Raw genomic sequence first — 125,747 nt, forward strand, 5'->3', positions numbered from 1 at the left:
TATTGGTGACTTTCAGCCCTCAAAGTGATTCCTTGAGCCTCAAACCAAGCAAAGCCATCAAACATGAGGTCCAGAATGCCAGAGACCATTCCTGGCCAAGCTTTTTGGCTTACTGCAGAAACAGAACGGGGGGGGGGGAGGACAAGGGGACTGTCCTAGATGCCACAGCACAGTGCTCTGCACAGCTGGATCTCTGGACACCGAGCCCAGAGCCATTTCTACCCGGACACTCCCTGTATGTAAAGTGAGCGTAAGAAGGATCAATGAGATAATGGAAGTGGAAGTGCTTTGTAAACTGTAAAGCTCTGGAGAAAGTAAGGGGTCTTTTATTTATTTATAACTAACAGTGCAGGGTAATAGCTGCCGAGGGCCAGCCCACTGGCATGGCCTGAGAGCTGGATTTAGAGGTCAGATTTTGAAGCCACCATTCACAGATAGAAGGATTAGGAAAGTAAGAGACAAAATCACTGACATCGTTTGTAGATGGTATGATTACTTAAATAGAAAACCCTGAGACCACTTGCTCAAGGCCTCTTGGGCGTAGCTCCAGGCCATGGTCCTTAAACTTGGCTCAGAATAAACCTCTTTAAATTATAAAAAAAAAGAAAAGAAAAGAAAACCTAAGAGATTCTCCAGGCATATTGTTAGAGTTATTAAGTGAGCTCAGCAAGGTTTCTGGACAAGGATCAACATCCAAACACAAATAAAATACAAAATTCGACCATGTTGCTATATACTAGCAATAATTTATTAGAAATCATAGTATCTTTTTAAAAAGCAATCATTCACAAAAAAATAAAATTTACAGAATCCAGAAAAAACTTATAAAAGACATTTCAAGATATTTTATGAAGGAAAACATTACAGGCTATAAAAGGAATACATGGAGAGATGTAGAGAAGTATTCAGTTTAGGGGTGCGAAGCCTCGATATCATGAAGATGATTCTCTCCACATCAATCTGTCGATCCAATGCATGTCCAATAAACATCCCAACAGGATTTTTCACAGACCTAGGCAAACTGATTGTAAAGGGAAGAGCAAAGGCCCAAGAAAAGGCCAGACAATTCTGAAAATGAATAAGGAGAAGGACCTGCCCCTAACAGATGCCAAGACTTTTTTGAAAGCGATAGTAATTAAAACAATGTGGTATTGGTGCCTGGCTAGACAAAGGGATCAATAGAATAGAGTGCCCAGAAACAGATCCAGGCATATGTGGGAATTTGATTTATAATGGTGGTGGCACTGCAACTCAGTGAGAGAGAAAAGACTATTCAATAAAAAGTGTTGTGACAATTGGCTTTTCCTATGAAAAATCTTCACAGCATCCATAAATATGAATTCCAGATGGATGAAAGAACTAAAAGTGAAAAACAAAACTTTAAAATAATTAGGAGCAAACATAGGAGATCTAAGGGTAGGAGAGCATTTCTTAGACAAGAGACACACTTGCAAAAGATTGACCGATTTTATCACATTACCCTCAAAAAAAAAAGCCTTCTGCTATGAAAATGACATTACAAACAAAGTTAAAAGACGAGCAACAGTGTGGGTGTCAATGTTGGCAGTACATACAACAGGTAAAGGGTTAATATTCAGAATATAGAAGGATCTTCTAGAAATCAATAAGGAAAAGACAGACCTTTTGAGTGCCATTCCAAATAGCATCCTTTCCTTTCTTCCGCCATGATAGAACCCCTATCTGATTCGACGGTTTGGGCTTTGGGGGAAGCTGGGCCTTCCCCAGCCTCATCAGGTGAACTGTGATTAGTCTAAATATAACACGATGATTTTGTTTCTCTGGTCAGTGACTGGTTTAGGCATATACGCAACTCTGGTCACCAAGATGGGAAGAGAGATCTCCTGTGAGGCCCATGGAAAAGCTACTTTAATAAGAAAGCATCCACTTTCTTCTGCCTTGGACATCGTTGTCTACATGAGACACCTGGAAATCAGGCAACCATCTTGGGACCATGAGGGGGCTAATCTAGGACAAGCCAACACAACAAGGAGGGTATTGCAGAAAGACAAAAAGAACCTGGTCCTTGATGTTACAGTTTAGCCTCTGAATTAACCAGCCCTAGGACTTCTTGTGATGTTAGATAATAAAATTTCCTTTTTGCCTAACGCCCTTCTAGCTGGGCTTTCTGCTGTGACTTGCACCAAAAGCTACAATAGGCTAGCAAAGGATATGGACATAAGTGATTTGCCTAGAGGACAATGAGCACAATAAGACGCTCGACCTCATAGGCAGGGAATGTAGCTTCAAATGAGATACCAGTTCACACCCATCAGATTGGCAAAAATAAGTCTACCAAGAGCAAATGTTGGCAAGGAGATGGTCACACAGGACATCTTGTACAAATAAATGCCGGTGGTGAGAGGATAAATTGGCTCAGCTGCTGCAGAGAGCAGTCTGGCAGTACAAGTGAAGTTGAAAGTGTACCTGTCCTACAATCCCAGCTTTCTGCTTCTAACTATACTCTCTGAAGATGGGTTCTGAGAAAAGTGCAAGGGTGTTTATTGCAGCCCTCCTTATAATAGTGAAACACTGAAACAACCTAAATGCCCATCAGTAGAGGAACTGATAAATAAATCACGGCTTCGTCACATGATAAAATAATAAACAGAAGTCAAAATGAGCAAACCAAATGGACAAATAAGACTCCACTGTGAAAGTATGGTGAGTGGGAAAAGGCACAAAACGGTACAGATAATAGTATGGTGGCTGTTCCATAAATTGTAAAAATACAGAACTCCATAAAGCAGCACTACTGTGTGCTGTTCTATGAATACTTAAATGTGTAGGGAAAATGTGCAATTATGGACTCTACCCAAAAAAGAAGGAAATTCTGCCACATGCTACAACATGTATCAACCTTGAAGACATTATACGAAGTGAAATAAATCAGACACACAAGGACAAATGCTGTATGGTTCCATTTATATGAGGTACCTAGAGTAGTCAAATTCACAGAGACAGCAAGTAGCACAGTGGTGCCAGGGGCATCGGGGTAGGGGGATGAGGAGTAATTGTTTTATGGGTATGGAGTTTCAGCTTTGGAGGATGGAAGAAAGTTCTGGAGACAGACAGTGGTGGTGGTTGTACAACCATGTGGATGTACATAATGCCAATGACCTGTACACTTAAAAATGGTTAAAATGGTGAAGCTTATATGTATAAATTTGCTGTAACTGCAAAATAATAATGCATAAATTATGGGCCAGAAAGGATGCATGTTTGTGAGTGTAGGGAGGGTGGAAAACGGGACGAGGGGATAAAAAGGAAAGGTTTCAACTCAAACTCGAATATTCTCTTTCTTTTATATGAAAAAACCCGAAGCAAAAATGACACATTGCTAGCATTTGTAAATTCTGTTTGTTATAGGATCTTCTACACATCTCTTATTTTTAAAGAAACTTTTATGGGCCGGGTGCAGTGGCTCATGCCTGTAATCCTAGCACTTTGGGAGGCGGAGGTGAGAGGATTGCTTGAGCCCAGAAGTTCAAGGGTGCAGTAAACTATGATGAGGCCACTGCACTCCAGCCTGGGTGACAGAGTGAGACCCCGCCCCCCCCCAAAAAAAGAAAGAAAGAAACTTTCAAAAGTAAAAAAATAAGGCTAAATAATAAAAATTGTCTTTAGAAGTAGAACTGCCCTGAAAGGGCAAGGTTTTCACCTGTCAGCCCCAAGGCCACCTGAGTCCAAGGGGCTGAGTGTGGGAGACCTGAGCTGCTGTTATGGAGGCTGCACCTGTGCAGGCTTCATGCGAGCCTGGCAGAGCCGGGCAGGGGCAGTGGGGATGGGAGATGTCAGGGTCCTCTTTCCCCTGACCCAGGGCAGGCAAGGAAAAGGCTGGCAGACTCTGAGAACCATTAGCCTTCTCAGGCCCCCACCGCACAAGATCCAGAGAGCGGATGAAAAAAAATAGGAACCATCAAAATACAGAAATGTGTATTATTAGTAGTGGGAGCAGACAGTAGGAAGAATTCTTTGAATCTGCTGACGACAAAATATATTGCCTAATCCTTCTGATTGTTTTTTTTTCTTTGACCTCCCTGCATATCTCTGGAGCTCCCATGGCTATGGCTATCTGCATTGCAAAATACATATTTACAGCCCCTCTAAGCCCAGCTAAATATAGGCTTTCTTTTAAAGCAACTGATGATTTGGAGAAATCTTTCCTCTGTCCCACCCCTTCCCCCACCCCCGAACACACACCCCCACACGCACACACACCCTGACTCTTCTCAGTGTCCCCTCCCTCCTCAGTCTCCAAGATGTATCTGAACTTTCCAAGTGCCACTGAAGTGAAGTGTGGAGAATGAGAAAGAAAGGGGACAGAGTGAGGGAACAGGCAGCAAGGCAGTCTCCCAGCTATGGGAGGATCCCAAGGGACCTCTCTGCCTGCAGGGCCAATGGTGGGCTTGTGGCACCAACAGGCAGGAATGAAAACACTCTGGGGAGGTAGAGAAGGGAGGTCACCTTCACCACAAGAATGATCCCAAAAGCTTGGGAGGAACTGAAGGCAGGGGCTGCTTATGTTTCAGAATTTTACACAGGGGACCTTAAAAGGAAACGAGAGACTCAAAGTCCCATGCAGACATCCCATGCAGAGATGCAAACACTGATGTTCATTCTCGGCCACACCTGCCCACGCAGGTGCACGCATGAACACACACCCGTACACGCTTGGGTACTCATGCGGTCAGTAAGAGCCTGCACTCCGAGCGCCGCCTTTGAGCCTTATGCACTGAGAGCTCATTTAATCCTCACAACAATTCTATGAGGTTGGTATATTATCTCCATCTTACAGATGAAGGAATTTGTTGAAGTCCCCTGTTATTCTAACAAAGAGGCTCTGGCTTCAAAGCCCATGTTCTGCTGTGCTCCACACATGGAGTGGAGGACACCCGGGGTACACCTAGTGTCCCCCGTGCTCAGGAGACAGAGATTCAAGTTGAGCTTTTTGAGGAAATTGAGGCTTAGGGAGGGGAAATGACTAGCCCAAGGTCACCCAGCAAACAGGTGGAGCTAGGACTCGATTCAGGCCTGGTGAATCCTAGCCTGGTCTTTCACCTCTAAAACTGGGTACACTACTTCTCAGCCTTCCTCATTCACCCTGCGAAGGGGTCAGCCAAGGGCCATTAAAGGCCTTTCCAACACTGACATCCTGGATTTGAGTTGTACACATACAGGCATGCCTTTCCTGCATTCTAGAACCAGCTCCAGTCCCTGGCAGACGTTGACAGATGCAGGGGAGTGACTGGGGCCAGGACCACGGGCTCACCACAAAAGGGCCAGAGGGTGGGGTCTAGGCCAGCCTCTGCTTAGATGACCCTGGCCAAGGAAAAACCACTTTTAGAGGCTGAGTCTCAAGGCCCCAGGGCTGGAAAGAGAAGCCAGCCTTGGCAGCCAGCCCGGGCTTGAGCCCAGGGCGCTGAGGGCCTGGGACTTATCACACATCAGGCCTCTCCACGCCTCCGTCACCTCTCTGCAGTTACACCTAGTGTTTAAAACCAGCAAGCCTCGAAGAACAGTCCTCACAGAGCATCTTCCCAGAGGGCCTTGATCAGACGGGGTCTATGGGAAAACTGGGAGGAGAGATGGGGCCGATTATCTCCGCCTACTACAGCCTGCAGCCTTTTTAGCAAGGCTGGGAAAGGCATCTCCTTCCCCACACCCCCTATCTTCTGTGTTTCAGCCACTCTCACCTCTCTCTGGGCCTCAGTGTATCCTCTCAGAGCATAGAGGGGGATAAGTGACTTGTCCAAGGTCACACAGCTAGGAAGTGGTAGAGTCAAGATTTGAACCCTGGCAGCTTGGGTCCAAGGTCAACCTTGGGAACCACTTTACCCTCTATGCCAGGGCAAAGTTAAGGAAGAAACTTATATCCAAAGACTACCAGGCAACTTGGCCATCAAGCTCTCCTCGGAAAGAGAAAGGGTGGTTAAATTATCCTGGGGTGCTGAACCCAAGGAAATGGGTGAAAATTACAGCCTGCTGAAGGAAAATAGGTTTAAAGCCTTCAGTTTGGACAGCAGATTCCCTCCCATCAGGTGGGATTACTGCTCCAGGCAGGCAGGGAGGCGATGGAGGAAAGGACACCTTATTCCCTACCCATCTCGCAGGCCAGCCGGCTTTATGCCTGACACCCGGGAAAGAGTGATGGTAAAGCACTTACCGCTCCATAAAAGCCTCTTCGGGAATTCTGGCTGGGGGTGCTGCGCTCACCAGGAGCCCATGAAATAATAATCCCACTCATTAGCCTCAGTCACCCAAGCTCCAGGCTGGCTCCACATCCCAAAGCCATTAAAGGGTTTCCAAATCTCTGGATTTGAGATTTCCAAATCTCTGGACAGGGAGACTGGAGAGAATCCTGATTATTTTAGTTCATTCCAAGCTGCTGCTGGAGATGTTGGGGGTCTCAGGGTCTTTGGGCCTGACAGCTGGTTCCTCTTCCCACCCTCAGAAGCTGGGGGCTTCCCCACCTGGCCAGAAGCGTGGGCACAGACCCCTTGGCTGGGACCAGTTAAGATGACTCACTCAAAGGGTGTGGGAGATTCTGGGCAGAACACCCAGGGGCCCGCGCCCTCCTCCAATCCATACAAGAGCTTCTGAGGACACTCTGCCCAAACTCCCAACCCCAGAGACCCGGGTGGGATTTCTGTCTTCTCTCAGTTTCTGTAGTGGTGTGGGGGGTGGCAGGGAGACTGTGGGGAGGAGGATTTCAAGCCCCAAGCTTGAGTTTGGAAACCCAAGTCCCAAAGTTTATTCTTGAAACAGGCCTTCTAAGAAGGATCAGGAGGAAGGGGAGCTTGAGCATGGCTTCTTCACTCTGCTCCCTCTCAAAATGCAAAATTGGGGAGGGGGGACTTTCTTGGACAGCTGAGAGAAGAAGATGCAGGTGGCACTGGAAAGCCTGAGGTCTGGTTTATTTTTGGCTCCAGCTCAGAACCCAAATCTTCCCTCCCCCTTAGCACCAGTCTCAGGATCCAGTCCTGTGGTTCCTGGCCCCTCCCCATCCCAATATTCAGGGTTCCCAGGAGGCATCCCGACACCCCATCCCCCACGCTGTACAGAGCTCTTTTGCACCGGGGTTAATATCCCACAAAACCCACACACACCCCTACAGTGGAGGGGTAGGAAGACTCCCTTCCCCAGTCCTTCCAGCCCAGGGGGGTTGAGTGGGAGATTAGGAAAAGGAGGAAGAGGATGGAGAGGAAGAGGGCGGGGGAGGAGGCAGAGGCCGCAGAAAGGCCTGAGATGCAGGAAGCAGCTGGGAGTGGGGGGAGGCTTTGTGCCTGAGTTGTTCTCTGGGTCCTAGAGTCCACTCTGTTCATCAGTTTCTGGGATCTGTGGACTGCAGCAGTGCATTTGGACCTGTCCAGAGGATGGACTTTACACCCAGGGGCCAGGCAGCCCCAGGCCCCTTGTTGTGTACTGGGGGCGGGGTGGGTTGGGGTGGGAGTGGAGGTGGAGTGGAGGGACATCCAAGCAGCTTTCTGGGTTGCCAAGACAGGTGATGTGTAGGTCACTGTCATGTTCCCCGCACACACTTGCACACGGTGGCCAGGATCCTTTAAATCAGAGACCCAAGTTAGAGCTCTCACTGGGGAAACTTTGGCCCCAGGCCTCTAGAATTCCTGCTCCTAAACCTCTTCTTCCTGTTTGAGAGGCAGGAGTGCCCTGGTAGGGGCTTGAAGACTGGGATTCTACCCCCCTCTCTTCCAGCATGGGGTGCAGAGCAGGCAGGCCGGCCACAAGACACCCTCTTCAGACTTCCAAAGGGCAAAGGGCAGCTTTGGGGATCCCCTGCCACTTGGGTGATGGAGGCCACCTCCTTCCTTCATCCCCCTCCTCCACCAGCACAAGGTCAGCAACACTGGGCCAAGGTTTCACACCTTCAAGGGTGCAAAAGCTGCCCTATAGAAAAGTGTGAAATGCAGATTCCCGGGTTCCACCTGAGATTCTCCTTCACAAGGTGTGGGGGAGGGCCCAGAAATCTGTATTTTTACCAAGTGCCCAGTGATGTTGATGCTACTGGCCTTGAAGCCTACTGAGGAGTTCTAAGGACCTTGAAGGAAATGATCCTTTGTCCCTCCCCACAGAACCCCCCTTCACATCTGAGGAGAGGAGCTACACTGAGACCACCGTGGCTGGGTTGCCTCTCCCCAATATTTAGTGGGGTGCCGTTCTGTGGGTTGTGATAAGCTGCAGCCAGAGGTTGGGATGGAAGGGTTGAGAAGCACTGGCCGAGGTCCGGGGGCAGCGGAAGGCTGCCTGCGAGGGGCAGGCAGGGGAGGGGATACGTGGGGGTGGAGGGGAAGAGGAGGGCTCTCAGGCTCCAGCCCCGGAAATCCGATCCCTTTAGGACCCAGAGGTGCCAGTCCCCCAGCGGCGGCGGCGAGAAGGGCAGCCGCTCGGTCTCCGGCAGCCGCGGCTCCGGCAGAGCCAGAGAAAGACCGAGGCTCGGGGCGCGGGGGGGAGGGAGGGAGGGAGGGCGGCGCGGCGGCGGAGCAGCCCGGACCGGCCGAGCAGCCATGGGCGCAGCGGTGCCGGGACCCCCGAGAGCCGAGGCTTCTGGCCGGAGCGGGGGGCTCCCGGGCTGCCAGCCCCGCTGACACCGCCTCGGACGATGTGAACCGACGTCGCCGCCGCTGCTTCGCGGGCAGGGCGCGCGCTCCCACCGGCCCCAGCCGCCGCTTTTCTAATTTGGGTAGGGGCGACCGTACCAGGCCGCTCCGGCTTTTGAAGGGGGACTGGCTGTCTTTGGCAGCTTGACTGGGGGAGGCGACCCACACAGGGCGCTTGGGGATTTTTTTTTTTTCCATTTTTTTTTTAAACGAGATTAACTGTTCTGGGCAGCTTGGTTTTAGGGGGACCCTAAATAAGGCCTTTCGGGGTTTCTTTTTTCTGGGGGAGGGGGCGGTGGTCCCGACTTGGCCAGCCGCCTGTTGGAGGGGGGGAGCGGGGAGCGGGGGCATGCGAACCCGGCTCCCCCCACCATGATGAAGACGGAGCCGCGGGGGCCTGGGGGTCCCCTCCGGAGCGCCTCCCCACACCGCAGCGCCTACGAGGCCGGCATCCAGGCGCTGAAGCAGCCCGATGCGCCCGGGCCCGACGAGGCACCCAAGGGGGCCCACCACAAGAAATATGGCTCCAACGTCCACCGCATCAAAAGTATGTTCCTGCAGATGGGCACGACGGCGGGGCAGCCGGGCGAGGCCGGTGGCGGCGCGGGCCTGGCCGAGGCCCCGCGGGCGCCCGAGCGCGGCGTGCGTCTGTCGCTGCCGCGGGCCAGCAGCCTGAACGAGAACGTGGACCACAGCGCCCTGCTCAAGCTGGGCACTAGCGTGTCGGAGCGCGTGAGCCGCTTCGACTCCAAGCCCGCGCCCTCCGCGCAGCCCGCGCCGCCGCCGCACCCGCCGTCCCGGCTGCAGGAGACGCGGAAGCTGTTCGAACGCGTCCCCGCGGCCGCAGGCGGCGACAAGGAGGCCGCGACGCGGCGGCTGCTGAGGCAGGAGCGCGCCGGCCTGCAGGACCGGAAGCTGGATGTCGTGGTGCGCTTCAACGGCAGCACCGAGGCGCTGGACAAGCTGGACGCCGACGCCGTGTCGCCGACAGTCAGCCAGCTCAGCGCCGTCTTCGAGAAGGCCGACTCGCGGACCGGCCTCCACCGCGGGCCCGGGCCCACCAGGGCCGCGGCCGCAGGCGCCCCCCAGGTCAACTCGAAGCTGGTCAGTAAGCGGTCCCGGGTGTTCCAGCCGCCACCGCCGCCACCGCCTGCCCCGTCGGGGGATGCCCCGGCTGAGAAGGAGCGCGGCCCCGGAGGGCAGCAGCCCCCGCAGCACCGAGTGGCCCCCGCCCGACCGCCCCCCAAGCCCCGGGAGGTGCGGAAGATTAAGCCGGTGGAGGTGGAGGAGAGCGGGGAGTCGGAAGCAGAGTCGGCGCCCGGGGAGGTGATCCAGGCCGAGGTGACGGTCCACGCAGCCCTGGAGAATGGCAGCACCTCGGCAACCACAGCCAGTCCCGCGCCCGAGGAGCAGAAGGCCCAAGCGGCCCCCGAGGAGGAGGCGGCTACGGTGGCAGCGCCAGAGAGGGAGGTGGGCAATGGCAGGGCCCCGGACGTGGCCCCTGAGGAGGCAGATGAGTCCAAGAAGGAGGACTTCTCGGAGGCGGACTTGGTGGACGTGAGCGCCTACAGTGGGCTCGGGGAGGACTCTGGGGGCAGTGCCCTGGAAGAGGACGACGACGAAGACGAGGAGGATGGGGAACCCCCCTACGAGCCTGAGTCGGGGTGCGTGGAGATCCCCGGGCTCTCAGAGGAAGAGGACCCGGCCCCGAGCCGGAAGATCCATTTCAGCACTGCGCCCATCCAAGTAAGTGAGCCCCCCTCCCCGCCCCCGCGCCGCCCCTGCCACGTGCACGCGGCCGCCCCCAGCTCGCCAGCCAGCCGGGTTTGGCAGGCTGAGTCAGCCCCTGCCACCCAGCCCCCTTCCCAGAAGTTCCCACCCTGAGGGGGGCGTGGGGGAGTTCCAGCTGTTTGTCAGAGGTGGATGATTTTCAGGTCTGAGATGCGGGTGGCCTGCCCCGACCTGCCCTCAGGTTCTTCCGCCTGCTGTCCTGCCCGCCCCGCCCCCCCCCACTGCACCCTCCGTGCCCCTGCGGGTCCTGGGACACCTGCTTTCCCTTCTTCTCCAGACATCCTCCAGAGATTGCTAGAAGCAGGGCCTTGGATGGTGTGAAGGGGAGTGTGTGTCCTGGGGTGAGACTCCCTACATTGGTCCTACTCCACCCTGGAAGGGGGTCAGGGAGCTTAGAAACAGTCCCTGCTTGCCCCTCGCTGGGGAGCTGGATGAGACCAGGGAATGGTGGCCGGGAACTTCCCAACACGAAGGTGCAGGGAAGGTGCAGGGGACGGCGGCCCATCCTCCATTCTGTTTGTACCCCCACCCCAACTTTGCAGAAGTGAAAGAGGGAAGCAGGTCGTGAGGGTGAGCTGGTCTATGGCCATGTGACTGGAGCTGGGGCCTTGTTCCCTGGGGGTCTGTGCCACCAGCTACCAGGTCCTGGCTTGCCCTGGGAGGGGGCACCATGAGCCCTTGACTGGATGGAGTAGGCCTTCTGCAGGCAGGAGGAGGAGGAGGGGCTGGGAAACCCCAGGGTGCCTGGCAGTAGCAGGCATGCCTTTGCTCTTGGCTGCCCAGTAGGACAGATGCCCATGGCTTGGCAGTCCCCCAGTGCTTTTGCCACATTCTCCTGAAAAAGGGATGGGAGCTGCCCCTTTTGGGGGTCTCATTTTACCCCCATTCCCACCACCACTGTTGGTGATAGGTTTGTGGGCTGTGCCAGTGCCTTGAGATCCTCAGAACAGTGGTTGGAGAGGGGACATCCCCTGGGGCGAATTAAGAACCCCAGCACCCTCCCCTGCCACTTCTTACCACCCTCCACTCTTGGCTGGCACATTCAGCCTTGATCATTCTTTCTCACTGCCCCAGGCTCAGCTGTGCCCAGCCCCAGGTCCGCCCCATGGAAGTGTCCAGGTCCCTGCCCGGCCTTTATCCTTCCCCAGCCAAACTCCCATCTGTTTGCTTGTCGTTGCCATAACTACTCCTGGACACTGAAGCTGCCCAAGTTTCCTCTCACCCGCCCCAGAGTACAACCTCTGCCCCTTGCCCACCTCCCCCCCACACCCCAGTAAGAGGCCTAAAGGTTAAAAGTGAGTGGAGGTTGCTATTCCCCTCCCAGGCCAGCCCCTTCCCTGGGCTGGGACCTTATGAGTCCTTTGCCATCCCCTCACCCCTTCTGAGGCAGTGGGGTCCTGGAGGCAACAGAGGATCTTGGGACTCTGAGGGAGTCCCCCTACCCCCACCGCCACCCATTCCCTGAGCAGCCTGATGCCCTCAGAGATGGAGTTTGGTCCGGGCCTCTGACTGTCTATATTTGACACCTTACCCTGATTTTTTGGTAAAAAATAGCACATGATTTGGAGCAGTGCTCCCCGACTCCCTGGAGACTCTGAAGCTCTTCCGCCCAGTGTGAGAGCTGGGGCGAGCCGTGCAGCCTGAGTGTGTGTCTGACTTTCGGCCTGGCTGGGGATTTCCTCCTCTGCCTGGTGCCCGAGGCCCCGGTTCCCCCCACCCACCCCTACACTGATGCTGAGTGCGGGGTCCCATGCCCACTGACAACCCAATTGTTGCCCTTATACAGGTGGAGGTTTCTGCTGAGAGCAGAGAACCAATTCTAGATTGTCACCTAGGGAGGTGGGACTGGGCCCAGGGCCCTCTGATAGGCTGGGCTTATTGTAATGGGCAGACTGACGAGGGGTGGGGGGTGATCTGGGGGGTGGGGGTTCTGGGGGGGCCTTGGAGCCTGAGGCCTGGGATTCCTCCAGGGGCAGGATTTGAAAGGAGAACAGGACTTGATAGGCTGAGAACAAGAGAGGGCAAAGCTCAGGTCAGGCCGTGAGGGTGTGTTTTGGAGGTCACAGTGGGGGGGTGGGTCTGTGTGTCTTGGTAGGGGGTTGGTTGACCCGGGAGAGCACAAAGACTGAGAGATGAGGGGACCTTGTCTCCTGGAGCAGAGGGTGAGGGTCAGGGTCTCAGATGCAAAAGTGAGCCAAAGCCCATCTGCTGAGTCCAGGCTCACACCAGCCCCTGTCATAGGGCCTGGGGCACTTGTGTAATGGGAACAGAGTCACCGGCGACCCACCACCAGAGCCCAGCTGGGTGCAGTCTCATCCTGCCCTGCCACTGTCTAACCTCTGTGACCTTGGGCAGCAGACCTGGTGTCTTGGGCTGTGTGTGGAATGGCAGCCTGTTCCTCCAAGGGGTGCAGTGGACAGACGAGCTTTAAGGGCCTGAGCCGGGGTTTCTCTGATGCTGTGAAATTGAGGACATTGACCTAAGTGACCGTGCAGGCCCCTTCCAGCCATGCTTCTAGTCCTATGAGCACCCCCTCCCCCTCCCCCTATGGCAGTGAGCCTCCATGGGGATGGGTGGGGATGACATGGAGCAAGCCCAAATAAAGGCTGGGACAGGAGTGCCACTGCCAGCCAGGGTGCCCGCAGGACCTGCTTCTGGTGCAGAGGGAGCCCTAGCAGGGGCCTTGGGGGAAACAGGGCCCCACTCTGGCTCCTTCAGCTTCAGGCCCAGCCATCTGATAGAGCTGCTCCCCACCCCCGCTTGGCTCTAAGTGGTGCCAACCTGTCGCTGCAGGCAGTGAAGCCCGAACACGTCATGGTACCCCAAATGTTGCTCATTAACCTCCCACTGAGGGCACCCCTGCCTGGGCCCAGAATTAGGCTCTCCCACAGAGCCCCTGTCCCAGCTTCTCTGTTCTTTGGGGATGGGGATGGGGATGGGGAACCTCCTCTTTGCTGAGGGAGACAGCAGAGGGGTACAGGAGATCCCAAGGCAGGGCTGGCCTGGGAGCCCCTGTGGAGGCTGGGTTCACCATGCGCAGCATCAAAGAAGCTGCCACCTTCTCCATCTCCTCAGTCTCCCCAGGGCCCAGATCCTAGAGCCTCTGCCTAGGCCTCCTAGCGCATGGTGACAGGTGGCATAACTCAGAGAGCTGCCGTCTGGAGGGAGACAGGCCTGGGCGTGCAGGGCAGGCCATAGGGCCTGATCTTCTCCCCTGCTTCTGCCACCTGAGGGGCACGCAGGGTGGAGGGCCTGCCCTTTCTCCGTGGGGTAGAGGTGGTCCTTCCTACCTGCCTCCTCTGCCCCCAACATCCACTGCAGGTGCAGGTCAGAGCTGGGTAGTCCCTGCCTCTGCCCATCCTCCTCTCTCCTGCTCCCCTCCCCCTCTGCTGTCTCACACCCGCTCCCCCCTCTCTCCCCATCTGGCATCCTTCAGCATCTTCTCCATCCTTTCTCCCCTCCTCCTATTCCCCTCTTCTGCTCAGCCTGTTCCTTCCTCTCTGTGTCTGTGTCTTTGTGTCCCCGCTCGTCTCTGTCTGGCTCCCGGAGTGCTCATCCCTCACTCTTTCTGATCTGGGGGTCTGGGTTCCTGGGCCTGCCAGTTGCTCCGGGATCGTGCATCCATCCCCCAGCAGACCATGCTCACGCTGGTTGGAGCTGCAGAGAGAATGACAGTGCGGATCGGGCAAGGCTGGGTCCCTTTCTCTCTTGACCCTGGGCTCTAGAACTAGAAGAGCCTGTGCTCAGAGCTGGGTCCTGACGGGGCTGGGTGCAGCCTCATCATCTCAAGCCTGTCTGGGGGTGGGGCAAAGGCATGTGGCCAGAGTCGAGCAGGGCATGGGCTGGTGGCCCTGCTTGCCCCTCAGCCTCTCACGCCAGTTCTGCCCTTGCCCTCCTGCCAGCCTCTCTGACAGCTGCCCCCCTTCCGCAGGTGTTCAGCACCTACTCCAACGAGGACTACGATCGTCGCAATGAGGATGTGGATCCCATGGCAGCCTCCGCTGAGTACGAGCTGGAGAAGCGGGTGGAGAGGTTGGAGCTGTTCCCTGTGGAGCTGGAGAAGGGTGAGAGGCCAGGCCACTTGGGCACAGCTGGAGTTGACCTGGGTCTCCTCTCTGGGGCCAGCTTCTGCCCTGTGCCCACAGGTGCTCCCACAGACAGGTTGGGCCTCTCCCCCTGACTCAGGTCCTTGGTGACCTTCCCCCACCCTCCCCTGCCAGCACCCCCAGCTACACAGGGACTCTATCCCCGACCAAGCTCACAACCCCCACTGCCGCTGTTCTGGAATGACATTTGCCCGTTCAGTCAACAGATCTCTGTTGGATGCTTCCTGCTGGGTCCGGGGCTGTGTTGGGGGTGCAGAGATGGCCCAAGCAGGCTCACCAGGGAGCGTGTGTCCTCAGAGCGGGGGAGACAGACAAGGGTGGAACAGTCATATCCAACTGCGTCCCTAGGCACTGTCATAGGTGCTGGGAGGAAATCGGGGCTGATATGAAAACATTTAACAGGAGACCTAACCAGCCTGGGGCTGAGGGTTGAACTCTGGAGAGCAGGCGTTTAGAGGGATGCGGAGGAGAGCGGAGGAGAGAGGCTTGGCTGCATGTTCACAGGGAGGGCAAGAAGGGTGTGCAGACAGGGCCTCGCAGACCATGGGCAGGATGTGGTCATGCTTCTGAGATGGACTGGAAGCTGTTGTGAGGCACGGGAAAGGTATTCTAGAAAGACCACACCTGGCTGTGATGCACGGAGAGGGTCACAAGTGGATGGTGAGAACCCACTGTGGAGTGGGCAAGATGCCGGCAGAGCAGGGAGTGGGTGGACCTGACAGATCCCAGGGTGGGAGGAGGATCAGCAGGACCTGGTGGGGATCTGGCTCCGGCGGAGGCTGTGAGGGGGAGGGAGGAATCCAGGTGCCTCCCAGGCCTGGCAGCTGGTGGGTGGTGGTGCCATCCCGATGAGGGTGTGTTTGTTGGGAGGGTCATGAGATTTGAGTGTCAGAGGCCCACGAGAGGCAGGGCAGGTGTGGATAGGCGAGGGGGCCTCGGGGGAGAGGAAACCAGGAGGTCTCTGGGCTCTGCAGCCACGAGAGTAGGCGAGACTGCTTAGAAAGGGAGGAGACCAAAAGGCTTAGGGCCAGGCCCCGTCCCAGCCACCCCTTCAGGCCACACACCCTTCTCCGCATCCACAACCGTCTCTCCCTTGCCAGGCCACCCTGGGCATGCCCTGCCGCCCATCAGTTCTTTGGATTGGGCAAAAAGTGGGTAGACAGAACCACACGCCTTCCTCAGCTGTGGGACATCCACTAAGTGTGGGGACTGCTTTCTGGTGGGGGCTCTGCCCTAGAGTCCAGGGTGGAGGGCCTCTCCCGTGCCCCTGCAAGTCCTGTCTGGAGCGCTCCCCTCACCATGCCTCCCTCTGCTCCACAGACTCCGAGGGCCTGGGCATCAGCATCATCGGCATGGGGGCTGGGGCCGACATGGGCCTGGAGAAGCTGGGCATCTTCGTCAAGACCGTGACCGAGGGTGGCGCAGCCCATCGGGATGGCAGGTACCACCCCCACCGTCCCCGCTGGCCATGGTCTGCGGGGTGGGCCCTGGAGCGGGCTCGGGCCGTGCCCTGGGAGACGTGCGTGCTCTGTGTGCGGTGCAGGTGTTCATGGAGGGAGCCCTGCTGGGCCCTGGGATACAACAGTGAGTAAACAGACAGAAACCCTCACCCTCAGGGCTCTGCATCCCGGGGGAGCTAGTGAAGATGGGGGCTGTCAGTTGTGTCTCCTGGTTTGAAGTGTGGGCTGGGCCCTGGTCTGGAGGGCACAGGCATGGAGGCTGTGTGTCTGGAATGCATTTGAGCATTTTCTTTCATTTAACAAACACTGAGTCCCTGACTGTTGTCAGGCTGGTGCCAGGCCCTGGGGAGTCCCCGGTGAGGGGCCGTGCAGTGCAGTGTGAGGTAGACAGACATTAAACAAGTGGACATCCAGAAAACGGTGAAATACAGGGTGCACAAAAGGCATAAGACAGGAGAGCACGATCTCTCTGGGTATTAGGGAAGCCTTCCTGGAGGAAGTGGCAGTGGACTGGAGCGCTGAAGGCTGAGCAGGAGTTAGCTGTGCTGAAGGAGTGCAGGAGGTTCCAGGCAGGGGAGCTGAAAGCAGGCAGGTGTGCCTGGAGCATGGGGTTGGGGGGCCAGGTGTTGACGTGGCTAGACAAACTGGTGGCTCTGGAGATGGGCTACTCTGTGTGTGTGTGGTGTGCGTGCCTGTGTTGAGCATCTCTGTGGCGGGAGCGGGTGAGTTCTGTGGGTCAGAAGGTTCAGGGAGGGTGTCCTGGAGCACTGGGCCAGCCTGGTGACCCCTCTGTGGGCTGTTCCGCTGGGTGTGTATTGTAGGGGGTGGGAGTGGCGGTGGGCAGGGCTGTGGGGCATCCCCCAGGGTGGTTGTAAGAGGTTGACATTGGAGGTCGCTTGTGGTGATACCTCCAAACCCAGACCCCTTCCATATGACAGAGGTGAGTAGGTGTCCTTGTGTGGGCTGGGTGACTCTGGGGAAGACCAAGAGGTGGGTTGCCCTATTCAGGGGGCTTCTGCCTCTTGTGGCCCAGGTGGCATGGAGAGGGCAGGGAACAGGAATGGTGACAGTCCTGTTCTTTCACTTACTCACTTCCCCTCCTGATTTGAACCTCCAGAGCCTTTCCTGCTGTCGCCTGGTGGCTGCGTGGGGAGTGTGTGTGCATACGTGTCCACGAGCACGTGCCCACTGTGGTGCGGGGCGTTTGGGGTGAGCCGTTTGCTCCGTTTCCGTGTGGGAGCCCTGAGAGAAGGCCTGGGGCACCCAGGGAGTGAGAGTGGAGGAAGGAGATGGCCAAGGGGCCCCCCACCCGGCATCTTCCTCTCCCTTGGCCGGCCAGGCTGGGCCACCCCATCTCTCCTTTTCCTGTGTGGAGAACAAGGGCTTCAGGTGCCACAGCTGGAGTGTGTTGGAGGTGTGCACCTGTGTCAGGTGTGTGCGATGGTGTGTGAACACGAGAGTGCTACTCGGGTCTCAGGCATTTAGGAGGACACCTGTGGACTCAGGTCTGTGCAGAAACGTGCACATAGAGGACAGCGTGTCACTTGTGTGCTGTGGGGCCCCTTGGAGGAGGGAACAATTGTGTGATTGTCACAGAAAGAGTGCCTGCCATCTCTCCTGGCCCTGGACACCCGTGTCACTTTGCTTGCCTGACTCACTGGCCACACAGGTGGCCTGGCTGATACCCTGTCCTCTGGCCTCATGAATTTTATGCAGATAGACGAAGTACCAGGTCCCTGTGGGGACTGAGCCACCTCTACCCCAGTTCTACAGTTCCCTGGTGACCCCCTTAATGAGTGTTGCTCCCCCAGGATCCAGGTGAACGATCTCCTGGTGGAGGTGGACGGAACAAGTCTGGTGGGAGTGACCCAAAGCTTTGCAGCCTCTGTGCTCCGGAACACCAAGGGCCGAGTGCGGTGAGAGCCCAGAGCAGTGGGCACCAGGGCGGGGGGAGGCCCTCGCCCCGACGCCCCGCTCACCTGCCCAGTGAAGCTTCTGGGCTGCCAGCTCGTGGAGGTTCAGCTGACTCCTGCCTGAAGGAACTGCTGAGCCCACAGTCCCTTGCCCCATGCCTGCCTTCCCATGCCGAGCTCCCAGACGCCGCCGGCCACCAGGGCTCAGTGCCCCACACACTGTCCTCTGCGGCTTATTCTCCTTCCCTCCTGCCTGTCCCTGACTCACTCATTGAAGAACCAAGGTGTGCAGGGTGAACGCCAGCCAATTTGGGGTCCTTTCTTCCCTCCCCCCTGCCCAGCCCCGTGCAATCCCGGGAAGACTCGTCCTGGGCCTGCAAGGGAGGGGGATTGGATTAGAAGCTCCCCGGTTCCGCCTCTGTCTTCACATTCAGGGATGACCCCCTGGCCCCCTGCAAGAGGGGCACTGCCCCCAGGAAAGGGTGGTGGAGAGAAACAGGATGTGGGTGGCCACGGGGAGGAGGGGCTGGTGCCTGGAAGTTCCACTGTTTCCTCTCCATCCTAATCTCCGGTTGCCATCATCCTGCCCCTTCCTGAAGCTCAGGGGGCTTGGAGCATACCCAAGACACACCTCCACGGCTCCAGCCCTGCTGGGACGGGTCATCTTCACCATTCCCCTGCCTGGGTTTCTCCCACGTGGTGGGGAAGAGCCCCCCGAACTGGCAGCCCCTGAGCTCATGTCACCTGCAGCCCAGCTCAATGTTTGGCTGATACCCCCTCTCCTCCAAAACTGGCCAGAAGAGCTTGTGGGCCCTCCTCTCCCCTGGGAAGGAAACCCAGTAAGGCCCTGTGTTCTCCCATTCATTATTAACACTGCAGCCTTGGGACTCAGCCCTCTCATTTCACCTCCCCTGGGAGGGCTGAGTTTGGAGAGGGGAGCACCAGCAGGGAGGATGGTGGCATTGCTCGCTGAGGACAGAGGCAGGGGATGATGCCGGTGCCCCTGCAGGTTTATGATTGGCCGGGAGCGGCCGGGAGAGCAGAGCGAAGTGGCCCAGCTAATTCAGCAGACCCTGGAACAGGAGCGATGGCAGCGGGAGATGATGGAGCAGAGATACGCCCAGTACGGGGAGGAAGACGAGGAGGTAGGGACTCCGGGCCTGGCTGGCGGCGAGATCGCCCCCAGGTGGCTAGCTGAAGCATTACACTCCCGTCTACCGCTTCCCCAGGCCCCCTAAAGAAACCCGAAGTGCAAAGTGTGGAGCTGGTCCCTCTTCCTGGGAAGCCCCAGTCTGAGGGAGGAGATGCAGACCCCTCCCTCAAAGAACCCTTGGTCTGATGAGGAGTCATACCCTCTATCATCAGAGAGCCTGCCTAACCCTATAAGGAAACATGGTTCTCTCCAAGAGCCCCCACTCTGAGGGGAGGGCACAGCCCCTAAGCTCAGGGGACCTAATCTGAGGAGGGAGACAGAGCCAGACCTCAGGGGACCCATAGCGTAAGGGGGATGGTACTGGCTGTTTCTTCAGGGTCCCAGTCTTATGTGGGAACTGCCTCTGCCTGCAGGGGACTCCGGGAGCTACTGGGGAAGACATAAACCTGCCTCTGGTGCAGCCCCAGGCTGACGGGGGGCACGACCCACATCCCTGGGTGGCCCCCAGCCTCACCTGGCAGCCTGCTGCTGGTCTAAGCCCTGGTTGTCAGGGCTGAGGGAGGCGGGCGGGAGTAGGGTCCACGGCCTCCTACCTCCCTTCACAGACGGGGGAGTACGCCACGGACGAGGATGAGGAGCTGAGCCCCACGTTCCCAAGTGGCGAGATGGCCATCGAGGTGTTCGAGCTAGCGGAGAACGAGGATGCACTGTCCCCCGTGGACATGGAGCCTGAGAAGCTGGTGCACAAGTTCAAGGAGGTGGGAGGAGGGGGCTGCCCGGGGTGGTGGAGGGCGGAGGTGGGCCGGCGTCCTGCCCTCAGCATGGCCTGCCCCACCCAGCCGGAGCTGAGCACCTGCCCCTCTGCCCACAGCTCCAGATCAAGCATGCCGTCACTGAGGCCGAGATCCAGCAGCTCAAGAGAAAGGTGAGGGGGCGTGTGTTGAGGAACGGGGTCCCCACCTTCACACCTGCACACTGATGCATGTACACCACCCACAGGCACAGGCACCCATGGAATAGGTTGCTCTGAGGCAAAGGGATATAGTGTTAGGAGATGGAGCTCTGGGTCCATCTGCTCCAGCATCCCTTGCTGCTCTGCCTCAGCCTCCTTATCTGTAAAATGGGCTAACGATAATACCTAACACCATGGGATCATTGTGAGGATTCAATGAGATAATACATGTAAAGTCCTTAGCACAACGTCTGACATAATACATACTCAATAAAAACCCCAAAGTATGGCTGGGCATAGTAGCTCACACCTGTAATCCCAGCACTGTGGGAGGATCACTTGAGGCCAGGAGTTGAAGACCAGCCTGGGCAATATAGTGAGACCCCGTCTTTACAAGAAATAAAAAACTTAACCAGACACAGTGGCATGTGCCTGTAGTCCCAGCTACATGGGAGTCTGAGGCAGGCAGATTGCTTGAGCCCAGGAGTTTGAGGTTGCTGTGAGCTATGACGATGCCACTGCACTCTAGCCTGGGCAACAGAGTGAGACTCTATCTCAAAAAAAAAAAAAAAAAAAAAAGCCGAAAGTACTAGCTCTGATACTGAAGCACACTAAGTCCTGCTCTAGATGTCTGTGTTTACACTGTCCCACATATGTCCTCTATGTATAGGCCCAGTGATAAATACAGACTACCCAGAGATACACACAGTGATACCCTCCAGCCTCACAGACCCACTCCCCCAGACATGTGGAGACACCCACTCTACACGGACACAATCACGGAAACACTGGACCCGTGCTTCCTGTGGCAGCACGCCCAGGGGCGTCAGTCTGGACACGCAGATGTGCTCTGCATTCATCTGCTCGAAGGTACATAGTCATCATGACTCATTTGGACCACCTGGTCTAGGAAGAGTGTCACAGGCATGCACATGCTCAGTGGGCAAGCAACACGGAGGTGTTGATGCTGACACCACTAGATGGTGACACACGCCATACACAAGCACATGTATGTACCATGCACAGATGCTTAGACAAGCACGTTGGGTGCCAGCACCCTCACAGGCATGTAGACATACAGACTTCATGTTAAAAGTCTGTATCGGGCCCTAGACAGTAGGAGTCCCCACCCCCATGGGGCTTCTGGTGTGGTAGGGACAGACAGGTCTGCAGGGGCCTTGCAGACACAGTGCACCTGGGCAGGCACGTGTACACTCCCACGTGTGGGTATACCCCCACCGTGCACACAGAGAGGGGAGTGTAAAGCCAGCCCTCGGGAGGAGGCAGGGTTAGATGGCTGGGGCAGAAGAAAGGGCATTCCTGGCAGGGAGACGAGCTGGATGGAGCCTGGAAGCTGGCTTCGGGAGGACGCCCGCCGGGTGGTGGCAGTGTGCCTGTCGGGGAGAGATGGCGGCAGGGCTGGACTGCCAGGGTGGGCTGTGGCTTGCAGTGTCCTGATTCTCCTCTAAGGACTTTAGCCTTGGTCCACACAGCATGGGGCTGTGTGGCTATATAGGGGTTTTCAGAAGGTCACTGCCTATGAAGTAGGAGGGCGTGAGGGTAGCCAGGACTTGGAGGCAGGCAGACTGGGTAGAATCCCAGCCAGTGTCCTGGCAGGGGTGGGCTAGGACTTCCCAGAGTACAGGCAGAGGGTGGGTTAGTGCTGCATTTTCAGGGTCGAGATGACAGGTTGTGTTTTCCTGGGTGTGTGCAGAGGAAGAAGGGGAGGGGCACATCGAAGATCTATTCATTCATTCAGTTTACAAACGTCCGCGGGGTACCTTCTAGATGCCCACTACTACTGTTCAGTCACTGTGATGGCACAACCGGAGTTGATCGTTGTCCTTGTGCAGCTTAGAGTCTGCCTACCAGTGACTGTGTTAGAAACTGACATGGGGCTCTGTGGGAGAGGACAGGCTTACTGAACTCCTAAAGCAGGAGGAACCCAGTTCAGCTGGGGGTGGGTGTGGGGCTGTGCTGTTGGGGGTTTCTCTGGGGAAGGGATACACTGAGCAGTGAGCCAAAGGGTGAGCTAGTAGGAAATAACTAGGCAAGGGGGAGGGGAGAAGAGGCACATTCCAGGCAGTGGGCACAGCATGTGCAAAGGTCCTGTGGCAAGTCTGAATCTGCAGGAAGGCCTTTATGGCTGGGAACAGAGAGCAAGGGACATTTGAAGCCAACAAGGTGGCAGGGCAGGCAGGGGCTTGAGATGAGTGCCTGGATGGCTACAAGTTTGTGGCACCTTTTAACAGAATTGAGCATGTCAGGAAAGGCAGAGGTTTGTGCAGGTGGGAGGTGCGGTTTGAGGGTGATAAGGCTGGAAGTTGGGAGCAAGGTTGGGCCGGGGCTTGGGATCTGGGGCTCGGTGCATGAAGGTGGGCCTGTGCCCCAGGGTAGTGGGTATAGAGAGAACAAAGCTTTCAGGACTGAGCTGTTGGGGATTGGAGGTCTGCACTGGGGTCACCTGGGAGCAGGGAGAGGAGTCAGGATTGGTCAGAAAGAGCAAGGACTGGTCAGCAGGGCCAGGGCTGCAGAGAGGGGACAGAGAGCAATGGTGACCCTCACTTGCCTGCTCTTTCACATCTGCTGTCTCACTGTAGTAGCCCTTGTGAGCTTGGGAGGCAGAGGCAGGTATCACTCCCATTTCACAGATGGGAGGACTGAGGCTTGAGACAGAAGTCCTGCCCCAAGTCAGAGTAGCCAGTGACTAATCAAGGAATGGGGTGAAGTGACAGGGACCCTTGGCTTGGAGCTCTGGGGCTGAGGCCCCATCTCTTCCCTCTCTGGGTTTCAGCTCTTGGGCTCAGCCAAGGAGAGTTACTTGGGGTGCAGGGGGCTCCACATCTGTAGGAATCCCCTGGAGACTGGCCGCAGTGCCAGGGTGGGGGTGCCCCATGGCTCCCTCTGGCCCCCACCAACCCAGGGCTGCTCCTTCCTCTCAGCTGCAGAGCCTGGAGCAGGAAAAGGGGCGCTGGCGGGTCGAGAAGGCCCAGCTGGAGCAGAGTGTGGAGGAGAACAAGGAGCGCATGGAGAAACTGGAGGGCTACTGGGGCGAGGCCCAGAGCCTGTGCCAGGCCGTGGACGAGCACTTGCGCGAGACCCAGGCCCAGTACCAAGCCCTGGAGCGCAAGTACAGCAAGGCCAAGCGCCTCATCAAGGACTACCAGCAGAAGTACGTGGCCGGGGTGCTGGGTGCCCTGGGCCCAGGGAGGATGAGAGGCCTGTGGTGGCAGTTCCTTACCCCCAGCCCCCACAGCTGAGTGAGGGAGGCACAGAGCACAGACGTTGGAGGGCCCCTGGGCCGGGCGTGACGGGGCAGCAGAGCCAGCACAGGGCCAGGCCCGAGAGGCTTTGGGAAAACCTGGGACCCCCTGACCTGGGAACAGGGAGAGGAGCAGAGCTGCTGCCCAGGTGGCACTGAGTGTCCCTGGATGGAAGCCAGACCACACACCCTTACCTGCCATCTGTCCCTTGCCTCTCCCCAGGGAGATCGAGTTCCTGAAAAAGGAGACTGCACAACGCCGGGTTCTGGAGGAATCAGAGCTGGCTAGGAAGGAGGAGATGGACAAGCTCCTGGACAAGGTAGGCCCAGGGGTGCCCTGGGGGAAGAGCCCTATGGTGGGGGCAGCATGCAAGCCCCCGTCTAGCAGCCACCCTGTGCGTCCTGGAGGGAGGGGGCTTGCATCCCCACCAGAGGGCAGAGGGGGCGGGGCCCAGGCCTGATGCCCAGGTTTGACCCCCTCTCCTTTGTTTTCCAGATCTCAGAACTGGAAGGAAACCTGCAAACACTGAGGAATTCCAATTCTACTTAATAGGAATCATTCCTTGACCAGACAATAATTAATCCCACTCCCACTGGCCTCCTTCCCCTGTCCTTAATACCCCACCCCTCCCCCTACCAGCCTGGGGACAGGTGCCCCGAATCCCTCCACCCCTCCACCCCACCTCCTCCAGCTTCAGGGACCAGAGGGCCCGTACACAGGCCCCCTTAAGGTGGCCCGGGCAGACAGAGGTGGCTGGAAGGGCGGCCTTCTCCTTGCCCCACGGGGCTGAGGCACACAGGCCAAGGGATGCTGTGGGCTGGCCTGGGCAGTGGATGGACACAAAGGACTTGCAGACCAAACTGCCAGACTTTACAACCTCCAGCCTTTGTCTCTGGACTGGAATGGGGCTGGGGCTCTCCCAGCATCTCACCAATTGGAGGCTGCTCCCTGCCCATGGGGCACCTGGATGGCCCCTGGGCCTCTTGACTTGAGATTCTACCTTCTTGGCCCTTCCTTCTCCCCCCATCATTGTGCTGTCTCTGTTGCATTCTGACCCTCTTGCTTGAGGGGTTGCCTCAACATCTCCTCCCATCCCGTCCCCTGTCCCGGGAGGGATAGAGTCCACCCCAGAGCCCGGAGGCTGGGCCTGGCCCTGCACTGATTTCCTATGTATCCTTCCAGAAAAGGGGAGTGATTGTAGGAAAAAGGGAGAGTTCAGGACACCTGGTCCCTGGCTCCCCGTTTCGTGGGGCAGCAGCCCTCAATTTCTCCTTGTGCCTCCCCTCTCCCAGGTGCCAAATAGCCATAACCTCCTCCTGGAACTGTCTGCAGCCTCTCTGGGGTCCAGGTTTTCTGGCCAAGCCTGGGAATGCCAGGGAGGAGAGGAGGTCAGCTTAGGGGGTCTGGCTGCAGAGACCCTGCTATTAGGCAAGGGGAACATTTCTCCCTGGAGAGCGAGGCCTGGCCCTGCCCTGCCCGGCCTGCCCTGGGGGACACCTGGAAGCCTTGTACTAACATTGCAGAGATTCAGCCTCAACCACCCCCCTCCCGACTGTTTTGACTGGAGGGCAAAATTTTACTACTTCTCATCTTTTTAGAGAACAGGGTTGCCCTGCTGGCAGCCTGCCTTGTAAGTGGAATTGATGCTGTTTCCCACTTTAACCCCAAATTGGGGCTTGGACCAAGGGAGGTGAGACCCCCCCTCAGGTCCCCTCCGCTTTCAGAATCCATCTCATCTTGCCACTTCTTCATGCCCCGCCCCAAGCCTGGGTTTTTGTTCATTTTTAAAAAACAGACAACGCCGTCCCGTCCGTTTTGGCTTCTCCTTGTCCCTGTAAATAGACCGTGCCATCGATCAGTATTTCTTGCCCCCCCCCTCCTGCCCCCAGACGTGCCCCACCCCCTGAAAGAGCTGGCTGTCCCAGTGCCCGGCCCGGCCCGTGCCCTTCACCCTGGCTGACGAAGGGGGCGGAGCCGAGCGGGCGGGGCCGCAGGGCGCTTCCGGTTTCCCGGCCGGCGGCCGGCCCTGCCCAGCCTTCCGGAGGACCGCGTCTCTGTATATAATATATATATGTATGTATTGTTTCCGGTTTTGTACGGACCATGCCCTCTGTCAGGTCGTCCCCATAAAAGCAGCCCCCAGAGCCTCGCTGCCTGGTTTCTTGATTCGCTGGAGCCTGCAGAGGGAGGGGGGAGGGGTCCCCTCCCATCAGCTCTGCCTCCGACCCCTGAGAGTTCCCGGTTCGGGCAAACTGCCTTTCTGCTACCATTCCGCCCTTCGGCACCCATGCTTTTTGTTCAGTCCTCTTGGGCAAGGCTGGGAGTTTCTAAAGAGTTCGTTCAGCCAGTCGCATCCGTTTTTCAAAGCCCCAAAGGAATTCAGAGGATGGGCTAGATAGGGCAAGAGGAACCCTAAATCCCTCCCCTGAGAAGTCCTCTTAAACTGTGTGAGCTCCACGAAGGATCCAAGGTTTCCCAGAGGTGGCAGGAGCAGGTGGGATGTGACACGTCAGGGCAGTTTATCCCCAGGGTCCTAGAGATTCTGTTCTGTTTGCCCCTCTTGGGGCACTCTGAGAGGCCTTAAATAGCCCTGGCCCCGTGCTCTGTGCCAGCAGGTCTGGGTGCTGACTCACTAGCTCTAATACTAATGGGTCTGGGCGTCTAGATGCCAGGGTTCCAGGGACAGCTTTGGTGAAGTCCCAGAGGGATGAGAGCCAGCTGGGGATGGAGTGGAAGCCTAGGGCAGGTCCCATCACCAGGCTTTCCTCTCTGGGTGCTGTGTGCAAATGGGAGAGAATGAAGCACAGGGCACTTGTGTTCAGCGCCTTAGCCTCAAGGGGATTCTCACCTTTCTCTCCTTTTGCCATAAGGAATGGAAGTCCCAACTTCAGGGCCCTTGAAGGTCACCTTGATGGGTCCCTGACAATATCCAAGATGAGTAGGCAGAACTCCCAGGGAGAGTCAGCTCTGGAGGCAGCTGCTCCCTGTGGATGGCTCAGTCACACAGGTCCCGTGCATGGCAAGCCAAATTCCGGCGTCCCATAAGGACCCCTCAAAAATCCTAGTTCTACACCTCAGGGCCATGCACTCCTGCCACCCACCTGAGGGTGACCTGGAAACCTGAGGATGGTGACTGCCTCTGAAGGCATCTCCTCCAAGTAGATCGTCCTTGGAGTGCTCTGGGAGCCATGAGGATGCTGAAGACAGATCCAGGTGGCTGAGTCCCAAGATCAGAGACCACCAAACCATGGGGTCACAGGTCATGGCTCCAGAGTTAGAAGTCACTGAGCACCTGTTTTGGAAACCTGGCCAAGATGTCCCAAGAAATGAAGTGGCTGGACCTTCCTGGGTGGGAGGTAGGCGTGAGGGCTGTGGCGCAGCTTCTGCTGGGCTGACAGGTTAAGCATCCAGGGTGGGGTCCCCCTGCCCCCATCTGACCTGTGTCTTAGGTAAGGGGCCTATATATACATGGCATATTCCAAAAGGTGGGCCAAGTATCCCCATCGTGCTTGGGGCTGATGTGTGGCTGGGGGGTGTTGTTTGCTGTGAGTTTCTCAGGCCTGAGGTATAACTTGCCTATGATATACAGTATGTCCATGTTTGGGGCTATGTCACATGGTTGTGGGCAGGCCTGTGTGAGGCTTGTCACCTCAGCCCTTCCCCCACCCCCATCACCTGTCCAGTTTTGGCAGCCTGAGTAGGATCTCCAGGGTCGCAACACTTGGCATAGGTAGGGAAATTTTCTCAAGTCCTAGAAGCTTAGACCTCCCTAGGAGCAGGGGCTCCTCCCAGGTCCCATGACCTAGCAGATGCCCTCCCAAGGATTCCCTTGTCCCCAGCACTGACCTTACATACCATCGTCTCCCCAGCCCGTGGGATCCACAGGGGCTGTGTAATCCACCGCCCCACATATCCCATCACCCAGATCTCACTAGATGCCTGCAAACCACATCCTCTTTAAAGACCCCAGACATAGCCCCTACAGGCTGTCACCAGAGACGTCACCTCCTCCCCAGATCTCCACAATGTAGCTGGTACCATGTGGCTGCCTATAGATTCTGAAGACACTCAGAGAGCCCCAAACTCTCACAGATCTCCTCGGATACCCTCAGCCCCTGAGGGCTATTACAATAATGCTGTCCTCACTCACAGTCCCAAGATCATCCTGGCTCCACATGCCACTTGCCACAGGGCTTCCGACTGCAGAGTCCCATGAACCATCAGGGAACTCTAACCCCACACACTCCACCCTCTCCCAGCTTCACCACTTGCTCATGAACAAACCACTTTCCTTCCTTTAAGTCTCTGTTTTCCTGGAGGTGGTGGGTAACAGCAACACCTACTTTGTGGGTTTATTGTGAGGGTGACAATAAATAATCGGAGAGTGCCTGCCACATCCCAGGCCGTGCCCTATAGCAGCAGTTGTTGGTTCTCACAGTATGTCCCCTGGCTGGCCTGCCACCACCTCCAGCTCAGCGGGTCCAAGTCTGACCTCATCCTTCTTCATCCCCACTGTGCTGCGGGGCTCCCTGCCTCAAGTCCACCTGGGCCCCAAATCCTGTCAATTTCTTCAGTTCTACATCCTGAATCGTTCTCCACTTGATCTTTAATCTTCGTGCCCACTGTCATCATCTTTCCACAGCTTCCCGAGGGGTCCCCTTCCTTCAGGCCGCCTTTCTGCAGTCCTTACTCCACTGAGCGGCCAAAGAGAGCTTCCTAAACGCAAATCTGAGCCCCTCCCTCCCCTGTTAATTTTATTCTGTGGCTAGTGGAATACAGTGAGAGCCCTCCGCCCGGCACCTCCCCAGATTCATCTCATCTCCTCCTCTTGCCCACCCCCCGCTGACACTTGCCCCTACCGTGGCCTGCAGGGGTAGCCAACACATCACCCCTTCCCCGCCCACCCGGCCCCAGGCCAGGCGCCCTCGCGTGCGCTCTCCCTGCCGGCGCTGAAGTGTCCTCTGAACGGGCCCGCGGCACTCGGCTTGTGAGGGCGTCCCCACTCGTCTGTGCCCCTGACTGCACCGCCAGCCCCTCCGGCCTGGGCGCCCCGGCTGCTCTGTGGACGTTTGTTGAATGAATGAATGCATCAGGAGCCCTCACAGACCTGGCAGAGGAGGCGGAAGCCCCGTGGGTCCCAAGGCGGGGCCGTCTCCCCAGCCGCTCCCACCCGCGCAGACTCGGGTGCGCCGCGTCTCCGCGGGCCGAGAAGTAGCGGCAACTCGGATCCCCCTGCCCCGCCGCCGCGCCGGCCGCCTCCGCCCCCGCCCTCTGCGTCCTCCTGCTGCCTCCGCCCCTCCCTCCCTCCCTCCCTCCCGCTCTTTGTCTCCCGGGCGCCCTGCCTCCCCGCCACGCGCCCCCCGCATCGCCCCTTCCGCCGGGGACCCCCGCGGACGCCAGCTGACGCGACGCGGCGCGAGTCGGCCCGCCAGGCAGGGGGCCCGGCGTCCGGCCAGGCCCGGCAGGCGTGGGCGGGGCGGGAGGTGGCGCTCCCTCTCTCCCGCTCTCCCTCCCCCTCGCGCGCGCACACACACACACACGCACACACACACACACGCGCACACACACGCACGCACACACCGAGCATCCTCCCGTCAGGTCTCCCCGTCCAGCCCCGCCCGCGCCTCCTGCTTCCAGCAAACCTTCTCCCTGTCTCCGCACCCTCCCCCCACCCTCCACCCTCCCCTCCGACCCCAACCCGAACCCCGGGATGGAGCGGCTGGAGCCAGCCCGGAGCCCCCCACGGCCGGGGTGACGGTGCCCCCGCCCCTCTCCCGCCCGGCCCCCGCCTCGAGCACTATGGGCCTGAGGGGTTCCCGGGGCGCCGGACGCTGAAGATGACCGATGCTGGAGGTGAGGGGCCAGGCCCCCTGGGGCGGACAGGGAAGCGGGGCTGGGGGCCACTCGGGCTCGCGGTGGGGACCCCGAGTGGGGTTGGATGGGGCCAAGTGACATGGGCCTTTCTTCCCCTGTCCCTAGGGGGACCACCCGGGGCTGGGGTGCTGGGCTGTCAGGGGAGGGGGCGGAGATAGGATTTGTGTCCCTAATCCCCTCCCTCCAGCCGGACGCCCGGAGAAATTAATAAAAAGCTGGTGTGGGGGGAGGGGGAGAGGGCTTAACTCTTTCTTGCCTGGCGTGGAGTTGGACTGATGGATTGGAGAGAAACTAGCCACTGGGCTCTGATTAGCAAGAGGAGTCCCGGGAGTGGAGTAGGTGCCCCGTCCCCCATCCCCAGCCCACCTCTAGCTGCACTTTGAAGGGGCGCCTCACTCTTGCAGACTGCCCCAAGCCTGGTGGCCCTAAGGGGAGGGGGCGCAGACTCTCCAGCTCCACAACTGCTTCCCGCACCCCCAGCCTCCTCTCCCGTCTGTCGCTTCCTGGTCTTTCCCAGTGCACTTCTCTCTTGGTCTCTGTCTCCCTTTCCAGAGCCCCTTTCCTCTTGCCTGCCCTGCTCTCCTTGAACCCCACCCTCTCGGGCCTCACTCAGGGCCACGGAATCCTCTGTCTCCTCTGCTGCTTCCCGGGCCCCCTTCTCTGATCTCTTTCTTGGTCTTTCTTCTCAGCAGCCCTGTGGACTCCCCGCCAACCTGTGTGTGTGCTCGCTGTCTGTTTTTCCTACTCCCCACTCCACTCCTTTCCCAGGGCTTGGGCACCCTTTCTTTCTCTTTCTCCTTCCCCGTGGGTCCCCGGAAGCCGTGAGCTCACCTGCCTCCCTTTCTGCCAGAGAAGGGTCAAAGGTCATCAGTGCTCCTCCTCTGGGAATTGGAAGCCTTGGGGGAAGGGATGGTCTGGTAACACCAGAGCCCAGAGGGTGTCCAGAGGAAGGGGTTCATCTCTACCCCGTGCATCTGCCACCTGGCTGAATGTATGTGCATGAGTGTGTGCATGTGTGCGTAGGAGTGGGGTGTGGGGTTCACTGTCTAATTATCCAAAGCTCAGTTTGGAAGGAGAGGATTGAGTGGAAGGGGCCTGGATAGCCTACTTCCCCAGAGTTCCCCATGGGACAGTGTGGGGAGGGTCCCCCATCCACACCCCAGGAAGTTAGTTCTTGAAGGGTGGGAAAGAAAGCAGTTTGTGCTGAATCAGGATAGACTGAGAGTGGGTATGAACTGGAAACCCTATCCTAGCCGAGGGTACCTGAAAGAGGACTGTATCCACAAGAAGGCCTGGGCCCTGAACTGGAGCTTTGCATAAAGAACCTGTGGGGGCCAGGTGTGCAGACTCATGCCTCTAATCCCAGCACTTTAGGAGGCTAAGGCAGGAGGATCTCATGAGGCCAGGAGTTTGAGACTAGTTTGGGCAACATAGCAAAACCCTGTATCTACAAAAAAATTTTAAAAATTGACCAGGCATGGTGGTTTGCAACTCTAGTCTAGCTACTCAGGAGGCTGAGGCAGGAGGATTGAGCCCAGGAGTTCGAGGTTAGAGTGAGCTGTGATTGTGCCACTACACTCCAGCATGAGTGACAGAGCCAGAGCCTCTCTCTTCAAAAAAATGAAAATCACATGGGATCTCCATTCTTAGTAGTCAGAGGACAGAAGTCAACGTGGTGCCCTCAGACAGCCTCCATTCTGATGGGAGAGGCAGTTCCTATTTTCACAGAGTCCCTAATCTGATGGAAAAACACATGACCCCTCTCTTCTCAGGAAGCTTCCCATCTGATGGGGGATAGATAAGCCCCATTTAGGGACTCAATCCCTACTTCCTAGTGGCTGGCAAAGGGTGGATTTAGAAATTATGTAGATGAATGGGAGGAGGGAGGGCTACCTAGGACAACTGTCTGGAGGAGGTGGCAGCTGTGTCCTAGTCAGAGAAGGCTTTGTGATTGAATGAGGAAATTTGGTTCATTCTTAGGGGCAGCCTCCCATCCCATCTGGCAGGAAGAAAGGCTCTAGATCCCTGTTACTGGCCTCTAGAGTTCAAGAATGGCAGAAGGTTCTTGGAGGGCCCACTCCCTGACCCCTTCCCACTCCTCATTTCCTGCTTTCAGCCCCAGGCATGTATGGAGTCTGGGAGTGGAGGTGGTTGCCGTGCCTCTCCTAGTCCTGGCCAGGATGGACCGTCTCCCCTACCTCTACCCCATCCCTTCCCCCAGCAGTGTCCTCTCCTCGTGAGCATCCCCCACACTGCAGATCATCACCTAGGATAGGGCTGAAGCACAGGAGACCTGGCTCAAGGCTGAGTTCTGCCTCTTCTTACTTTCTAAAATTTATTTTTAGTTTTAAGACAGGGTCTCACTGTGTTACCCAGGCTGGTCTCAAACTCCTAGGCTCAAGCGATCCTCCAGCCTCAGCCTCTGGACTAGCTGGGGTTCCAAGCACGTGACAAGCCTTGCTGGGCCTGCCTCTCGTCCCTTGCATCTAGTTCTCACATCTGTGCAGTTGAGATATGAACACTCCCAAGCCTGGCCGCTGTGAAGTGAGATGCTGTCTATGTGATAAGGGAAGAGGGGTGTTGGAAAAGACCCCAGCCAGCATGTGGCCTGGCTTTCCTACACCTGTCACATGTGTGGTCTAGCCCAGTGCTCCACCCTTGTCCTGGGGACCTGAGTGTTAGAAGTAATTGGAAATCATGTCTCAGCCATGCAGTGTCCCCTTGCCCTAAACCATCAATGGTCCCTGAGTTTCCTCACTCGTCTCCTCATCCAATTCCCTCCCCGCCCATGGGGTCCCTAGAGCTACTGGGACCCTCTATCTGCCTGTAAGCCGCCCAAATAGTTTCAGCTGCATGTATCTGCTTCTCTGTCCTCCCATCTGGCTTCCCAGCAAACAAACAAACAAACAAACAAACCCCTTGCTATTCAGACTTCTTCCCAGAACATACTTGATGCATCATAGAGATTTGGCTGTCCCCTGTTCTGCTGTGAGCACTCCTCATACCCTCCTGCGTCTATGAGTGTGTCTAGAACTGTGAGTTTGTTTCGAACCGTGGCCCTGCTGATAGTGCCAGCTTCCTGAACAGCTCATGTTCAGAAAGGCAGGTGGTGAGGGCACCAGTAATGGGGGGTGGGGAAGGGGAGGCAGGATTGGATGATGGATGGAAGACAGATGGAGGATTGATGGATGTAAAGATGGATGGATGGATGGATGGATGGACAGATGGATGGGTAATGAGTAGATGGATGAGTCATAGGTAGATAGATGGGAGAGCCCAGGCCCTGGTCCTAATTTTGCCACTAGCTTGCTATGTGGTCTTGGGCTGGTGGCTCCTCACCTCTGTTTCTTCATTTGTAAAATGAGAGGATTGGATTTAATAGCTTCTACGACTCCTCCCAGATTTGATGTTGGACAGTTTATGATGATTGCAGGCTTTCAGGGGATGCTAGGGATGGAAAGGCCCGAGCCAGTGAAGGGGAGAAGTTCAGTGACCCATACGCAGACACAGCAAATCAGCTTGGACCGTGACTGCAGGGCTGAGTCTGTGTCTGCGCCTGGATTTGCTTCTTCTCCTCCCTTCTGCCTGTGCCTCCTGCCTCCTGCCCCAGTGCCACATCTGGGTTATGATTCAGACGACTTCTCTCCCAGGGGCCGGAGGAAGCGTTCCAAGGGAAGGTGGGGGGCCAGTGGGCCAGGAGCAGGCAGCCACTAGCGTCTCCCCTGCCTCGGCCAACCTGATCTTCTTACTTTCTCTCTCCCCCCTTGTCTTCTGCAGCTCCCTTGAGTCATGGCTTCTTCAAAGCTCCGAGAACCCACGGATGAGGTTTTTGGTAAGTTTTGTGTGGCTCTACCTCTTGTCAATAGACACAGCTGTAGAGCGCTTCCTTCCTGGGCCTCTAGGTGTTGAGGGGGATAGGGCGGTCCTTGGGGGCTTCAGTGTGTGTGGTGACCCTTTTGTCACCACTGTCTTAGTGGACGTGCCAGTTACAACAGTAACAATAAGCGTCCTCATTTATTAAGTGCTCCTCTTATGCCAGGTACTGGGCTAAGCACCCCCAGCTCACAGTGGGGGTACTATTCAATCCTCACAATAATGTTAAGGAGTAAGCCCATTTTTGCACAAAGAGTGTAGGTGCAGAGTGCTGAGTGAATTGCTTTAAAGATCACATGGCAAGTTAGTGGTAGAGCTGGTACTAGAACCCCAGACTGTCTGACACTTAGTCACTGTGCTGTACACCTGTATACCTCAGCACTGACGACACACAAGTCGCATAAATAAGTAAGTGCATGGGACCTCACCCTGCACGGACGTGCCCCGAAATCAAATGCATGGCATGCACACAGCTGCAGTACCCGGCAGCCCGCTCACGCTGGTGTGCACGCCCACCTCCTCAGTTCACACTGGGGTGCATGCACACCGCCTGTGCCATCAGTCACCCCTGCAGGCTTCTGTTGTGAGGACTGGGGAAAGAGACCACCCCGGCTGGGCAGAGTTCCCAGCATGCACTAGAGTGGAAAGACTGTTTCCCAGCTGGATCCGGGTGGAGGAGGGGTCAGTGAGCAAAGGAAAGTGGAGGGAGAGGTAGAGACAGACAAGAAGTCCCCTGCAGGGACTCCCAGCTCCTCCTTCCCTGCCTCCTCCCCCACCCTCTTTTCCTCCCTCTCTTCCCCTGCCCTGCCACTGCCCCCTGCCCTGGAACTGCTGCCTCTGCTTCTGGGGAATGCAACTTCCCACCCGGGTCTCTCCGGACTCCCCCAGCCTTTAACTGCCTCAGGGGCCACTGTGCCTGAGTCCCTGTCTCCACCCAGGCCTGGCCAGAGAGATGAGTTGTCCCTGCCTCCCTAGCTCGCTCCCCACCCAAACCCTTCCTGTTTTCCTCACTGCTGAGGTAGCTGGGCCCTGTGCTTCCTGATGCAAAAGGTAATTAAATATTCATGACTTCCCACTGTCCAGGGCAGGGAGAGGGAGAAAGAGGGAGAAGGGTGGGGGAGGGGGGAGCAAGTAAGGCCAAGAGATGGAGGCAGCTGGGGGTGGTGCTGGAGAGGCTGGCCCCACCTTGCCTCAAAACCCCCCAGCCCCTTAGGAGTCCCTCTGCTCCCCAGACTCTCCAGGGTACAATGACCATGGTAATGATGTGACCCCGAGTCAGGAGCACAGGGCCCTCCTCCCTGGCGCAGGTTGCCTGGCCGCCAGCTGGGTGCCACAAAGGCAGAGGATGCAAGAGCACTGGCCTGGAAGCCAGGAGGTTTGTATACTGTCCCTAACTCCATCTGCATCCTTGGTCCAACATTTTCTCCTGGAGCCTCAGTTTCCCCACCCATAAAATGAGAGATTGGACACAAAAGTCGATCCTAGTTCTGCTTCTGAGAGGGCGTAGCATGCTTTCTGGTTAGCAGCAGAGCCAGACTGACTGTCTGTAAGTGTGGCCCGGTCTTCACCAGCTCTGTGCCCTCAGGCAAATTAAGGCTGCCCTGGGGATTCCTGGAGTCCCTTCCTGGTAGGGTATTGGGGAGGCTCAAATGAGCTAGTAATTGTAAAGCACTTAGAACAGTGCCTGGCACAGTAAGGGCTCAATAAGGATTAGCTATTATTTTTCTGTGCTTCCCTTCTCAGTCCTTGCTGCTTCCAGGCAGTGCCTGGAGATCCCGTGCCAGGGGCTGGGGACACAGGGCTTCCTCCCCCAGCCCAGGGACTGGAAACACCAACAGAGTTTCCAAGCAGGGGCTGCTAAGGGACCAGAGGAGTGGAGGGAAGCCTCGGGACCAAGATAGCAGTCTTTTTGACAGTCTTCCCCTCTCCAAGTCGCCAGCCACACCGCTGGGCAGCTGCAACAGCCTCTGTATGTGCACCTTCCCCTTCATCCTTGCAGGCTGTGCTGGCCCCTTGGGCACTTCCAGCCTGCGCCTTTCCCTCTCCTTTGAAAACTCTTGTTCTTTCTACAACCTCAGCTCTTTATTGTCACCCAGACCTCAGCCTGGCTGCCTGAGCTAAAGTAGTAGCCCCCAGTCCACCCTGCGTCCTCATCCATTCCACAAGTATTTACAGAGCTCCTAGTATGTGTCAGGCTCTGGTCCGGGCTCTGGGCAGACAGCAGTGAACAAGCCAGACAAAGTCACTGCCTTCATGGAGCTTGGCTTCTCATTCAGGGGCAGGCAGGGGGACAGATGATGAAAGCACACACAGCTAAACCAGGAATATATTTGATGGTGAGGTGTGCCATGCAGAGGATGGAAATGTGAGCCGTGATGGAACGTGGGCATGTGCTTGTAGGTGACCCTTGTCAGCCCCTGTGTATGTCTCCACTGAAGCACGCATTGGCCCATGGAAGTGTGACTTTGCTTCAGCACTGACCAAGCACCTACTCCCTGCCAGGCATGGCACCGGGTGCTGCACCAGGCTCTTGTGCACCTTTCTTCCTCCTTAGAAAACTCTTGTTCCGGCCAGGCGAGGTGCCTCACGCCTGTAATCCTAGCACTCTGGGAGGCTGAGGCCGGAGGATCGCTCAAGGTCAGGAGTTTGAGACCAGCCTGAGCAAGAGCGAGACCCCGTCTCTACTAAAAAATAGAAAGAAATTAGCTGGACAACTAAAAATAGATAGAAAAAATTAGCTGGGCATGGTGGCGCATGCCTGTAGTCCCAGCTACTCGGGAGGCTGAGACAGGAGGATCGCTTGAGCTCGGGAGTTTGAGGCTGATGCCACGGCACTCTAGCCCGGGCAACAGAGTGAGACTCTGTCAAAAAACAAAACAAAACAAAAAAAACCCTCTTGTTCTTTCTCCAGCGCATCTACAATGCATCTCTTCTTTTTTTTTTTTTGAGACAGAATCTCACTCTGTTGCCCAGGCTAGAGTGAGTGCCGTGGCGTCAGCCCAGCTCACAGCAACCTCAAACTCCTGGGCTTAAGCGATCCTCCTGCCTCAGCCTCCCGAGTAGCTGGGACTACAGGCATGCGCCACCATGCCCGGCTAATTTTTTGTATATATATATTTTAGCTGTCCATATAATTTCTTTCTATTTTTAGTAGAGATGGGGTCTCGCTCTTGCTCAGGCTGGTCTCGAACTCCTGAGCTCAAACGATCCGCCCACCTCGGCCTCCCAGAGAGCTAGGATTACAGGCTGAGCCACCGCGCCCGGCCTACAATGCATCTCTTCTGATGCACGGCGGATAGGCAGTGTGCAGGCCAGCATGCGGAGGCAGTCATATGGCAGACCATATCGTGACTGGTGACCATATATGTATCATAGTGCAGAGGCCTGCAGAGGTGTGGCTGTGTGTGTGTGTGTGTGTGTGTGTCTGAGATGTGTCAGAATCGATCAGCCAGGCAAAGAAGGGGTGGAGAGTGCTGGAGCAGAGAGAGCCGCATGAGCCCAGGGACGGAGATGGGACAGAGGTAGAGGCAGGTATACGTGCAGGTGCACATGCAGGTATCAGTATAGGCAAATCAGTATTGCTCCCACTAGCACCACCAACAGCCAGTGCCTGCCGAGCACTTACTAAGTCACAGGCATTACAGTGAAACACTACATGTATTATGTTCACAACAACCCTATAAGGAAGATACTGTTATTATGGTCCCCTTTTACAGATGGGGAAGCCGACACCTAAACGGAAGTAACTTGCCCAGGGTCGCCCAGCCAGCGAGTGGTAGAACTGGATTCAGCCTGGGCCACGTGGCTGCAGAGCCTGTGCTCTTGGCCACGGTGGCACGTAAGAGCATGTGAGAGGAGGAGTCTGTGGGAAACTTAGAAAGGGTGGGCTGGGCCCCCTCAGGCCTTGAATGGGGGCCGAGGGGCGTGGATTTCACATCGCTGGCTTTGGGGAACCCCCACCACCACCTCAGAGAGCTTCAAAAGCCAGAGAGTACAGGACATGGTCAGAAATGTGCTTTAGAAAGTTTCTTCTGGCCCAGTGGAAGGTGTGGGGAGGGAGCCCGACCGGAGGCAGGGAGCGAGGGCAGGATAGATGCCTGTTTGGGGTGGCAGGGGCTGGGAGGGGGCCGGCTGCTGGAGGCCTGAGCTGGGGCTGTTCAGTCCAGAGGAAGAGGAGAGGCCAGGCTCCATGGGTGCAGGGAAGGCCAGTCAACAGAACTTCCCCCTTTCATTAAAGTAGTATTTATTAAGCACCTATACTACGTGCCAGGCACTGTTCTATGCCGTGGTAGAGCAGTGAACAAACAGAGAACAACCTGTCCTCGTGCAGCTGATGTTCTAATAGGTGGAGAGAGACAATAAACTAAACAGGCAGAATATACCGTATGCCGGAGAGTGATCCGTGATGTAGGGAAAAATAGGAGTGGGCTTTTGGAGTGTGCGTGTGGGGTGATTCTAAATCAGGTGCTCAGGGAGGGCCTCAGTGAGAGAAAGAGTTTAAGCAAAGACCTGAAGGGGGTGAGGGAGAGAACCATGCAGAAGTCTGTGGCAAGAGCCTTGCAGGGAGAGGGCAGAGGAAGTACAGGCTGGGCTTGTGTGAAGACGAGCTGGGGGCCAGGGTGGCTGGAGTGGAGGGACAGAAGGAGAGGTCAGAGAGGCCAGGAAGCATGGCCTAAGTCTGGAAGGCCACTGGGAGAACTTTGGCTCTTACTCTGCAGGAGATGGAAGTTGCCAGAGGGTTCTGAACAGAGGAGTGACACAAGCTGACATGTTTTATTAGTGTCACTCTGGCTGCTGTGTTGAAAATAGACTGCAAATGGGAAAGGGAGGAGGAAGGAAGACCAGCAAGGAGGCTTTTTGTAATAATCGAGGCAAGAGATGGTGGGGACCTAGACCAGAGAGGCTGCGAGTTCTCCCTCTCCACTCCCCTTCCCTGCCCTCTTCTCCCCTCCCCTCTCCTCCTTCCCTCTCTCTCTTGCTCTCTCCGTACGCATGCATGTCTATGATTGTATGTAGACACTCACACTCATCAACAATGTTTTATTGTGGAAAATCTCAAACATATTCAAATTAGAGAGAATAGCGCAATGCACTCTATCGTGTGCCCTTGTCCTTGTTACCCAGCCTCAACAACGATCAAGTCATGGCCAGCCTTGTGTCACATATATCCCCTTCCACTCTCTGCCGCTATTGCCCTGGATTATTTTGCACCTAATCTAAAACATCATATCACTTTGCCATAAATATTTCAGGATGTCTAGATATATTTTGATAGTAGAGCTAACAGGAATTGTGGATGAATCAGGTTGCAGGAGGGGAGGGAAAGAAGTCGAGGATGACTCCAGGGGTTTGGACCAAGCATCTGGAAGGATGGAGCTGCTGTCTGTCAAGGGGCGGACTGCGAGGAGCAGCTCGGGGCATGAGAGAGGTCAGGGGGTCACTTAGCGCATGGAACTTGAAGATACCCAGTGGACATCCAAAGTGGAGGTGTCAACTCAATTGGACACATGAATTACCAATTGGGACCGGGCTAAGGGAGAAGAGTAACTTGGAACTGTTTGACTTGGTGACAAGGGGACCTTGCACTGAGCAAGAAAAAAGAGGAGGAGCTTGTTTAAGGCTAGGCCACCGGTTCATTTTGCTGGGCTGAACTCCAGGTGTCTGGGGGCCTTTGATGTGGCAAATCCCTGGGCAGGTGCTTGAGCGCCCCAGCTCGGAATTCAGGGGAGGGGTCAGGACTGGAAATAGACATAGGTGGGGGTTAAGGCAGGAGAGCAACTGGGGTGGCTTGGGGGGTGTCTGCAAACAAGAGAGAGCAGCAGGCCAGGCAGGGTGGATGGAACGGGGTCCCTGAGATCATGGGAGGTGGAGTGGGGAAGACGGGCTTTGTCCCATCTTGAGGCCTGCGAAGACTCCTTGCTGTTTGGAGACCCCAGTGCCAAGCTCTGGGCCGGTACAGAGTGAGGGCTCCATTCCCAGGTGGAGCACATGAAAAGTGAAGCGAGGGCAACAGGGGTTTTAGGCATGATCCATTGGGTTTGCCCACTCTTCCTCCATGTCCTCGTGCAGGACCTAGCACTGGGCCACAGACCCCAGGACAGGAGAGTCAGGCTTCAGGGGACTGTGGGGCTTTCCTTCCTACCACTGCCACGTGGGGGCCCCTCTCCTCTGCTTCAACTGTGAGCTCCAGATGCTCAGCAGTGCTCTCTCTGCGTGTGACCCTGAGTGTGGCACAGCAAGCCAGTGTGCCCAGTAGGGCCAGTCTGGAGCTAGGCTAGCCAGGCTCAAATCCTGGCCCATTGGTAGCTGGTGGCTTTAGTCAAGTCACTTGTCCTTTCTGAGCCTCAGTTGTAAAATGTGCATAATAGCTGTCCTGACCCCACCGGGTTGTTTTGAGGAAGAGATGCTGTATGTACATTGGTGCATAGTAAGTGCTTCTTAAACGGTAGCCGTTACGACCTCCAGCCTCATCCTTTAGTCCATCTCTCCACAAAGCTGCCCCCAACTGTCCCTGGAGGTGCCACTCCTTGCTTCCCTACTTCCTAGCATGGCATAGGCCAGTTTTGCCAACCTCATCTCTTGTAAACTGCCACCCAGACCCTAGCCCCCAGCTTTGGTGTTTCCTCCTCTGACCCCTCCAAACAGGGCTGTCCTGTCCCCCTCTGTGCGTATGACAGGGTTCGTCACACTGTGCTATATTGATGTGCTGGCGCATCTGCCTCCCCCACCCCAACCCAAGACCGGGAGAGACCCCGTTTTTCATCTGGAAATACTTTTTGAATGTCTGGGGAGTGAGCACAGGTGGCCCCCTAAGGTGGGCCTCTGGACATGCCATCTCTCACGTTTCTGGTCTGTTTCCCCTTCCCCCGGTTCGCAGACCTGGACTTGGCCGTGCCAGAGACCGCCAGACTGGACAGCAGTTTACACAAGGCCCGGGCCCAGCTGCTGGCCAAGGGCCGGAGACACCGGCCATCCCGCTCGAGGCTTCGGGACAGTGCCAGCTCCGCTGAGGATGGTGAAGGCTCCGATGGGCCCGGAGGCAAGGTTGGGGCAAGCTGCGCAAACACACACACCCACCCGCCCGTCCTACCCGGCTAATCTCTCCAGACGCCCTTCGGGGCAGCCACACCCCCGACTTCTGGCAGCAGTGCCAACAAACGTTAGCTGCAGTTCACTTCTGGCTCGTTCCATCCTTTTAAAGAATATATTATTTCCCTCATCGTACAGATGAGGAAACTGAGGCCCTGAGAGGTGCCGTAACAAAGTCACGGTTAGTAAGTGAAGGAGGCGGAATTTAAGCCCAGCCTCCGTGACTCAAAGCCCCAGGAATTTGTCCCAGCCCCTCTGGGAAGGGGGGAGGAGGGTTCTCGGTGAGCGGCTGCCCTCTCCCCCAGGTGACCGACGGCTGCGGGAGCCCCCTGCACCGGCTGCGCTCGCCTTTGCACTCGGGCCCGGGGTCCCCGGCCGGGGGCTCTTTCTGCCTGGAGCCTCCGGGGTTGCGGCGCAGCCAGGACGAGGACGAGCCACCGCCCTCGCCCCTCACACGCTACCGGCCCCTGCACAACGCGGCCTCGCACGAGGGCCTGGCCGCCGCCTCCTGCTCGCCACCGCGCTCCGCGCCCTCCTCCGACAGCTCGCCCAGCTTCAGGCGCCGCCACCCGCGCGCCGAGCCGCACAGCGAAGGTGAGCAGAGGCGGCGGCAGCGCCCCTCGCGGAGCAGGCGGGATGGCAGCTGGGGGTGCTTGTGCCCCACACTGCTGGGCTCTGGGGACACCCAAAAGAGCAAACATGCAGTCCTTGTCCTCATGGGGCTTGTAGTTGACGGGAGAGACGATCAGATCATCCTTTAAATACGTGTATAGTCACAAACTGTAATAAGTGCCATGCCGGAAATGTGCATGGTGGCAGCCGGACAGCATCTACCAGGATGTCTGAGCTGGCCCGGAGCATCCTGGGAGGCTTCTCTGAGGAAGCGACATCTGAGCCAGGATTGCAAGGCTGGTTAGAAGTTGGCCAGGATAAAATTAAGAGTAAATAGCAGCCGGGCACGGTGGCTCACGCCTGTAATCCTAGCACTCTGGGAGGCTGAGGCAGAAGGATCACTCGAGGTCAGGAGTTTGAGACCAGCCTAAGCAAGAGCGAGACCCCCGTCTCTACTAAAAAATAGAAAGAAATTATCTGGACAACTAAAAATATATAGAAAAAATTAGCCGGGCATGGTGGCGCATGCCTGTAGTCCCAGCTACTTGGGAGGCTGAGGCAATAGGATCGCTTGACCCCAGGAGTTTGAGATTGCTGTGAGCTAGGCTGACACCACAGCACTCTAGCCCGGGCAACAGAGTGAGACTCTGTCTAAAAAAAAAAAAAAAAAACCAAAAAAACAAAAAGAGTAAATAGCAGGGTCCCCTGCCTTTTTGGAGTGCTTTGTAAAAGGCTTTCATAAGCATCCCATGAGGTCCCATGAAATAGGCAGGTGTTATTATTCCCATATTATTTGAAAGGAAGGAAGCTCAGGGAGGTAAAGTGACTTGTCCCAGGTCGCACAGCTAGCGGAGCGCTCCAGAGCCAGGTTGCCTGATTTTAAGTCACCCCACACTCGTGAAGGAGGCCGGCAAGCCACCACATGGACTGGTTCCTTCCCTCCCCTCTCGTGAAAGATGACAGCCGGGATGCCAGCCCTCCCGAGCCCGCCAGCCCCACCATTGGCCTGGATAAGAAGACTCGCCGAAAGTTCCTGGACCTGGGGTGAGTGGAGGTGGGGCCATGAAGCAGTGCTTGGAGCTGTTGGGGTGAGGGGTGGCACCATGGAGCCCTGCCCCACTCCCCTCTGCCCTCCCCACAGGGTCACCCTGCGCCGAGCATCCACTGGCAAGAGCCGGAAAGAGAAAGGCAGCAACCGCCTGTCCATGGGCAGCAGGTAAGAGGTGCCCACAGCACCCCATGGCTCCCGTGGGCCCCGGCCCTCTGTGCCCACACCCATGCTGGGCGCTCTCTCCGCAGGGAGTCGGTGGAGGGGTCTGGCAGGTCAGGGGGCTCCCCGTTCCTGCCCTTTTCCTGGTTCACAGACAGCGGCAAGGGCTCAGCGTCCTCGGGCAGCGCCACCTCCCCTGCCTGCTCCCCTAAACACGAGGGCTTCAGCCCTAAGAAGTCAGCTTCCCAGGTAAGTCTGTGACTTTCTTGCCCCCAAACTGGCCCCTAGACCCAGGTGCCATGTGGGCATACTTCACCCTGGCTCGGGCTGGGTTCAGGCATTCCTGCAGTCCGTCGGTCCATCCACAGAGCCACTCAGTGATCCATGACTTCATCCATTTGAGTTCATTCGTTCACTTCCTCATCGTTCATATTCTGAGTCGTTCATTCACTGCTTCATCCGTCCACTACCCATCACTGGACGCTATGGTTTTCCTATTGTCCACGCAGCCTGAGGTCTGCTCCACTCTGCTGTTCTGCCTGGCTCAGGTCTCACCCCACTCCCGTGTTAGGAGCTGGGCCACCTGCTTGATAGGGTGAGACGTGGGGGACATGTAGGGATGAACAGGACCCCAATCTAGTGCTCTGAAAGCTCAGAAGTGAGACTGAGTAACAAGCAGCAGTGAGCACCTGCTGATGTTCAGACAGCCCTCTACAGTTTGCAAAGCCCCACACGCATGTTTTTGCTCTACTGTCACCCCGGCTCAGTGAATCAGTGGGGAGGGTGGGCGCGCTCATCCCCGTTGTACAGATGAGGAATGAAGTCCTGGAGAGAGGGGACTTGCCTACAGACTCGCAGAGGTTGCAGAGCTCTGTGATTCCCAGCCCAGTGCTTGTTCTAAGCTTCTGTTCCTTACGTGTACCTGGGGCAGGGGAGAAAATCGGAAAGCTGGGAATCCAGGGCAGAAAGAGTCCCTTCTGACTTGGGACTTCCTTCTTTGCTCCCTCCCTTTCTTCCCTTGTCCTGGGCCCTGGGGATACCAAGGTGAACAAAACACAGCCGGGCCCTCGTAGAGCTCATGGTCCAGTGAGGACAAAGACCTCTAATCAGGCACTTCCAACCCGGGGTGCTAGAGACCAGGTGGGAGGCACTTATCCGGGACACCTGACTCAGCCTGGGGGAAGCCTGGAAGGCTGCCTGTAGGAAGTGACACCTAGTCTGAGCCCCCCTCCATTTCTACTAAGTATTCTCCCTGGCTTAGTTCTAGCCCGCTGTCCTCCAGATGGCTGCCTGGCCTCCCACAGGCAGGTCCTGATGCCCCACACGAGTCACCATGTCCTGTGTGCCTGCCCAGCTCCTGGCTTATGCACAGAGGGCACTGAGCAACTCCTGGTACCTAGTGCAGGATTTAACTCCATCCGGATGGGGTGGTGGGTTGCAGGGAACTCCCCTGGGCTTCGGGGTGAGCTCTCATCTCAGCAGCCTGTACCCCTTCCTGTCTAGGAATCCACCCTGAGTGACGACTCCACGCCCCCCAGCAGCAGCCCCAAGATCCCGAGTGGGCCCCGGCAGGAGGCCAAGTGTTCTTACCCCTACCACACGCTGTCCCAGTCTTCGGATGAGGTGAGCGGGGTTGGCCCATGGGGCTTGTTGCAGCCCTGACCTCGGACTCGGCCAGGTGTGCAGGCCACAGGCCAAGCCTCCGCCTCACGCTCCTTGGTCTCCACCAGTTCCTGGATGAACCCCTCCCCACTGTCTACCAGTGGACCAGTCAGCAGGTGGGCCAGTGGCTGCACAGCCTCAGCCTGGAGCAGTATGCCGCCGAGTTCGCCGCGCGGCAGGTGGACGGGCCGCAGCTGCTGCAGCTGGACGGAAGCAAACTGAAGGTGGGTCAGGGCGGAAGGTCCACGACCCTGCTGGTGCTTGGGGCAACCTTCAAGGATGGGGAGTCCCTCATCCTGACCTTTGGCCTTCAGCCCAGCCTCCTTGGCTGACCTTTTCACACCATCTGTGGCCACTGCCGTGACCTCCAACCCCTAGGCAAGGTCCTTGTCTAGTCTAGTCCTTGTGGTGTAGCATGGGTCCCCAGTTTGACTTGAAACTCAAGCCCAATACTTCAGTTTGACCTTCAAGCTCCAGCCCAAGTCTCCAGGCTGACCTTGCCCTCTAGGACTGTCAGCTGACCCCTGATGCTCATGAGTTTCCTGGTATTATGGGAAGCCAGGAGTCACCCTGGTTAGCTCTTAATTCTTGGGTGCTGGTGGTAGTGGGGGAGGGGAGGCTGGTGGTGGGGGGGGGTGGCCTCTGATCTCTGCTGGGAGGTTCCTGGCGTGTCTCCTGCTCTCTGCTGAGTTGCTTGGGGAAAGGGTGGTGAGGAGAGTCCCCAGGAAGTCTTGGGAAGTGGGGAGGGGGCTTGGCCACTGACTAGCTGTGTGACCTTGGTTAGGTCACTCCCCATCTCTGGGCCTCTGGAGGTTGGGTGGGCTCATGCCAAGGCTGAAAGCGGGAGTGGAGGCCTGGGAGCCCCAGCCCTCCCCTTTCCCCACCACTCCCTTCCAAATTCTTGCCCTGAGGGTTGTGGTCCCTGGCCAGTCGCAGGGGAGGTGGAGGCTCCACTTCAGGGTGGACTTACAGGGCTCCACGGAGAGTACACCTGGGGCAGGAAGAGCCCGGTGGCCAGGACCGGGATGGGGACGTCTCCCTTACCCCTGGATTCCTCCCCAGAGCCTGGGGCTGAGCAACTCGCACGACCGGGCACTGGTGAAGCGGAAGCTGAAGGAGCTGGCGGCGGCTGCGGAGAAGGAGCGCAAGGCCCAGGAGAAGGCCGCGCGTCAGCGGGAGAAGCTGCGGCGCCGGGAGCAGGAGGCCCAGAAGAGCTAGGGGTCCAGTGGGGCAGGCACTGGCGCCGGGCACAGGCCTCACTGTGGAGGCTGGAGCCGGGGGCCACACTTGGGCTGGTCTGGCCCCACACTCTCAGGGGGGACACGCCCTCTCTCACCCTATCACTCTGTTTGGACCCAGAGCCCCCAGAAAGGGAGACCCAGGGAGAAGGCCTAGTAATAAATCCACCTGGAGGACTTACTTGGCACAGAGTTCCTGGGAGAGGAGGCAGATGAAGGGAGAGGGCAGAGAGGCCAGGGCTGAAGCGATGGGAGCCCAGAGGAGCCTGGGCCAGGCTGACCCTCTGCCCTCAGGCCAGGGTGGGGCTGGGGCTAAGTGAGCTGGGATGCCCACCTGCCTGCCTGAGGCCCTGAGACCACAGCCCCAGGGCTCAGAGAGGGGGGCTGAGCATCTCAGCAGCAGTAGGTGGACGGAGCTGTTCCCCTCCAGCTCTCGGAGGTGGCTGTGTGGTGGGGAGCTCTGTCCTGCTCCCCAGGGAGGCCAGTGGGTACTGCAGCAAGTCGCACTCAGGGTAGACTCCCAGCTGAACTCCCCAGTAGGAGAGCAGAGAAAGCAGCACAAGATAAGCATGATCTCTGAAGGACTTTAGGAGAAGGAAGGGACGATGACACCCCCTCCTTCCTTCCCCCCCACCGTCCTGTGGGTCCCAGTGGGTGTGAGATGACATCCCCGCAGGTCAGCGCCTCTTGGGGCCCAATTAAGGCCTGGTCTTTGACCTGTTCTCCAAGCCAGGACCCACTTCTCCTCCTGCTGTTCCCTCAGAGGGTGCCCGAGCCCTCCCTGGGGGCAGAGCAAACTTGGAGCTGCTGGGAATGAGGACACCCCTCACCGAGACCTAGGCGGTACTGAACTAGTGAAGCCTCACCCCGGCCAGGCAGAGGAGCGACGTCTGGGGGTCCCTGGAAGCTGCTGGGTTGGAAGGGTTCGTCAGCCCTCCATCTGCCCTGGTCATTGTCAGGGCCTCAGCGGGCTCCAGAACTGGCAGACGGTGCGGCCTCTGGTTCGCTGGGCCACAAGGAGGGCTGGGGCAGCTCCCTTGGCGGGCGGTGGTGGGGTGGAGTCTTTCTGCAGGCTGGGCATGGCATCTGTCCTTTTAAGGAAATGTCCAGGTGCAGTGCTGGCCAGCAGCCAGCTCAGCTTCCAGGGCACTGGTCAGAGTTACCAATGGGGCCGGGGGGCTTCTGATTAGAGTCCCCCCTCCACCTCCTCGAACCTGCCTGGAGTGGTGGGCAGGACCCAATGCATGCTGACTCCCCTCAGTCCTGCCCAGGGGCTGTGGCTTATGGCCAGGGCGCTGGCCCTGGGACTCAGCCCTTTCCTCCCCTCTGCCATCTTTGCCAGGAGAGGGGCTCCAGAGGGATACTGAGATATGGGGACACTGGCACCATCTGGGCCTGGTAGAGGGGCCACTGGGAGGTTGGTGGCACCCTTGTCCTTGAAGCCATCCAGAGCTCTAGTGAGTGCTCACCTGCATGTGAAGGGGGGAGGCGGTTCTCAGTTCATTTCAATAAACACTATGACGTGCCAGTGACCTTTCTGTCTGCCCAGTTGGGGGACTAGGCTGGGTTATGGGGACTGTGCTGTGCCCCGAGTGTGGTGCAATGAAAGGTCTGTCCCTGGGTGCTGGGCTGTCGGGTGTTCTGAACGGATGGCGTTGCCTGGCGTTTACTCACAGCGCACGCTGGGTCAGGCCCCGAGCTGGGCTGGACATCCTGAGTGCATCGTGTGTTGGTCACAGGGTACCTTGGTCTCTGTGTGTGTTCCCCTCCCCCCAGGAACGCAGCCCAGCCGCAGACTCATTCAATCTCCTCTTTACTGTGGATGTTACCGTCACCATCACAGCCACTGGGAGGGGCACACAGCTTTAACCCCCTGTGTGCTAAGGGGAGGGTGGGGCATTCAGGGCTATAAAACTAGCTATATACATAGAGTGTTCTAGGGAGAAAGCCACGCTGAGCACCCGTGTCCGGGCACAGTGGGGGTTGGGGTCTGGAGCTCAGGCGGGACCAAGTGGGTGTGTGCACGTAAGGACATGCTGGGGAGGGGCCCTGGTGGTGGCACGAACACTGCCAAGGCTGCCTGCAGGGCCTCGAGCAGCTTGGCTGGGTGGGTGACCTCTGGGTCTTCCCAGGTTCCTCCACATTAGGGGTGGACCCCCCAGGTGGGACCCCTCCCCACCACCCAACCTTGACCTTGAAGCCCAGAGTGGAGGGAGAGGTGGCAGGATCAGGTCTCTGACAGGTGTCCAGTGTGCGTCCCCTTTCCCCACTCGCTCCCCAGATCTGGGGGCACCAGCCGGCCCCTTCCTGACACTGACTACGGACCAGGGCAGGGCACATCCACCTGGTCGGCCAGGGCTGTGGAGGGTGGTGAGGGAGACCCAGGACCCCTGGCAGCGAAGTGACAGCCCTGGTCTCAGAGAGGAGGACTGCATGGAAAAATGTCTCTGGGACACCCCATCAGCGTGGAGACATCCCCAATCCGCAGGCATCACCCACAGACACTGGACACCAGGGAGACCGCCGGGGGGCCTCCACAGAGACAGATTGGCACTTAGGGACCACCACAGACCAGTTGCCGCAGTGACTTCCATAGAGACAGAACCTGGTCATCAGGGAGAACCCACCCCCGGGGGTGGGGAGGGTCACCGTGGTGGCCAGACCCAGAGGCAGCAGGCCACCCTCTCAGGTGCAGAAGAGTGGTGGCCCCTAGCTGACGCGGTACGTGGATGTGTTCTTCGGCTCTGTGCTGGGCACACACCAGTCGCCGGCTTCCTGGATGGTCTGGTAGTGGCGCCAGGCTGACTTGTTGTAGACGGGCAGGCGCTCCACTGAGTCCGTGGACAGGGCCTGGGGAGTGGCAGGGTCAGCCTGTCCCCGTCCCTGAGCCCGGCCCCCGCTTCAGCAGAGCACCCTCTCCCCAGGGTGGGCTCTGCTGGCCCCTGACCCATACGTCCCAACCAAAGTTAGAATCAGCCCAGCCACCAGCCACTGGCTGAGACCACTGTCCCGGGCCTGGAAAGACCCGTGGAAGCGTCTGTTCCTTCTGTGTCCTGCTCAGGTCCATTCGAGAAAGCTGCTCCCCGAAGGGTCAGGGAGGGAGAGGCAGGAGGCTGGGCTGTGTGACCCTGACAAGGTAACCAACTCTGGACCTCTGTCTTTGCCTCTGAACTTAATGACAAGACCTGCGGTCCCGCCGTTTCCTTCTGGGTCTAACAAGGGAAGGGTGCCGGAACAGGGGTCTTAATCATGGACCACAGACCCCCTGACATTCCTTGCCAAGTTGTACGTGTCTGGGGGGTGGGGTTATTCAGGTTGAGGACCTGTAGCTTTGCTCTGGTTCCCAGAGTCTGGAACTTGGAAAGAACTGGAGGGGTGGACAGGAAACCTAACAGCAGGCCCATCCTGCCAGGGCCCGTCGGCGAAGGCCTCCTCCGGCCGGGCTCTCGGGCAGGGCCCTCACCTTGAGATAGATGACCGCGTCGGTCCCGAAGCCCTCCATGGAGAAGAGCTGCAGGTCTCCCTGGAAGTACTTGGCGTAGAGGCGGGAAATGGGGAGCCCATAACCAAAGCCAGCCTGCAGGGGGCAGGAAGGCAGCGGTGAGGAGGCTGGGCCTGCTGGAGCCGCAGGGATGATGCCATAAGGGAAGGGTGCATGCAGGGGGCTCCCACAGCTGGGGTGGGGACGGGGCAGGAGAGGGGCTTTGAGGAGGAAGTGGAATGCGGGATGAACGAAGGGAGTCACGAAGGGAGTCACGGAGGGAGGAAGAAGGGCTGGGCGGGGAGAGGAGGTCTGGGCAGGTCCCTGGGTTCCTGAGTCTCAAGTTCCCGAACAGGGAGGTGCTGAGGGAGGCGGCAGAGAGACACCTGACAGGTAGGTAGGTGGGTGCAGGGTGGGGAGACACGGGAGGAACAGGGGGCCCAGACTCAGGGGAGGTGACCGACACCACACACAGCCACACAGGAGCGGAGGGAACGTGGACGTGAGGAAGCGAGAGGAGAAAAGAGAGACAGCATCCTTCAGAGGTGGCCGGGCGCGGGAGCAAAGCCATCTCACCAACGGGGTTCCCCCGGTGCCAGGCTGCGGGGTGGGTGCTGTGGAGTACATGTAGCTGAAGAGTCGCTCGATCTTCCTCAAGGGGACACCCCCACCTCGGTCACTCATCTGGGGGAGAGGGGACGTGTCAGGGACCTTCCAGAGTTCAGTTTCCCCCCCACACCCACCCCTGACCTTCTCATGGCCTCCCCACCCCGGGATCTGCCCGCCACGTGGGAGAAAAGGAGAGCCCACCCCAGGCAGGAGGGAAGGTCCCGCCCACAATGCTCTCTGGTCTTCAAGGCCAAGGGTCACATACTTTGATGGACAGATCTTCCTCACCCAAGGCCACCATGACCTTGATGGGTGGGAGAACGAGGCTGGATTCGTGGCTTTCCACGGTGGCCCGCATGGCGTTCTGCAGAGGGGACGAGGTCAGAGATGCACGGGAGCAGCCGGCCCTGACCGTGCTCCCTCCAGGGACAGCCCCCGGCCTGCTCACCTTGAAGAGCTCAAAAAGCATGTGGTAGAGGTGGGAGGGGACATAGACCATGTGAATCGGCTGCTTGGAGTTGGCTGCTGTAGGGAAGGTCAAGACCAGAGGTCAGGGAATTGTCAAGAGGTCACCACTCAACTACCTTACCCAAAGCAGGACCCTCGCAACCATTCTTCTTTTACTAAAAGACAACCCCTGCCCCAAAGTTTTAACTGGGCGCGTGGCTGCCCAGCTGGAGACTAAATCCCCGTCCTCTCCTGAGCTGGAGCAGCCAGGTGACTCCTGGCAGGGCAGTGCTCCACTCCTGGGCCCTGCTCTCTACACCCTCCTTGCCTTCCTCCAGGCTGGAACCGAGACCTGGGGGTGGGCAGCCAGCTGTGGGCACTGCCCCACCCAGGGGCTGGCGAGAGGGAAACCTCCTCGAGAAAGCCACTGGTACTGGGGTTTGGGAAGGCAGCCAAGCTAACACATCACCATTGCAGGACCCCGTTTGATTTGCTTCCTGTCATTTATCATGATCTGACATTATCTGTATTTACTCGTTCTTGGTTAAAGGCCTCATTCCCCAACCTCCCCAGCACCAAGAACATGAGCTCTATGAGAACAGGGATCTTGCCTGTCTTCTTGTTTACGGTTTCCTAAATATTTATCAAATGAATTAACAAGAATAATACAATAATAGCTCTGCTGCTCCCCGTCTAGGAAACTGTCCATTTCCTGCTCCCCGTCTCACCATGCTGTCCTATGTCCCCAGCCCCGAGACACACACGGCCTCGTGCTCACCATTGATCTCCTGGATCTCCAGGTCAGGTGAGGCCATGTAATACTTGTCGCATAGGAGCTTGGCCATGTCGTAGGCATCTGAGGGAAGACGGGGCCAGTCAGGCAAGGGGCGGCCCACCCAGTCCTCTTGACACTGACCCTGGGCGTCACCAACATTAAACCCATGAGGCTGTGTCCCACTCACTGGGGAATGGGTTGCCCCCCCGCCAGGTGAGCTTGGGGAGGTCCCTGAGGCTCCTCTGCGGGCCAGGCACAGTAGGGATGGCTCACCTTTGACCACCTCGGAGACGTTGCAGTTGGGGTCGATGCTGCCGATGTGTTTGGGGTGGGCTGGGTTGGTGCTGCCGTCAAAGATGAGGGCTGCGGGGTGGGGGAGGGTGCTGCAGGCTGGGCCACCGAGCCTGCCCCCAGCACCCCGTCTTCCCCTAGGGATCCCCTACGCTCTACCTGCACCGCTAGTGCCTCTGCGGGCTCCAGTCCTAAAGCTGCACCCCTCTCTCCTACCCTGTCTTTCCTGACCCCTGACCCCTCTACCCCGGGCTCAGGCCAGTTTTGGACCTTCGCAGGCCTGGAGCATTCTTCACCCTCACACCACACCCCACATCACATTTATTCTTGTCTTTTGCTGTAACATGGTAACTTTTATCATCCTGCTTTTGGAATTATTTGAGCACGAGGAACTGGTTTCATTTACAACTGGCTGTAATTTCTCAACAATCACAGTGACTCCTCCTGGGATAAGAAACTCTAAACAAACTGATTTTGAACATAATGAGACCTTCAATGAATACCAAAGAAAAATTTTTAAAGATGTGACATAATTTTACATTTTACAAACATTTAAAACAATAAATTTCAATGCTGCCATTTTCTTTTTCCATTTTGGAAGCAGTAACTCCTTTTTTGGGGTATTGAATGGTGGCCGAGGCCCCTGAAATAGCTGGCTGATGTGCCCCTGCTGCCCACTGGGGCCCAGCACCCCTCCCACAGCCTGAGCACCCACTGTGCTGGCTGGTCACCCCTCCCACAGCCCGAGCACCCACCGTGCTGATCACCTCTCCCACAGCCCGATCACCCACCGTGCTGATCACCCCTCCCACAGCCCGAGTACCCACTGTGCTGATCACCTCTCCCACAGCCCGAGCACCCACTGTGCTGGCTGGTCACCCCCTCCCACAGCCCGAGCACCCACTGTGCTGATCACCCCTCCCACAGCCCAAGGACCCACTGTGCTGATCACCCCTCCCACAGCCCAAGCACCCACTGTGCTGGCTGATCACCCCTCCCACAGCCCGAGCACCCACCGTGCTGATCACCCCTCCCACAGCCCGAGCACCCACCGTGCTGATCACCCCTCCCACAGCCCGAGCACCCACCGTGCTGATCACCCCTCCCACAGCCCGAGTACCCACTGTGCTGATCACCCCTCCCACAGCCCGAGCACCCACTGTGCTGGCTGGTCACCCCTCCCACAGCCCGAGCACCCACCGTGCTGATCACCTCTCCCACAGCCCGAGCACCCACCGTGCTGATCACCCCTCCCACAGCCCGAGTACCCACTGTGCTGATCACCTCTCCCACAGCCCGAGCACCCACTGTGCTGGCTGGTCACCCCCTCCCACAGCCCGAGCACCCACTGTGCTGATCACCCCTCCCACAGCCCGAGCACCCACCGTGCTGGCTGGTCACCCCCTCCCACAGCCCGAGCACCCACCGTGCTGATCACCTCTCCCACAGCCCGAGTACCCACTGTGCTGATCACCTCTCCCACAGCCCGAGCACCCACTGTGCTGGCTGGTCACCCCCTCCCACAGCCCGAGCACCCACTGTGCTGGCTGATCACCCCTCCCACAGCCCAAGCACCCACCGTGCTGATCACCCCTCCCACAGCCCGAGTACCCACTGTGCTGATCACCTCTCCCACAGCCCGAGCACCCACCGTGCTGGCTGATCACCCCTCCCACAGCCCAAGCACCCACCGTGCTGATCACCCCTCCCACAGCCCGAGTACCCACTGTGCTGATCACCTCTCCCACAGCCCGAGCACCCACCGTGCTGGCTGATCACCCCTCCCACAGCCCAAGCACCCACCGTGCTGGTCACCCCTCCCACAGCCCGAGCACCCACCGTGCTGGTCACCCCTCCCACAGCCCGAGCACCCACTGTGCTGGTTGATGAGCATGCGGATGGAGATGCGGCTGAGGTAGAAGCGGTCCAGGAAGTACTGGATGTTCTGGTTGGAGACAGGGTCATCGCCGTATGTGTCCTTGTACTCGAGCACACCCTGTGCCATGGTGGGCACCACGTCGTTGTGCCGGTTCCGGATGGTCACCAGGGCGTCAGTGAACCTGCAGGGGAGGGCAGATATTCACCCCCAGCCGGCCCAGCCCTGGGGACGCCCTCAGGCTCCACTTCTGACCACTTCTGGAGAGCCACGGTGTCCTCACCCATGCCACCCTTCCCAACCCGACAGGCACACAGTGCCCTCCCTGCTCCTTCTGAAGCCCATCCCGAATCTCCCAGCGGCCTGTCTCACAGCTTTCCTGCTCAAAAGCCTGGAGTTCTCGGTCCTCCCAAGGGCAGGGCCTGGATCTCACCCATCAGACTCAGGGCACACTGAGAATGGAGTGGGTGTCTCTCCCATCACACCGGATGTCCCTGAAGGTCAGGGTCTTTTCTTCCATCCTGCTGGTACTTCTGCCCCTGGGGCTATGACTCCAGATGTCCTTCACCTACACCTGAATTCTCACCCCCAGCCAGAGCCCCGACTCACTGGCTCAGGGTACGGTGGTCCTCGGGGTCCTTGTCCAGGAACTCCATGATGTCCAGGAGACTCTGAACATACCTGTGTGCAGGGCACGGGAGGAGGCACAACCTCAGCCTTGGGCCTGGCTAGGCCCCCTCCCTGCCCCCTCAGGGGGACCTCACTCTTGTGCTGCTCCTGCTGCGGGCAGCCCACGGAGCCGTACCTGCTGACAAGCCGTATCGCAATTTTTCTCTATCCGTTTCATTTGTACACCAGTCTCCCTGACAACCCAGTCAGTTATGCAAGAAACCTCCAATGTGCTGGTCCCCCTGATAGCGCCTTTGCTTTGGAATCCTAGAATAGTCGTCTCAGAAGGGGCTTGGAGATCGTCCCACCCAAGAGGCCTCACAGATCAGGAGACTGAGGCTGACGCTGGGGAGGGGAGGCTGGAGCAAGGGCCTGCGGTGGGACGAGGCGGGAGGTCCGTAACCTCTCTGGGCCCCTCCAAGGAGGCAGCTCCTAATGTCTCCCCCGCAGGGTTGTTGCTGCATTTTAGTGTCTCTAGAAAAGGCCCCACCGTATCAGGAATCAGTCCACGTCCACGGCGCTCCGGCCTTCACTGTAACCTGGACCAGGCGGACAGGCAGGGACCAGCCCCACCGTGAAGTCTCCTCAACTGAGGCCCGAGGCAGCCCACAGCTGGCAAGTGGCACAACGAAGACACCCCCGGCCAGTCTCCAGCACTCGGCAGCGCTGACACGCCGCTGTTGACGCAGTGCCCTCTGCCTGGAATGCCTTCCCCTTAAGCCCAGCCACTGCGCTCTTCCCTCTCTGCCTGCGACAGCAGAGAAGAGGGTGAAAGGAGGAGCTTTGGAGCTGGCTCCCCTGAGTCCCAGGCCTGGCTCTCTTCCAGGTTGAGCTGTGTGGCCCGGGGTAAATCATGGAACCTCTCGGGGGCTGAGTTTCTTCACTGGGAAAATGGGGGTGCTTTTTGGTAAGGGTTAAATGTGCTAATTAGCACAGTGCTTAGCACACAGTGAGTGCTCTCTGAATGCGTGCTCTTATTATGAATGGTGGCTCAAAAGTTGTCAACAGCTGAGTGCATCCTCTGAGCTCCCTGGTGGCACCCAACACCCTCCTACTACTGTAGGCTCTGAATCACACCATGTTTGGGTCCCCCACGCCCTGGGGAGCCGCACCACTGCCGGCAGGGATGGGGCTGTCTCAGCCCTGGAGCTCCCTCCTGCCCTCCCTGCCCAGGGCCAGGCACAGAGTTTGACCGGGGGAGCTGCGGCTGCTGACGGGGTGGGGGCCCAGAGAGCAGAGATCAGCTTCCTCCCAGAGCCCCCCTCGCCATCCCTGCCACCCCAGTGGACAGTCGGAATGGCACTCCTAAACTCCTGCGACCTCGCCTCAGCCTCCCTGGAGAAGAACAGCAGCTGACACAAACCTAGTGACCACTAATGCCCACCAGAGTCCCACACAGGGTCTCTCATCTCCTGACAGCCGCGATGAGCACAAGGTATCTCCTTCCTTCTGCAGATCTGGGAAGGCCCCATTCCCCAACCCCCCAGCACCAAGAATGTAAGCGCCATGAGAACAGGGACTTTGCCTGTCTTGTTTACTGTTCAATAAGTATTTATCAAGTGAATTAATAATAACATAATCATGGCTCTTTTTCTCCCCTGTGTCCCACAGGACAGGTAATATGCCTCAGGCCACACAGTAAGCAGCAGGCTGGGATTCAAACCCAGGTCTGTGGGACTCCAAGTCTACACCATGGGGCCAAGTGCTCACTGTGTCCACCAGCCCTGACCGTGCTGCTGCTGCTGGGGATGGCGATGGTGGCGTCTACTGGGCACCGACTGAGCTTGCCTGCTCCCCACTTCAACCTCCATGATAACCCTGGGTAGAGGTGCTACTGCTGTCCCACAAGGAAGTTAACATGCAGGGCTGGGGTTGCCACGCCCAGGCCTAGTGACTCCAGACCCCCCTGTTCCCTCACCACGCCCGGGATGAAGCTTCATGCTCACATGCTTCTTACAGGGAGAGGGGATGTGGAGAGAGAACCTGCAGGTGTGCGGTGCTGGGGGGCAGGTAGAGAGAGGATGGGGAGGAGCCAGCTGCAGAGTGGGGCCCTGGGACCCCTTCCCATGACCCAGGGGGCGGGGAGGGGGTCGGAGCTGGGAGGCCACTCCCTGCCTGTGCTTGGCTGGGGTGGGGTGGGCAGGGTCAGAGTCCCAGCCCTAGGGGTAGGGCAGTGCTCCAGCTCTGGGTACCGCCCCCTTTGTGGCTGCTCAACGAACCCTGGAGAGCAGAAATGGGGCCTGGTCACACGCACCAAAGTGGAGCAAAGAGCACTGCCGCTGCACGGACTGACAATGGGAAGCAGGCGTGGAGTCCCTGCCTGCCGCCCTCATGGGGCCGCTCCTGCAGGGCCGCAGTCCCAGGCTGCTCTCGGAACCGAGAGGAAGAGAAGGATTTTCCCAGAAGGCCCTGCCTCTGCCCTGAAGCCCCCCAGGTGCCTGGCACACGAGATGTCACCCTTGGGCCAGATCTTGGTCTGGAAGAGACAGATACTGGGGACCGAGCTGCAGTGGCTCCTGGGCTGCCCACCCCTGAGTGGGCCAGAGAGAGAACGGGGCTTAGACAGGGGAGGCCCGAAGGCAGGGGAGCAGTGACAGACAGGCACTCCCAGGCAGGACAGGCAGTGTCCACCCCCTAAGACCTGGGGAAGGCCCAGGGCCTCTGACCTGCTGACCGCTGCGGTAACAAGGCCACCAGGATGCCCCTGGTGAGATCTCGAGCTTCCAACTCTGGCCCAAGGTAACGTGGAGGTCCACCCTGACCCTCCCTCTGGGGCCCTGGGCCAGTCCAGAGCCCTGGGTCTGGGAGGCAGGAGGCGGGCACCGCAGGCAGGGGCAGAGAGGGGCTGAGTGTGTAGGGGTGTGGGAATGAGTCTGGCGGTGGGGGGAGGGGGAGGAGGGCCCTGCAGGCCTGTGTGGGAGCGAGAGAGGCTGTGTGTGTAGTCTTCAATGTGTGTGCCCCGCCCGTGGGTGTGTGCAAGGGTGTGCCCTGTGCACTAGTGTCCACAGCTGCTGGGGACAAGGGTGTGAACCAGGCGGTGAGGAGGTTGGCTCGCTGCACTGAGGGGAGAGTGGCAGGGTCCTGGCTGGGTGGAGGGATGGCAGGCGCGGCCCTGAGCCACGCAGGCTTGGGTTCCGCTGCTGGCTGTGCCCTGAAGAGGCCACTGAGCCACTCAGGTCCCCATCTGCAAAATGCGGTTCACAGCAGTAAGCACTGCGTGGGCCCAGGTGTAGACAGAGGAGATGATGCAGCGAGTACGCGCTCAGTGAGTGTCGTTCCTACTCAGCTTCTGCTCCAGTTATGCCAGTCGTAGCTGTGCAGTTGTGGCTGCGAAGTCGGCGAGCTAAAGCCCCGGCTCCGGCTCCGGCTCCGGCTCTGGTGCAGCAGGTCCTGGTGCCAGAGCCACTCCCCGGGGTTGTTATTCTTCTCAAGGGCAAGGACTGGTTCCCACAGCGTGGGGGTGGGGAGCCCCACAGGCAGGGTTTGGGGTCCACATGCGAGGGAGGCTCGAGAGAAGGTGCCGGCCATACCGCCTCCCACCTACGAAGACTCTCAGTGACAGCAGTGACTCACCATCATTTGAGTCTACTCTACAGCTCTTACTTAACCCTGCATTTTCTGGAAGCACAGCCCCACTGAGAGGCGCGAAGGTCGGCCCTTTCGCGCTCCAACAACACTGGCCACCAAACAATCTTTGTAAAGCGAATGCTACTTTCCCACGGACTTGAACTTGCACCTTGAACTTGGAAATCTCTGGCTCTGCATCACTGCCCCAGGGCGCAGCCTTCTTCCTCTCCCCCCATGAAAGATCCAGGTCCAGCCCGGGTTTGAACCCTGGCTCTACCACCTACTGCCAGAGGCTCTCAGCCAAGTTTCATCACCTCTGTGAACCTCAGTTTCCCATCCAGAAAACGGGATGACAACAAGACCTCCTTCATAAGGTTATGAAAATTAAGCAACTTACTACCTGCAGACACTTAGGACAGCTGTGGGACACAGCAAGCCCTCGGGGTATGCTTGCTTTTGTTATTGTCATTATTTATGACCACATTGTCTGAGAAAGCTCACCACAATGACATCATCTTTGGCCTGGAGGTGCCACTGCCTGGAAGCTTGGGGACAGGACTACTATTGGTAGAGTCCTGCGCACTCTTCACATCTAGCAGTGGCACTTTGGCAATGGCATTTGACGCTCAGAAACAGAATGGGTCCCCGTGTTATAGATGAGGAAGCTGAGGCTCAGGAAGACCATGTGGCCTGCCAAGGACTGAGTGTCCAGCAAGCCTCAAAGTCAAGCATGCTGACGCCAAGGCTAGGGCTTCCCCCGCTGTCCAGAACAGCAGCCCACAGCCCCCAGAGTGGCCAGCTGAAATAATTTACCAGGTTTCTTTAGAACTAGGAGCCTTCAGCCTGCTCACAGTGATTCTGCCTACAACCTCTCCCCAGCTGATAGACACTCCGTTAGCTGTCCCACATGCTAACCATTTCCACTGCGGCCAATTGCGTTTGTACAGGGCTTTTCTGTGTTCCCAAGGGGACGTCTTGCTCCTTGCTCATCAGACTCCAGCTAGTTGCGAGGTGCCCTGGTAAGTCGCCCCCTTCTCTCGTGAAGACCCTGCCCATCTTCACCACCTCCATCCATCCCAGCAGGCAGGCGGTTCTCCTAGAGGAGATCTCCACTCTCTCACAGGCAGCCACCTCCTCCCTGTCAGGAAGTCCTTCCTGCCCTCACACCTCAGTCTCTCTTGCTGCAGCCGATGTCCATTGTCCCAGGCAACGTTCTTAGCAGGCTTGTCTCCTCAGTGTGTCAGGATGCGTGAGCCCTGGGCCTGCTCCTCTAGGATGAATCACCCACTGGGGGAGTGTTCTCTCTGGTCTAACTTCACTCCCTCCTGCTGTTACTTGACATTACTTCCAAGCTTTGAGGGAGGAAAAAGTCAGGCCAAGCCCTCACATGTGTCAGTGATTTTCAGAAAGGGACTCTGTGGGGGGCCCCCGGGGAGTCACAGGCAGTTCAGCAGCCCCCTGCCCTCCTCCTGCATCCCTCAGCCCTCCCAGGAACACGGTGTCCTGGGAGGGGCCTGAGAAGCCCTGTCCTGGAGTCAAGGGCCAGCTAGAGAGGCGGCCAGGTCAGTGAGCCGGACGGAGCGGGAGAAGGGCTGGGGAGAACAGATGGCGCCTTCTGTCTCCTCCCCGGCACTCCACACCACCCCACGGTGGGAAGTGCTGGCTGGCTCAGAGGTCCTGGACCTCCGAGGGGCAGGGCACAGCAAGGGGTGACCTGGTTGGGCTACATGAAAACCAGGCTGTGCGCTCCAGGCCCCCACCCCACCTTCACAGCCTGCACTATCAGCACAATATCCACGAAGCACATTCTCCACTCCCTGGCCGGGTGCTGTCCCGTCTCCACACCTTTGCCCAGGCTGTTCCTTTAGCACGGAATGCCCTTCCCTGCCTTCTAGCTCTGGGCTTGCCTAGGTACCCCGTATGGTACGGTGACAAGTCCCCTCCCCTTGTCCACTGCAACTTCCCCACACCTTCTCATTCAACCAGCGTTCATTGTGCACCTACTGTATACCGGGCCCTGTGTGTACAACATTGTCCTGGACCATATCTCACTTAATTAGAATAAGTCAGGTATGCACAAGTCCATGCACAGGAAAAGTGCTGCAAGGGCACAAATAAATCTTTTGAAACCTGAACAGTGTTTGGTTATGGGGTAGAGGATAGTGGCTGGCACTTTCTTCTATCTACTTTTTTGTGTTTTCCAAGTGTCAAAGTGAGCGTGTTATACTTCCGTAATGAGGGAAAGAAAACCCAATCAATGTTCCTTTTCAATAATGTTTTGATTCTCAATTTAAATAAAATGAGCTCTTCGGCAGCTCGCTGCTCCTACAGCCAGCTATGCCGCACTTAGCGCGCCCGGCCTGGGCGAGGAGTTTCATTCCCCTCCGGGTCCTGGGCTCCCTGAGGGCAGCTGCTGCTGTTTTCTTAGAGCCAGCATGGTGCTGGGATCAGAGTAGGTGTGGGACATGCTCCTGGGTCTAACAGGAAACCACAACCATACCACACGACAAGCCCAGTAGAGCCAGGAGATTTCTGCACAGGCGCCACTAAAGACCAATGAGGATTAGCCATTTACATGCCCAGTGACAGAGGACACCCTAGTTCATTCTTCATGTGACCAGCCATTGGCTAATGCCATTCAGTTACTTCACCCCGGACAGAGTTCTTGAGCAAACTCTGCTGAACCTTTCCCTCTGCTCCGTGCAATAAACTTTTGGTCTTTGTCCCTCTTCAGGAGGGTTCTGTGCCAACCCTGCGTCTATTTATTTTCCAACATCCAAAACAGTCTGTCTTGCAGCTTGAACTATACAATTTGCTCAAACATTTGCTTCTTTTGTTTTTTTGTTTCCCAAAACATTACTCAAGCAAATACTGCCTAACAGACGCTGGGGTTCCAGGACCAGGGCTGGTGGCTCGTGCTCACATTAGCCTGACTTGGGATTTTGGCTGTGAAAACTATGATTTCCTGGGTGGATCCTGAGTTTCCAGAGAAAGCAGGGTGGCAAGAATAGGGCTGTCCCACAGCCTAGGCGAGGAGGTTAGGAGTGTGACCTGCGTTCCTGCTCGGGCTTAGGGTTCCCACTCGACCCTGGGAAACTCCCCAGCCTCTTGGAGCCCCTGTGCCTCCTCTCTGCCCCCACCCTCCATTCCCCAGGGCTACTGGGAGCATGGAGACTCTATCCTGGAGCCCAGGGTCACCCGGTGATGGCGTGGGAGGTGCGGGGCAGAGGCAGGGGGCTCACCAGCTCTGTACCAGCTGCACCGAAGGTGTGCTCAGCACCCTGTCGGGAAGCAGGTTGATCTCTTTCATGATGTTGGCCAGGCGCACAGGCAGCTCCTGCCTGAGGAAGGTGAATGACGTTTTCTCGCAGGCATTGCTGGACCCTGGTGGGAGAGAGAGGGGTGAGCCCACAGAGCCGCAAACCGTCTCCAGGGGCAGGTCAGCTAAACCCTTCATGGACTGAGGGGTCAAAGGGGAAGTGACCTGCTCAAGGGCACACAGCAAGGCAGCTGTCCCCATCCCCTGCTGTGCGTGACCCCCACACACATCACAGAGCCTAACACTTCAGCGGGTGGCATCCTCTCCCCAACCCTAGCTGAATCCTGCTTGCCTTTAGCCACAGGGGACAGGGCCACCCTGGGTCCATCTGAAGCTGCCTCTAGCCTTTGTCACTTCGTTTCCCTTTCTTTCCCTCCCAGCAGACACTCACTTTGGGGGCTGACCCAGGGGCAGAGGAGCCTGGGAAATCCATCCCTACCCATGGATGGCCTAGCTGAGGGCAGCTATGCCTTAACCACCACGGCTGAAGGGTCCCAGTGTTGCCTATGGCCCAGGTCACCTCACCCAGACTGTCTGAACACCCATGGCAGAGCTGCCTCTGTATGAATGCCCAGCTGTGAGGCCAACGGGACTTGAGGATGGGAGTCCACATGCCTTGCTCCTGGGTCTGGCTTCAAGATGAAGAGGGGCGGAGGACTGCCTACGGCCTTGTCCTAGAATCAGGAGACCTGAGATCTAGCCCAGACTCTGCTTCCACCTCTGTCACCCACAGCATGTCATCATCCTTTAGAAGGTTTCAGTTTCCCCTACTGTAACTAGAAGCAGACCAAACTCTACCGTAAGCCTCTCACAACTGTGCCATTTCTGTTACTAGGGTCCAGTTTGGGGGGATAGCTGCTGGGGGCTGGGAGCGCCGGGCCCAGGAGGCTTTCCTGCATAAGAGAAGCTCAGGACTCAAACAGGGCAGGGGCACAGGCAGACAAGTCCTGGGAAACAGGTGCCTTACGTCTTGGCTGCCACCTCCCTACTCCCATCCCATCAGTGACGCAGCTGTAACTCAAGCTAGGCACTATCAACTCAACTCATGAGAGACTGTCCCTCCACCCCCAATCCCCAGCTGGCACCATGGAAATACCGTGTAGACAGACAGGGCCCACACAATGCCTGTTTCAGCCGCCACGTTGGCACAGCCTTCCTCCTGTCCCAGAGCCACCCCCAGAATGCTGGTGGTGGATGATCCTGACCCAGGAACCCAGGGGCAGCGGGAAGAGGGTACAGGCAGCCTGACTGTACCTCATGGTGCCCCAGGCCCCTGCCCAGCTGGGGACAGGCTGCAAGGCTGGAATAGATTTGATCTTCAAGTGTCCTTGCCCACTAGGGCAGCTGGGCTCCAGCTCCTCCGGAGGGTGGAGGTACACTAGGCAGCGGCTCCCTCCCACTGGCACCTTCTTTTGAAAGAGCCCCCTTCCCCCACTACCCTCTCATTCTCTCTCACTCTCTGCCCGAGAGTGTCTGACCCTTCTGGCCCGGCCCAGGTCTCCTTCCAGATGGCTGCACCTCCCAACCCTGCCTTGTTCCTCCCGCCAGCATGCCCCTTATTTTCTGTCTCCCACTCAGAGTCATCAGAACAACCCTCGCTACCCCTTTAGTGCCTGGATACCACCCAGCTCCCTTCCTGCCCTAACGTCGAGGCCTCACCGCCCCTTACTCTCTGAGGCCCCTCACAAAACCCCGGAAGCCACCTTGGACCCCTCCTTCCCAGTGCCCCCTTCCCATTAACACTCCAGCCCAGGGGCCCGGCCGCCTGGCCTCCCTGTTAACCCCTTCCTGCCTGTACTCTTCCAGGCAACCCTTCCCTGTCACTCAGGGCCTCTCTTCTCCTCCGTCCTCCCAGCCACCCGCGGCCCCCCGCAACCAGCCGCCTCCCGCCCACTGCGTACCGAAGTCCAGAAACTGCTTCATGGACAGGGGGGACGGGGAGAACTTGCTGAAGTGCTCGATGTACTTGGGCGCCCCTACCAGGGACGCATTCTTCAGCAGCGCCCGGACCCAGCGCATGGCAGCGGCGGCCGCGGCTCGGGCTTGGGCTCCGGTTGTGGTCCCCGCGCGGGCAACGCTCGCGCTCGGCTCGGCCCAGCCCGGCCCAGCTACGCGGTCCGGCCGCCTCCTCCCACCCGCTGCCCCGGCGGGGCCTCCACGGCTCAGCCAATCGGCTCGCCGCGGCGCCCCGACGTCGCCAATGGCCGCGCACAAACAACTCCGGGGGAACCAATAGCCTTCCGCCCCGGCACGTGGCTTCCCCCCGGGATCCGCCCCCTTAACCCCGTGCGAGTCGCGGCGGCCTGTTGTTTTGGGGAGGCCGCGCGGAGATCTGCCTCCCGCGCATACACTCCCCTTCCCTGCGAGGGGTGAGGCCCGCGTAACCCCTTCCTCCCCAGAGGCCCGCCAGCCCCGTCGCTTCCTCTTCCACTGCCGCCTTTCTCTTGCTCTGTCACCTGCCGGCTCCTTTTAACTCTTCCTCCCCTGAATTGTCTAGGTGGCTTCCAACTAACCCCTTTCCTCCCAAAGGTACCTATCTCACCTGTCGTGAGCTTTACCTGCTCTCCCTTCACGGGTCTTGTGGGTTCCCAGTCCAGGTGACAGTGACCTAGCTCGTGAATATTTGCAAAATTCAGAACCAGGACATGGGCCTATCCTAATCCGTCCTACATAGTTGCAACCCACCCGCTTCCGCAAAGATCCGGGGGGTTCGGAAACGGCGGCCTTCTGCTCTTCCGGTGCAAAGACACCCGGAGTCAAACCCTCACGACTAGTGGCGGTGGGGACAGCAGCTACACAGTGTCAGTTTTCGAAACACTTTTCACTTTATTATTTCCTAGTCACCCGGCTGAACATAAAGCCTTGGACGTGTAACGCGACCACCTGGGAAAGCAATCTTCTTGGCACCTGGCTTCCCTAGGGACAGGTGCGGGGAGGCGATGTGTCCGGGGACTGAGAGCCCGCCCTGCCCCTGTGGCCCCGCCTCGCCGGGAGGACACATCGTGCGCCGTCTTGCGGTCAAACGTGGTATGTCGCATCCTGGGCCTAGGGCCCGACGGGCCACTTGGAAGCTTTGCTTTGCGACCATTGGGTCATCGGCCCACACTTACCAAATGCCTAATGTATGCTGGGCTTTGTGCTGGGAACAGAAAGCACAGACTGGATCAAGACACGGCCCTTTCCCTCTATCATTTCATCTCTCAGTGTGGGAGACAGCGGCATAAGTAAATAGTTACAACGGAATGTGATTGCAGTACGGCCAAACAGCACAGCTTCACGATGGAAGGGGCTCTTAGCTGAAGGAATAATAACTTGTGTGCCAGGCACTGTTTGCATGCACTAGCTCACTTAATTCTCAAGACAGCCCTATTGTACTATTTTTATCCCCGTTTTGTAGATGACGAAACTGAGACTCAGGGATCATTCTCAACTGCAAAACTGAGCTTGTTACTTCCTTGCTCACAGCCTCTCAGGGGCAATCTACTTCTCACAGGTGCCTTTCCAGCTGTGCATGGTCTGCTGTGGCTTAACTCTCCAGTCTCCTCTCCCCCATTCCCCTGCTCACCTCCCAGCCACACCTGTCTGCTGCCTTGGACCAGCCTCTAAGCAAGCTCCAAGCCATTGCAAATGCTGTCTCTTCTGTCTGGATCATTCTTTCTTTTCAACTTCACTTACTCATTCTTCAGGTCATAACTGCTTAGTCACCCCTTCCTCGTGGAAGCCTTCCCTGACCCTACAAGGCGGGGTTATGGGCTCCCTTCAAGGGCCCCTGAGATCTCCTGATCTTAGCATGATGTTAGCTCTTATCACACTGAGCAGGAATTGTTTACTGACTCATCTGTCTTCCCCACTAGACTTTAAGCTCCGTAAGGCAGGGGTTGTGTCTGTAAATTCACCATTCTATCTCCAGCACCAGGCACGGTGCCTAGCACATAGTAGGGCAGATAGGGTGTAAAAGGTGGGGTCTGCAGGGAGACATGCCATAGAGATGTCAGGGAGGACCATTACACATCCATCCCCTGGGCTAGCAATTAGGAGGTGATTGCTGATGCTGGTGAGTGCCGTTTACAAGTTCCGGAAGAATATATGGGATATTACATACAAAACGCCTAGCCCTGTACCTAGCAATAAATGGTAGCTATTACTATTATTGTCAAAATTAAAGTAACAGGCCGGATGTGGTGGCTCATGCCTGTCATTCCAGCTCTTTGAGAGGCTGAGGCAGGAGGACTGCTTGAGATCAGGAGTTTGAGACCAGCCTGGGCAACATAGTGAAACCCCATCTCTGCCAACAGCAACAATAACAACAACAATAAATAAAGTAACGAGGAAAAGGCCATGACCTCTGAGGTTAACTGTAGGAGGGGAAGAGGTTTCCCAAGATCTTCCCCTTAAAGCTGCACTTCCACAATGTGGGCTCTGTATTTGGATAAAAATTTCTTCTGCAGAGACTGCTGCAGGGTGGGCACAGGAGTGCTGTGCTGTGGTGTATCAGTCAAGCTAGGTTAGGCGATGCTGCAGTAACAGGAAAAAGCCCAATCCCTAAGTGCCCCACTATGTGTACAATGTGGGTTGGTGGAGGGGGGCTCTCAGGGCCTCAGACTGACAGAAGCTTTATCTCCACACAGGCTTCCACAGCGGCACAGGCAGAAAGAGAGATCTGGGAGGGGTTCCCACCAGCAAGTCAATGTTTCGGCCCAGAAGTGAGCGCCACTTTCCTCCTGCTTGCAAGCATTGGTTGGAATTAGTCACATGACTCTAGGACGTGCAATCCCACCATGTGCCCAGGTTGGGGAGAATCCCCTTGATGGGTCCTGTTAGTAATGCAAGAGCCGAGACCCTCTTCTGGAACAGTTTGGAGGTGCCACATCTCCAAGGAGCTCAGGGAACGTGGAATTGTAGAGGGTCCTTTTAAAGTGGGCATTGTTGCCTCTCTGCCAAGTATGTTTCTTTCATAAAAGTTTAGCTGCACTAGTCCTGAAAATGACTGCTTATCCTCAGAAGTGTGAGTGTGTGTGTGTGTGCGTGTGTTCTCACCCAAGCAGTGGCTTCCCGGGGCGGGCGGGACACTGGCCAGAGGGATGTGTAAACACCCCCTTGTCTCAAGCAGGAAGTGGCTATAAGGACAGGACTGAGGTGGGCTTTGACAGCCTATATGTGGTGTTATTCCCAAAGAAGTGAATCCCATATTCTGGAAAACAGTGAGGTCTCTGAATGCTGGGTTCTGAGAGTTTGGCAGCTCTGGGTAGGGGCTGGGATTTTCCTGGGGGAGTTGGACATTCCACAGTCAATCATCCCGGGGAAGGGCAAATCCCACCACAGAGGCTGGTGAGGTGGCTCACGCCTGTAATTGTAGCACTCTTGGAGGCCAGGGCAGGAGGATCGCTTGAGGTTAGGAGTTCGAGACCAGCCTGAGCAAGAGTGAGACCCCATCTCCACTAAAAATAGAAAAAAAAAATTAGCCAGGTGTGGTGGCACACGACTGGAGTCTTAGCTACTCCCAGCTACTCGGGAGGCTGAGGTAGGAGGATCACTTGAGCCCAGGAGTTTGAGGTTGCTGTGAGCTAGGCTGATGCCACGGCATTCTAGCTTGGGCGACAGAGTGAGACGCTGTCTCAAAAAAAAAAAAAAAAAAAAAAAAAAATCCCAGCACAGAAAATGAAGGGGTGAGGTGGGGGGAGAGGGGTGGGCATTGGGCCCTGGTGGAGGAAGTTGCAGCAGACACAGGGAGGAGGCTGGGAGGCTTCCAGAACAGCCTGGGTCCGTGGGCTCTGAGAGTGTCTGAACCTGGGTTCTGCCTCTAGGCTTCTCTGGGTAGTAATTTCCAGCCTTCAGTGAAGTCTCAGCAAAGGTCATAGACCTAGGGAAAGTTAAGGACCTATGCTACAATCAAGTTCAAAGAAGTTATGGGGAGAGCAGCCCCGCTCCATTCTCCAGGCCTGCGTGGAGGGGACAACCTGAGGGCAGAGGAGGAAGCTGTTCCGGGAACCCCAGGAAATGGCAGGAAGCAAAGCGAGGGTTTGATCCAAAAGATGTGGCTGTGTAAGCTCGGTACTCAAGCACTCCTGAGGAGCTTCCAAAAGATCAGAGCTCCAGGGACTCCTGCCCGAGCCTGGGGGTGGACACTACAACCTTTCAGTCTTTGCAGCCTTGGGTCACCTGTTCACCTTCTGATCTTTCCATGGTGCCTAGGGGAGCTGGTGGGGAAACAGAGGCAGAAAAGCAGGCTCTTATCTGAATTCACCCACTGACTGAGCACTCTCCTCTCTCCACCCTTGTACCTGGCCTCCCTCCTCTGCCCGCTGGGACTAGCTGTTCCTATGGCAGAGCAGCCTCCTGCCTCTTCCGACCCTCCACACCACCCCCCCTCTCTCCCCCCCAGGGCCCATGCACAGTTCTCTAAGAAGCTGTTTTGGATCCATCCAGTCTACTTGGGTCTCTTCCCTCATCTCCTTCTCTGGACCTCAATCGTGTGTCTATGACCATCCCCAGGATGGGGCCATCCCTGAGAGCAGGGATGTTGTGTCCTCTGTAAATCTTCACTTAAACCCCCAAGTCCCCACACCTGGCTTTGTCTGCCTGGCGGTCAGCTAGATGATGCCATTATCCACTCAGATCGGACCCGGGTTGCTAAGGGGTGGGGAGGGTGGAGGTGGTCGCAGCACGTACAAACTGGGAGCTGTTTATTGGTCACTGTGAGAAGCCTATGTACAAAGAAGGCACAAGGAGGGGGAGGGAGCCCCCCGCTACAGTACCATGGAAGGGGGTAGGGGCTGGGGAGTAGGTTGCCAATGGGTCACAAGAGGTTTTCTGGAACCAGCCTCAACTTCTAGAAGGGGTCTTAGGACTCGGCCCATGAGGGAAGGGCAGAGCCAGGTTGGCTCTGAAAGCCAGGGGCAGCCAAGAACTCCACCTCTAGCCCCCCAGCCCATGGTCAGCGGGGGCAGAGTGGGGTCTGGCCGGATGGGGCAGGGACGGGGCTCCCTCCCTGTTCTACATTCAAGCGTCGCTCCCTCCATGGTCTTGTGGGGTCCCTCCAGGCCCTTCTTGGGCTGGCTGGTAGTGGGGAGTCAGCAGTGGCATCTCCTCTGTGTCCTTCCGACGTCTGCTTGGCCCAGGATTGGTCCCCTCCTCTCTGTGGAGGATCCCGCTGTGCTCCAGGGCAGTCCCAGCACGGTGTGTCCAGGCTATCTTGTGGCGTATCTATCTTTGTCCCTTTAGGCTGCGTTCCCTGCTAGTTCAGGCTGTGGCCAAGGAGAGAGGCTTCTCAGAGATCCATTAAAGAAAGCCATTCTGGGACCTTCTTTCTAGTTCATTTGCTCTTGGGTCTGAGCACTCCAGCTCCTGCAAATGCTTCCTGGACAAACTTAGGCAGGACCTCCAGCTCTCTGGCCTGGGTTTTGGGGAGCTGCAGCTGGGGGCCCAGTGGGCTGCTCCCTGTCAGTAGTTTTACTCCCCACAGCAAAGTCGATCCAGTGACTGTGGCTCAAGTTGGATCCAGTGTGAAATGGGCCGGTGTCACCACATGGGGGTCTTTTCCTCCTGGCTCTGGTGGAGGCCCTTTGGCTTGGTTTTGGCACAGGCAGAGGCTGGGATGTGGCATGTCCGTGCACCATCCATGGCGCACAAGCACAGTCCAGGAGCAGCGGGCCCCACGTGTGTCTAGGACACAGGGCTGCAGTGTGCTTGGCATTGCAAGGTCCACAGCTCTAGCCCTCCTGCGGGGAGATGCCCGTGGCCAGACAGCACATGCACGTGCTTGAAGAGGTGTGTGTCCTGAGCCTGCTGGTGCCAGCCAAAGGCAGTGGCCCCTGTGGACTGTCAGTGGCATAACTTATGATAAATAGGAAGAAAGGGGACACAGGGGCGGGGGAGGAGGGTGGGATCAGGGAGGACGTCAGTAGTATCGGTCGCGAGTCTGCCAGCTGGTCACCCAGTGCTTCTTGGTGGGCAGGGTGCTCCCTGGAGGTGGGTAGCGCTCCTCCTCACGGATCCGCACAGCGTGGTACTTGGGCATGATCCGGTAATAGCGAGTCCGCTTAAAGAAGTCACACTGGCGTTGGGGGAGAAGAGAACATGCGTCAGCATCCAGCCTTCGGGCCAGTGGGAAGAAGTGCCACCCTCTTCCTCCTACACCCAGAAGTCCTCGAAGCCAGGATCCCTGACTGCAACACACCCATCTCCCCACACTGAGCCAGGGAGAGCGAGGTTCACCCCTCAGGCTCCAGAGGAAGGAGGAGTCGAGGAGGAAGGCAGAGAGGAGAGGGAGAGGCAGATGGAGACCAAGGGGCAGCTGCAGAGACAGGTGACGGAATGGCCAGGAGGGGTGGGCGGCCGTCAGTTTGTCATCCCTGAGGGGTGCTCAGGGGGAAAACTGCTGGTTCCCTGGAGCAGGTTCTCTGCTAGTCCCCTCCCCCAGGTGGGAACCGGGGTGAGGAATCATTCTGGCTGTGCCCTGTGGCCTACAGAGATGGGGCGTACCCTTGGCCTTGACCCTGTTCCTAGCCCCAGAAAGCAGAGTCATCACGGGGAGGGTTTTATGGTTCCCTCTTGGGGTCCCAAGTGCCTGAGGGGCTCCATGGGGAGGCAGGTGAGAGCCAGACCAGAGGGCTGGAGGGGGTCAGACAGAGTGGCCTGCTCGTTGAGGTGGGGGGACAGGGTGAGGTCAGAGCGGACCTGGAGGGAACAGAAGTGGACAGGACAGAGTCAGAGGCCCGGGCCAGCCATGGGGCTCGGGGAAGAGGGCCCGGAGGCCATGTTACCCGGGTGGGCCGGGGGTGGGGGGCTGCCCCCCTCAGTAGTCGTCGGTCAGCCTCTCTGTCTCTGACGGCTGGCTCTTCATCTCCGCCTTCTGCCTCTTAGCTTCATACAGGGCGCGAGTGCGGGCTCGCTTGAAGAAGCCGCACTGCGGAGGGGAGCAGGTGGGGGCCATCAGGGGGGCGTGGGGGGGTCCTCGCCAGCAGCACTCATGGGCCGGGGTCCGGGGCGGGGGAGCCTGGGTGCTGGGGTCCCAGCCCTGGCCTGGTGGTGTGGCCAGAAGCCAGGGCTCCTGAGCCCCCCTTTCCACTAACCCAGGCAGGGCTGGACGCTGGGGAGGTGGGAGGAGTTGGGGGGTGAGATGGAATGAGGAACGGGATGGGGAGGTGCAGGAGGGAGAGTGTGCTGGCAGGAGGCCCCGGGGTGGGGTCCCAGGGGTGGGCTGGGTGCTAACCTTCCACAGCAGGAGGGTGACCAGGCCCAGCAGCAACAGCCCCGCACCCACGGCCACAAGTACCAGCCACAGCTCGATCTCGGCTGGCAGCTCCTCCACCAGGTCAGAGTCAATGTCCACAGAGAACTGGAGAGGGGAGGGAAGGGCTCAGTCCTGCATCTGTCCCCTTAGGCCCTGTACTCACTTGTCCCAGCTGGGCCCAGGGCCCTGCTGTTTGACCTACTGCCAGCAGGGGGCAGCCAGGGACTGGGAAAGCCCCTGCCTGCCCCCTGACATCACCAGGTCCATCAGTCCTGCTTCTGCTGCTGTGCACACACTTGGCTCCAGAGCAGTAGCCTCCCTACTGCCATCTGGGAGGCAGCCTGGAGTCTGAGTTTGTGACCCACACATCTGAGCTTGGATACCAGCTCCATCCCCAACAAACTGTGACCTTGGACAAGTAATTTCACCTCTCTGAATGTCCCATTTCATGCTCTCTGATGAGGGGATCTTAATGCCTACCTCAGAATGGCCAAAAGCATGGGGTCGGGAGCCTGACTACTTGGGTTCAAGTCCAGCTGTGCTATTCACTAGCTGTGTGACCTCGGGCAAGTTACTTAACTTCTCTGTTGTTCATCTATAAAATGGGAATTATGATAATAATACCTACCTCTTAGGTTGCTGGGGAGGATTCAATGTGTTTATTAACATGTGTAAACTGCTTAGAGCATCACCTGCTACACAGCAAGCACTCCATAAATATTTACCAAAACACCAAAGAATGCATAGCATATAGTACCATTCTTTTTCATCCCCTACAATGGAGACATGTGTGTGTGTATGTTTTTTTCTGACTATACATGATTTTCACTTCTTTTAAAATTAAAAATTATTTTTTAAAAATATAGATGATATAAAGAAAATTGAAGGTTCCCAGTAATTTTACTCTCTAGAAATAACTCCATCTTTGTTCAGTCTCTCTCCATATTTTGGTGAATCTCTTTCTGTGTTTTTAAATGCATAGGATTCACATAAATAGACTCATACAACATATGCTCTAAAGCAACTTGTTTCTTTCTTCACTTTGTGGCATCACCTTTCCATGTCAATTGATAAAGGTCAACCTAATCTCTTCTAAGGACTACACAGTCATTGCAGGAAATGTACCATAATTTATTGAACCAATTTCCTACTGAAAGACATTTAGATTGTTTCCAATTTTCTGCCATATAAATAATCCTTTAAAATATTCGCATGTATTTATCTTCACATACTTATCCTATTAGCTCCTTATAATATATTCTCATGTGCTAGATCAAAGGAAATGGACATTTTAAATTTTAATAGATTTTGACAACTTCATCTCCAAAAGGAATCTACCAATTTATACTCCAATCGATAGCATTTCCCTCCAGCTCATCAGCACCAGACAGCACTATTCTTTTTAATATTTTCCAATCTGATAGACAAAAAAAAAAATCTTGCTGATGTTATTTATAGTTCTCTATGAGTAACTTGAATAGAGACGGGGTCTTGCTCTGTCACCCAGGCTGGAGAGCAGTGGCACAATCACAGCTGACTGTAACCTTGAACTCATAGGCTCAAGCGATCCTCCTGCCACAGCCTCCTAAGTAGCTGGAACTACAGACGCACACCACGACGCCCAGCTAATTTTTTTTTACTTTTTATAGAGACAAGGTCTTGCTATGTTGCCCAGGCTAGTCTGAAACTCCTAGCTTCAAGTGATCCTCCCACCTTGGCCTTTCCAAAGTACTGGGATTACTGGTATGAGCCACCACGCCTGGTCCTGGAGAATAATAGTAATCTTTTTTTGTGTTGAGGTATACCTGCCTCTTAGGTTGCTGGGGAGGATTCAATGTGTTTAACATGTGTAAACTGCTTAAAGCAACACCTGCTACACAGCAAGCACTCCGTAAATATTTACCAAAACACTAAAGAATGCATAGCATTGTACATTGCCTGTTTATGCCTTTTATCTTCATATATTACAAAATGTCATCAATACTTTGTCATATATGCTATAAAATTTTAAAAAGTATATTATTTGCTGTTTTAGTTTCTTTACAAGCTTGCTGTACACAGATTTAAATTTTCACACAGTCTAACTTATCACATTTTTCCTTTGTGACTTCTGGGTTTAATAAAATAACTTACTCTCCCCATAATTAATGATTACTATTGGCCAGGTGTGGTGGTCGCACATGTCATCCTAGCACTTGGGAGGCTGAGGTGGGAGGATTGCTTGAGGCCAACCTGAGCAAGAGCGAGACCACATCTCTACAAAAAATACAAAAATTAGCCAGGTGTGATGGCACGCGCCTATAGTCACAGCTACTTGGGAGGCTGAGGCAGGAGGATCGCTTGAGCCTAAGAGTTTGAGGTTACAGTGAGCTATGATTGTGCCACTGCACTCCAGCCTAGGTGACAAAGCAAGACCCTGTCTCTAAAAATAAAACAAAATTTTTAAAAATGATAAATTATTCTTTATATTTTATTCTAGCATGTTAGGTTTTAATTCCTACATTTCAAAATTTAATCTAACTTTAATATATTTTTGTTATGGTGTGAAGTAGGGATTTATCTTGATTTTACAAATATGTTCTCCCAATACTACTTAATAATTTACCTTTCTCCCCTGATTAAAAATGTGATCTGTATCATAAACTAACTTTCTCTTTTGTTCCATTGATCTTTCTGGCTCATCCTCCACCTCTTCTATGCTACATTATCTTAGGAAATGTACAATAATGTATTTAATCAATGGCCCATTCATCTCTCCATATGTATCTCCTCCACATCTCTAAGTGGAGATGTGTAGGATCTCATATCATATTTATTCTTCCAGATGTAACTCAAAATCAAGTCTGGGAATTTTTTTTCAAGTTTCCTGAATTCTACTGGGACTGGAACGATTTGGGAAGATCTGTCAACTTGATAATACACTCCTGACTTTTTTCCATCCATTATTCAATTTTTTGTTGCACATTTATTGTTATGTTTATTCCTAGAAGCTGTATAATTTCCCTGATGAGTTTGAATAGGATATTTTCAATTATATTTTTGATTGGTTATTACAAGCACGTAGGAAACCTTTGGGCTTTAGTATTTTGATCTTGTTTTGAGCTCCTGAACCTCCTGAATTCTCTCATTGGGTCTAATAGCTTTTTGGCTGCTTCTCTATTCTTACCTGTAGACAGTCACATCATCTGCAAATATTGATCAGGTTCTCATGGTTGAACCTCTGTTTTGTCTTATTATCGTGCCTCTCTCTCTTTATGGCCTGTGGCCAGAAGCTGACATGTCCATAGTGGATGTGTCAATGGGTGAGAAAATCAGGAGGCCCAGGTTCCAGCCCCTGACAAGGTGTCCCACTTTGGGCAGGTCACCCAATTTCTGTGGGCCATGAGTTTCCTCAGCCATAAAATAGAGATACGATCCCAGCCCTACTCGTCATGGAGATGTTGTGCAGATCAATAAGCTAAAGCAGTGGTTCTCAGCCCTGGCCACACAATAGAATCACTTGTGGGCACTCTGAAACATACCAGTACCAGGGTCCCACTCCTAGGGACTCATACTGAATTGCTCTGGGTGTGGTCCAGACATCAGAAGTCCTCTAAATGATTTTAATGTGCTGCCAAGATTGGGAACTAAAGTGTGCTAAAGTGTGTCCATGTGCTCCTGAAAGATGCCCTGCGCTCCCATGCCCTGGCCAGAGACTGCTGTCCTAGTTAACGTGCCACTCACCCATGTGGTCTTGTTCTCCATGTTGATGGTGGGGACGCCCGTTCGGAGGAATAGGGTAGCCCAGCCATCTACCCTGACTCGGTCAAAGTCCCTGTAATCCTGGAGGGGGACAAGAGGTGGGTCAAAAGAAGCAGCTGAAGCCCCTCTGAGCCCCCTCCTGACCCTAAGCACCCCCACCCCATCACCCTTCCACCAGGCAGCATCCTTAAGCAGCACCCCCAAAAGATCTGTTAGCCAGGCCTCTCCTCCTCACACAAATGCACATCATTCATTCATTTTTCATTCATTTGTACATCAGGTCCTGTGTTTGATGCTGGGGACAGCAGAGACAGTGAAGGTCACAGTCTAGGTCAGGCTCGTGGGCTAAATCTAACCCAACACTTGCTTTTGTAAATAAAGTATTTTGGGCACACAGCCACGCCCATTCATTCGTCTAAGGCAGCTTTTGTGCTGCAGTGGCAGAACTCAGTAGCTGCGACAGAAACCCTGTGGCCCACAAAGCTGAAAAGATTTATCATCTAGTCACGTGCAGAAAGAGTTTGGTCTAGATGGCGTGAGGAGGTTGGCATGTGAGTAAACTGCAACCCAGAGTCGAGCGTGGCAAGTGGCATGTGTGGCTTTTGAGAAAGTTCTATGGGTGTCTTCTGTGGGGAAGAGAGGTCATTTTTAGCTGAAAAGTCAGAGAAGGCCCTACTGACAGTGACGCGTCTCATGGAAACTTTGAAGGCTGAATAGGCGTTTACACGCACAGGCGAAAGGGTGGAAACTGGCATTCCAGGGGGAAGGACGGCCTGGGCAAGGGCTTGGAAGTGCGAAAGTGACGGTCGCATAACAGAATAGTGGACACGTGAGCGAAGGTCGCTTTGGCTGGGGACAAACATGCACACATCCACACCCAGAGACTCAGACATAGCACTGAGGTGGCACACAGTGACAGGAGTACAACCGTGCATACAATACGATGCTGTCTCTCTCTCTCACACACACAGAGACACACACACAAGCAGTCCTGCTGTGACCCTGGCCTCGCCCTCTCCCTGTGGTTCTCGACACCTGGGTTACTGGCAGTGGAGACCTCCAGCCCCGGGCACTGACCTCAATGAAGGTGCTGTTCCACACCCGTGCCTTCACGGTCACGTTGGTGACAACGGGAGCATCAGGAATGGGGCACTCCAGCCACACGCAGCGGGCGAGGCCGGTGGCGCAGTTCTGAGGCGAGCAGGGAATGCACACAACAGTCTGGGCTCCGGATCCTTCATGGAGAATCCTTCCCTTGGACCCTCCCAGGCTTTGTCTCACCCTTGGATGACTCGAGGGGCCTGACCTCATCCCTTCACCGTGTACATGCCCCCAGCCCTATACTTATACTTTCAGACACATTCTTTGGGCCAGGCTCCTATAATGCCAGGCACATGGATAACATGAAATCTGGTCCCTGCTCATGTGAACAAGGCCCAACCTCCGACACCCCTTCCCAGCCCACTCCCACACGGAGCCTTTGTTCACGCCAGCTCCCTGACCCTGGGACCTACAGAGGGCGCCCCACGCCACCCGCAATGCCCTCTCTACACTCCTCCTGCCCTCCCTGTGGCCCTACCCTGAGGGCCGAGGCTTTGAGCAGCTCTGTCCCCCCAACAGTACAGCCAGTGTCCCCTCTTTTGGTCCCCTGTGTTGCATGCTCCCCCAGCAGGGTGCGGTGCCCTCTGAGGGCAGGGGATGAGTCTCCCCACTGTGTGGAGGCTCCTGAGGGCAGGGCCACATCACCTCATCAGACCAGGGTCTCCTGGTGAGGGGTCCCTATCCGCCTTGCTTCGTGCACCCCTTGTGCTCACACGCCTGTGCTGAGGTGGGCACACTCCTCTCTAACCCCACCTTGGCCACTCACCAGCATAGTCTCAGACTTGGCTTTTTTGGCAGCAGCCAGAGTGACAGGTGGGGGGCCTTGGCCTCCCCCTGGGTCTAGCTGTCGCCGCCTGCGCTGTGGAGATGGTGGCCTGTCCCCAGGGTCCTGGAGAAGGAAGAGCAGATCTGCTGGGCGGGTGGAGGAAGAAGTAGCAGCAGGGGTGGGGGAGGGGAAGGGTGGGGAGAGTCAGGTTGCCAAAGGGGAGAGAGGGGAAGACACTGGCCTTTCTGCCCTGTACCATGCAAATGAGATGCATATAAAAGGTCCCTGATAGCTTACAGAGAGAGTGAGGTTGAGAGGGTTGACAAGGTCTCTGGGTGGCAGGCAGGGCCAGGACCCATTGCCATGGACGGTGATCTCCGTGGGGTACAGCAGCCACTTGCCATTGCTGACTTCATAGGGCCACTCCAGACCTAGGACCAGGGTCCCCAGGGCTGCCAGCCCCTCCCCCATTGGGCCCACCTGTGGGTACAAGAGGTCATGGTCACTGTCTCCTGAAAATCCACCTCCGTCTCACTGATGCCCAATCCTCCCGCCCTCAGACCTCAGAGCCAAGAAAAAAAACAAAACCATTGTCCTTCCTAGAAGTCCCCTGCCTAGGACCCCAGAGGTTCCCTTACCTGGAATTCATACTTGAGGGGGCTTCCCACATCCTCTACAGTTTTCATGCCAGACTCGCCCATCACTGTCCCCCCAAAGAAGCTTTGTAGCCGGTGATTCACCCTAGGGGTCATGAAGATGCTGTAGTCATACAGAGACAGGAGGCGGGGGCCCTGGCAGAGGGGGTGGGCACCAAAGCTGGTTAACTACAGCTCCTCTGAGATCAGGCAGACCTGGGAATAAACCCCAGCTCTGCCATTTACCAGCTACATGGCTTAAGCAAGCCATTTATCCTCTCTGAGCCTCAGTTTCCTCATCTGTAAAATGGAGTTAACACTAGTTGCTACATCATAGTTCTGTCAGTGAGGTGATGTATATAAAATCTTTGGATGATGAGCTCTAAAGAAATGGTAGGCACCAACACCTCAGCCCTAAGGTGGCCGATTCCTCCACTTCTACCTGCTTTACAAGGGAAAAATAATAATGATGATGACAGTGACTGCTGTTGTTAAGGGGAGGGATGACCCAGGGGAGGTGGGGGCCTGAGGATACCAGGCCAAGAGAGGTGTCAGGGGAGCTGGGGAGATAGCTTGGGGCAGGGAGGCACTAGCTTGGCACAGCAGGCTGGGGGTGGGAGGTGGGGCACAGGGAGGTACCCACATGCTCAGCGAGGCCTGCAGTGTATAGTCCACCAGCAGAGTCAGGGTCATGGGCTGCAGGTTGTCCTGGTGACTTGACCTGGGGAAGGAATGCAGGGCGTAGGAGGGAGACCCAGAACACCTCGGCCCCGACTCAGATTGGCTTCTTGATGTCACTCACGTGGAGAGCTGCAGCTGCACCTGAAGGTCCCTTGTGTTCAGGGTCACCCCGATGACCTCAAAGGCGATGAGTAGCTCCATCTGCCGCGAGGGTCAGAGAGGCAAAGAGGGGCATTTGGGGTCCAGCGGGGTGATGTCATGAGGGAGAGAGGGGCTGAACACTGCACTAGGGACTTAGTTCTCTGGCCTCTTCCTCTTCCTCTTCTGGGTGAGTGGTCTCCACCTCCCCACCTCATCTCTCTCTCCCTTTCCCCCCTTTTCTCCCTTGGGTCACATCTCTGCTACTTTTGAGCTATACAACATTGACCTTGAGCAAGTTACTGAAACTTTCTAAGTCTGTGTTCCTCTTTCTGTAAAAGAGCATCTACCTCCTCAGATGGTTGTGTGAATTATATCATATAAAAGAAGCAGTTTGGGGCTGAGGGCCTGGCACACAGTTGGTGCTTAGTAAAATTGGTTTGCTCGCCTCCACTTGCTCTGGCTTTGTGCACAGCTCCCTGGCCCGCCCATTTTTCTTAGTCTCAGGGCCTTTTCCCACCCTCTCCTGGATCTCTACTCTGGCTCTTAGCTTCAAGGAAGCCTGGGAAGCAGGCAGGCAGAAGCGGGAAGGATAAGAAGCTGGTCGGAGGAGCTGTGGCCAGTGCTTACCCTCTGGTTCCGTTTGAAGGGGTTCCCCAGTTCGCAGAGAATGGTCTCGTTACCCTGGCAGGCCCCGGGCTGAGCAAAAAGGACGATTTAGGTCAGGGTTGGGTCAGAGTGAGGCTTGTCCTCCCTGCCTGTGGTGCAGGGTCGGAAGCCCGAGGCTCCCCAAGCAGCAGAGCTGCTGCAGGGCCCATTGCAGAGAAGGGGCACGTGGCAAATGACAACACACATACATGACAGGCATACTGGGATGCGAACACTTGGTGGAGCCCTGCTCGAGCTCTAAGCCGGCTGCTGGGCACTCACCGGGCGCACGGAGGACAGCAGCAGCTCGGGAGGCAAAGCCAGGGTGAGCAGCGCCTCGTGGGCGTCCTCCCCGGCCCGCTCCGGGCTGCGGGCATTGGTCACATTGATGCTCAGGAGCAGTTTCCGGACGTCTCTGCTGTACTGGAGCCTGGGCAGAGTGGCAGGGACTCAGCCAAAAGCCCCGCCCCGGGCGCACCCTACATCAACAAGGCCCCGCCCCTCGGGCCTCCTAGGTTAGAAAAGTGCCTTCTCGGGATAGCCAGGCCCCGCCCTCTAGTCTCACCTGGAGGAGAAAGCCCCTTTTCTGACCATCCTACCTGACCCATTAAAGCCCCTGCCCTTAAACTCGCCTCGCATGAGGCCCCGCCCCTGGCCAGTGAGGCCCGCCCCCCAGCCCTGCTAGCCAATGAAGGCCCGCCCTGCATTGGCCAATCAGCGCGGCCCAGCGCCCACCTGCTCAGCCGCTGCAGCTGCTCCGACACGAAGGCCGCGCGCATCTGCAAGTTGCTCTCGCACTTGTTGTCCGGCCCGCACTCCTTCTGGAAATGGACCTGGGGGTGGCCGGAGGCGTGAAGGTCCGCACCACCCAGGGTACCCTCTCGCCCCACAGCCCTTCAGACCCCCGTCTTTCAGGCCCCGGCCCTGGCCTCACCCACCTCAGTGTGGTTCTCCAGTGCCTGCGCCTGGTTGAGGACCGGGTAGGCGTCCAGGGGCCGCAGCCCCAGCCGGGGGCGATCAGGCATCCGCAAAGGTAAAGAGTAGTTCATGGAGATGACGATGGGACGGAGTTTGTCACGGACATTGTCCTGGGAACGGAGGGCGAGCTAAGCCCAGCCCTGCACAGCATCCCCGACCCCAATGAAACCGTCACACCACTCTGAATCCCAGGGAGGAGCTGGGGTCCCCTTCACCCTGAAAACTCCACAGTTAGGCTTAACCCCCTCTAATATGATCCTCAAATTGAGACTTCCTACGATCTTGAGCCCCTAAGAGAAGAGATAGGGCTTCTCCTCCCCAGGGGTCCCTGGGGAATGGGGTTGAGCCTCCTCATCCATAGGGTCCCCAGGTTCAGCTCTCCCATTCCACCCTCATGTCCCAGAGAGGGACTGAGCTTATCCCCACTCGGGAACCCCTTTTTCTCAGAGGTGAGCTGAGCTAAGAGCTCCCACACCCCTCACTTCTCTCAGAGGTGCTAAGCCTCTGGCCCCACCCCCACCCCAAGGGTCTCCATCTCTCCCACTGTGTGCTGTGCATCGTTCCCCTATGCACCTATGGCCTTCCGGGCTGGCTTTCCCAATCTCTGTCTCTGGGAAGACTCCAGTCCCTCACTCTTGACCTGGGGGGACACTGAGCACCTCCTGCAGGGATCCTGGAGCCCTCATCTTGCCCTTGCCCCACCCTCACCATCAGGAGCAGCTCCAGCTTCTGGCAGCGCATCTCGGGCATGGAGAAGAAGCCATGGAAGACAGCTGACTGGCTGCGGGCGAAGCGCAGCCGCGGTGGCCTGCGGTCCCGGTCAGCCTCTAGGGTGTAGGCCAGGGCTGCAAGTAGACAAGGGGTCAGTAAATGGCCAGATGGGTAAGCTCCCCCTCAATCTGCACCCTGGTACTCACTGATGTTCCGCCTGTAGTTGGGGTTCCCAGCACTCTGGTTGTAAGCAAAGCACAGCTCCACCTGCACGCTGTTGAGGGGACGTACGGGAGGGCACGGTCACAGCGGAACACAGATATCCAGGCCCTAGCTCTCGCCCCCAAACCGTGCAAAGGGAAACCAGGCCCTTCTGGAGAAAGGCAGGGGCAAAACTGGAGAGTCCACAGAGCTGTTCTGTGGTGTCCCTGGCCCCTTCCCTCCCACTTCCATTATAACCATAGAAAACAGAGATCACCAGTGGGGAAACTGAGGTGCAGAGAGCAGAAGGACTTGTCTGAAGTCATCCGTCAGTGGGTGGCTCAGCCCAGTCTTGAACCCAGGTCTCCCGGTCCCCAGTCCAGTTCTCCTTCTACCACCCACCCTGCTCTGTCTCCCTCTGCCTTCTGACTCAATATCCTCATTCACATAAAGCCCTTGGGGTCATCACCATCATTATTGTCACTTTCTTAGCAACTAACATTTTTCGAGCACTTAAGACTATTGTGCTGAGGACGTTTTGTATGTTACCTCATTTAATTATCACTACAACCCTGTGAATTGGTTATTACCAATTTTGTTTTACAGCCAAGCAATCTGAGACTAAGAGAGATTAACAATGTGCCCAAGGTGATTCTCCTTCCCTACATCGGTCCACTTAAATGCATCCTCCCCCTTCCCTCTTTCTCTGCAACCTCACTTCCCCCAAGCCTGCCCCTGCCCCTGCAATGGCATAGCTGGGCTTTGAACAAGGCAGCCCAGAGCTCTGACTCTGAACCACTACACTCTACTACCCCCCAATTCATCCATTACTTCTTGTAAGGAATTTTACTTTTTAATGAGGTTGGGTAGGAAAGGCAAGCACTGACCTCAAGTATCAACTCTCTAAAGGTAGGATACCAGGAGTTGCCAGGGAAGGGGTTTGGGAGCTGGAGCCCCTCGTGACCTTTCCATAAATGAGGAGTAGGTGGGCAGAGTGGGCTGATAATCTCACCAGGAGGAGGCTGTGCAAAGTGCAGGGTCCAGCACAGCTGGCCTGGCCACCAAGGTCCTGTGGACGATGTTAATGACAGGCCGGGCCCTGCAGAGACAACGGAGCCAGACGTGTATCAGTGCCTCCTGCCTGCCAAGGCCAGGCTGGGGCTCAGGCTGCTGTGGTCCTGGTGCGGAGGATGGACAGCGAAGGGGCTCCAGGCAGACATGGACAGAGAAGAGAAGGGCCCCTGTCCACCACCCCCCAGCTCACCGCAGCAGCACGATGCGGTCTGACAGGCTCCCCACTAGCAGGTCTGGGTAGAAGTTCTCATCCACATCCATCTGCCCACTCAGGGAGTAGCCGAAGGTGGCCAAGCCAGGCAGTCCTAGATTCTCTCCGTGGATTACCTAGGGGCAAGAGGGCAGTGGTGGGGGTAGGCTCTGAGGAGTGGGGCCTCGGGGAACAGGGAAAGGGTGGGTGAAGGAAAGGAGGGAAGGCCCATCTCAGATGTTGGAGGCAGCTGACCCATCCCCGTCTGTCCATACCTGCTGGGGCTGTCTGAGGAGCCCCCGGGAGCTGCTGTGGTAGATGTACACTCTGCCCAAGCCCTCGAAGGGGGCTCCCACAGCAATGTCTGGGGAAAGGAGATGGGCCCGGGTCACCCAGGGACTCTGGGCCCCGCATCTCTCTAACCCTGTGCTCCAGGCCATAGAGCCCAATATGGCCTTGACCTCATCCTGCCTCGTATTGCTCTGAACATCAGGGAGAGGGCAGAGCTCTGTGGCTCAGGATTAACACTGGGATCCTTCCATAGGGAGGAAGGAGAGTTTAGGAGAGGGGAGGTGACTTCCCCAAAGTAACACAGCAAGTTAATGCCACAGTCAGGCCTACGCCCCAGATTCCTGACCTGGCCTGGGGTTTTGCCCTTGCCTTCCATCTCCCCCACCAACCTCCTCTCGGACACGCTGGCTCTTCTAATGGCACTACCAGCAGGGGCAGAGGAGGAGGTTTCTCCATTGGTGACCCTGCCGGTTAGTCATCAAGCATTCATCTCGTTTAATCCTCACTGTGGGAGGATGTGGGGTAGGTACTCCTGTCCCCACGTTATAGATGAGGGAGCAGACTCAGAAAATCCAGAGTCACACAACTAATGAGTAGAGAAGAAGATATTTGAGCCCATGTCTGTCTCACACCAGGGGCCGGGACTTTAATCATAACTCTATAGTGCACTTCACTGAAAGTCAAGACTTTAAAAATTCTAACTGTGAATAAACCTAAAACATTTTATTATCTTTCTGAACTTTACTGAACTCTTTCTGGTTTGCTGCTTTTGATCTGATAAGGCCTAGGTAGACAGAAAGCCAAGCTTGTTAGTAAAGTGTGTAAAGGAAGAGTTAGTAGGTCCTGACGATTCTGTAGTAAGTGCTTGGTCTTTGTTGACTGAACTTTCTGGCACCTATTTGGGTCTTCAGAGGCGCCTCTGCCTTTCTCTTGCGTCTCAGCTATGTCCTGGGGTATTGAGGTTGTCAGAGAAGTGACTTCCAGATAAGGCCAGTGCTTCTGTGGCACCCAGGCCCAATCGCTGTGTCTGTCCCTCTCCCTGACACTGCAGATTGGTCCCCAAGTCCTGCAGAGCACTAGTGATGACCCCTCTATCCAGTGCTGCCACCTGTCCCAGCCCTATCATCTCACACCTGAGACACCACATGCATGGTCTTAATTCCCCAGCCTTGCTCCAGATTTGGGCACGTCAGGCAAGTTCCCCCGCCTGTGCTGCGCCCTTCTGCTCCTGCCCAGGGAGCGTTCTCGGCCCAGCCTGGGTGGCACGGCAGCATGCCAGCTGCTCCAGGGGCCCCCTGAGCTCGCCTCTGCTGCCCCCTCTGCACACCCTCTCTCCAGCACTGCTTTGCGCTCCCTGAGCCCGGCCCCATCCAGTCTCCTCTGTGGGCCCTGTCTAGCCTGGTATGCAGCTGGCGCTCAGTCAGTGGGGGTGCTGGGGGAGGGGTGCTGGCTCATACCCTGGAATCCATCCTGGTTGATGTCACCAATGCTGGCCACGGAGAAGCCGAAGGCGGAGCGACTGGGGCCATGAAGGAGGAGGGAGGGGTGGGTGGGGAAGGAGGTGCCCGCCTGGTTCATGAAGACATAGATGGCACCTCCTACCTCTTCTTTCCGCTCAAAGTAGTAGGGGGCACCCACCAGGAGGTCCTGCCACCTGCACAGGAGAGAAGGAACAGGGAACGGGAGTGTGAGGTCAGCCCCCAATATGCAGCATAACTCTCGTTTAACAGGCATGACGGTGCCGGGGCACACAGCTGTGCAGACGGCTCCTCTGGCCATAGGTCATGAGAAGGACATGGAAAGGCCAACATGACCCACCAAATAGAAAACACATGTCATGGAGAAGCATGCAGGCACAGATCACACCCAAACAGCCCACAGCCACCAGAGCCAGTCAAATGATAGCCACCAAGAAGCAAGTGCAGGTATCATGCAAATGACACGCAAACACCCAAACTCCCATAAAGTCTGATTGCAAATCCCTGAAAACAGCATGAAGACAAATGCACAATCGCAAAACCTCCATTTCCCTGACCTGGCTTGGGCAAGCCCACCCTGCCCCACCTCTCTCCCTGGGTTCAGAGGATGTCCCTAGATTCTCACCCATCGTTGTTCAGGTCTGCCAGGGCAATGGCGCTGCCAAAATAGGCGCCCACCTGCGTGCCCTCCAGCACCTGCCTCCTCCGCAGGTCTCCGCCTGCCTCCTGGCTCAGCAAGAAGACAGCGCCCATATGTCGGTGCCGAGGGGCACCTGTCACAATGGTGATGTCCGTGGGGTGCAGGACGGCACTGCCTACCTGCACCGTGTACCCTGGAATTAGGGAAAGATGTTAAGTGAAGGCCCGGGTAAACTTTGTCCCCTCCTGCTCTGGACCCATGGCCCTAGTCTGTCCCCTCCCCCTCCCCTCATTACCTTCTATTCCACCATTCCAAGTTGGCCAAGAAATTGGACCCCAGATGCCCAGTAGCCACGCCCCATTCAGCCTCTAGACCCTGTGCTATGAGCTCCGTGATGGTGGGGACTTTGCATCTTGGGAGCTTGGAACAGGGCAAGGCATACAGGTGGTGCTCCATAAGCGTGTGCTAGTTGAGCTAAATGCCACTAGTCACACCTGCACCCTGGCCTCTCACTCTTCCACTGGGCACTGAAGGTAAGAAGGCCAGGGTCCCTGGGCTGAGCGCCCTTCTCCCTCTGCCACCCAATGGGCCACCATAATCGCACTCACCAATATAGAGGTTTCCTTGGTCCTCTGGGTCCTTGTAACTATACTCGGATAAATCCCAGTCCTTCCGCTGAATCATGTAGCTGTTTCCTTCACAAGGATTTAGGGAGGGGATGTGGGAGGAGCATAAGTCACTGTCTCCTTCCTCCACCTTATCCAGCCCCCCCACTGGGGAAGGATAATCCTTTTTATTTGCAAGGACTTCACCATGTGTAAATCTCTTCCTCTTTATTTTAACAATGCAGTGAGGTAGAATGGTGACCCCCATTTTGCAGATGAGAAAAGCAAGGCTCAGGGAGAGAAACTGACATGCTCAGAGTCCCATGGGGAGCTAATTATAGAGACATGGCTGTAATCCAGTCGCCCAGGCTCCTGGGTATTAGATACTAGATGGCATTTCCCTACTTTCTGGATGCTGAGGTTGGACTCTGCACCATCACCTCCTTCTGGTCCTGTCCCCAGACTTGGGCTGCCAACCTGGCCCCTGCTCCTCAGGTTGTGCTGGAGAGGACCTGTGACCCTACCAAGGTTCTAAAGGGACAGGGGCTGGGAGGCAGGACCAGAGGAGGGGGCAGAGGCCTCGGCCTTAGGTGACTCCAGAGCTGTGACTATGCCCCAGCCTGCCTGTTGTCAAGAGAAGGTTCAGGGCTCCCTCTGCCTGGTGATTCTGCAACAGTAAGGGCTTGCTAGGGGGAGAGGTGTCGCTATGGCTACAACCTGTGTCAGGGAGAGAGGCAAGGAGATGGAGGGAGTGCCAGCCATCAGATACCTGTGACACAGTGTATAGCATAGTAGTTACAAGCATGGGTCTTGATACAAGGAAATATTCTGCAGCCCCTAAAAGGATGGTCCTAAATGTGTTGACATGAAAAAATACCCATGACTTTGGATAAGTCATAAAGAGAAAGTAGCAGAACAGCATGTTGGTATGATTCTGTTTGTGGGTTTTTTTGTTTTTTTAAAGATAGCTACATATTCAAAAATAAGTCTGGAAGGATCCACAAGATACTGTTAACATTGGGAAATGGGACAAGGGAGATGGGTGGGAGAGGAGGGGCACTTTTACTTTTACCAATTCCTACTGTACTATTTAGTAGTTGTACTGGGAACATGTTTTATTTTTAATATATTTTTTAAATTTTTCATGAAATGGGGGAATGAAGAGGGGGATTTAGTTTCCTTATTTATTTATTTTTGAGACAGAGTCTCACCCTGTCACCCTGGGTAGAGTACAGTGGCGTCATCATAGCTCACTGCAACCTCAAACTCCTGGGCTCAAGCAATCCTCCTGCCTCAGCCTCCCAAGTAGCTGGGACTGCAAGCATGCCCAGCTAGTTTTCCTATTTTTAGTAGAGATGGGGTCTCACTCTTGCTCAGGCTGGTCTTGAACTCCTGAGCTCAAGCGGTCCTTCTGCCTCGGCCTCCCAGAGTGCTAGGATGACAAAAGTAAGCCACCATGCTCAGGCTATTTTTAAAATAAGTTTTTAAATGGTTAAACTGAAGTCAGATGGACCTGCATGCCAATCCAGGTTTCATAACTTACTGTTGGCCTTGGACAATTTACTTCTCTAAGGCTCAGTTTTTTTTTCTATAAGATGGGTACAATAATACTTGCTTAAGAGTATTTTGAGATCGATTGGGATAATATGTGTAAGGCCCCTGGCACATAGCAAGTGCTGTAAAATAGTAAAGGTCATGGTGCTTGCTGATATTGGCATGGGGCTCCTGGCTCTTCTGCCCCCCATGTGGATGGTCTGGCCTGGCTGTCCCAACGGCTAACTGGGGTGGGTGGTCTCTGCCCCTCCTCCCTTCCCCCACGGTCCCCACCTTTCCAGTTGTAGGCACCGGGGGCACCGAAGTACACAGTGCTCTGGGTGAAGCCGCCGCTGGTGCCCAGCTGGCACATGCCCGTCTCCAGGTAGTCGGTGTTGCTGTTGCACATCTCGTTGTGGTAGGTCTGCCAGTCGTCGCTGGGGTCCAGCTCTAGGTCATTGCCTCGCACGTAGCACTTGCCCACCATGCGGCGCTGGTCCTCCGACCCCGACCACAGCACCTGAGTGTAGCGGTGGGCACAGACCTGGGGACCCCCCCAACACACGCAGCCTTGGTCAGCAGCAGGGACCCAGGGCCAGCTGTCTCCTTTGCCCTGTGCACCTCTGGCTTTGCGGGAGAGGAGTTGAAGGCGTTCTCCTGGCTTCTCTTTCTTCCCACAGTGAGACTTAAGCCTGCGTCTCCTTTCCAGAATTCAGAAATCTGCTCTGAAGGTTGGGAACACTTTTTGTAAAGCCAGAAGGTTCGGATTTGAGAATGGCTTAGAGATCTTGGAGAAGAGAAATGGGGGAAGGATGAGGGACTGTGGGGCTCCTGCTCTTGGGTCTAAAAGAGGCTATTTACAGAGAGATTAGGAACCTGCTTCTCTGCCATCCCAATGACCCTGTTCTTTCATTGAAAGGACCATTATTAAAAGAATGACGATAAGACAGTGACAATAATAGCAGCAGCCAACCCTTCCTGAGTGCTTATTCTATGTCGGGCACAATTCTTAGCTCTTCACGAATTAGCTTTTAAGCCTACTAACAACCCTATGGTGGAGGGACGATTATTTTCTCCGTTTCAGATAAAGAAACTGAAGCGCAGGGAGCGTAGTCACCTGCCTAAGATCTCACATTGAGAGAGAGAGACAGAGTATCCGCACCGAGGCTGTCTGTTTCCAAACTCTCAGCTCTCAGGCAGTCGCCTGCTCCGCCTCACGGGGCAGAATCTGCACACAGATTCTTCGGGAACATTTTAGGTGCTTAATATAGATTTAATGGGCAAACCAATGGATCAGAATGTGGTGTTTTATTTTTTTATTTTATTTTATTTTATTTTCTTGAGACAGAGTCTCACTCTGTTGCCGAGGCTAGAGTGCCGTGGCGTCAGCCTAGCTCACAGCAACCTCCAACTCCTGGGCTTAAGCGATCCTCCTGCCTCAGCCTCCCGAGTAGCTGGGACTACAGGCATGTGCCACCATGCCCAGCTAATTTTTCTATATATATTTTTAGCTGTCCATATAACTTCTTTCTATTTTTAGTAGAGACGGGGTCTGGCTCTTGCTCAGGCTGGTCTCGAACTCCTGAGCTCAAATGATCCTCCTCCCTCGGCCTCCCAGAGTGCTAGGATTGCAGGCGTGAGCCACCGCGCCCACACCCGGCCAGAATATGGTGTTTTAAAACAGCCTGAGGCCAGACAAAATCCAGAAATAGACCTAGGTCTTGTTTACTTTTTTGTGCCCTCTTCCTGCTGTGAGCGCCACTAGCATAGCACCTGAGCTGCCCTGAGCCACCGCTAAGTTTCTAGTGTTTGGTACACAGCAGGTGCTCACTAAATACTTGTTGAATGAATGGATGGAAGGGTGAGTAGATAATTGCTAAAGGACCCAGTGTCCAGAATCGCTTTAAATGGATTCCTAAACCCACCGCCCTCCATAACAGGGGTCTTGAAAAGGCATTTCAGTGAACTAATGTAAACCCAGAGCTTAAAACGGTGTTCAAAGGTGACAGAAATCACGGCAGTGAGGGCTATGGGGGTGGTAGTTGATTGGAAAGGGGCACAAGGGAACTTTCTGGAGTGATGTAAAAGTGCTATATCGTTAAAGGGTGTCGGTTACATGGTATATACATTTGTCAAGAATTCACTGAAACTTAAAATGTGAGCATTTCGCTGCATATAAATTTTACATTAATTTAGAAAATGAAGAAAAAAGTATCCATCTGGGACCCATAAATTGAGACCTCAGGGGACACCACTGAAGAATGTGGGCGAGAGGTGACAAGTGACATCAGGGAGTGGCACCCAAACCAGAGCTTACTGAGCCGGGTCAGCAGGGCTGTGCCTCTTCCGGCAGCCTCCCAGGAAGGAGCGCCGGCCAGCACATTGCCGCCTGGGGCCTTCTCTGCCCTTTCCTCCTTGCCGTTCCCTCGGCTCATTCCCACGACGGGTGAGCACCCAGCATGGGTATGGGGAGGAAGTGGCTGGTGGCTGAGTCAGAGAGGACTCAGGCCGTGCCTGGCCCTGGGAGAGCGCCAGACACCCCCCTCCCCAGGAGCTCAGGGAGCAAGGGACACAAGGCCAGAGACACGGACATTTGCACCGGCCCCAGAACATGCACCGAGGACCCCTCTGCTGCTCTCCGCTTTCCTCCCAGCCCCTGGGAGATGAAGGAGAGAGCTGGGTGGGGGTGGAGGAACCGATGCTGAGCACCCACTTACCAGGACTCTGCCTGCAGGGCCCTGGCTGGCCACAGTCACCCCGAGCCACATGTCCTCAATAATGTGATGGTCAGGGTCACCTGTGGGCATGGAGGGATCGTGAGCCCGGGCACCTCACTCCATACCCCAGTGCCCAAAGCCAGGAGACGGCAGGGCTTGGTCGTCTTGGGCCTTCGCCCCCAGCAGGGCAGCCCTCCTCGTGCCCCTCATCCAGCCCGTTGTCACTGAGCTCCCCGGTCCCACACAGTCCCACTCTCGCCAAGCTCTCTTCCCAGCGGGACAAGAAGTGACTAGAAACTGCGCCTCGTATCTCCTCCAGCTCCTTCCCCCTGTTTGCCCCTCTGCCAGGCCTCCGACCCAGCACTGGTCCCCAGCCCCTTCCCCTCACTTTTCTCTGTGATGTCCATGCGCTCACAGTCGTCCTTGCTGGCAGTGAGTGGGCACAGGTACACGGCACCGGTCCGGTTGGTGTAGCCATCGGGCACAGCAAGCTCCCGGGGGGCACCAGCCAGGAGTCTGGGGGCAGGGAGGGAGGTGGGTCTGAGCTCAGACTCCCCAAGGCCAGCTTCAAACCAAGTGCAACTCAACAGGCATTTACAGATGCTCTGTGCCAGGTTCCGGGGCTCCAGAGACGAGTGGGTCCCAGCCCCTGCCCTCAGGAGTGTCCAGCGTAGGGGAAGGCAAGGGAAGAAACAGACGCTTGCAGTCAGTGCCTCACGAGAGGGAAGCAGGAAGCACGCCGGCCCAGACTCAGGGGTGGGGGGCAGTCATCCGCAGGGGAGGTGACCCAGTCTGAGTGTGAGGATGATGACCGGGGCTCGCCAGGTGAAGAGGGGCAGGAAGGGCACTTTAGGTATGACATGTACAAGGGCCAAGAAGCAATAGCAAGCAGGGTGACCCAGGGGTCTGCAAGACCTTCAGCATAGTTGGGGTCGGGGGACACCCGAGGAAGAAAGGAGGGGAGGATGGGGAGGACATGGGGGAGCCACGAATGGATTTTAGGCAAGGAAGTGACATGGTCAGATCTGGGTTTTGGAGGAATGCTTTGGCCTCTGAGCTGAAGGTAGACGGAAGAGAGCAAGACTAGAGGAATCCTGGCATAGGGTTCAAATTCTGGGGGTTCCAAAGGGAGGAGAACTTGTGAGTGGGTGGGATGGGTTGTCATAGAAGCCTGGGTCCTTCCTCCTGAAGCCATCTGAGGACTTAGATCTTGGAGGCCTGGGCCCCTCAGTGACCCAGGTGATGTCCAGCACCTCCCCCACCACCCCGCCTTGGGACAGGGACACAGGGTATGGGGTGCGAGTGGGTGCCGGACACTTTGGACAGTGTGGCCCCAGAGCGGGGTTCCCAGTGGGAGGGCCTGAGGGTAGGGGTGGGCAAGGACTGTCATCTTACCCCCACCCTGCCCAGAACCCATCTTGGGAGATGCCAACCGCAAGTTCGTACAAGGACGCTTAGGGCCTGGCAACCCATCCCATTCCAGGGCGGTGGCTAAAGCACACAGAGGCAGGCTCAACTCTGAAATACCAACTCGCAGGACAGTCCTTGGGCCATCAGCATCAGAAATCCCTGGGGTACTTTTTAAAGAGGCAGATTCCTCTGCCCACCACAGAACATCTGGATGAAATCTGCACACTCCAGCTGGAGAAGCCAGTTCTACCATCCCTTCTTCTCCCCACGTCATCTCCTTGTGGCCTCTCCATGTTCTGCCAGGACACCTTCCTCAATCCTGATGGAGCCAGCCTCCTGGGTGACAAGCACCTCCCAGGTGCCCCTCCATTTGGCCCCAGCAACGCTATCACCCTGTGTTTCCCAGCTCAGAACCTGGGCTCTGGGCCTCCTGCCAGAGTCTGGAAGTGCCAAGCCATGGCTGCCTGGGACTCGTGAGTGTAGGCTGCAGGGAGTGGGCAGGGCAGGGCCTGGGCATGCCGGGGCCTTGGGTGCCTCCGCCCACTGGGAGTCAGGAATGCACTGCCTGGGGGTGCTGGGAAGGGGCGGGACCTTGCCTGCACCTCACCCTGGGGAAGTGTTCCTGGGAACAGGAGGGAAGCTTCCCAGCCAGGGAGGCTGGCAGGGAGCCAGGGTGGCAGCCAGGCCTGAGTAGTCACCTTCTGTCTGGGCTGGGGAGGAGCCTTGATGAGTCTGAGTCCGCTGCCTGACCACCCATGGACATCCGCCCCCTGGTGTGCCTGACACCTGAGAGAAGGAAGTCGTGCCCTGGGAAAGGAGCATCTCGGCCTGGAGCCTGAGGACCTGGTTCTAGGGTTTGTTCTCCCTGAAGGTGCAATTTCCTTTTCCTTTCTGGGCCTTGAGTGCCTGGTCTGTAAAATGGGGACAGCAGCTGTTCTGCTGACTTCTGGGGTTTTTGGAGGAACAAGTGGGTTTATTCTGCAAAAAGGTTTTATGACTACGAAGCCATGGCCAACGTGAGCACTGTTGCTCTGATTTCTTCTGGCACCAAGGCTGGCCCTAGCATGACCTCAGGCGGCCCTGCAGGGACCCAGGAATTTCTGCCCTGCCAGGTGCAGGAACATGGAGCAGAGGGTAAAGAACAGACTGCCTGGGTCCTTTCGAGGGAGCAGGGATGGTCAGGAGGACTTCCAGGGCCTGAGGATACCAGGCGATCACCAAGGTGGGGGTGGGTGTTGGCAGCTAGAGTCATTCTAGGGTGGGAGATCAGATGTGGCTAGAGGTGGAGGTCGGGGGTTGGCTACAATGACCTTGAAAGACTCCAGTCCTCAGGGAGTGAGGGGGCCCTGGGGAGCTCGAGTTGCCTCCGGGGCATGCAGTGGAATGGGAATGTCACCCCTGCCTCTGCTGCTGCCACCTCCGCCACTGCCTTGCCCAAAGTGCTGGGTCAGAGGTGGCTGAAGAGCAGGGTCTCCATGCCATCCCGGCTCCCTTGTCTCAGCTGGGGGGACTCAGGGACCCCTCCTCCTAGCCTCCTGAGGTATTGAGCAGGCAGAGCTGGGCATGAATGGCAACTGGAATGAAATGAACCCCCTTACACCTTTACCCTCCCACCCCCTGCCCCAAGCCAGCCTTGTCCCATTGGTGGGGGAGGTGCAGGACCAGGGCTCTAAACCCAGCCCTCCATCCCAGGCCCCTCCCTTCTCAGAGATTCCACAGGGAGCCCCCCTAACCCCCCTGGAGTATTTTTAGCTCCTACTTGGCCTGCTCAGAAGCCCTTTTAGGCCCTCTGGCTCCCAGCCCAGGATCCAATGGGTCTACAGCCAGAGGCCTGCGCATGGATGGGGGAAGGCGGGTGTGCAGAGGTTCGGGTCCAGCTTCTTCCAGCCACAGCCATGTGTGTGCAGCGGGGGCTGGAGAATACAGAGGGTGGGAGGGACCTTACTGATATGCAAATGAAATATAAATTACCATGCAAATGAGCACCTAAGCTAGCCACCGGCTATTGCATCTGGTCCAAGTGATCACAAAGTGCAAAGGCCGACTCCTTCCAGATCACCACTGAGCCCATCCTCCCAGGGGAGGTCAGAAAGAGGGAGAGGCCTAGATGGAGCTCTTAGAGCAAGGAAGACAGGAGCTGGGATCGCCCCTCTCCTGGAATCAGGCTGGACTGGGGGGAGCAGAGAGCCCCAGTCCCCTGGAGGTAGTAGGATGGGTAAAATGACCTCTCAAGGGCTTTCAAATAGCTGCCTCCTCACCCTCTGATGGCTCCAGCCAGACAGCCCCTCCTGGCCTCTGGGGAACCCCCTGAGCTCCAAGTTCCGGAAAAGCGCCTCCTCACCCCTGCCCCGGCACTCTTCCCACGGCAGTTCATAGCTAATGGAACAGCCGAGCAGAAAGCAATAGAATCGGAGAAGGCTGGAGCATGGGGCCCAGGAGAGTTCAGGGCACCAGGGTGGCGCACCCCAAAGAAGATCATGCCCCCAGGGGGCACTGGGGTGGGGCGATGCTAGGAGAAACAGCCTATAAGATTCAACTTCCTGGATACCCTCACCTCAGGGTGCTCAGTGGCTCCAGTGGGAAGATTCAGAGGGGGCCAGAGGATCTAGCACACAGGCCAGCAGGGCCCCTGTGGCTTACTGCTTGGGTCCCTAGCCACCTGTGTTCCCTCCCTCCCCAGGCCAGAAAGCAGGTGGGGAGGGGACTTGCTCTAGCCCTGAGCCCCAGGGTAGGGGTGGGGACAGCTCTCAGATGCCTGGATCCAGCTCTGTGCCAGCCCTGCTGCCCGAATTAACCAGCTCCCCAGAGGCTGCTCCTATGGTAGCTGAAGCTGCAGCCCTCCCCATCCTCCCCTACTCCTCCTTCACTGCTCATCCAGCCCCCTCTCCCCACTGGTGACTCAGCCCTAGAACCAGAGCAACAAGCTGTAGGGAGCGAGAGAATGAGAAAGGCCGGGAGAAAGAGGCCTGGCCAAGCCTCCAATAAGAAAGAACAAGGCTGTTTTTCTTATTTCTTCTCTCCTGCCCTGGCTCTTTAGTATTTTTTCCATATTCGACCCCTTAGGGCATCCCTCATAACATCTAACCTCAATCTCTCTTACTGTAAGGGACATCCTATTCCTCCCTTGTTTAGCTCTGACCAAGCCCCTTTTGCTGCTACTTTTCCTACAAGATCAGCCTTCCCTGACCTCCAGCCCAACTGAAAACCCTTTGGCTTGTCACTGGAGAGAGCCAGAGGAAAAGAACACACACGTGTGGGCCTTCTGCCTGGAGCCACAGCTGCTGTGCCCATTTCTGCTGGCACGAGCCTTGGCGGCTGCCAGGCACCCGCCCTGCCCGGGGAAACATGATTTAGGACAGCACAGCAGGTAAGCCTGGCTCCTGCCTACCTCAGGCATGACCTCATTCCAGGAGCCACAGCCACTCCCGCCCTAGGCTTCCCAGACACCCCCATTTCCCAGCAAAGGTGAAAGGGAGAGAGGGCCCCGAGGTATCCCCCACAGCCCATGAGGTCTGGCCAGGCCAGGACACCTGGATTCCCAGGAGGGAATGATGGAGCAGGTCCTGGGGGGGGAGGGTGTCAGTAACCACTTCCCAGAGAACAGTCCCTCTCCCTCCAAGGGGCTCTCATGCACCCTGCCAAGAAGCCCAAAGCACCTTGGTCCTCCGCATGCCCCTCCTCCCTCACTTCCAGAGACTGGGAGATTGGGGCCTGGGTGCGGAGAGCCTCCTATGTTGTGGGCAGGGAACCCCAGCCCAGAGATGACGGTGATGGGGCAGCAAAGAGGATCTATCTTGGTTTCTAACCATTTCTGGAACAAGGCCTTCTTTGAGAACCTGAAAGCTGTGGTCTCCCCTCCTCCCACCCCTCGGACAATGTACAAACACACATGATTTTTCATATACTTTCAGGGGTCCCTGCATCTCCTGAAAACCTACGAACCCCAGGCTAAGAGCCTGTTCAGGATCACGGACTACCCCCCTTCTCCAAAGACACTTTGAGGCTAACAGATCATGAGGCTGCCACTTGATTTGCCAGCTCCCTTGAGCTGTGCACTGAGCCAGCTGTTCACATCTGGCTACACAGCTGGCTGCAGCTAAGCCCAGCTGGCTCCTCCAGAGAGCCACGGGGCAGAATCCAGTGAGATGAAGAGATGAACCAGCCCTAGGAAAGACTGAGGGTATCCAGGGGAGGAGGACTCAGAACTCTATCTAGAACTACCTGCCTCTGGGAGGTTCATTAGCTTTAGAGCCTTCTGGGCTCTTGGAAGCCTAATGCCATCGGTAGCTGCTCAGGAATAAAAGTAGAACCCCTTTGCTCTGCCACCTTGGGTGGGGCCCGTAGGTAATGGGGGTGCCTCCAGGTCCTGGCCTCAGCACAAGAGCCTTCGGGTGCTCCTTGGAAAGATGGGCGTGGGCAGGGGATTTTGCACATTATCTCATGAAGGCCCCACTAACATCCAGGAAGAAGACATGTTGTTTCCTCCCCAACGTGTGAGGGTATTAAGGCCCAGGTATTGGTGACAGATCCAAGACGGGATCCTGGCCATGGGACTTCCGAGCCTTTTCTCCCTCCACAATGCCAAGTTGCCTCTCACAGGCCAACAGAGGTAGGAGAGAGCAGGCAGATCCAGATCCAACCCGCTTTTGGGGAATGGGGAAAACTGGCCCCAGAAAGGGAGCTCATCTTGCTCAAGGTGACACAGCCAAGGCGGGAGGGGTTGCAGAATCATTATTTACTCATTCTTTCCAGTCAGATCCTCTCTAGGCCTGTGTTACCTTACACCATGCAGATTTGGCGCTGAAACTCTGAAAACCTTTTTCTGGGCTCGGGCAGAAAGAGCACTGACATAGAAACTTGTGCTGATGGTCACTCAGGACTCCAAAAGGTGCCGGGTTGGACAAGGCCAGGCGGCAGCTGCTGGGGCTGGGCTGGGAAGGGCGTGGCGGCCCTGGCTTCTGCAAAAGCGAGCGGCAGTGGAGGCCGAGTCCAGGTAGGGAGGCTGGGCAGGGGCTGGGCCGGCAGGGCAGAGGCCAAGGCTGGGCAGAGTTTGGACTTTGAACATTCTCAACTTCCACAAGTTTCCGCAGGCCCCAGTCAGAGCTGGGAGAGGTTTCAAGGCAACCTTAATCTGACCACGTCTTCTTGTTCAGTGGGGTCAGAGGCCAGGTGGGGTCATCCAGCCCAAAGAGGTGGATGGGACCAGCCTGACCTATCCTGACCACGGTCCCTCCCTGGGCAGCCTCATCTCCCCCTGCCACCTTCTTTCCCCAACTGCCAAACTGAGCACACTCTGAGTCCATGGCAGAGAGACCGCTGAAACCCGGACATGACCTCCTGGGCATGAGTGCCTATGGTGGGGGCGGGGACCCAAGCAGCTGAATGTAACCCCCGGGCCCCCCCACATGGCTCTTCCCCTCCTTCTCCTTGCAGCTGTTGAGGAAGGAGAACAGAAGAAAGAGAAAAACACTATTTTCCTCTTCAAACCAAAACAAACACACTCAGGGTTGAAGATTCAACATGAATCTGTGGAATGCAGGGAAGATGTTTGGTGGGAGAGCACCACTGCCTGGGGGTGGGCACAGGAGACCAGGCCAGCCTGCGGACAGCTCCTCCTCCACTCTCCTCTAGTCCCCCCACCCTCAGGGGGTCAGAGGCAGTGTCTGGACAGCTCCAAACGCCCAGACTCACTCATCACCTCACTCCCCAACCGCCAAGGGCTGAGAAGGCCATTCAGTCTGGCTCTGCAGAGGGTGTGGTTGGTGTGGCCGCAGACTACACGCGAGGTGTAAGGGGGTGGTGTGCTTAAATGCATATGCTCATGGGTTTTTCCCAAGCGTAGGGGAAGGGGGTTCATCTTGCAGTTTTCCCCAGCTCCCAGGCCTGGAGAGAAGAGTCTAGTTCTGGTACTCGGTTCGCAGAATGGGAGGGGCCTCAGGCAACCTGGACCCCACTTCCGCTTGCAGGAGAGGTCTAAAGGGCGGAGGGGTGGCGTCTAGACAGGTTCTAGCCCGGTCAGCACTTGCCAATAATTACTGCCCCCCATCCCACACCCAATCCTCCACTTCCCGCCAAGCCCCAGCAGCCAGAGAGCTGCCCGGGTACCCGCCCCCTTAATCCTGGCTCACCGGGGCCAGCGGCAGCGGGCCTGGAAAGCAGCGGGCCCAGGGCTCCGACTCAGCTCCGGATCGATCGCACCCCGCACACACACTCTCTCTCCTACCCCACCCCCGCCAGCCTTACTTACAGGTAGCGCTGCTGCCGCTCCGTCTGCCGATGGAGGGCGACCGAGTAGCCGAAGAGGCTGCCCGGGTTCTCGGCCTCCTTCACCACCAGGAATCGGGTGTCCAGGTTGAAGGCGGAGGCGACGCGGCCGCCGGCTGCCACCATCAGGGCGAGCGCGCAGAGCATCGGGCGCGGGGCGCGGGGCGCGCGGCGGGGGCCGGGGCCCATGGCTGCGAGCCGGAGCGGGGGCCCGGGCGAGAGCGAGTGAGGGTGCGGAGCTAGGAGTAAGGACCTGTTCACCTGCTCCCCGCACCGCCAAAGGGCGCTTGGAACCGGCCGCGCGGTGGAGCCCAGTGGTGGCGATCAGTTTCTTGCCCTCAGCCCGGGTCACTTTCTCGTCTGCTCAGGGTCTGCGCTCTCAGATCCCCTTCCAAGGTCCGTGGGTCTATTCTCCCGCCTCCCCAGCAACCGGGTCACCGCCGCCCCTGTCCCAGGCACCCGGCCCTCCAGTCTGTCCGGGCCGCGCCCCCTTGGCCGCGCTGTCGCCTTCGATCCCGACTCGGCGGCGGTTCTGGCAAGCAGAACGGCAGACCGCAAGGAGGACGGGAGGGAGGGGTCCCCGCGGCGCGCGCCCCGCCTCCCCACGCCCAGTCCCGCACCTCCCCACCTTGCGCGCCCAGCCCGGGCTCCGCTTTCCTTCCGGGGAAAGAGAAAAGGTCCCGGCTCGGCCGCCGCCTCTTAAAGGGGCAGCACCGCCCCTCCCTCCTCATCCTCCCTACCCCGGCTCCGCCCTTTCCCCCAAACACCTGTCGGGTGTCCCCAAAGACTTGTATTTCCCCTCTCCGCCCCTCGCTTCTCCGGGGAAGCGTCGCCTCCGGAGCAAGACGGATTGGACGAGCGGGGCCGTGGGTGGGATTTGTCCAGCTCCTTGCTGTGGCTGCTACCGCTGCTGGAAAGGCCGTTCCGGGCGCGGCCACCTCGGCTGGCCTGGCTGGAGAGAGCTGGCGTTGGCGCATCTGCGAACCGCCGTCCGCTGCTGGCTGGAATGCTGGACTCGCCTCCGCAGCGCTGTGAGTCCCAAAGAGGTGGCTGGCGGTCTCTGGGCGTTCTTCCTCTCACCCAGCCCCCCTCGCTGCCTTTGTCGAGATTTATTTCTCCTGCCAACCCGCCCCACCCACCCCGATCCGAGCTGAGACTGGCTTCTCAGCAAAGCTGGACAGATATTCAGCAATGGTAGTAACAATATCGCTAATTGTAATTAGCAAAAAACATTTTCCCCCAAGGGCTGCGCCTTCTGGTATCACGGGATGAGACTGTGGATATGGAATGAGTGCCTCCTTCTCAGAGCTCACGGCGTGGCCGGGAGCTGGGCCCAGACTGTACCCATTCTCATCCACTCCTGCCTGCAGGGCCCAGCCCTGCAGAATCCCAGAGTTCCCCTCCTCCCACCCGCGCTCGGAATGAGTGTTTGGAGACTGGGCGGGGACGCCACCGCCTGCAGGTGTGCAGTGGGAAGCACCAGGTGGCGGTAGGTGGGCGGGGCCTAAAGAGCTCATTCGCAGAAGAGTCAAACTGAAAGGGAACTTGAAGAGGTCACTATGTATTTTCTTGAGTTTAACTCAGATTTCCTTTATTGCAGCACAAAAATTCATTTCCCCTGGCAGTCTTTTCTCTAGATATTTTCAAATAAGAAGAAAATACCATGTATTAAGCACATATGCAGCAGGAACTATGCTAAGTGCTTTACAAATATTAAGTTAAACCCTCACAACAATCTTTGAAGTGTTAGATCTGTTTTAAGATGAGAAAATCGAGGCTCAGGGAGGTTAAGCAATTTCGCAGAAGCCACACAACTGGGATTCGAATCCTGTGTTATCTCACCCTGGCGTCCTTCTTACCTACTTATGCTAATAATTAATGTGTGTACAATACTTTGGGCACATCCAGCTTTGGTGGGACCTGAAGCTTGTGCAATCTGGGGGCTCTCTTTAAGGAATAGAATAAAGAATTGGGAGTAAAAATTAGCTTCAGAGCCTGGGAAAGGGCCTCAGCCTAACTTTATAGTTTACAAATCATCTCACGAGCAGGTTTATTTCATCCTCCCAGCCTCCCTGCGAGGTCAGGATGATCATCTTCTTTGGACTTACGGGGGACCAGAGCCTCAGGAGGTTGCCTGGATGTCCAAGGTCGGGAAGCTTATAGGAGGCAGAGCTAGGACTGGAAGCCACTGACCACAGCTATGTCTTTAAGAGACAAACTCCAGGCACATGTTGGTCAGACAGCCAGACACGTCTAAACAAAAGCAGCTGCGATAACAGCTTTTCTGGGGTTTGGGGAGAGGACACTTGTCCATGACTGCCCTTAGGACAGCATTTGTTCCCAAATTGTGACTCCCAGAGCCACCCGGCCTCCTTTATGATCTGCCTCTGCCTTGTGGCTTAGGGTCTCCAGGGGTTAGGAGACATCTGGGGTCAAGGAACAGGAAGCTGACCTGGATGGAAGTTGAACAGACCTTTGCCCTCTGGGCTGGCTCCTCAGTCTTCCACCGTGTTCCTGGAGAAAAGGAGACAGCTAGGGCCAGGAGGGCAGAGGCCCAGGGTGGACACTCAGTGTGGGCAGGGGGCCTGCCTAAAACAGCTCTGAGACTCCTGTGATGACAGATCGGCCCCATGCCAGGCCTTATCTCTTTGGCCATCCCAAACAGGAATGACCAGCATGTCCGATCCCAGGACTGGGAGCAGGAAAGGGATGAGGGATGGTTTTTCCACCCCAGGGGAGTGTCCAGAGGGAATGTGGGAGCGGAGCAGGGTGACTGGTGGGGGTGGGCTGAGCTAAAGAATGTGGGGGAGTGTCAGACAGAGCCGGGGAGATGGAATGGGGGTGGAGGGAGCTGTGGAGAGTGGAAGGGTCTGAGCCGGAGAGATGGAAAAAGAGAAACCCCAACATCATGCCAAGGGGCTTAAATCCAAGGGTCCAAATCAGTGACGTTGTCATCTACAGCCTCATCTCATCTCTCAGTTGACTGTCGTGTCAACTCTTTATCTGTCAACCTCTCCCCATGGAGAAGGGACCCACCTAGAAACACAGACAGAGAAACAAGGGCACAGGAATAACATGTGTAATGAGGAGCCTAAGTCTATTTTTTGCTGACAGCTTTCAAGACTCACCCCTCCCTCGCCCCCTGTGCCCCACACCTGGACAAGCTGATGAGAAAGCCTGGGTTCTCTCTGCCTTGGCATCCGAGGGAGGAGATCCGCAAGCCCCTTCAGGCAAGAACACTCACCCCCTGGCCACAATAAAAACCCAGGCCACTCTCCTCCCCGGCTCCCTCAAGCCATTTGGGACCGCTTGAGAGGCTGGCCCTGCTCTCCCTGGAGACCTCAATTATGTCAATAATAAAACTTTTCATACCCTCTTGGCGTGCGGGTGGCGTCATCAGTCTTGACATTCAAACCAAACCTTGGATGGCATCCATCTGCCTCTACAGGTGACCATAACCATGTGCAAACTGTGGGTCCTGCTGGAGGGCCAGGGAGGCTTCCTGGAGGAGGAGTATCTGGACAAGGGGGAAAGACAGGAGTGGCGAGAGGCAGCCTCTGGGGAGAAGAAAGGCAGAAGGGGTGGGGCTGCTTGTGGGTGAAGTTTTCCCAGCCAGGACAAGGACAATGTCAATATTCTGTAAAGGCAGCTTCTGTCTATTTAGCACATGCTGTTTTTGTACCAGCCTTCCCCTGCCTGCCCTCTCGCCACACCCCGTCTCGCTGCCCCAGAGCCCCAGAGCACACCACTCGGGGCCCTCACCTCCCAGGGACAGGCGTGTGGACGTGAGGCACACAGAGGGAGTGCGACTGTGTGCACTTGGTTGAGGGCAGGCTCTCTTCTGCCTTCTCAGCTTGGGCCACTTACCTTCCTGCTCCAGGCCTTGGTTTCCCCATCTGTGAAATGGAAGGGCTGGAGAAAACCCCTCATTATTCCCCAGTCTGCACCTACTGGGTGCCAGGGTTTCTAGTATCTGCTGAACCAAGTGGACCAAAGCTCTACTGTTGAACTAAGACTCAGTCTGTATCTCAGACTTGAATTGAAAATGCAAATTACTGAGGAGGGAGGGAGGGAGGAGCAGGGAAGCTGAATGGGCTTATCAGATTTCCTTCTGTGACCCAGATGTAGGCCAGGTCCAGGCAACTCCCCTGGCTCAGAATCCACCAGCCTCAAATGTTCACTGACAGCCTACTAGGTACCAGTCCGGGGCTCTGAGTCCTCCTGGGTGTATCTTTGAGGCTGGGGTCGCATCCCGGCCTCCCATTCTGGAAGCTCTCAAATTTAAACAGGCTAAACCCACTTTTCATTGTATTTTAGGGGTGGTGCTTATGGGGCAAGGGGGCTGTCAGGAAGAGCATTCTGGCTGTAGCATGAATTTGACATTGCCAGGAGAGACTGGGCGGGGGCAGGAGGGGGCCGCTATAATAATCTGGACGAGGGGAGAGGTGAGCTGAGCAGGGGCAGAGGCTGAGGGAGGGAGAGAGTGAGTGAGGAAGGCCCAGGATGCTGATTTGACTGGGACTTCAGGGACAGGTGGGGGAATGTTGGGAGGAGGGAAAGAGCAGAGGGTTTCTGGGGATCAGTGGGCAGTGACCCCCAAGGGGTGTGGTGAGCAGGCCCCAAACATTGGGGAAGCTCCCTGCCCCCCATCCTCTCTATTTCTCTAGCCCTCCCCAGGCCCACGCCTACTGCCCTTGATGCCCACGCCCTGCCCCCGCCCCCACGGGCCATCCCCTCCTGGCAGGGAAATTAGGACTCTGGTGGGCTCTTCAGCATTCTCTGTCTCATGTCAAGGTGGCCCCTTTGCGCTCAGGAGGCCACGTGGTAGAGGCAGCCCCAGCTGAGCCCAGCTGAGTCACCACCCCACAGGGGCCTTGCCATTTCCTGGGGAGAAGCCTGCTAATGGGCAGAGTTCTGTGCTCAGGTGGGAAATTTGGGCAGGTGGGGGGGCTTCATCTACCCCACCCCCAACCCCACCCTGCTCCTACTAACTCCCTAGATACTCCACTGGGGGTGGGGGGTTCCTACATGTATAATCATCAGAACATGTGTCTGCACACATGGACCCTCATGCATGCACATGTGTTTGCCTGTGTGACTATGTGTCTCCGAATGTCTCTTGTATATTTGAATGTGGAAAGGGAGCTAATATTTTTTGAGCATCTACTATGTGCCTGGCCTTTTTCGTATGTTACCTTCTAATAACCCTAGGAGGTATAGATGTCTCCCAGTTTACTGATGAAAATACTGAGATGCCCACAGTACAAGAGGTGTGACTCCCTCCTCCGGTGTGGCTGTCTGGCTCCATGGTCATGTCCTTCCAGAGTGGGCTCCTCGGGAACAGGGTGTGAGAAGTGTATATGTCTATATTGATCCTTCTCCCGGTGGCTGTGATTGGTCTAGGGGGTAGAGACAGGGTCAGTAAGGCCCTATGGGAGTGGCTGGGTGAATGGATGACAGTGGTGTCCCTTGCCCAAGGCACATACTTCTGGTCCGGTCAGTCCACGTGGCTGACCAGCCCAGACTTGCCCCACTGGAGGCCAGCGTTCTCATGGCTCATCAGTGCTCGGCTGTGCTGCCTTCTTTGTACCACGGTGCTGATGGATGTAGGAATGTATCTGGCGTACGATAGGTGAAACATGGTTGTCTGCTCAGGCAGAAATAAAAACTAAAATACCAAAGTGGGAAATCCTGTCTCCACGGTGCCTTGCTGATATTTCGGGAAAAGTCATTTCATTGCCCCCCTCCCCTTTTTTTTGTAGAGATGGGGGTCTTGCTATGTTGCCCAGGCTGGTCTTGAACTCCTGGTCTCAAGCCATCCTCTCACCTTGGCCTCCCAAAGTGCTGGGATCATAGGCATGAGCCACCACACCCCGCCTCATTGGCTCTTAATAACTCAGACCACGTGGCGACTCCCGAATCAGTGCCCCCCCCAAGTTCCAGGCCTGCGGATTCAGTTGCTGAATCCACATCCCTGATTGGAAGTTCCTCAGTCACTGTGGCTCAGGGTACCCGAAAGTGACCCACAGGCCTTCCCCAGCCAGCTCGGCTCCCAGGGGCTGACCTCAGCTGGAAGCCAACGCCTCCCCTTCCTCTGCACCCAACTTAGCCAATCTCAGTGTCCCATTGATGCCACCTTCGTGCTATCTCGCCTGTTTGTCCACTTTTCTGCTCCTTCTCCCTAGATTACTGTTGGCGCTTCCCGCTGTCCTCCCTGCCTCTGCCTTTCCCTCCCATCTGCCTGGCGGCCTGTGTGTCCTACCAACCTGCCCTCATCACTCTCCTGCTTAGCACCTCCAGTGGTTCCCCTCTGCTCTCAGGACACATCACCGTCCCTGAGACAGCCCTGGTCGTCTTTCCACCTGTCCCCACCCCGCCACTTCCCCTCCCCCCTCCAGTGCCACAGGCAGGCACAGGAGCACCTCGCAGTTCCCCACGGGCCCCAAGCTTCCTCGGGCCTCCAGCCTTCTGCCGTTCCCTCCACCAGGCATCCCACAGCCCCCTGCCCCCCAGGCATCCTGGCTACCTCCCATTCTTCCAGGAGGCCACAGCTTAGAAGTCACCTCCTGTGAGTGGAGTCACCTGTCTGCCTTCCCCTGGAGTGGGGATCCTGCCCTTGGGTCATCGTGAAACCTCCTGCTCTCCTCGGGCTGCAGCCTCCTCTGATGGGCAAACTCTGTGCTTGTCTTTGGGCCTTTGCCCCTGACCTCTCTGGGATGGCAGCGGTGACCTGCTGCCCTCTCCCTCTGTATTTCATTTAAACTCCTGCCTGACAGTGCCCTCCCAGCTCCCTCTCCCCCTGCAAGACTCCTCAGCCCGCCCTGGGCCTGTGTGTGGTCCTCCTCGCTCCTGCCTCCCGAGATGTCCCCTGTGCGTTACCATCTTCCTACGCGCTGACGCCACCTGCGCAAGCTCCTCCAGGCTTGACGTTCAGCTCTCACCAGCCACCTCCAGAAAGGACTCAACATCTTCCCTCGTCCCCACAGCCTGCTCCTCCTCTGACCGCCTCTGTCTCGGTGCCTCGTCTCCACTCCCGGCAGGATGACACCAACACACAGGGCCAACCCCTGCCCCCGGCCTTTGCACGTGCTGGTCCCTCTGCCTGGAATGCCCTTCACACGCTCGTTCCCTTGGAAAACAGCCACTTGTTCTTCCAAATCTTTCATGAGTTTCCACTTTCACAACAAAACCTTCCCTCACCCCCGGCCCCACCCCCACCCATCTTCCAGGACTGGCACTGACTTCCAGCCAGGCTGGAGGGACTGTGACCTCGGGCAAGACCTGCACCTCTCAGCCTCAGTTTCCTCATCTATAAACTGGACACAAAGATGGCAGATTCACGGGTCTGGTGAAACAACTGGGCCCCAAGTCAGCCACTCGTTCCCTAAGTGGTAGTCGTTGCCCTCAGCGTTGATGACACCTGTGCGTCCCAGCCCCTGTGGCAGTCCCTCCCTCACCCACGGCTGTGTCCAGCTGAATTCAGTCGCCACATACTCTGGCACTAAAAAAAGGAGCCCGGGAGAGGTGAGTGAGAGGCCAGCTCTGCCTCTTTAATGTCCCCAGCTCTGTCCCCTCCCCCACCCCGGGATCCTGTTGGGACAAACGTCTTGGCTCAGTGGGTCGAAAAGGAAAGTTGGAATTCTGAGGCATGAATCGCTGTGCCCACTGACTCACTTCCTCCTCCCGCCTGCCCCGGACGGACGAGGCCCGAGTAAATCAGGTTGAAGCCTCCTCCCAGCCCTCACCCCCGTCCCAGCCCTCACCCCCGTCCCAGCCTCCCCGGCCCCCTCACTGCTGAACTCCCCCACCGGGAGCCAGTCGCTGCTGGTGTGAAACCTGCTTGCGGTTTCAGAGAGCTAAGGGGCCGGCCATCTCGGGGCGGCGCGGCCCTACGCTCGCCCCAAGTCTGATGTGCAAGGCAGCGAAATAGCCCTCTCCTGCCCTGCCGCGGTCACAAACGTCACAGCAGTGGCAGCCCTCCTGTGTGCCCGCCCTTGCCTCCTGAGCGCTCCTGTCAACATGTGGGAGCCCTACCTGGCAGGGAGGGGGCAGGATGTGACAGCATTGCCCACAGAGGCCAGGGCCCCCGGGTACAAATGAGTCAGACAACTGGGGGAGGGGAGTGGGGGGGAGTGCGGGGAGGGAAAGGGCCAGAGCATGGGGAAGGGCCACTGGGACAAAGAGGGATTTAGGGGGTGGGGTGGGCAGGGGCTCCAGACAGGCCCCCCGCACCTGCCGTCTCTGGTTAACTGTCGCCATGACCTGGGCAGTGATGAGAAGCTTTCACTTCCCCACAAGACAATCCCCCCGGGGCCTTCTCCCTCGGGGATCCCCTTCTCCACCTCATCCTGGACATCTTCAGGGACTCCTCTGACAGGAGGCATCAGATGGGGTTTGGGGATGTCAAGGCCACTCCCTCAAGTGGCAGAACTGCTCTGGGCAGGTGTAGCTGGGAGTCAAAGGAAGAGCCCAGCCCAGCTGGACTGCAGAGAGGGGGAAGCGGGGAGCCAGAGGCGACAGGGGCAGGGGAGCGGGGCAGACATCACAGGCATGGCTGACTGTGGAGGACAAGCCCAGGACATCACTGGTGCCTGGCCCCAGAGTCTGGGCTCCAGCTTGCCAGCCGTGGAACTGAAGGGAGCTGGTGGGTTCGCACACGGAATCAGTGTCGGCCCTTGGGGGTTCAAAAGCTCCCTCTGACTGGGAGTCGAGGAGACCCACCTGCGGCTGGCACCAGGTGGGACATGAGAAGGGGTGAGGGTCTGTCCCACTGCAGGGCAAGGGGCTGTGAGATGTAGATGGACTTGAGAGGTATCTGAGGGAGGCGTGTGGGCAGGAGCCAGTGGCTGGTAGAATACAGGGGACATGGGGAGAGGACAGCAGCAAGGACGGCCAGTGGGTCTGTGGGACCTCCAGAGCCTCCTATGTGGAGACACAGGACTGGCTGGCAATGTGCCAGAGGTCCCAGGAAAGGGGTGGGGATAGACAAGGAGACCACAGCCCAGGAGAGACCCCAGGGTGGTCCACCGCACACTCACCAACAGGTGGAAATTCTTAGAGGCCTCTCCCTGGGGTACCAGCCTTGACTTTGATGCTGACCAGGCCATGCCAGCCTGGCTCCATGTTGTCAGGCTGGGCCCACAGGAAGCCCACCCAAGAGAGCCCCCCTGGGTCCCAGTTCCAACGGGCCTCTCACCACCTGCACCCTGGACTCCCTCAGCTCTGCCCTTCCTCCCTTCCCTCCTTCCTCCCTCCCTTCCTTCCAGCCCCCTTGTTGCTCTAGCACTTTTGGCCCTCCTCTCTGCACCCACAGATGCCCCCATAGCGCTGCACACCCACCTCCCTGCCAGTCTGCAAACATGGCCTGTGCCCTGGTCCCACCCCAGGCCCTGGGGTCCCCCAATGCACATTGGCCTCTAGCTTGCCTCCGGTCAGCTCTGAGCCTCAGTTTCTTTGTTTGGAAGGGTGTGACAGCCATGCCTGCCCCTCGGGACTGTGGGGAGGATTAACTGAGGTCATCCATGGGAAGCACCTGGCAGCGGGCCCAGCACACTGCGCCCTTCCCTTCTCTTCCCCTAAAGACAGCCGTCACCTGGCTCCAGGAGGCCTCTTATTCCCTTCTGATCTGACCCCAACAAACCCAACCCTGGATGCCTTACAGAACTAAGCCCGAAGCCCAGCTCCCCAGCCCGGAGTCCGAGGTCCCCTGCAAGCCACCCTGCTTACATTCATCCCTTGTCCTCTACTCCCCGTCCTCGTCACAGCCCCGGCCTGCGAGGGGGGTCTTCTTGCCCCAGACTCCCGCTCACTGCTTTCTCCAGCCTTGGCTCAGCTGCGCCCTCTGCCCACCACGCCCCAGCTTCCTCTCACTTACTGACAGCTCCCCTTCCTTCAAGGCCAAATGAAATCCACCATCTCCCCAGGCCTCCTGGGTCTCATGTGATGCTTTCCATTCCAACACAGCCCTGTTTCTCCCTCTGCTAGAGCATGCACCACATTTGGTCACCTATTAGCTTGGGCAAAGTTGCTTAAGCTCCCTATGCCTCAGTTTCTCTATCTGTAAAATGGAGTTAATAATCACACTCTAATCATAGAATTGTTGTGGAGAGTAAATGAGAACCTTCATGGTGCCTGGCACATAGTAATAGCTCGATAAATGTTATTTTTTATTGGGATATGGTGGCCATGGTGGTGGGGGTGGCAGTGGCTGTCTCTCCTCCAAGAGCCCAACCTCCAGGGAAGCAAGCTCAGACCCTCTCTCTCTCCACCCTGCCAGTAGCTCCTATTCCAGAGCTTTACTTGGAGTGTAGATCAATGATGTGCATCAAACCGAATCTTCTCTGGTCCATTAAAAAACTCACGATGTCCCTGTGGGTCCCTCAGGTGCCATGACTGTGGGACGTGAGTGTTTCTATGTCAAGGAAATGGACACCCAAGAGCTAATGGGGGCATCAGCACCTGGAGAAGTTTCCCCCATCACAGAGGAGCCCAAAAGGCTCTGCTGAGACCCCAACACAGGGAAGGGGCGCAGGGGACATCCTGGAAGACTTGGAGGAAATGGGGAGAAACAGGCTGAGAAAAAGAGACAGGAGTTTCATTGTGAGTTTCATTGTGCCAAGCCCTTTATGCATATTTCATCCTTTACTCTTCATGGCAAGCCTGTGAGTCGGTCACGGTACCCCTCTTCCAGAAGCGGATGTCACAGCAAGTGTTACAGCAGGTGGTCCTGAGGACAAACCGAGCGGCACACGGAGAGTTGGAGAATCAAGGTGTATTCACCGGTGGGCTCAGAGGGGTCTCACCACCAAGTTCTGAGCCCTGTCTACCCAATTTTTCCCACTTTTATTAAGTTGGGGTGGTCCGAGGGGTGGGGTCTCAGGTGACTAATGCCTTCCAGGTAATAAGTTAGTTGACCTGTCAGGTAATAGGTTAGTATTATGTTGATGGACCAGGTAATAGGGTCGTTGATGCACCAGGTAGTAGGTTTAGTGTTATGCTGATGCGCCAGATAATAGATTAGTTGATGGGCCAGGTTATAGGTTAGTATTTGGCTGATGCGGGTCTTCCGTGAGGAGTGGGGGTCTCAGGTGGCTGCTGTGCCAAGTAATAGATGGGAGTTTTCCTTATCAAGGAAACAGGCTGGGCATGGTGGCTCACGCCTGTAATCCTAGCACTCTGGGAGGTCGAAGCAGGAGGATCAAGTGAGCTCAGGAGTTTGAGACCAGCCTGAGCAAGAGCGAGACCTCATCTCTACAAAAAGTAGAAACATTAGCTGGGCGTGGTGGTGAGCACCTGTAGTCCCAGCTACTGGGGAGGCTGAGGCAGGAGGATCACCTGAGCCCTCACAGTTTGAGGTTGCTGTGAGCTAGGCTGATGCCATGCTACTCTAGCCCAGGCAACAGAGCATGACTCTGTCTCAAAAAAAATAAAATAAAATAAAATAAGAGGAAACAAAAGCCCAGAATGACAAAGCGACATGCCCAAGGTGACATAGCAATGGGGGAAGCAGGATTCTCACTTGGGTCTGCCGGGCTCTGAGGGTGGGCCCGGCTCAGAGTCAGCAGAGGCTGAGGATGTGGGAGAATTCCAGCCAGGCCAGCTGCCCACTCAGTCAGGGAGGCTGTGGGCGGGGCGGAAACAGCCACCAGAAGCCAGGGGCACGCGGCAAACAAGGGTGCCAGGAAATGAACCGGACCGGGGGCCCTTCCTCCCGGCCCGCCCTGTGCCCCTGGCCGGCGGCCGCCTCCCATTCCTGCTGCTCCCTCCAAGGCAACAGAGAAAGCTGGCCCAGGGGACGGCCCTGCACAGGGGAAGGGCCAGGAGGGTCTTAAAGCCCAGGAGGAGCTCTGCCCCCTTCCCTGGAGGAGAGAGGGCAGGGTCCCAGGGCTCTTGTTCTGTGTGCCTCAGGCCCGGCACGGAGGGTGTATCAAGGAGTGTGTGCTGAATGGAAGCACAGCCAGCGTGGCGTCACAACTGCCCGCAGGAGGGGAACAGACCTGGGTCCTGCCATGGCCTCTGCCCCCACCTTGTGACCCTCGATGAGTCGCAGAGGCCTTCCCATCCATCAGGTCGTTACCCTGGAATGCACACCGCCGCTTGGGTTCCTTCCAGCTCTGACCCTGCAGTTCTGTTCATTCTTTTACTCACTCGCTAACTTGTTATTTCAGCCAAATATGTGGTGGAGCTCAGTAAATATATTTTAGGACAAATGAAGTGGTAGGCAGAGTTACAGAGATAAGCAAAGATTGATAGGAGAGCAGTGATTTGTTAAGAGCAGGCATTCTTGACTCAGCTGGCCTGGGTTCAAATTCTTCCTCCATCACTTGCTAATTGCATAACCGTGGGCAAGTTACCTGACCATGTTGAGCCTCGATTTCTGTGAAATGGGGATAGTGGGAGCATATGCCTCACAGGGTCACTATAAGAATTAAGTGAGATAATAGAAATAAAGTGCTTAGAAAATGTCTGGGCTGGGCACAGTGGCTCACACCTATAATCCTAGCACTTTAGGAAGACAAAGTGGGAGGATCCTCTGAGGGCAGGAGTTCAAGACCAGCCTGGGCAACATGGCAAGACCACGTCTCTACAAAAAAAAATTTTTTTTTAAATCAGCAGGGCATGCTGGTGCACGCCTATAGTTCCAGCTACTCAGGAGGCTGAGGCAGGAGGATCGCTTGAGCCCAGGAGTTTGAGGTTGCAGTGAGCTGTGATTGGGCCACTGCATTCTAGCCCTGGTGACAGAGTGAGACCCTGTCTCAAACAAAAAAAAAGAAGAAGACAGAGAATGTCTAGTACATGTCAAATGCTCCTTGAAGCATTAGCTATTATTATTTCTTGGAGGATGCATGAATTTCAGCAGGGCTGTGTGTGTGTGTGTGTGTGTCATGGAGTGGCAGGAGGCATCAGAATAGCATATGCTATAGCAGGAAAACCCAGTGCAAGTCTAAGGAACAGCGAGAGGCCAGTCCAGATAAATTGGGAAAAGACAAGTTGGGGGCGATGGGAAGAGGCCTTGTGCCAGGCTAAGAGACTTGGACCTGATCAATATTCCCAGTCAGTGTTTCCTAGAGCACCAGAGTCCTGTGAGACGCTACTGGATATTTTGTAAGTGCACGAGGGGGCAAGGGGGAGCGGAGGACTGGACGTCCACATGCAAAAGAATGAAGCTAGACCCCTACCTCAGGCCTTGGACAAAAATTCACTCAAAATGGATCAAAGATCTAAATATAAGTGCTCGACCTATAAAACCCTTAGAAGATAACACAGGACTAAATCTTTGTGATCTTGGCTTTGACAATGGATTCTTAGCTATAACATCAAAAGTACAAGCAGTAAAAGAAAACAATAAACTGAACTTCATCAAAATTGAAAACTTTTGTGATTTAAAGGATAATATCAAGAAAGTCAAAAGACAACCCACAGAATGGAGTAAAATATTTGTAAGACAAATATCTGATAAGGCATTTGTATCTGGAATATATTAAAGAACTATTACAACTCAATACTAAAAAGACAACCCAATTTTAAAATAGTCAAAGGATCTTTAGAATAAATATTTCTCCAGAGAAGACGTAGAAGGAGCTAATAAGCACAGAAAAAGATGCTCAAGGTCGTTAGCCATCAGGGACATGCAAAACAAAACTACAAGGACATATCTCCTCACATTCGCGAGGACGGCTGGAACCAAAAAGTCAGACGACAAGTATTAGTGAATATGTGAAGAAACTGGAGTCCCCATACACTGCTGGTGGGAATGTAAAATGGCACGATCGCTTCAAAAAATAGTCTGGGGCCAGGCATGGTGGCTCACACCTGTAATCCTAGCACTTTGAGAGACTGAGGCAGGAGGATCCCTTGAGGTCAGGAGTTCGAGACCAGCCTGAGCAAGAGCGAGACCCGTTTCTACAAAAAACAGAAAAATTTAACTGCTTGTGGTGACGAGGACCTGTAGTCCCAGCTATGCGGGAGGTTGAGGCAAGAGGATCACTTGAGCCCAGGAGTTTGAGGTTGCTGTGAGCTATGAGCATGGCACAGCACTCTAGCCCGGGCCACAGAGCTAGACCCTGTCTCAAAAAAAAAAAAAAAAAGTCTGTCATTTTTCTCAAATGGTTAAACAGAGTTACCATTTGACCCAGCAATTCCACTCCTAGGTATATACCCCCCAAAATAGAAACATACATCCACGCAAAAGCTTGTACAGGAATGTTCATAGCAGCATTATTCGTAATGCTGCTTTCATAATTGCGCCAAAGTGGAAACAGCCCAAGTGTCCATCAATGGTGCATGGATAAACAACATGTGATATAGCCACACAATGGAATATTATCTGCCTACAAGGAATGAAGTCCTGACACATATTACAATATGAATGGACCTTGAAAACGTTATGCTGAGTGAAAGAAGCCAGACACGAAGGCCACATGTAGTGTGGTTCCACTATACGGAACCCCCAGCACAGGCAAACACGGCGACACAGGACAGATCAGTAGCTGCCTGGAGTTGAGAGCAGGAGAGTGAGTGGGCGACTTGGGGGCAATAGTTAAAGTGCACAGGGTTTCTTTTCAGGGTGATGAGAATGTTCTAAAATTGATTGTGGCGATGTTTGCACATATCTGTGAATATTCTAAAAGCCGTTGAATTGTACACTTCAAATGAGTGAGTTATGTGACATGGGAATGATATCTCCATAAAGCTGGAAAAAAAGAAAATACAAAGGGAGGGGGTGTGACGCTACCATCAAATTAGTTTGGGAAGCACTGGGTTAAGGAGGGGGTTGTTTGCTTCGGGACTTCTCTGAGCCTTCCGAGGTGCACTGACCAACTCCCAGAGTGGGTTAGAGCAGGCAGCGTATCCCAGAACTTTGACTGTGATTTAACCATACAGTCATCTTCAGAGGAACCTCTCTCAGCCTCTCACAAAACACTTTTCAAAGAACACAACTGGGCCGGGCGCGGTGGCTCACGCCTGTAATCCTAGCACTCTGGGAGGCCGAGGCGGGTGGATCGCTCAAGGTCAGGAGTTCGAGACCAGCCTGAGCAAGAACGAGACCCCGTCTCTACTAAAAATAGAAAGAAATTATATGGACAGCTAAAAATATATATAGAAAAATTAGCCGGGCATAGTGGCGCATGCCTGTAGTCCCAGCTACTCGGAAGGCTGAGGCAGGAGGATCGCTTGAGCCCAGGAGTTTGAGGTTGCTGTGAGCTAGGCTGACGCCACGGCACTCACTCTAGCCTGGGCAACAAAGTGAGACTCTGTCTCAAAAAAAAAGAGTACAAAGAACACAACTGAGCAAGTTTGGCGGCAAGCAATGGGGAGCCATTGGAGGTTTAAGCAGAAAAGCCTGGCTAGGGCTGCACTTGGAGGGAAGACAGGCTTGCGGGGAGGAAGAGGGGAGGATGGAAGAGGGGAGGACAGCCTAATGGCTTGGTGCCAGTGAAGTGTTTGAAAGGGATCTGAATAGACATTTCTCCAAAGAAGATATACAAATGGCCAATAAATATATAAAAAGATGCTCAACTCATTAGTCATCAGGGAAATGCAAATCAAACCACAATGAGATACCACTTCACACCCACTAGGCAAGAGGCAGCTGGTGGCAGGGGTCTGCACATAGCCTTTGGAGGGGGCTGCCGTGCCCCCTCAAGCACCCACAAGGACCTTGCTCTCTTCCCAGTTCCAGGAAGGGGAGCATCTCCCCTCCCTGGGCTCCCTGACCCGAGCCCTAGGAATTCCCAGACCCTCCCTGACCTGGACTGGAGCCCCTGACCACCCCATTGCTTCCGGAGAGGATGCAAGCTGTGTTTATGTCCCTCTTCCTGGAAGTGGGTTGGGCACCAGCCTGGCACGTCTGGTGGGGGTGGGAGGGTGGCACCTGATCTGGGGGCCCGTGAGAAACTGTGGGACGGGGGCAGCAGTGGGTGAGGGCAGGGTGGCCTGCCCAGAGTCAGGTGGGCTGGAGCACAGCGTCTTGTCTGGTCCCAAGGTCCCTTCTCTCTTCCCCCCAGGCCATGAGAGGCACACTCAGAGCTCAGGGATGAGGGAATCTGGGGAAGGAGAATTGGCCTTTAAGTCTTTTTTTTTTTTTGAGACAGAGTCTCACTCTGTTGCCCAGGCTAGAGTGAGTGCCGTGGCGTCAGCCTAGCTCACAGCAACCTCAAACTCCTGAGCTCAAGCGATCCTCCTGTCTCAGCCTCCCGAGTAGCTGGGACTACAGGCATGCGCCACCATGCCCGGCTAATTTTTTCTATATATATTTTTAGCTGTCCATATAATTTCTTTCTATTTTTAGTAGAGGTGGGGTCTCGCTCTTGCTCAGGATGGTCTCGAACTCCTGAGCTCAAACGATCCGCCCACCTCGGCCTCCCAGAGTGCTAGGATTACAGGCGTGAGCCACCGCGCCCGGCCTTGGCCTTTAAGTCTTAAAGGCCTTAGTCCTAACAGTTAATGTTTGCTGAGGACTTCCCATGCACTCTGTCCTGTGCTGAGTGCTGCGGGTGCACATCTCATCTGATACTTTACAGAAATCCCATGAGCCAGGTGCTATTATTACCCCCATGCGACAGATAAGGAAACTGAGCCTTAGAATTTCGATAACTTGCCTAATATTACACCAGGAAGTGGGCCAAGGGAGTCTCATGAAACTAGGTTAGAAACTGAGTTCCAGACAAGGGAGCAAGCTTGGAGAAGCACACACAGCTGGCTCCTGCCAGCTTGCCGCTCCACGGCCCAGCCCAGCGCAGCCCTGCACCCGCAGCCTCTCTCGGGCCCTAGGGGTTGGGCAGGGAGCACCCCAAGACTACTGCAGCCACCCCCTGCAGCAGGCAGCTGACGGTTACCCCAAATTCCCAGCTGCGTGGTGTAGTGCGTGTCCAGAGACTTCTTTCTAAAGACAACCTTATTGTGTTGGTCTGAGGCCACAGGAGAGGGGGACAAGTCAGGAAAGGTTGAGGGCTGTGCCCGCTCCAAGCTTCTACTGGGGTGGGGAAGGGGACCCCAAGGAGCATAGGGGCATCTCCCCCCAGCTGAGCCCTTGCGCAGGGTGACAGCAGGCAGACGGCTCTCCAGGAGGGGGCACAGCAGAACAGGGTGAGGAGCACCGTCAACCACCCAAAGGCCAGCCAGTTCTGTTTCCATCCCAGAGCCAAAGAAGGGGGTCCTGGAAGGGCAGAAGCTAGATTTCAGGAAAAAAAAACTCCAACAGCAAGGGATTCTGCACCCGAGAGGGAAGGCTTGGGGTCTCCGGGCTGGAGGAGATGGTGGCCGGCCTGGAGGCAGGGGCATGGCTGAAAGGGTGCTGCCCTTGGTGATGAAGATGGTGCCAAACCTGGTTGAGGACCTGGCAGTCTGGACCCCTAGATCCCTGATGTTGTCTCAGCTTGGAGGCAGAGGGATGGACACGGTGGCCTCCTCCCACAGGTCTTCCGGGCTGCAGGCAAGAGTTGGCTGTGTGGGGCGGGCATCATTCACTCCCCAAATATTTACGGACAGCGTTCCTAGCGCTGGGCCCACAGCCAAGGCCCTCGGGTCGGGCCCTGCGCCGTGTCCATTACTCTTGTCTCGCTCAGGCAAGCAGGCCCTGGACGCAGGGAGGGCAGCGGAGAAGGCAGGAGCCTGGCTCGCCCTGCCTTGGGTGGGGGTGCAGGGGAACGGTAGCCACTGCCTGCCGGCCACCCCCCCAACAGCCCACCCGCCTGGCAGGAATCTGGCTGCATCCCAAGCACTTACGGCTGCTGTCAAGGAGAGGCTGGGAAGCTGGGGGCGGGGAGGGGGCCTCCCAGGCTCCTGGGATGGGGTGGGGGAGCAGTCTCTCTTGTCTCCCTAGCTCGGATTATCCACTCCCCAAGAACGGGGGCTCCCCCAGGGCCAGGCTGGGTCAGACAAGCTGCTGCCTGCCTTACATCCTGGGCGGGAGGCAGTCCCTGCAGGCAGAGCTGACAGGAAAAAATAATCAAGGAGCTTGACAGGGGTTGGGGCGCTGCCCTGGGCCCATCGACCACATCACACGTCCAGAACCACCCGAGGGTGCAGAGAGGCTGCAGTGGGCCCCCAGACAGTCAGCCCTCTGCTGCCCCTGATCTGGGCCAGGACAACCTGGGCCCCCTGCCCAGGTCCCTTCTGGAGCCTTCTCCCCTGCCCCCCCCATGCTGCCCTCCTGACTGGCACTTCTACCCTACTCCTGTCGGCCTTCTATCTCTCTGTCCCTTCCCCCTCGGCTCTCACATCTGCACAGACAGGCTGGGACAGGCATCCAGGGGCCACCCACCCTACAGGGGTTTGGCAGGAGCAGGGGAGCTAGGCCAGGAGAAGGGGTCGCTGATTCTCCTGCAGACCCTCGGCCTTCCCTGTCCCTTTCGGGGGCCCCCCCCAGGCCCTGGGCGGTTTGGGGTGGAAACATGGGAACAAACAGCATCTCTCCCCCTCGGTGTGATTTAAGGAGCTAAACCTGATTTCCACCAAGCCTCTCCTGACCAGGTGAACACCTGCTCCTCTTTCTCCAGACTGCCCCCGAGGAAGCTGCCGTCTTCTGGGGCGGGGCCGTCAGCCTGAGAGGCTGACCCAGCTGAGTCTCCAAGGACCCGACACGGGGAAGGGCGGGAGCAGCGGGCAGACAGCGGCCCCAATTCCTGCCCACCCAGGGTGGGGTAACAGGCTGGTCCTTCCACACAGTTTGTGGGCCCCGAGCCGGGGCAGCGAGGGCAGGTCTCCCCTAGACTCAGGGCTTTGGTGGGAAGTGAGGCATCACAGGCCATCTGAGCCCTCTCCCCAGCTCCACCCCTCCTTTTCCTCCCCCAACTTCTGGAAGATCCTCCCGTCTCTCCCTCAGGAGGAGGGAAGTCTTCCGGGTGGAGGTGACCCCCTCTGGCCGACCCAAGTGCTGGTGAGCACCCACCCTGCACAAAGTCCATGTGCGGTACCCTGGGGAGAGGTGTCTGCCCCTGCTGCTCAGGACTTGGTATGGTCCCTGTGCTGGGGGTTGGGGGAGAGGACAAGGACGGTGACAGCTTCTCTGAGGAGGGCATCTGGGAAGGCTTGCTGGAGGAGGTGGTGTCTGGAGATGGTCTGATGAGGAGGCTCCCCTCTCTGGGGGGCTGTGTCCACCCCTGCCACCCTCTCATCTGCACACCAACCTGGAGCCTCCTTAACCACCGGGAGCAAAGCAGTCCCCAGGAGCCCTGCCACCTCACCAGGGCACCAGCCTCTTCTCCCCTGCCCCAACCTGCCAGACACGAACCCCGAACCCCGGTATGTGAGCTGGGGCCATGCTGGTGACAGCTCCGGGTCTGGGGGAGGCAGCATGCTCAAAGGCTTCGGAATCTTTGCAGTCTCCAAACTGCCAGGCAAGTGAGATACTGCGGATAAACCTCCTTCCCCCCGACTCACCTCCCTGGCCTTCAGTAGCAGCTGCCCCCAACCTGCCCCCTGACTTGTTACAGCAGCAGGTCCCTTGTTCCTAGCTGCTCAGGGCCAGCCCAGCCTCTCCTTGGGGACTGGAGCCTGCATTTAATCCCTTGCTTCTGTGGGGGTCTGAGTCCTTCCATCCAAGGACAGGTGCGGGTGGGGAACGGGGGGAGGCTCTCCTTCAACGCTCCAGATGTCAGGGGATCAATACCCATGGCCTCATCCAGCTCTCGAGGCCTTTGGCCACTGACATCCTCCATGAGCTCACATCTGGCCAGAGGGGCTGAACCTCTGCGGTGCGGAGCCAGTGCAGGCAGGGGCTTGGGAGAGTTCGCTGGGCTGGGCGGGCCCTAGACCGCATCTGATCTCCCCTGCTGCTTTTATATGAAACCCTGGAGTCAGTCTCCTGGGCACCTTGAGTCCCCCACACTTCCAGGCTCACCTTCCCCCTCCACATTAAAAAATCACATTGGAGATGCTGGAGCCCCACCCCCTTTCTCTCTCGGCGGCTTTCCCTGCGTTCTCTGCTGCGTCTGCCTCTCACCTGAGGGCTGCCAGCAGCCCAGGTGTGCAAAGCAGCCCCCCTTCCCTTTAATTCCTCCCTAAATACTCTCCACCAAGGCAGTGTGGTGGTGGGGGGGGCTGCTTTCCCACCCCTCGCTGAATATCCGCCTCTCACCGGCCGCGTTGACATCTCATGCTGCTGGTCCCCCCTTGTCATCTTGTTGGTTTTCAATCTCCCCCTCTCCACATCTCACCTCGGGAACTCTCTCCTGAAACCCAGAGTTCTCCCAGGCTATTATTTTATTTATTTATTTTTGGAGACAAGGTCTCGCTCTGTTGCCCAGGTTACACTGCAGTGGCGTCACCGAGGCTCGCTGTAACCTCAAACTCCTGGGCTCAAGGGATCCTCCCGCCTCAGCCTCCCAGAGTGCTAGGATTACAGGCGGAGCCACCGCGCCTGGCACCACCCCCGCGCCCACCCCCAGGCTATTAGGTAGATCTGTCTCTTTCTCTGTTTCATGTCCTGAGAGAGCCCAGCAAGGTATTTTCCCAGACAAAGCTTTCTCTCTCGGAGGAATTTTATTGCTAGCTTTTGCAATTGTGTGTGTGTGTGTGTGTGTGTGTGTGTGTTTCCTTCTCACTCCACACAATTAGGGAAAGTGAACCCCCAAAGAGAAAATGACTTACAGGACCTTACAGAGGGAGGAACAAAGCAGGAATAAGAACCCAGGACTCTTAATTTCCTAAGAGCTCAGTGACTCTGGGCAAGTTAATGCGTCTCTCTGGGCCACCATTATATTTTATTTTAATAGAAGTGTTTTATCGAGGTGTAACACACAATCAGAAAAGTAGGTAGGTGTTCACAAAATCAACACACCTGTGTAACCAGAAGCTAGGTTAAGAAATAGAATATTTCCAGCACCCCCCAAGCCCTCCTGCACCTCCTCTCGATCTCTGCCTTCCTAGAAAGTAACGTTCATCCTGGTTTCTGCCACCATAGACTAGCTTTGCCCGATTTTGAACTTTCTATCAACAATCACAGAATATATGTTCTTTTGTGCCTGGCATTTTTTGCTCAGCTTTAAGCCCACTGGATGCATCCATGTTGTTTCCTGTAGTTTCAGTTTGCTCTTTGCATTGCTGCAGAGTGCACCACCTCACGAATGCACCGCTATTTATCTATTCTACTGCTGTGGACACCTGGGGGGGTTTTGTTTGTTTGTTTTTTGGTTTGGGACTGTTGACAACAATGCTGTGGTGAACATTCTTGTTCGTGTCTTTTAGGGCCCAGTGAATACTTTTCTGTTGGAAAAGAAAAATATTCTTTGGGCCCAGATGTGGAATTGTGGGATCTGCGTATGTTCAACTACAGTTGATGCTGGCGTAAGGGTTTCCAAGGTGGTTGTGCCACTCTGCACTCCCCCTGGCTGGGCACAGAGCGCTATCCGCTCCACGTCCCTGCCAATATTTAGAAATCAGTCTTTTCCATTTTGGCTCATTGTGGCTGTTGCATTTCCCTGGTGACTTATGATATCGACCATCTTTCCATATGATTATGGGCATTTGGAAAACCTTATAGTGATGGGCTGTTCAGATTGCCTGCCTGTTTGCTAGTGAGGTATCTGTCTCCTTCCTATTTCACCCCTAAGCCTGGTGTTGGGCGTGTGCAAGTGTGTTTGTGTGCGCAGTGGTGTGCAGGGTGGGGAGGGTGTTGGGTTTAGATACTCTTCACAGGACTACTTTTATGGACATAACCTTAGAGAAGGGTCCAAGGGCCTGGGGTGGGAGAGCCCTCGGGCATGGCCTGCTCCTTGCTCGATTTGGAAAAAAAAAAAAAAAGAGTTGTCTACAGAGGGTGCACACCTAGACAGGACTCCCCTCCCCGTGCTCCTTCAAAACCTGGCGGAAACTTTGGTCTAGTGTAGGGTTGCTGGGTCTTCCCCTTTGGCTCTGTAACATGAGACCATTTGTCTGTCCCTGTCATTCCTCAGGAAGGCTGAGCTCAGAGCAGGGTAGTGACTAGCTCAGGCCACACAGCAGGCGAGTGGCAGAGGCAGAATTAGAACTCGAGGTTCCTGGATCGCAGCCCCCTTCAGTCACGGCACTGTGGTCAGGAGTTGGGAGGTGGCCACGGGGCAGAGGGATGGGTGTGTGAGTGTTTTAGGAATGGGACGACTCTGTCCGGGTACTGGACCCCAATGCCCGCAGATGCCCCGTGAAGGAGGTGGGCAGGAGGCCCCTCCTCCAGCAGAAAAGGAAGGGGGACCTGAGGGGTGGGGAGGCAGGTGGAGGAGGTGGCCCTCAAATCTAGTCCTGCACAGTTTGGAAGGTGGCTTTGGTGAGACCCAGACCATCCGCCTGGGAGGGCCTTAGAGACCAAGGGCTAGGAGTGGGAGGAGGCCATGGCCAGCGAGGGCAAGTCCTTGCCCCAAGGCACCCAGGAAGGTGGTGCAGTGCCAGGGCCAGACGGAACCTCAAGTTCTCGGCTATCTAGAGGGACAGGGACAAAGGCCCTGCATGGAGCCCCAGCGTGGTCTCTCCACTTGTCACCACAAACTCTGGGGACAACAGAGAAGAGAGGGCTGAGAGAGGGAAGGGAAAATGGAACACAAAAGAGAAGACAGCCCCCGAGGGTCCAAGTGTGAATGGAGGGACACGGAGGGGAGCTGAGGGTGGGGGAGGGACCCAGGGGCAGGATGTCAGGCAGGCAGCATTCCTCCTCTGGCCGGCCCCTCCCCCCTCTGCCCACTGGGAATGTGCGGAATGCGATGAGCCCATCACACCAGACGGGACTCCCACTCCACCTGGCACCGCGCACACACTGCTGGGGTGCTGTGCCACCCCCACATATCGGGGGGACTTCCTTGGTGGGGGAAGAGTTCAATGGACGTAACCCTTCTGGGGAAACTGTGTGGAAGGTCTGAGGGAGGGGTGCCCTCACCCGGGGCCAGATGCCAGGGCTGTGAGCGAGGCCAGATGCTCTCCAGCTGAGCTGCGCTGTGAGTCAGAAGGCACGGGGCTTGGGGGCGGGAGGGGTTCCCGGTCGCCAGGGAAGCTGAACAGGAGGACAGGGGAGAAGGCAAGCAATGCAGAGTGGTGGCTGGCACTCTTCTGGAGGACTGGGCACCGTGACTGCTGGCCAAAGAAGTCATCTGGGGCCCGGTCCAAAGAGTGACCCCCAGTGGGGACGACCCCACCCCTGCTGCATGGAACAAACTGGGGCTCCTATGGTCCTCCCTGGGGTGGCTCCGGGGGTCCTCCAGTTCAATTCAGGACAATTACTGGGCGCGTGGCATGATTGATCAGGTGTGTCCTTTGGCATGCATCCTGCCCCTCCGTCCCTTGCTGTAGATTCCTGTGGCCGTCCTCTTTGCCAGCGCATGGGAGGCCAGTGGTCTAGCAGTGACTGCTGGCCTGAGAGCCAGGAGGAGGGGAGGGACAGGAGCAAGGCTGGAGGAAGGGTGAAGGGTCCAGTGACCCCCAGGCCCCTGGGACCCAGGCTTGCTCCGGGACCCTCTTTCTGCTCTCAGGATAGACACTGCTGAGAAAAGCTGCCAGAACAGAGCAGAGGGAAGGGAGGAGGGGGGGCAGAGGGGAGGACTCGCGGTTTGAGGTTGGGCCTGACTGGAGGAAGAAGAGAGAGAGAAAACCTCAGCCACAGGGACCACTGTGCGGCTACACCTGAGACCCGCTGCGGGCGACTGAGACCAGGGTGGGAGGCGATCCAAACCTCTCTCAGGGCCCACTGCCCGTTGGCTCCTGCTGCAGAACGGAGGGCAAGGGGCGCCATCCCAGGCGGCTGCAATGGGACCGGATCCAGGCAGCAGGCCCTGCCATCATCGGCCCTGCCTGGCATTGCGGCGGGGCTGCCTGGTACAGAGGGGCTGTGCTGGGTGCCCGAACAGCCACCTCGTCTTGGCCCCTTTTGGTTCCTCCTCACACCTAGCACAACGCCTGCTGGCACACAGGAGTCAAAAGTGCTTGGGGAATAAAAGCCATGAATGAATAAATAAATGATGGGTGAATAAGCAAATCCATCAGCCAACCGGTTACCCGAGTTCCCGGCAGCCCGGCCTTTAGAAGTGGGCAGCCTGCCACCTGGTGGCCGCTGCGCCAACTGCAGCTTCCCCACACCGCAGAGCCCTGGGCCGTAACCGCGAAGGCTGATCCGGGTCACCTGTTCTTCTCCTGCCACCTGATTTTCCAACACTCCCGGGCAACTTTCCGTTATTTTTCAAAACCTCCAAGGGAAGAGATTCCTCCCTCACCTTTGCGCCTCTGAAAATCCTACCTGTGGTCTGACCTTGTTTTCATCCTATTCCCTCTGTCCCCAGGGCAGAGAGCGTCAGAGGGCTCCCCTCCCCTCGGCCAGACAGGGAGGGCAGCCTGAGAGGGGTTGGGCCCTGCCCTGGCAGGAATTCTGCCTGCCCCTCCCTGTCTCCTCCCCGACTTCTAAATAAGTTGCTGGTTGGTTCATCTCAGGATAGGTCGTTCACTCCTGCCTCCCGGTTCATGTGAGGACACGTGGCCTGCTTTCTCTGCAGAGTGGATTCCAGGCAGCGGTGGGCCCCCGGGGCCAGGGCCACACTCTGCCACCCACCCCCCAGAGCGGGACGGCAGTGAGGAGCCACCAGAGTGGGCAGTGAGCCCAGCCGCTCTAATACAGGGAAATGCCACGGCCTGGAGACAGAAGACATTGCTGTGTGAGTTTGGGGAGGTTGAGAGCCCTCTCTGGGCCTCCATGTCCCCATGTGCATAACTGGGGTGGCTCTGTCTCCCCATGCCTGGCTGACGGCCACAGCGTTTCCTCCCTCCTTCCCACGGCCCCCTCTTTCAGAGCTGCCCCCTTCTCCTTTGCCCTGCTCTTCACCCCCTGGGGCCAGCTGCCGAGCACGTGATGGCTTTCAGGTGTCCCCTTGCTTTCTGTCCCTGTAAGGGAGCATCCCGGGTGTGGTGCGATCACTGGCTGCCTACCCCAGGCGTCCACTCGCCCCCTCCCCTTTAGTTACAGGACCCCCTCTCATCTGGGGCAGCGGGAGCCTCCGAGTCCTCACAGGGGAAGCCCATGAATCATCACAAACCTCTCCCCACGTGGCTCTTTCTCCCCTGCTCTGTCTGGGGACCCTGTGGCCCAGTTCAGTTGATACATAAAATTAACCATCACAGTGGCTAGCCCTCTGAGGTGCCCATCTTCCTGGGGACGAGGCTGCTGATGGACACAGCAGCATGAGCCAGGGCAGGGACCAGGAGGGCCAGATCCCTAGGGGAAAGGCCTCAGCCCAGCGAGAGGCACGTGAGGCAGGGGCTGAGCAAAGAGGGAAATAATGCGGATAAATGTGCCTGCAAACTGTAAAGTGCTTCTGTTCAGCTAAGGAAGTACTAGCCTCAGTAAACATCTGCCTGCTCTGTCCACAGGGCTGGCCATCGTGTCTATGTGGGGGCGATGGGGAGTCCAGGCTGGGCTGGAGGAGCTCCAGGGAAAGAAGGAGGCTGAATTTTGGTCCACAAGGGGCTGCGAGCCTGAAAGGGGTGACAAGATGAGGAGAATGTCCTGGGAGTGGGGTGGGGGCCGGGGGGCTAAGATTGGAGGGTGGGAAGAGGGGCCCCGGGCTGGGCTGAGGAGGGGATGGAAGGCAGGAGCGGGTCTCACTGGGGAGGGAGGCAGGGGTGGAAGTTGTCCCCAAGTGCTGGGGGAAGTTCATTCCTGTAGCTCAGGGGTCAGCAAACTACAGCCCACAAGCTAAATGCAGCCTGCCCTCTGCTTTCGTAAATAAAATTTTATTTATGTACCGTCTACGGTTGCTTCTCGTTATGGCCGAGATCGCAGGCCTGCAAAGTCTACAGTCTTTTCTGTCTGGCCCTTGCAAAGTGTGCGACCTCCGCTGTGGCTGGGCTGCTGAGCCACTCACTTACAATCAATAGCACCTAGTGGGTGCCAACCTTGTGATACACTCTGGCTGGAGTCACAGAGACACGGGACATCATCCCTGCCCTCTTGGCACTTGCAGTCCAGAGGGAGAGACTGGTAAGTAGAGACCATCTGTCTAACCACAGAGGATTTATCACAGTACGTCAAATTACTGTCAAGCGTAATGGCGGGCACACAGTCTAAACTGCCACGGAAAAGATGAATGGACGAATGCAAGGTGCTAGGAGGCAGGGGAGAGTGGCAGCTCCCAGAGGCAGGACTGGAGCCCGAGAAGAGCCTCAGGGCCAGAGGCCTCAGGGCTGAAGTGCTGCTGGTTTGGGCTTGAGCAAAAGGGAATGGGGCTTGGAGCTGGGGCCGCCATGGCCAGCCTCGCATCTGAGAAGCATGGCTGCTACAGGGAGAGGACCTAGGACAGGATGCCCGTGCACTGGCAGGGGAGAGACTGAGGCCTGGGGCAGGGAAGTAGGATGGCGGGACCTGAGAGGTATTTGGGAGGCAGGATCAATAATACCTGTGGCAGATGAGGGCTGAGTCAACTGCGCAAACAACAGAGCCATCCTGAGAAAGCACGGCAGTGGAGAAGGAGAAGGTTTAGAATAAAGACAACAAGTTTAGTTTCCTGCGTGTGGAGTTTGAGCCGCCTGTGGGACATCCAAGTTAGAGTGTCCGAAAGTTAGCAGGACACACAGCTCTGGACTCAGGGGAAGGTCCGTGCCCAAGCTACAGATCTGAAGGTTACAGGAGTGGACGCTGTCCCTGTCCTTGAGCACTGACTGTCCAGTCAGCAAGAGAGACGCATCGATACATCATTTCAGTGTGATATGGTAAGTGATAAAATGGATGCATGTCTGTGTGGCTCCAGGGATTTGGCCAAAAACGATTTAGCGGAAAGCACTTTGGCTCCCTGCCAAGGGGAAAGAGGACGGCTGGGGATGCTTCTGCCTGCCTGGCTTCTCGTCCCGCTTCTGGTAAAGGCCCCTCGCTCTCCCTTCAGGGAACCACTTCTCCGCTCTCTGAACGTGTGTGAGGGGCCGGCTCCCCCCAAACCCCCTCCCATGCTGGGCCCAGCTCGTGATCCAGGCTTGGCCACTGCCTTTGCAGACACCAAGGCATCACCCAAAGGCACCCAATGAGACTTTACCCCAGGATGGCCTGGTGACGTGCTTTCATCACCAGGACTGCTGGGTGAGGATAATGTAAGCACAGCTGGAAGGGGGGACCAAGGACAGCAGACAGAGGGACGGCGTGGCCCTGGTGACTTCAGTTGAGCTTTGCCGAGTGAGCTCTGCCCTGGCCCTGGCTTGCAGAGGGCAGCAAGTCCCCTCACCCTCTGGTGACTGACTCTTCAGAGAGCCAGTCTGGGACACAGCCACAGCAGACAGAAACCAAAAGGCATAATAGCAATAGCATCATATGTCCTATATACATGCTTTGTTACTTTAATGTAAAAATACGAAAATAGGTGTTTATTTGAAATTATCTATTTTTCTCTATTGTTTACTTTTCTGGTCCATAAATGCTGTTATTTAGTATATGTGGTGCCGAAGAGAACACAATAAATGTTGTTATTTAAACAAAACAACAATAGCGGCTGGGCGTGGTGGCTCACGCCTGTAATCCTAGCACTCTGGGAGGCCGAGGTGGGCGGATCGTTTGAGCTCAGGAGTTCGAGACCAGCCTGAGCAAGAGCGAGACCCCATCTCTACTAAGAATAGAAAGAAATTATATGGACAGCTAAAAATATATATAGAAAAAATTAGCCGGGCATGGTGGTGCATGCCTGTAGTCCCAGCTACTCGGGAGGCTGAGGCAGTAGGATCGCTTAAGCTCAGGAGTTTGAGGTTGCTGTGAGCTAGGCTGACGCCACGGCACTCACTCTAGCCTGGGCAACAGAGTGAGACTCTGTCTCAAAAACAAAACAAACAAACAAACAAACAAAAAAAAAACAACAATAGGACTAGTTAAAAGGAGCAATTAGTACTAATTAATAGTAGGACCAATGAAACAAATATGAAAAAACCCACTATTTTTATAATGTCTCTTTTTGTCCTGTGATATAACAATTTAACTCTTTTTAAAACTCTTTATTGGATATTTAAATTCTATAGGCTATATTATTGTGTCTTCTTAAGATACGTACATGTAAGACTTTTTAAAAATATATACAAATGTAATAGGACAAATTAAACAGACATTACCTCTATTTAAATTTTACAAAGCAGCAATGATATGTTACTTTGTGTCCCATGCAGTAGGATCATTTGACTTTGCTTGTTTTCCATTCTAGTAACACTTCTCGGAACTGCCCGTAGCCCTTAGGATGCGACTTTCTTTTCTTTTAGGCAGTGACAAAACTGCAGACGGCAAAATTTTAATTGGGTTGCTTTTGCCTTATTAATTTGTAAGTCTACATATTCTAGATTTTCCTACATATCCTCTTGTTTCTTTTAGATATTGTGAATGTCTTTGCTCCTTCTGTATGGTAATCTATTCATTTTGTCTAGAACATGCTTATTTGAATAGAAATCCTTGGTGTTAACATAATAAAATTTGTTGATTTTTTTTGCCTTTGGAGATTGAAGACATTTCCCGCCCTAGATTATAAAGATAGATCCCTGCCTTTTCTTCTACTTTATGTTTTCACCTTTCACATTTAGGACTTAATGCATCTAAAGTCTACCTTTGTATGTCATATTAGGTAGGGATCCAAGTTTCATTTTCTCTGTATTCAGAGCATCTATTAAACAATCTGTCCTTTCTGCCATTGATTCGCAGTACCTCTCTGGGTCTGTTTCTAAACTCTCTACCATGTGCTATTACTCTGTTTGCTCTTGAACCAACACGCTGCTCATTGCCATGGCTTTGTGGTGGGCCTTAATATCTGCTCAGTTAACTCCTCGCTCTTTACTCTTGGCTGTTAAGATTGTTTTAGCTAGATGCTAGTATTTATTTTTTCTTTTTTTTTTTTTTTTTTTTTTGAGACAGAGTCTCACTTTGTTGCCCGGGCTAGAGTGAGTGCCATGGCGTCAGCCTAGCTCACAGCAACCTCAAACTCCTGGGCTCAAGCGATCCTACTGCCTCAGCCTCCCGAGTAGCTGGGACTACAGGCACGCGCCACCATGCCCGGCTAATTTTTTCTATATATATTTTAGTTGTCCATATAATTTCTTTCTATTTTTAGTAGAGACGGGGTCTCGCTCTTGCTCAGGCTAGTCTCGAACTCCTGACCTTGAGCGATCCACCCGCCTCGGCCTCCCAGAGTGCTAGGATTACAGGCGTGAGCCACCGCGCCCGGCCTATTTTTTCAAATAAATTTTAGAGAGTCATTTTTAAAAGTTGATCACAAAATTAAAAGACTTGTGACAAAGTTCTTTTCTAGATAGATCAATTTGGGGAGAATTAGCATCTTAACAATATTGAGTCTTTTGTTCTACTTTCTACATTTACTTAGGTGTTCATTTCTCTCAGATTCTTTTTTGTGTGTTTTTAGAGTGCAAGTTTTATATATGTTTTGTTAAGTTTATCCCTTTGCATATGTTTTTTCTTCCAAGTGGTATTTTATTTTGTTTTCAATTTCTATTTTTTTTTTGCTAGTATTTAGAAATAGATGATATTTTACCAAGTTTCCTGTAAACTTGATAAAATCACTTATAGGTTCTAGTAGACTTTTTTGTAAATTAGTTATTATTTTCTACATAGCCAATGATGTTGTTTGTAAATAAAGACAGTTTTTCTTTTTCCTTTTCAATCCGTATGCCTTTTATTTCTTTTTCTTACCTCATTGTACCATCTAGGACCACAGTATAACAGAAATGGTGAGAGTGGATGTTCTTACTTCATACCTGATGTGTAGAGGAAAGCTTTCAATCACTATTACTACACTAGCTATAGTTTTATGGTATTGTATATTATATAAATTATTATATATTATGTAATAGTTTATATATTATCATAACATACTATATAATATTGTGTTAGCTATAGTTTTTAAACACATAGTCCTTATCAGATTGAGGAAGTTTTCTTTTATTCCTAGTTGCTGAGAGTTTTTATCATGAATGGGTGTTGAATTTTATCATACCCTTTTTCTGCATCTACTGAGATGATTTTGTGATTTTTCTGCTTTATTCTGTTAATATCATGAATTATATGGGTTGATTTTCAAATGTTGAATCAAGCTTACATTCCTGGGGTAAACCCAGGAATGTAATGGTAATGATATATCATCCTTTTTATATATTGCTACATTACTTTTTGTATATTTCTGGATTCAATTTGCTAATGTTTTATTAAAGATTTTTTTTTCTTTCAGAGAAGGTGTCTCCCTATGTTTCCCAGGCTGGATTGGAACTCCTGGGCTCAAGGGATCCTCCCGTCTCAGCCTCCCGAGAAGCTAGAACTACAGGTGCACCACAGTTAAGGATTTTTGCATCTGTGTTCATGATGATATTGGTTTGGAGTTTTCTTTTCTTGTAATGTCTTTGTCTGGTTGGGGGATCAAAGTCATGCTGGCATAATAAAATAAGCTGGAAAGGTCCCATCCTCTTAATATAGCATATAAATTTGGAATTATATCTTCCTTGAATGCTTGACAGAATTTACCAATGAAAGCCATTTAGTCCTAGAGTTTTCTTGGTGGGAAAGTATTAAATTACCAAATTAATTTAATAGATACAGAGTAATTTAAATTTTCTATTTCTTCTTGTGTTCTCTACACATTTCCCGGGCCTGGCCTCATAGACATTCAATAAGCATCAGCTGAGCGAAGCATCGGCACTGCCACTGCGCGAGTTCACTGGGGTCAAGTTCTCTCTGCTCCCAGGCAGGTGCCAGGAGGGCTGCTCAGCCTTAGCCTCAGCCCTCTGCACCCACCCTGGCCAGCCCAGCCCCCTAGTGCCTCAAGTGTATATTAAAGAGAATCTAAAATAAGAAAATAGGCCAGGCATGATGGCTCACGCCTGTAATCCTAGCACTCTGAGAGGCCGAGGCAGGAAGATCACTTGAGCTCAGGAG

The 125,747-nt window shown here is 56.0% G+C and overlaps 4 protein-coding genes across 5 annotated transcripts; 2 read left to right on the forward strand and 2 right to left on the reverse strand.

Moving 5' to 3' along the window:
* Positions 1-8,839: 8,839 nt before the first annotated feature.
* On the forward strand, positions 8,840-25,418 carry PPP1R9B (protein phosphatase 1 regulatory subunit 9B). The gene is made up of 10 exons (XM_069482405.1): positions 8,840-10,382; positions 14,359-14,491; positions 15,854-15,974; positions 17,805-17,909; positions 18,916-19,051; positions 19,665-19,817; positions 19,931-19,984; positions 22,954-23,183; positions 23,497-23,593; positions 23,770-25,418. The coding sequence occupies exons 1-10, from the start codon at positions 9,009-9,011 to the stop codon at positions 23,821-23,823; spliced, it is 2,457 nt and encodes an 818-aa protein (XP_069338506.1). The 5' UTR covers positions 8,840-9,008; the 3' UTR covers positions 23,824-25,418.
* Positions 25,419-32,937: 7,519 nt separating this feature from the next.
* SAMD14 (sterile alpha motif domain containing 14) lies at positions 32,938-44,812 on the forward strand. Its single transcript, XM_069482406.1, has 9 exons — positions 32,938-32,980; positions 39,899-40,065; positions 40,416-40,704; positions 41,679-41,766; positions 41,864-41,938; positions 42,022-42,181; positions 43,436-43,555; positions 43,663-43,818; positions 44,657-44,812. The coding sequence occupies exons 1-9, from the start codon at positions 32,938-32,940 to the stop codon at positions 44,810-44,812; spliced, it is 1,254 nt and encodes a 417-aa protein (XP_069338507.1).
* A 1,822-nt stretch (positions 44,813-46,634) lies between these two features.
* On the reverse strand, positions 46,635-62,583 carry PDK2 (pyruvate dehydrogenase kinase 2). 2 transcript variants are annotated; one of them, XM_069481224.1, is made up of 12 exons: positions 62,425-62,583; positions 61,072-61,224; positions 59,790-59,931; positions 52,921-52,992; positions 52,311-52,495; positions 50,418-50,507; positions 50,148-50,225; positions 49,371-49,447; positions 49,188-49,286; positions 48,890-48,997; positions 48,296-48,409; positions 46,635-47,682 (listed from the first exon to the last, which is right to left on the reverse strand). In XM_069481224.1, exons 3-12 carry the CDS (start codon positions 59,855-59,857, stop codon positions 47,542-47,544), a joined length of 1,032 nt encoding a protein of 343 aa, XP_069337325.1. In that variant the 5' UTR covers positions 59,858-59,931; positions 61,072-61,224; positions 62,425-62,583; the 3' UTR covers positions 46,635-47,541. The 2 variants fall into 2 exon arrangements, with proteins under 2 accessions (XP_069337325.1, XP_069337326.1); XM_069481225.1 differs by lacking the exons at positions 61,072-61,224; positions 62,425-62,583 and adding an exon at positions 61,768-61,966.
* Positions 62,584-66,532: 3,949 nt separating this feature from the next.
* On the reverse strand, positions 66,533-95,434 carry ITGA3 (integrin subunit alpha 3). Its single transcript, XM_069481228.1, has 26 exons — positions 94,884-95,434; positions 87,615-87,742; positions 87,227-87,306; positions 84,804-85,053; positions 82,980-83,066; positions 82,357-82,564; positions 81,711-81,907; positions 80,238-80,326; positions 79,963-80,099; positions 79,711-79,797; positions 78,704-78,771; positions 78,495-78,631; positions 77,747-77,896; positions 77,544-77,641; positions 77,091-77,238; positions 76,791-76,859; positions 76,144-76,223; positions 75,985-76,062; positions 75,345-75,447; positions 75,004-75,186; positions 74,707-74,829; positions 73,917-74,030; positions 72,822-72,920; positions 69,078-69,203; positions 68,629-68,771; positions 66,533-67,919 (listed from the first exon to the last, which is right to left on the reverse strand). Exons 1-25 carry the CDS (start codon positions 95,087-95,089, stop codon positions 68,661-68,663), a joined length of 3,156 nt encoding a protein of 1,051 aa, XP_069337329.1. The 5' UTR covers positions 95,090-95,434; the 3' UTR covers positions 66,533-67,919; positions 68,629-68,660.
* Between the last annotated feature and the right edge of the window lie 30,313 nt (positions 95,435-125,747).

Source organism: Eulemur rufifrons, chromosome 9 (assembly GCF_041146395.1).
Source record: "Eulemur rufifrons isolate Redbay chromosome 9, OSU_ERuf_1, whole genome shotgun sequence".
Classification (NCBI taxonomy): domain Eukaryota; kingdom Metazoa; phylum Chordata; class Mammalia; order Primates; family Lemuridae; genus Eulemur; species Eulemur rufifrons.

What these genes read in the sequence shown, in the direction of transcription:
- PPP1R9B (XM_069482405.1), top strand. Translation starts at nt 9,009, where the DNA reads ATGATGAAGACGGAGCCGCGGGGGCCTGGGGGTCCCCTCCGGAGCGCC. An exon ending in AACACCAAGGGCCGAGTGCG is followed by an intron (nt 17,910 to 18,915) that starts GTGAGAGCCCAG and finishes GTGCCCCTGCAG; the next exon opens with GTTTATGATTGGCCGGGAGC. An exon ending in TCCAGCAGCTCAAGAGAAAG is followed by an intron (nt 19,985 to 22,953) that starts GTGAGGGGGCGT and finishes CCTTCCTCTCAG; the next exon opens with CTGCAGAGCCTGGAGCAGGA.
- SAMD14 (XM_069482406.1), top strand. Translation starts at nt 32,938, where the DNA reads ATGGCTTCTTCAAAGCTCCGAGAACCCACGGATGAGGTTTTTG. An exon ending in CGCCGAGCCGCACAGCGAAG is followed by an intron (nt 40,705 to 41,678) that starts GTGAGCAGAGGC and finishes CTCTCGTGAAAG; the next exon opens with ATGACAGCCGGGATGCCAGC. An exon ending in CGCCTGTCCATGGGCAGCAG is followed by an intron (nt 41,939 to 42,021) that starts GTAAGAGGTGCC and finishes CTCTCTCCGCAG; the next exon opens with GGAGTCGGTGGAGGGGTCTG.
- PDK2 (XM_069481225.1), bottom strand. Translation starts at nt 61,885, where the DNA reads ATGCGCTGGGTCCGGGCGCTGCTGAAGAATGCGTCCCTGGTAGGGGCG. An exon ending in TGCTTTTTGAGCTCTTCAAG is followed by an intron (nt 49,287 to 49,370) that starts GTGAGCAGGCCG and finishes TCCCCTCTGCAG; the next exon opens with AACGCCATGCGGGCCACCGT. An exon ending in GCACCGGGGGAACCCCGTTG is followed by an intron (nt 48,410 to 48,889) that starts GTGAGATGGCTT and finishes TGCCCCCTGCAG; the next exon opens with GCTGGCTTTGGTTATGGGCT.
- ITGA3 (XM_069481228.1), bottom strand. Translation starts at nt 95,089, where the DNA reads ATGGGCCCCGGCCCCCGCCGCGCGCCCCGCGCCCCGCGCCCGATGCTC. An exon ending in CACTGGAGAACCACACTGAG is followed by an intron (nt 77,642 to 77,746) that starts GTGGGTGAGGCC and finishes GGCCACCCCCAG; the next exon opens with GTCCATTTCCAGAAGGAGTG. An exon ending in TGCTGTCCTCCGTGCGCCCG is followed by an intron (nt 76,860 to 77,090) that starts GTGAGTGCCCAG and finishes CTTTTTGCTCAG; the next exon opens with CCCGGGGCCTGCCAGGGTAA.